We start from the raw sequence: 106292 nt of genomic DNA, 5'->3' as shown, positions 1-106292 counted from the left end.
GAGAAAGCCAAAGAAACGGCAAAGTCGAATATCTATGCTCTCAAGATCTGTGACATGAGATATTTCGAAGAATACCTGAATGAATTTCAGGAATATTACTGTACAATTGGTGAACTAGAGAATACTGATCTAGTTAATCTGTTGCACAGAAAGCTCCCTGAACCATGGAGAACAGCTGTGAGAGAAAGCATAGCTGAAAAACCAATTGAACGATTTTCAGTTGGAGGAATTGCCGACAGAATCCGGCAACTACTGAAGGAGCAATGCAAAGCCAATCTCAGAGCTAAGATGGCCAAGAAGCAACTCAAAGGAGTTGAAAATTTCTGTTACGGAATACTGGATATGCCCACAAACTGGGGATGTCATGAATCCAAATTCCACAGAAAGAAGAAAAAAGAAAAGTATTACTCGAAAAAATTCAAAAAGAGTAATCAGAAAAAGAATTGGAGATTCAAGAAAAGCTCCAATTACAAGAAGCAACAGGATGAAGATCCAAAAAAGAAATTCTTCAAGAAAAAGAAGAATACTCAGCAGCATAAACAACCTAGCAAGAAAGCTTGCAGATGTTGGTTGTGTAAAGCTGAAGGGCACTATGCCAATGAATGCCCGGAAAAGGGTAACAGATCTACTAAAGCTCTCTTTGAAGAATATGAGCAAATAGTAGAGGTAGCAAACATGAAAGGCTACGAAATAGCCTATTCTGATGATGAAGATGACGACAGGTCAGTCTATTCTGCCTGGTCTGAAGAAGAAGAAAGTTCATCAGAAGAGTCTGAGATAGATTCTGAAGTAGAGTACTTCGAATCCAGACAAATGAACGTTTTGAAAGTCAAAAACTGGGAAGAAAGCAAGACAGAATCCTTCATGTCTTCTTATCAGGTCAACCCTGGTTCGTTCGTCTGTGACTACTGTTTATGTCACGAGAAGAATGGTCTCCCTATGTTCTGCGAAGAGTCTAAGAAGACTTATCACAAAGAATGCTTCATAGCTGAAGCAAGAAGAAAAACCAAGAATGGTCTTGTCAGCCAATGGATTGAGCAAGAATATGAAGAGTATTTCGCTGAGAAAAAGGCGAAAGAAGAAACTCTGTTCCAGGAAACCATGGAACAAACAAAGAATGTTGCAGCAACTGTAGTCCAAGAAACGACTATGGAACAACCATCTTCCTCAGAAATAAAGGAAGAAATCATCGGTGAAGAAACAATCGATGAAGATATTGAACTGGTTGAAATACCAGAAAATGTTCATCTCTTAGAAAGACAAGAGATAGCTGCGGATACTGGTACATGGGATCTACTTGGCCAACCTTCCGGCAAGTTTGATTACAAAGTCAGATATGATCCTCCCCCCTGGTTCAGTAATCCAGACAGCAAGAAGATAACCCCTACAGATTGGGATGATGATGACAAATCACCCACTCAGGAAAATGTTCCAGAAGAATGTAAACCATTCATTCCAACGGAACAAGCTCAAGAAAATGAGCCTCACCAATCGAAAGTCGTCTCTACAAGTAGATACAGCAACTACATAGAGATCGGACTCAAGTTCCCTGATCACCGGAAATATCATCTACATGCTTTTGTAGATAATGGATCAGGTTTTACTGTTGCAAAGAGATTTGCAATTCCAGAAGAACTCTGGAACGAAGACAAGAAAAAGTCAGCTACTGGTGTTACATTCGATGGAAGCCATCTCACCATGAAGAAAGTAGCAAAAAATGTTCATATCACCATTGGTGGAGGAACATTTATCATCCAGAATGTTTGGCAATCTGAAGGCCAAGGATCTGATTTCTTGTTGGGCAATGATTTTATTCTCCAACAACGATTCATTCAGGATGACGAAGCGATAGGCTTCAGAAAAGGAGAACGGGTGTTCTGGGCTGACCGCCTCACACATGCATTCAGTGTAGTCGGTCCCGGTTTTACTACTCAGTATCAGAGATCGCAACAGAATAGTGGTGATCTTACCCCTACAAACCCAAATTTCAACCAATACTCCAAATCAAACAACAAGAAGAACTGCTTGTTGAAGAATCTTCAGAAGAAGAAGAAGAAGCTAGTGAAGATGAAGAAGCTAGTTTCATCCATGAGCACAACCTCAAGCACTTTCAGAACAAGCTTGAGTCACAACAAACTCCCACTCTTGACAAAATCAAGAAACTACTCGAGCAGAATGTGGATACAAATCCTCAGAAGTTTTGGGAAAAAGACCCAGTGGTCTGTGAATTGAGATTGCATGACATGAATGCTATCTGCCATGTCAAAGCCATTCCTCAGTACAAAGAGGAAGATCAGAAAGAATTCAGAAGTGATATTGAAGATCTCCTGAAAAAGAGATTAATTCAACCTTCCACTAGCCCTCATCATGCTCCAGCATTCTACGTGAGAAATCATGCAGAGAATCTAAGAGGAAAAGCTAGAATGGTTATTGACTATAGAGATGTCAATAAGAAGACTGTCAAAGACGGATATCAGATCGCTCAAGTCAGAGTCCTGATCAACCAGCTCAGAGGAGCTAAAGTCTTTTCGAAATTCGATGCAAAGTCGGGTTTCTGGCAGGTCAAGATGCATCCTGAGAGTGTACCTCTCACTGCATTTGGAACACCACAAGGTCATTACGAGTGGCTAGTAATGCCTTTTGGTCTCAAGCAAGCTCCCTCAATCTTTCAAAGAAAGATGGACAACATCTTCAAGCATGTAGCGGAGTTCTGCGTCGTCTACATAGATGACATCCTGGTCTTCTCCAAAAACAGAGAAGAACACATGAAGCACCTCCACGAGGTAACAAAGCTGATAGTCCAGCATGGAATTATCCTAGGTGAGAAGAAAATCTTCTTTATCCTCGATGAAGTTGATTTCCTAGGAATAAACATCAAGAATGGAGTCATAAAGCTCCAACCTCACATCCTTGAAAAGATCTGGAAGTTCCCAGACAGAATTCCTGATGCTAAGAGTCTAGAGAGATTCCTTGGTGTCATAAATTATGGGAGAGATTTCATCCCTAGAATCTCAGGGTTAACAGCAATGTTATCTCCCAAGACAAGTTCCAAAAGGAAATGGAACTTCACAGAAGATGATGAAAAGATCGTGAAGCAGATAAAAAACCTCTGCAAGAACCTCCCTCCTCTTCAACAACCAGAAGAGAATGATGAAATTATCCTCCAGACAGATGCGAGTGATAATTACTGGTCCGGTGTTGTTCTGGCGAGAGCGCCTGGAACTAACATTGAAAAGATCTGCAAATTTTGTAGTGGCAAGTTCAGCCCTGCAGAACTGAATTATCCCACAGGGGAAAAAGAAATTTTAGCTGTCAAGAAAACGATTTTAAATTCTCCAGCTTATCTGGGAAAAACCTTTACTGTCCGCACCGATTGTGCTAGAGTAAAGAATTTTAAAAATTTTAAACTTGACAAAGCTGCTGATAGGGGAAGATTAGCCAACTGGCAATTGTTTCTTAACCAATATGATTATACTGTTGAATTAATTGCAGGAAACAAGAACTATCTTCCAGACGCATTGACCAGAGAACTGGCAATGTTCAGCCAAAGAGAAGACGACGAAGGTCGTAATCCCAGAAGCAGAAGGACTGGGAAAGAACAGGAATCTGAAGAAGATCCAAAAGAAACCAAGGAAAAAATCCTTAAAAGGTTTCTGCTAAGCTCAAAAGGCTTGGCCTCAACTGATCAATCCCAGGGTAAAGGATTGGCTAGCCCGTCTCAAACGGCAGACGGTAAAGGCACATCAAGACCGTTGACGGCTGCTGCTTTGCCAAAAAGCAGACCAACTCCTAGTGGAGTTATAAATGTTTTTAATTATGAATTAAGAACTTTTGATACTCCTGTGTTCAGAACTGGCAGGAGACTAGCGTATCACCAGAAGGCAATCCTGGATAATCTCTTATTTGCCTTTCAAGAAAGAAGCAGTGGATTAATGTTCCCAGCTCTGTTTGCATTAGCTGAAGAACTCTACGAGAATGGTAGACCACAAGGTGAAGAGCTTCATACACAGCAGAGTGCTGTAAGGAAAGAAAAATTATCCTTCCTTGAAAGTCCAGAAAGTGCTAGGGTCCCTATCATAGCACTCAATGAATCAGACTGGTATGAATTCCATAATCTGATAGGAAGGCACAATCCTGAAAACCTAGTTCCTCCAACCCTCTTTATTGTCTCAGGACCATATGTTGGAAGATACCTGGTAAATGTTCAGAGTGAACATCCTCAAGAACACAAGCTATGGCTTGTTGAAAATGGTTTTGTCCATAATTTATGGACTAAAACTAATGATGATCTAAGAGGCTTGCCGCCTATTATTGTCAACACGGTCAAGAACATCAGAAAAGACAACTGTATGCTTCGTCTGAAGTTCAGATCCACACCTCCTGAATGGATCCAGAAGACAGATGGTGAAGTTGAATATATTCCTCCATATCATTATGTGAGAATTATTCAAAGAAGATATCTTCAACCAGCCTGTGTAGCATACAACGGCCAACCAAATTCTAGCATTCCCTGGATGAAGGCCATGGCTCTTGACTACATCAAAAAGATCATCTCTGAAGACATCAACAACACATTCCTGGCAGCAGGAGAAAAGACAATTATCACTGCTTACGATCATCCTGACGTAGTCAGCAGCGATATATTCCTATCTCTAACCAAGAAAGAGATAGACTCGACAATGGCATGCATGCGTTGGGTGGAAAAACTTGAAAATGACAACCACTACAAGATGTATGTTGATACAGACGTCGAGGATAATGCAACAACAACTCGCATGGCCCAGACAGACAACAACTCCTTTGTCTTTGGCCACCATTCTGAAACGGACGAGAACATGTGAAGCTACAGGTGAAGAATCAGCACCAAAATAGCAACTGTAGAACTTTAGACTTTTCTAAAGCTACTTTTGCTTTTTCCTTTTCAAAAAGAAAAGGTTAAGTGAAAAACATTTCACTTTTTCCTTTTGCTTTTCCCTGACCGACCTCCACCAGCAGGAGCACTACGAAAAGCAGAAGTCACGGAGTTGTCCTGTACATTTTTGTATTTTGAATTCTAGTTTGAGTTCCGCTCCCTATATAAGGAGCTTCAGCTTCTCTTAGAAGGCATTCGAAGTTTAGATCAGAAAAACTCCTCTGATAATAAAAATAGTAGAATAGCAGTGTGCTTACCTTCCTATCTAGGTGTGAAGTAGTGAGCTTCCATTACAAGTAAGTAACTGGTCTCATTCTTATGAATAGCTAAACAGCTTTTGCTGTTTACCTGAGAATGAGGCTCTGATTGTTTAAAGTTTTATATGTATATTTGAATAAATAAATTCAGATGGATGTTCACCCACTTCTTTAATTTATAAAATGTTTATGTCATTATCTTTACATATTGTAATCATCTTTATCATGCATAGTTTACTATGTCATAGTTTGAACATTCGAATGCATGCATCCCATGGAAAGCTAAAGTTCTAAAGCCTTACTGTTCAGCCAAAAGAATCAGTTTTAAAACAGAAAAATTAGGACAAGCAGCAGTGATTCCGCCCTGTGAGTAGCCGTTTAGACAGGAAGTCGTTAGGCGAAATGTGGCATGTTGAAGGCTAGTCTTGTTTTTGTTTTAATGTTTTTTGTTGTTTCCTTTTGACTGAATAGAACGGTAGAAGAATCTAAGGTCAACATAGGATACAGATGGCATTTGTTTGTTAAAACTATCCCTGTTAGTCTTTGTCTTTTGACAATAGTGAAATACCAAAGTGTTGGGCAGTTGGGAAAAATACCAAGGATTTTTGGGTATGCGGGAATTACCCCTTTAAAATATGATTAAATTCATAAATAATAATTCAGTGAGTGCAAAAGTCAAAACATCATTAAATAAAAATGTAGCTATTAAAGTAAAGTAATAAATGTATATATTTACGATTTATATTATAAACAATAAATTAAAAAATATATATAAGTTAAATATATGTATATATTATTGGGGCGGGTTTGGGGATAGAGATCACAATAATATCTCCGCCTCATCCCCAATCTTAGATAGAGGGTTCCCCATTTGTCTCCGAATTCTCTCCTCATTAGGGGCGGGTATCCAATAGAGCTCCGTCCCCCTGGGGATTTTTGTCATCCCTACCTATGCCCTTAACAAACCTAATGGTGGGTTGAAAAAAATTTCTCCATTGATCTCAAGATGAAAAAGTTTGATCTGTATGTTAGGATTGCGTTATTCGTGCCTTGTCTTTTGATTTATCAAACATCTTCATCGCGCCTTCTCACTTTATTTGAATCTTTTAGACCAGTTCAGCATACATATTGTCTTCACACCCTTAACGAACAGACCAAGATACATCGCTAGACATACCTTTGATTGGGCTTCACTCTCTATCAAAGTCACTCTTCTGTCTGTCCAACTGAAAAGCTCGAATTTCTTCATTTAGATTCAGGCCCATAAAACCCACAAAGTGCCAATAGCGTTCAAAGCCCATGAAGCTTGAAGTCAAGGGTCATGGGGTTGGTAAGAAAAGACATTATTGTGTGAACCAAAACCTTTGAGTTTTGCTTAAACCAGAAGCAAAATCTTGACTTTCTACTCTCATTATGACTATGTTTACCAGCTACAATTACTACCTGTACTTTAATAAATCATTTTTAGAAATTCCAAAGGGATTGTCGTTGTAATGCATTTTCATATTTTAAAAAAAAAAAAAAAAAAAAGTATGACACCACCATAGATTTTGGTCTTGATTTTCAAGCTGTATTAATTTATGGGCAGTTAATTACAACCCAGCTCATTGGCATATCATAATGAGAATAAGTCATGTGTGTTAATGTACAACCAGCAATGCAACAAAATAGTAGCATTATGATACCTTAGCCAGATATACCATTTTAGCATAGTACTTGTAGGTGTCCTCACCTTTAAGTTTGATGAGGTCAATATGATATATTGATATGACAGGTGATGGTGTAAGAGTCAAATTTGCATCCCATACTTTAGTCTCGTCTTTTAAACAAACAAAACTCATATTGCTCACCTCCGTTTCATTCCTAAAAAAATATTACATTGCAAGAACATAGACATAAAATTACGGGAAAAGATAAACTTTAAATTATTTTTAGAAATAAAAGATTGGTGTCGGTAGTAATAAAGGAAAGAACAAGCTAATTCAAATTTTTGGAGCGTTTTGTCCTCAATATAGTCACGTGGGAGGTTATAGACGCAAGACACTCAAAAAGCATTGCATTGCAAGAATGTGTCCATAAAATTATGGAAAAAGATTAGCTTTGAGTTATCTTGATAGTAAAAAACACTTTTTCAACATTGAGATATTAACCATATCTACGAGGAATATAATAATGAGAGCATAGTTTTGGAAGTTGTAATAATAATATCAATCAAATTAATTTGCAACACGTCTACATTAATAGAGTGGTTTTTCAGCTTTTAACTCAACCGTTATATTACTCATTATCACGTGACAAGTTTTGGAAACAACATTGCATAAATCTCTCTCCAATGTTATAGATTGATTCAATAACTCAGTGTTTACGATGAATAATGAGTGAGATTAACATTATAAAAGTTGTAATAACGTCACTCAGATCAAAAGATGTCACGTTTTTAGAAGAAATAAATGACCGTCATCAAATTCAAATACTGTCTTTTTTATTTTAACCGTTATGTCAATCATCACTGTCACGTCTCATATAAAACTCCGATAAACCGCCATGAGAGACCTCAATTACTACAATGGTGGAAGAGACTAAAATTGTCAAAAACAAAAACGAATTTCACCATGAAGAAGTGGGATCTCCATTTACTAACCCACAGTGTTGGGTTCTCCATCTCCATCAACCATTGGATAAACAACTCATATGAACTAAGAAACACCGACTGGCTTGGCCCAAATTTGCCCCACAACAAGTCACACAACCCTCACAGCTTCCCTTTCCTCTCTCTCTCTCTCTCTCTCTCAACCTCCTCTTTCACACAAAAATGTAGAAGATTTTATGGTCCAGTCAGAGAAAAGAGCCTTCCATAAATAGTCTGAATGCATTCAAATGGTGGCTAGATGCTTCTGAACCAACCCCCCTCAGCTTCCCTTCTCTCATTTGTTTTTATAATTTCTACTAACCCAGGTAGAGTGTTGCCAACAACATTCTGCTCACCTACCTCCTAAAAACCCTTTTCCCTTAGCTCAGTGTGACTTGTCGGTCTCTCTATTTCTCTCCCTGAACGTTACATAGGTTACAATTCTTGTGGGGTCCAAATACCCATCACCATTGTTGTCACCTTGACAATGTGCTACTGGGTTTCATCCAACAAACCCCCCACCAACCACACCCTTTCTCTTATAAGCTTGGATTTGCCTCAAAGTTGTATTCTTTTGTGAGTTTTTTTTGGGGATTTTGGTGATGGCTGTGAAGGGTGGCTCTATCTGGAGTTGTGCTAAAACCCCCTATTCTCATCAGGGTATTTCAGATTTGAGGTCTAATCGTTCTGGGTTGGGTTTGAATTTGAGTTTGCGCAAATGGGAATGTTGCAGTTTGGGGGTTTCTTTGGCTCACAAAGCTATCACCCCAGTTGAAGATGAGAAGCCAAATTTGCCAGGGATGGAATCCGCAGGAGCAATTCAGAGGGTTGAGGATAATGAGTCTACGGGTTTTCACAAGGATATGAACCTTCTTCCTAGTGAGTTTACTCGAAAAAGATCTCAACTTTGTGGTTTGTTTAATTCATTTGATGTTTGATTGTCATGCAATGGTGTTTTGCAATCAGTAGAGATTTGAAAGGTGTAAAAGAGAGTTAAACTATGACTAATTGTTGGGGCAATGTAGAATAAATACTAGCGGCTTTGTGTTTCGTATGATAGATATTTTTACTCAAGCATTTATCATGAAGAAGTTTTGATTTGATTTTAGTTTTCAATGCTATACATAAATTCTGTTCGAATGGACTGAATTGAAAGAAATTAAGAAACTTTATGAAATGAATTAAGAGCAAAATGCATCTCTAATTTATGACATAAAATGTGAGGACAAGAAGAATTTCCACTACCACAGAGCTAATATGATATACCCCCAAGTTTCACTCACTCTTGGAAATAGGATTCTCAGAATGGCTCTCTGGGAAAACATAGGACCTGCATATATGAAGCAAATTTGATTAGATATAAATTCGAACCTATTTCAGGTCCAAAATATGTCAAAGCCCTTGCAATCATGTATATTACTGTGGCCTAGTAATTTGCTTCATGCTGCGATCATTTGTTTCTTTTCTTACAATTTTTCCATTCTCTCACCTCAAAGGTTGAACATGATTAATTGCAGAACCATTGACAGCAGCTGATATTTCTCCTTCGCCAGATGATGGTTCAAAAGTTAGAGTTGCTTATCAGGTAGCCCTTCTTATTAGTTGCATTCTGTTTGGTGTTTCTGTTTTCTTTTTGTTGTAATGCTAGAATTATTGCGTGTTGTAGGGGTTACCGGGGGCATATAGTGAGGCTGCTGCCCTAAAAGCTTACCCGAAGTGTGAAACTGTTCCATGTGACCAGTTTGAAGCTGCATTTAAGGTTAACCAATCTTTGACTGAATTTTCAACCATTTATTTTGTGATTTCAATTGAATATTTTCAATCATGTTAACTGATTGTGATTTAGTTACTTTTTATATAACAGGCCGTTGAACTGTGGTTAGTGGATAAAGCAGTTCTTCCTATTGAGAATTCTGTTGGTGGAAGCATCCACCGTAATTATGACTTGCTTCTTCGCCATAGATTGCACATAGTTGGAGAGGTACAACTTCTAGTGAACCATTGCCTCTTGGGATTGCCCGGTGCAAGGAAAGAGGAACTAAAACGTGTTCTAAGCCATCCTCAGGTTGGTCTTTCACTTATTATTTTTATTCTTTTTTTTATTTGATGCATGTATTGTCTGGCGTGTCCTGTACATATGGTATGAATGCTAATCATTGTGCCAATGCTCATTTGCTGCATTAAAAGCTTCCTAGAATGGTTAAAAAAAAAAAAAAAGACTCTACCCGATAGCTAATATTCGGGATGGATAGTTCCGCTTAATAAAAGGTTTCCATGTAACCATTTATATTTGTTCCAAGAGTGATTGTCACTGAGAATATTCAATATTCTTATAATTCTCCTCTGTTGAGGTCCTCCACAATGGTTCGTCTCATATTATGTAACCTCAAGTACCAAGATTTCTGGAATTGTAGTTTCTTGCTTAGGTTCAAAACTGTCAAGAACTGGGTTAAAACTCTAGATCTAGCACCTTTTGGTTACCTTCTATTTGGTTGGATTGGTGCTCAAAATTTGGATTGGCACCAAGTAGCTTTTCACATGCATGCATATGTTCAATCTAATCTTTGAAATGAAAGACCCAGGTCTTCAAAGTTTTGTTGCGGATATTTGCGCTTGCAGGCTCTTGCTCAATGTGAGATGACACTAAGCAGCTTAGGCATCATCCGAGTCAGTACCGATGACACTGCTCTTGCTGCGCAGGTTGTCATTGCTTTTATCTAAATTCCATCAAAGTACACTTTGAAAGGCATAAAAGCTGTTCAAAATCTAATGACTGACATATTGTACAGATGGTGGCCTCAACTGGCCTAAAAGATGCTGGTGCTGTTGCAAGTTCTCGAGCTGCAGAAATCTATGGGCTTCAGATTCTTGCAGATAAAGTTCAAGTAAAGACTTCTTTCAAATATATTTCTTCATATTTTGGGTTCAGTATATGGTAAAAATTGCCTTTTTGTTTGTATTATCAATTTGGTATTGATGGTACAGATCTGGGTTGGCTTATTTTACCAATATGTCAAGAATTTAGTTGAACATGGTGTCTGTAGAGCAATGCATTCCAAGTTTTCCTGAGTTACACGTCTAAACTGCTTTTGCTTGGAGCATTTACATTTCATTAAAGTTGCTTGCAAAGAGCAAAGCTGCATCACCCTCTGTTCATTGCTACGATCCTACATAGCATTTACTTTTTAATTAAGAATTTAAGATGTCAGTTGTGAAATATAAAGGTCATCTTAATTCAGTTTACTCCTGCATTGCACTGGACAGGATGATGACGATAATATTACTCGCTTTCTGATACTCGCAAGAGAACCAATAATGCCAGGAACTGAGCGGCAATATAAGGTTTAATGCTTTATTTTCTATTTACATCTATACATGTTTTTCATTAATGTACTGAATTATGTATAAACTTTGTTCCTAGACAAGCGTTGTTTTCACTCTAGAAGAAGGTCCTGGTGTACTATTCAAAGCCTTAGCAGTGTTTGCACTTAGGGGCATTAATTTGACAAAGGTAACCTCAGTTAAAATTTTCTCTTTTATTCTGTTTTCACAATTATATCTTTTACTCATATCTTCCTGTTTTGGAGCAATTTCAGATTGAAAGTCGCCCCCAAAAACAACGTCCATTAAGGGTTGTTGATGATTCTAATGAAGGAAGTGCCAAGTGAGTGCATACGACTAGTCCATTAGAAAGCTCCCAATCACACATTCACACTGAAACTAATTCACAAAAAAATAAAAATCAGAATACTGATTGAGTTGTTACTGTTTTATGCATATTATAAGAACAAAACTAAGATGAAGAACCTTAGATTTGGAGTCATGAGAGGATTCTAGATTTGGGTATTTACAGAACTAGACATGGCAAAAATAAGAAAAGCCCCCATTTTACAAAACTGACTGATTTGTTTTGCCAGGTATTTCGATTACCTCTTTTACATTGACTTCGAAGCTTCTATGGCAGATCCCCGTGCCCAAAATGCTTTGGGACAATTGCAGGTCAGTCTGTTATAGATGTTATTCACGTTGCTTGGCTTCTAAAGACGTGTTTTGTACTGATTTGTTAGAAATAATCTCTCTCACACTGTTTACAACTGCTCACCGCCTAGTAATAAAAGCGAACAAATGACGCAATGGTAGTGATTTAAGGACTTGTTTTTTGGGTACAGGAATTTGCAAGTTTTCTTCGTGTTCTTGGCTGCTACCCGATGGACATAATTCCGTAGAAGAAGCACCAGACAATGTTGTACATATTGGGATCAGAAACTAGAAAGAAATCGTTAGGCCAAGTGAGGAGCTTCCAACGAGGATAAAATTCTCCAAATTAGAAACTTCCTTTCAAAGCTTAGTTTCTTTTAAAATCCTCATCATTCTTTCTATCCTCTGAATGGAGGTGTAATGTTTGTGGAATATCATTATATATCCTATAACAGAGGGAGCAAGCTTTGGCCTTGTGGTTTGTGAGTTTTAGTTTACTGAAACAATAGTGGAGATGGGTTTAAACTTTTAATGCTTTTTAAAATAAGTGAAATTTCTTGAAAATTTACCTTGTGGACGCAGAAGGTTTTACTTGATGAAAATACTTTGTTCTTGGGTATTGCTTATACTTGTTTGCACCCTGAAGAGTCGATTTATTCTCATTTGCTTTTATATCGATCATAGATTGATATTTTTTGAGTATGTTAATGCCAATGAACTGTCCTTGTGAATGATTTAGGGTCAAGTAAATGCAGACATATTCGAATAGGAAAAGCCAATACAAACTGAAATAATTCAAGGATCATGAATTTCATTAGTTCATACTTACATTCATAAACTTCTTTCATTATCAGAGGAACCTGCCCAGATGCTCAAGTTATGAGCTCTCTTTTTCACTCAATTCGGACAGAATCTTGACCAAATTTAGATGAACTACAGCATGTACTGGGAGTCTAAGCATTAGATACATATATTTCACACAATCACTCAGAATTCTCTACTTCCACAATTATCACGTAAACTAAGAAATCTACCTGCAATTAAAAACTTTCATATGATGAGCCCACTTTTGGTTAAGAAATGATCGGCGTTGTTTCAGTTCTTCTTCCTGTTGCTTCAACCGATTCAACAATAGAGGTAAAGCCCCTCGAATATTATTCCTCAGCTCATCCATTGCATTAAGCCCTTGCTCATCATACAATCTCTTAATGCACTTCAAATTCAGCTCCGTGAGATGATCTTCAATATAGATCTCTGATGGACTATCCTTTTCAATCTTTTTCAGCAGCTTTTTGATACTCTTTGAGGCTGAACTGACAGTGTTCACCTTCCTATCAAGTTCGAACCTTTTATCTTCCCACCCGAACATGTTTTGTTGTGTGTTTCCTCCTCCTCCTCCTCTTGAATTAGTACTCGGAACGCATATCCAACGATCATTCAATACTTGAGAAGCAAGCTTCGATCGTTTGGTGGCAGCAGGAATGGGGAAACTCTCTGGCAAAAGACGGTAGCTTGGAGTGCAAGTCTCGCAGTTAGCGAAATCAATGACTGAGAAAAGTGAAGGTAAAGGCACTGTTGGTAAAAAGTGAGTGAACTCATCAATCAAGTCCGGGTGGCCATCGAAAAGTGCTTTAACCTTCTTGTAAATCTGAAGCTCATCTTCATCAGCAGTACTGCCGGACTTTTTGGGTGATAATTTGTTTCTATTGGGTGAGGACTTGTTGCTTTTGCAGTGATAATTCAAGAAAATATCTAAAAAGGACTGAAAAACATCATCACCTTCCTCACTATCGTTGCGAAATCTATCTCTAACCTTGTTCACAAAACCGATCACCTTTTGAAGCTTAGAGTCATTAGATCCAGCATCATCAACAACATCACTAGTATCATCGTCGTGCTTTCTCTTTCGAGAAAGAACTATTGGGAGTTTCCTGGCGGTCTGGACTTTTATTGAGATTGGGACGTTAATTTTATGTCTCATGGGCAAGAAGTTATTGAACCCTAATAACAAATCCGGACACCCTTCAAATAAGTCCTGCACCTTCTGCTTCAAAGTTTCAATACAGTCGTCACCTTTTGGCTTGAAGTCTTTCATAAGATTGACGAAGTGGTGGTAGACATAGTAGTTGAAGTTCAGCAAGGTCTTTAGATATTCGATGCAGTTGTCCTTCCTCAAAATCTCTCCTCCTAACCTCAACATCTCATAATTTACCATCTGGGGTTCACTGGAGTACTCTTCTTTGTGTCGAAACGGAACAGTGTCTGATCGAAGCATGATGAACAACTCCAACACGTACAGAAAACTCAAACTATGAACAACTGACCTATCGGTTCTCTGTTTGAATCTTTTTAGAAGAGATAAGAAAGCAAGGAGAAATAGAGAATGAATGCATATGTACGCTCTCACTTTACTTTGTTTTTCACTATATAGCTAAGCTGAGGCTACCAATCCGTACATGAAGAGAATTCCTAAAGTGAGAAGGTGAAGGAATCCTTCAAGTAAAAGGATGGGTCACGGAAAATGTTGTCTCGGCGCGGTGTTCCCTGTTTAATTAGGAGTTTAATTAGGACAGCTAACACTTTCCTTTTTATATAATTTTTCTAGCCTTCTAGGCATAAATGTAAATAAACTCAGCTAAAATTATTACACCTGATGAGGATGGAGGTGGTTACGTTAAAGAAAGCAGTTATGCAAGTACGTTTTATGCAAAAAAAAATTGGTTATTGTTGACCATATATATCTCCTCTCTCACAAAACAAAAAGGATTACCAATGAAAGAGTCAAAAAGGATTACCAATGAAAGAGTCAAAGCGTCTCATAAAAAATTATAAACAAAATAGACATATATATAAACAAAAACAAAAAAAATTACCCGACGAATAGTAGTTTGTAAAAGCCTCTCATAAAAAATTCATATTAAAAGCGAAAGATAAGAGAAGATTCATCAGCAAAAACCTCACTTAAAAATAATAATAAAAGGAGAAAAGATCTACAAATTAACATTTCCTTGGCAAAAGGTTTTAATGAAGAAAAAAAAAACAAAACCTTTGCCGATAAAAAGATATCGATAAGAGCCAAACCTCTCATAAAAAAAGTATAATAAAAGGAAAAATGACCAACGAAAGTTCATTGGCAAAAATTATTTCAAATTTTCAAATTTTTCTACATTTTACTCCCACAAATTTAAGATCAAGTTCCACAATTGAACAAAACTCAATATGGGAAAAAACAAACCACTTGAAAAAAAAATAGTTACTCATTACAAAATAAATGAGTCAAGCTTGATCAACTTAATATTCGCCTTGACTCAACTAGTTTATACCCTAAATTGCAATAAAATGAATTGTTAAATTGAGGAAAATGCATTGAAAATAATTATTAAGTAAGCGATCGATCGAGTTTTTGCTCTAAAAGTTAATGATAAACCTAACACTAATATATCTTTTGGTCAAACAAAAATTGCATTTCAAACAAACATATATAGCAACCTGATGAATTCATTTGGCATGAGTTTGAGCTTGACAGTCTATTAATTGGATTGGAAAATCTATGTAGCAATAAAAATAAAAATTAAAGAAGGTAATCGTTCAATCATTCATTATACATGTACTTCTTTTCATCATCCAAAGAACGAAATAGAGGAAAAAAAAAAAATCTTAGGCTATGTATGTCTGTAGCCCTTGCTGATCAGTTGCTTGTATATGCTGCTCCTAGCTAGCATGAGTCTCTCTTTTCTTCCCACCCTTGATTCAAACAAAGTCTGAAAATAAAACTAGGCTTGGGATTGCCCAAATTTGATCTACTGTATGTATTGAGTGAGTGTTATAAGCAGTAGTACATATATTCAAAGAATTGCTCAGAAACTCAATCTGCTTGGCAACTGCCAACTTGTACAATTACAATGAAAAATGCACTTAACGACATCGACGTTACTCAGGAAATAAACGAGCCCACTCTTGTTTTAGATCAGACCGTTTTCGTTTCAGTTCTTTCTGCTTTTGCTTCAACCGTCTTAATAAAACAGGCAAAACCGCTTGAATATTGTTCTTCAACAAATCAACCATGTCACGCCCTCGCAGACCATACAATCTCTCAATGCACCTCAAATTCATCTCCGTGAGATGTTCTTCAAGATAAATCTCCGTCGGACTCTCGTTTTTGATCTCTTTTATTAGCGTTGCGATATTATTTGCGGCCGAATTCACATACTCTTCCAACATATCATGTTCATACTTTTCTTCTTCCCAGTCTAATAGTTCTTGCTCATGCTGCGATTTGCCGTTTATGCGTCGTCCACCTCCTCTTGAAGTAGAACTAGTAGTACTAGGACTAGTGTTAACGCATACCCAACGATCATTTAATACTTCAGAAGCTAGCTTCGATCTTTTGGTAGAAGCAGGAATGGGGAAATTTTTTGGCAAAAGACGGTAGCTTGGAGTGCAAGTCTTGCACTTACGGAAATCAATGATGGAGTCGACTCTAGGCACTTCAGTTAAAAACTGGGTGAACTCATCAATTAAGTCCGAGTGGCCTTCCAAAAGTGTTGCAACCTTCTTGTAAATCTGAAGCTCTTCTTCATCAGCATCGATAGACCTATTGGGTGATGATTTGTTCCTTTTGCAGACCATATCCAAGAAAAACTCTATATAGGATTGACAAGTATCATCATCGTCACCACCATCATCATTGTTGTTGCGGAACCTTTGCTCGACCTTGTTCACAAAAGCAATAACTTTCCGAAGTTTAGAATCTATAGATCCAGCGTCATCACAATCAGTGGTACTATCATCATTGTTCTTCGCCTTGTTTGAAAGAACTGTAATCCTAGGTCTTGGTGACAGAGTTGGGGATTCGTGTCCCAAGAAAACATGGTGACCTTCGTCACTTTCCTTATCTTTGTCGCGAAACCTTCCCTCAGTCTTGTAATCACACCTGATAACTTTTCGAATCTTAGAGTCGTTAGCTCCACCGTCAATACCACCATCACTATCACTAGCACTATCATCGCTGCGCTTCCTCTTTTGACAAACAATTCTAACCCTAGGTAGTAGCGTTGGTGCTGGTAGGGTAATTTGACATGTTTCTGGCAAGAATTTATTGAACCCTGCTATCAACTCCTGGCGCCCTTTAAACAATTCCACCATCTTCTCCACCAAAATTGCCAAGTCGATTTCTTTGTTCTTGTAGTCTTTCATGAGGTTCTGATACTCCTTGAACCATGGGAAGTTCCTCAAGGAGTCAATAAATTCGAGGGAGCGCTTCTCCCATGACGCTTTGGTGCTGCTGGCCTCTTCTCCTGCGCTCTTCTCCTTCATCATCTGCGGCTCTGCGGAATACTCTTTTTCGGGTAGTGGAACCATGCTTGATCGATGATGAACAAAGTACTCTAATTCACCCTAAATTATGATGTTTGTTTTCACCTATGGTCTTCTCTTTGGAAGGGTAACATAATAATATGAATAAACAAGCACTCAATTGCCTTGGGATTATTATAAGAATTGGGATACAGTTCTCTACAAGGAAAAGAAGTCCTAAGGTAAGAAAGTTGATGGAAATCCTACGAGTAAAAGGAATGGTACTGGAAAATGTTGTCTAAACTGAGAGAAGTGAAGGAATCCTCCAAGTAAAAGGAATGGCACTGGAAAATGTAGTGTAGCGGTGATTATTGATTATGACGGCTAATACTGGCCATATTTTCTCCGACAATGCTATTTAAATTACTATAAACTAATTACATGCAATTTATGTCTTAATTTCGTGGAAATTGGATCCAAGAAAAAAAAAACCTGCTATAAGTCCACAATTTGGACAAGATCGTGTATTCTTATTTTTTCACCAAATTTTTTTCACACTCGAATAATAAACTTTAAATATTTCTCAAACTAATGGAACTAAAAAATGATGACACCAATTCTTTTCAAGGTTTTTCAAAGTTAGAAAACAATAAATTCATAAAAATAAAAAAAATACTCATGATTCGACAGTTCGGTGGTCCTTCAATTGAAACATGTTCAAAAAATCATGCTCTACTAATAGTGAGCTTTTGGTAGAGGAGAACTTTAAGAAAAAATAGTGTTAATAATGTTTAGCATGTTCCGGAGCCATTAGATTCTACAGATGCCTCCATGACACCTTGCAACTTGCAAAATCATGTGAAGCCCCATTTCTATTCAAACTTTCATATTTCTTAATTTCATTATTAGCAAAACATAATTTTTAAAAGAGAAAATATTTCAAACAGTATCCGAACTAAGACCAACTCCTAACTTCAGTACCCGACTATGCAAAACTATCACTTTGGTACCCCAAGTTTGAAGCTCGACCCAAGAATGGTACACGCCGTCCATCACAGCGTCAAGTCTTTCCTACGTGACAAACCATGAGGGCCCTCAAAATATGCCACGTGGTTAGCTAGTTAACGCCGTGATGGACGGCGTGTACCATTCTTGGGTCGGACTTCAAACTTGGGGTACCAAAGTAATAGTTTTGCATAGTCGGGTACTTAAGTTAAGAATGAACTTTAGTTCGGGTACTGTTTGTAATATTTTCTCTTTTTAAAATGTGCTCCAATTAACGAAATATCTAATACTGTTGTAGAGAAACTGAATTTGAGAGGAATTTGCTGTGTATTCTCATTGATAATAGGGGCCTCTTTATATAGAGGATTACAATGCATAGAATCTCAATCATACAAGGAAAGTAATTCTACATTGATTAGGATTCTAGATCCTTATAATTAAATCCTATTACCACTAGGTCAAGTAACCTAGAGTTTGGGCTAAACACAAATTAGGTTTTCCTTCAACACTCCCCCTTGTGTTGCCCAAACGCGGTGCTTCTCTCGTTGCCTCGTTAAAAACCTTGCCGAGTAACAAAAACCCAGTGGGACAAAAATAACCTCGGTCGAAGGGGAAAAAGAGCACAACACACCCTTCACGTTTCGAGGTGAACATGTAGACATCTCCCCCTGATGTCTGTGCCTCCCCCTGATGACTACGATCATGGGAGTTCAGATAATTTCCGCAAGCCAATTCTTGCCACATGTTTCTCGAACGTGGAATTGGGCAATGACTTAGTAAACAAGTCTGCCTCACTGTCCTCAGATCGAACCTAGTTCACTTTGATCTCGAGGAGTGTCTGTTGTTGCTGATTATGCTTGGTGTTATCGCTATTAATGTAGCCTTGCCTCATTTGTTCAAAACAAGTAGCATTATCCTAAATGCTCGTAGGCTCATATGTGGTAGACTTCAAACCACAATTGTTCGAATATGCGTAATTATGGATCCAATCCATATACATTCACGAACCACTTCGTGAAGAGCAATGATCTCTGCATTGTTCGAAGATATAGCGACTAGGGTCTATTATGTAGACCTCCAAGATGTCACGGTCTTTTCCCATGGTGAACACTTAACCGGATTGGGAATGACCATTGTGTGGGTCAAACAAATACCCAACATCAGCAAAACCTTCCAAAACACATGTCGTTTTGGAATGGGGATAGAGAACGCAGGCCAGCGTTGGCGGCGTTTCTGGTGTGTGATGGGTCCGAATCCATCATCTCTTCGTAGGGATAGAACAAGCCCATATCAATCGTATATCTCAAATATCGAAAGATATCTTTTACACCAATTCAATGGCGTCGCGTTGGCGCAGAGCTATATCTAGCTAACAAGTTCACAACATATGAGATGTCTGGTCTTGTGCATTGAGATAAGTACAATAATGCGCCTATTGTACTAAGTAAGGCACTTTTGCCTCTAGCACATCTTCGTCATCATCCTTTTGACGAAGATGATCCTTTTCAGGATCAAGACTACGGACGATCATGGGGGTGCTTGAAGGCTTGACCTTGTCAAAATGCCTAAGCATCTATCGACACGATGCTCAAGTTCCAAACCGAGACATAATCGTGTTCTCCCAAAATCCTTCATCTCAAACAACATGAACCGCGATAGAATCTGAAACTTGTTATAGAAACGCGTGGGCATATCCCTTCCCAATCAAGTAGTCACTTTAGTGAGCGTTTCAACCTCTTTGTAAACGCGCTTCATGGTCTAGAGCCACTTGACTTGGGTAAATGAAGTTCACCATGAACCTTCATGTATATTCCGTATCTAGATCCCTATAGAGATACGTAGTGACCATATTTGTAAGCTGCATGTTCAGTTATTCGGAAACTACCAAACTGACAGGGTAGTGGAGTGCAATGACATCCATTACGAGAGAATATGTCTCATCGTAGTCGATTCCAGGGCGTTTTGTGAGAAGCCTTGCGCCATAAGGCGAGATTACCATCTCTTTTTCTCACTACGCTTTCTAACGAAGACCCATTAGTTAACAGGTTTTATATTAGGAGGTGTTAGCATCTCTAGCTCGAAAACCTTCCTCTTCGTTAGAGAATCCATCTTAACCTGGATCGCATCTTTCCATTTAGGCCAAAAACTCTCTACGTTGGCATTCATTCATCAACGGAGCGTGGTTCGATATCATCGGACTCAGCAAACTCATGCGCAACAAAATGCGTAACTACATCATCAATTATGATGGAGTTTCTATCCCACGTCTCATGTACACTAGTGTAAGTTTCATAGAGCTCTATATTCTCAGGAATAGGGTTTGACGTTGAGGCGTCCCCCAACGATAACCATAACCCGGAAGATACTCATGAGACGGATTTTGAGTCTTGATGATCAAAGGATTGGAATGTGCCAAAGTATCCTTCGAACCCACGGGCCTTCCACGCATCCTAGCTGGGGCCATGGCCTGTAACGCCAGAGTGCCACTTTCTTTGGCATTGGCGCCATGCCTACCTCCATGTAGGGCGGCGCTACGTCCTCTCATAGGGACGTCCTTCCTTGCAGGCATGTTTGCAGCATATTTGTTTGATCTCGTCACTTTGACAGGGATCGGGATGAGACATAATGGGGACAGGCCACGACAATCCCTGTTGTTCCTGCTGAACATCCGTGTTCTTATCTCCCCCTAACGACGGGAAGACTGTCTCATCAAAGTGACAACCCGCAAATCTAGCGGTAAGGAGATCGCCTTGCAAGGGCATTAAGAGGCGGACGATTGTTGGAGTCCCAAATCCAACGTAGTTGCCCATTCGTCTGTAAGGACCCATCATAGAGCGCTGTGGCGGCGTAATTGGCACAAAAATGGCTCACTCAAATGTGCGTAAGTACAAAAGACGTGTACCCAGTCACTAGCTGTAACGCAGAGGTACATTGAGTGGCATTAGGTCGTAGACGAATTAGCATAGCTGCATGCGATATTGCATCACCCCAAGCGGATGGAAGAAGATTGGTGCGCATTACCAATGTTCGGACTACCATCGTAGTCGTTTCCGCGAGACCATTTGGGTGTGCTCGTGGGAATATGATGTCCAACATCAAACCCATTGCAATATCCATCGAAAGTCTTTCGATGTAAACTCACTAGCATAGTTAAATCCAATTGACTGAATAGGATGATTTGGGGAGTGAGCCCGTTGTTGTATGATATGTGCTAGGAGTGTAGCATATGCAGCATTACAAGTGGACAATGGCACAACACGTGACCAGTGTGTTTGCGTGTCAACCAACATCATGAAATATTTAAGCGTCCGCAAGTTGGTTGAATCAATCCACAAAATCCCTACGGATTCTTTGGAAGAACATAATGAGTATTGTCATATCCTTTGCATAGGACGGTCTCAGTCCTAATTTCCCTAAGGAACGGGCTTAGTAAAACGAGCGAGAGGCTTTAGAAGCAACCAATGAGAATTTTGGTTAGGCCTGAGCGTCTGAAACGCTATTTTGAAGCAAGTTGGTGATTGCAGCATCACCTAGGGCGCCATCACCATGATGGATGCCATCCATGGAGTCATGGATAGGGACTATGCCAGCCCTAGGCTGGTGGTGGACGGAGGCGGTGCCCTAGGCAGCAGCGTCGGTCACACTTAGTCTAAGAATCAACTTTTGATTCATGCTTCATTTCGCTCGAGAGAAAAGATGTCCGTGTGAAGTCTTTTTGTAGACGGATCATCATATCATGACTAGGATGACCTATCATGTCGTGACAAAGCCAATATGTGTCTAAATCCAAGAGATCTTCTCTCATAACTTTATTGGATTCAATAACTCGAATAGTGACATAAAGTCCAATAGGGAGACACATAAACTTCTCTAAGATGCGTCTTTGTTCGCAATCATTAGAGGTAATGCAAAGGAACTCATTTCCGTTCTCTACATGCATTTTCGCATGGAATTCGTTGGCTATTCATAGGTGTGATTTTCCCTATGTAGAGAGCTTTTGCGACAATAATCAAGGTGCCTTTTGGCAAGGGGAACTTGGGCTATTCCATGTCCTTGAATTAATAATGATGGCCTAGCCATCGTAGTCACAAAGTAATATGCTTAGAATCAAAATTGAGTCATAATGAAAAGAACTCGAAATTTTATTCATAAGCCAACGGAGTACATCATTGTTTCTATGATCAAAGAAAATCTAATCCAATAAAGGTAATATGGCAATCGCCTACATCTCTTGGAAAATAAAGACTTAAACAGAATTGGCGATCTATTGATTCCAGCCAGATTTGTAGTCTGCAACCCTTCACTCTAGATCATTTTCTTGATCTTCTTGTTCCACATAGTGAGCTTCTCTTGCTTCACAATATGCTTTGTAGGCGGTGACAAGTTCTTCACGAGCTCTACAAATGTGTGCCCAATGCTCAGACACTCCACATCGAGAACATACATCTCTTTGCTCAAACTCCATTGATTGAGGCGCTTTGAAAGCGTCATTTAGATGGCTCTTAGTGTTGGTGGCGCCACCAACATGGCCAGAGGCGTTGCCTCCCTCTCTCTTTCCACGTTGACCTTTTCGGTTCCGTGTTCGCCTATTTTGGCGGTTACCTTCCCAAGTAGAGCGATTATATGGAGCAGAACGTCCAAATGTATCCCTAAGATTAGGGTTTCGCTCTTGGCGCCCTTTCTTTGGGGCGCGACTATAATTGGATTCCGGAATATGTTCTGTTCCCACGGATCTCGAATTATAGTTCTTAACAAGGATGTTGTCATGCTTTTCAGCTACATTCATAACTTCAATGAGTTCATGAAACCTTGTGATTCGTTTTGCAGTAACATCGATTCGATAGTTCTTAGCAACCATCAATGCAGAGACGGGGAAAGTAGAGAGAGTCTTCTCAATCAACATCGCATTTGTGATCTCTTTACCACAGAATTCCATGAAGGATTTAATGCGAAGTGCTTCCGAGCTGTAGTCAAGAACTGACTTGAAATCACAGAAGCGGAGGCTATGCCATCTCACTTCTAGGTCAGGAAGCAGGGAGTCACGGACGTTGCCAAATCTTTCTTCGAGTGAGACCCACAGCCTTCTGGGGTCTTCTTCATTCATATACTCGTACTGGAGCGAATCATCCATATGACGAGTCATTAGGATGATGGCTTTCGCCTTATTTGCCTCTAAGGCTGCTCTATTTGCTTCCAAAGCTTGAGCTTGCTCAACAGTTATCACGTCCTGGCTAGGCTCGAGAATCATATCCAAGATTCCTACAGCCTTGAGATGCTGGCGGATATCACGAACCCACCTGTGATATCCAGAGCCAGTTGTTCCCAATGGAGCAAAGTCCAATTTGTTCAGGTTACTCATCCTGAAAGAGAACAAGAAATTAGGGTTAGTTTCGGAGCGAAAAGGGCTACCACGAAAAACTTATTAAATTTCTGAGCGTAGTCGCTTCCAAGAAATTAGGGATTTTTCTGAGCGTAGTCGCTTCCAAGAAAATCCTATTCCAAGAGGGGTTTTGGATTAGATCGAAACAACGATGTATGCGGTCGATCATTTTCTTCTCAAGAAACTCTAAGTTTGGAGGACTCTACAAGCTCCAAGCTTGGAGTGAGCACGAACCCCCACAGTTCGGCTATTGGTCTCCCCTATGAAGAAGAAAGGGGGGTAGAAGAAGGGATTTTGGAAGTCCCCGAGAAAAGAAGAAGAAATAAATAAAAAAAACTTCAAAAACGGGAACTTTTAGAAAAGTTTACCTTAAAAAAAATGGCCGGAAAAAAAAATCGCCGGAAAAGTATTGTAGCGGCCGGAGTACTGGAGCAGACCTGAAAAATCACTGTAGCTGACCGGAAAATTCGCCGGGAATCGGCCGGAAAAGTTGCCGGAAATTGGCCGGAAAATAGTTGACCGGAGTTGACTGCTGACAGTTGACCGATGACGTGGCAGTGGGTCAGTGTGCTGACGTGGCAGTGCTGATGTGGCAGTGGGTCCTCCTGCTGATGTGGAAGTGGGCCTGCGTCAGTGGGCCTCTACCATGGGCTTGGGCTTCTGCTTCTTGGGCTTCTGGGCTTCCTTTCCCTTTTTTTTTCTTTTCTTTTCTTTTCTTTTCTTTTCTGCCGGTTTTCTGCAGGATATTTAGTCGGCCGGTTCACGCACTTTTAGGCCGGTTTTCTCACTTTTTCTTCCGGTTCCAGAATCTTTGACTTGAGAGGCTTCTTCTACCAAAATTTGGTGGAAATCGGAGGTCCGGAAGATGGTGAACCGGTGGAATATTTGCTGCTAGTTGTATAGAGCTTCCGGTGGCCGGTTCGGTGGTTTTCCGGCCGGTTCTTGAGGTGGGGATGCCGGTTCTGGACTCCTGGGATAAAGTTCTTCAAGGTGTGAGGTGGAGGCAGAAAAGGCTTCAACGAATTGTATTCGGATTCAAGGTTTTTAGCTTCTTGAATCAGGGATTGGCTTTTTGTTTCAGGATTAGGGCTTCGTGCTGATAACGTGTTGTAGAGAAACTGAATTTGAGAGGAATTTGCTGTGTATTCTCATTGATAATAGGGGCCTCTTTATATAGAGGATTACAATGCATAGAATCTCAATCATACAAGGAAAGTAATTCTACATTGATTAGGATTCTAGATCCTTCTAATTAAATCCTATTACCACTAGGTCAAGTAACCTAGAGTTTGGGCTAAACACAAATTAGGTTTTCCTTCAACAAATACTTCAAAGATTTTTTTTTACATGCTTTATCTTTAATCTCATTAATATTTTAGAGTTCCGCAAATTATATATATTCTAAAAATCATGCTCTATACATGCTAAGCTATGGCACACAAGATTCTTATCTATTAATGAAGTACGATCTTTAAAATGGTATTTTAATTGACAGAACTCCAAAATATGAATCCATACTCTTATTTAAAATTTAAAATTAAAAAAAAAAAAGACAAAAAAAAAAAAGACAAAATATATTATTATTTGAAGTTTTGAACTAAACTCAATATTATTGGATTGGACGATAGTCTTGATGGGTAGTTCAACCGTGTGCCACGTTTCCTGTCCACCTCAACTTGCACCTTTTCCCCAACAGGAGAAGGTTACCTGATAAGTACTTGTTACTGTTTGCTATTATTGTTTAAAGTATTTTAGAAACCCCATAAACATGGGAGATACTACCTCGCATAAACTAGGACAAACATAGTGACGAGATACTACTGGCATAGACTAGGACAACCATGGTGACAACCATATTAAAGAAGGCACAGAGTGACATCAACAGCCATTTTGAAATAGGCGAAAGTCACACGAACACTCCTGTTACAACTGAAAACCACTCAAACAGACATTCAGACGGCCAGTACTGGCTACTACTAATATGGAAGCTGGATTACATCTTATTCATATGAGAAAGGACTATCCTGGATACTTCCACTTCACGCGATTGCTTACTGCAGTTCCTTGAGAAAGTCCTCATTGTCAACCAGGACCTACAAGAAAAAAAGGGAAGAAACATTGTGTGAGCGCAACAAATAGATATGTATTACATTAAACAAGCCGGATAGATACGACACGGTTATATACAAACACAGACCAAGTGCGGATCATATGTTTCAGCCGAGAACTTTAATCTTTTAAGCTGCACTTACCACTCCTCTGCTCATAAATGTTAAAATGATTTCGAGATTTATCTTTATCCAAAGAATGGCAAACAACAGGGTAAGAAACACATCAATTAGCTACAACGTATCATCTTTGAACTCCAATATCCATATATACAATTTAGACAACAATGCTACCAGAACCAAGCAAATGAAAAGAAAGTTAAGTACCACGAGTGCAATCAATAAAGCAATCATGTATTCAATTTAGACGGCAGCCCTTCCAAAATCAACTACTAAACAGAAATTTACGCACCAAGTACACATGTGACACAGCACTCATCTATCCCATTTAAACAGCATTGCTTCCAAATTCAAACAACTAAAGAAAAAGCTAAGCAGCAAGTACACAAGTGAAGACTTACAGTTTTCCAACCATCTGGGTCCAGGAAAGAGGTAATCTTGGTGTTGAGTCCTGGAATTGGACCTGGCTGTCTAGTTATCTTTCCTCCAAGCTCTTTTGTTACCAAGTCGACAACCTCAGCACTTTTGTATACATCATCAGTGCCAACAGCAACCTGTGATTGATAAATAAGTATTAGAAAGGCAGAAATGCAGAAATTTCTTATAAAATAAAACTTTTGCCAGAGTAATCTGAGAGCGTATAAAAGAAATATTGAATTACCTGTGCATACGCATTCCCCTTGGTATATTCGGTCACACCATAGTTATAAGTCAGCTCCAAAATAGTTGTCTGGTCTTCTTCAGCATATCCCAGGATAGCTATGTTGTACTGTAAAATGTATATCCAACAAATAAAAAACGTGGAAAAGTAGACACGTTTTCATTTCTTAAAATGTTAAATCATGGATCAAACAATTCGTCTACATTCTGCTAACACAATACATAGACAAGAAAGGGATTTACCTTGTACTCAGGTCTCTCAATCCTCCTTAAAAGCTTCAACCCTAGTGCCTGCACAGAAATAAGGCCAACAAACACATCACACTAATCGACCTTGCTGAATGCCAATACGTCATCCAAACAAAGGTAGAGCTTGTGCTAGCTCAATTCTTCACTCTAACCAGATCAGATTAATAGCGGCGCAAAGCATTACCCTTTCATAGAAGCTGATTGCGCGCTCAAGATCACCAACTCGAAGCATAATCTGACAGAGCGGCTCAGGGGTTGAAGGCCTCTGAATAAGCTCAAACGTGTAACCATCAGGGTCCTTCACAAAGGCAATGATACTGTTCCCACCTTTAACCGGACCAGGCTCCCTAGTCACATTCCCACCCTTGGCACGAATATCCTCCACCAATTTGTAAACCTAACCACATCACAATTCAAATCCATCACAAAACATCGAAATTTGAATTTAAATCCCCAAATTCCAATCCACACTTACATCTGGAGTAGCGATAGCGAAATGCCCAAATCCAGTCCCAATATCATAGGAAGTGACTCCATAGTTATAAGTGAGCTCCACTACGAAGTTCGTTTCTTCGGGCCCGAATCCGAGAAAAGCATTGGAGTACTTCTCTTCCGGAATATCCCTCTGCCGCAACAGCTTCATCCCCAGAGCCTCGGTGTAAAACCTGAAACCCGCCGAAACCGATCAGCAAATCGGAAAAAAGGTGAGATTATATAAAAAGGAAACCGATCAAGGACGTTACTTGATGGTGCGCTCGAGATCGCCGACGCGGTAGACGGCGTGGAGGAGGCGGCGCTTGTCCTTCTTCGGCCATTCCAGAAGCTCCGGAGCCACGGATTTGGGTTCAGTCTCGGCCATCTTTTTCAGTGTGAGAGTGAGAGTCTGTGATCTGTGCACTGGAAAATTCGAGGTTTATTTATAGGTGATCGGCCAATCAGGGAGGTCTGTGAGGTAGCGAAATTGATTTGCGGGGTGGTTTTAGCGGTGTGGATAAACGGCCATTATTTGACCGTCAGTTGTCTCTGTACTTCTTCAACGGACATTCAGAAGGCAACGTGGCGATAGTAGAATCAGTCCACGTCAGTATGACTAATCACACGTGTTTTGTTCTTGACCTTGTTTGCGGCATTATACATTACAGCAATATTCACGCCCCTATGGCCCGTAAAAGTATGATAATTATTTACTTAAAATGAAGAAGTTAAATGAAACAAAATCACGGAATATGAGAATAGTCTTCGGGTTAGCTCGAATGATGATTGATGAGAGAAGAATTGGAAATTAAGTTAGAATTAGGTTGATCAGGAGTTTGCTTTTTTTTTTGAATGTAGCTTAAAAGAAAATTATCTAGATCAATCATATCTTATTTTTAAGAAAATAGATAGTTTCTTAAATAAAATCGCATCCTATATCTTAATTTAGTAACAAAATATCTAAATTCGATTTCAAATGAGATTTTGGACTGTTACGATTGTGATTTTCTATAATTTGGTTTGGTTTTAGACTTTAAAATAGTTGTGTCACTGCATGACGTCCCTAATCACCCTATAAGTTGATGAGAGACTGTGGTTACAATTTGAATTTGTAGGTCTTACCATCTAGATAAATTGTAACTTATTGACAGTATCTTAGTCATTTTCATATGACGACTGCAAAATATTTCTTCACGACCGTTAAATACGTTGATCAGATCGTATTGTTAGAATTGTGTGGCAATTGGAATGTACATGGCAGACTCGGTGTTCTAACATCAGATGGACCACATCTGAGTGACTTTTAGATTGAAGAGTCTTTTCGCAGGATAAAGTTATGGTTTGCAATGAACCACCTTTTTTGAGCTTCTGGCACAAATTGGAAGAACTTGGAATCGTTCCGGGACATATTCATACATAATGTTCACATCCGAATGCTTTCGCTTTTTGTTAGTGGAGAGTCATCATCTAATGCTATCGTCAGTGTTAAATCACCATTAATATGGATTGTGGCACAAGAGAAATCAAAGAGAGATGTTAATACTTTTCCCATCCATTTCCTTCACCAACTGGTCCAACTTTTTGCATCCCCGCCGGACTAAGGGGTTTGTCATGAGAATGCCATTGTTATCATAATTATTTACGAACACTAAATAACCAGCCTTTTACAAAAATACAAAGTAATCTTACAATGATCTGGAAATACCCCTTTTACCACAGCAACGGGAATGAGATGAGAAAGATCGATGTAGAAGAAAAGGGACTAGCATTCTACCAAAATCGAAAGCTATTTCTACACAAAAGCATCCATCAGATACTGTATGGGGGCCTACATGATATAAATGGAGGAACCATCCACTGATTTCATATGACATATTCACTTGGCATCTGAACTGGATTGCATTAATATTATAGAACTTACTGCATCAGGCAATCCAGATGATTGCGTGACAAAGGGATCGGAACTCAAAAACCGAGTGTCTTTAAATGAGTCATTGATATGGCCAGGCCTCACAATGCCAACAAACCAGTATGTGCAAGTATTAATTACCAAAAAAAATAGTTCCTATTATGTCAAATAAACTATGAAGCATAGACGTACATAGCACATCCTATGCAAGGCAAAGAAGGGATTGCATATGATATATATGCAAGTGCAAATTTAAACAAACCCGAGCAAACAATAAGTTATGAACGCAAACTAGTTAATATAAAGTCACAGAACCATAGTCATCCATTAAATAAAAAAATCAGACTCCATTGTTCTTAATTTTTCAGGAATTTTAGAAAGGCATTATTCCTTGACTGATATATATATATATATATTTAGTTCATATAGTTTGGTACGGTAGTTTCAGAATGTTTTTATACCAAGTATGTCTATTAGGGATTTTTTTTTTAACTACAAAATTGTTTTTTTTTTTTTTAAGAAAAGACGACAAACTATATTAAATGATAACAGATGTTACATGGAGCGATGCAAAAGCATCGAAAGAAAGCAATCAAACATAACGAGAAGCACAAACGCATCCATAATAAAGAAAAAGCAATAAATGATAATAAGATGCACATACACATCTAGAATGAAAGGTAACCAGGATGTGACTTGATGTCGAACAACATCGCTGCACTGCATATGTCACGAAAGCAGTGTAAATATAATAGTAACTGTAACCGTAACCGGCGAAATGATCACCTAGGAGAGGTGATTCACTCACTAGGAGTTCAAAAGTAACCGAGGGTGTCAGAAACTCGAAAATTAGCAAACGAACCCCTAAGAACCAGAACCAATACCAGATCAATATGAGCAACTGTCTCGAATTAAAGATCCGTATTTGTAATCGACCAGGATCCCAAATTCGGATCCAAATTTGGCCCGAGACCCAAATCAAGTCTGCTAAAGCAGTTTTGACAAATGCCCAAACCCATGTGAATATGATTAGGGCACCCAAACTCATGGGCACCCTAGAGTCATCTCCACTCTCGACACTCCAATGCCTGCGTACCCAAACACCACTGATCAGAGCTACCGCGCCCTTATCTCCGCCTGAATCAATCCAGGGCTCCCTCAAAGCTTGAAGGAAGAGAGCAATTTGGGGAAGGTATCCGCACAACAGACCTGGGAAGACTCTCAATGTCAATTGGATCTGCAAATTCTGCTAGAATTGGCCCAAACGCATCTCCTCCAACCCTCATCGAGAAAGACTCAACCATGGATCCATCTTCTAGCGCTGGGCGGAATCGATCTCACCTTCGACCGACTCGGTGACACCACCGCCTGATCGATTTGGTATGGGCATACCCCAAGCATCCAAGCACAAACCAACCTGACCCACCTCGCAAGATTTGAGACGCGCCCGCTGAGGCCTCGACAAACCACCGTCGTGAGCCTCCATCCGTGATGATAGATCAGCTATCATCCTCAACGCTGATCGTGCCGGCAAAGTGCACGCCGCCTCCTGCTCAGCGCACGGCAGCAGCCGCATTGACATTGGATAAAGCGAGATGGAGGGGAGAACAGAGTCTCCACTCCAAAGAGCCGACACCGAAGAAGGTGAGCGAATAAAACCCCATTGAAGGGGGAAGGTGCTGCAAAACCACGCCCAAGGGCAATGGCCACTCAACCCTAGCAGAGTACTGCTAGGTCTCATCCTATGCTAGGACTACAAAATTGTTTAATGACACCTAGTTTGTGTGTCTGGCTCAAACTCTAGTAACTTGTCTAAATTGTAATAGGGTTAGTTTTATAGATATCTCCAAAGATATCCTAATCATTGTACGGTTCGGTTTCCTTGTAAGACTTATATTATCCTCTTTATATAGAGGCCCCCATATTATCAACGAAAGTACAGATAATTCACTCCCTTTTTTTTCTCTCTCTTTTTTTTTTTTTTGGCTTGGGCTTCAGGTATAGGCTTGAGCCTTGAGGTATACAAGAGTGAGTCTTAATTTATCATCCCCTCTCATTCTAGGGTTAGGTTTTGTCTAAATTTAGGCTTTAGAATTCGATGGTGGAATTTAGGCTTTACAACTCGATGATGCACTAGAAGGAGGTCTTCAAGTCCGACGTTCCCGGCGAGGTGGGTATGTACGTCTGCGGCGTCACGCCCTACGCTGAGAGCCACGCCGCCGTCAATTTTGATGTGCTCTTTAGGTAAATACACAAGCTCAATTGGATCAATTATGCTTAGTCGCTCTGCTTTGATTTATTGCTTTTTACAGTAATTTTCAATGTATTGTCTCTAAGCAATGAGATGGTCGTCTTTAATTGGAATACAAGATAACAGTGACATTGAAACTGCATAGATACTTAATGGAGTTGGGTTCACGAACGTGCGGAACTTCACTGATGTTGATGACAAGGTGAGGTATGTGAACTATGTCAATTGCTGATTTGAACTAGGAAGTAATCCGGATATTTAATGATTCAATCATTGTTGTAGTTTTTCTCAATTTATGATGTAGTTAAGGGAAACAAGATGTATTGATTATTGTGAGTATCAATGGGGACAAGAAGTTGAAATCTAAATGATAACCATGCTAGCTGCGTAATAATCTAGAAAATTAGAAGAAAGGATGTAGTCATTGAATTCTATAAAGACAGAATCCTCATGCACGAAACTAGTTAAACTTCTGGCTGGAATTCAGTATTAGTTCTCTTCACCTTTTGGATAAGATTTTGGCCTGGTTTGTAGGCCCAAAATCAGTTCGCTAGCTAATGCTTTAACATTGTCTATAAGAAGAATATATGAAACAAATGTATTATATATTGTTCTTAAATTCTATAGTTATGTCTGGCAATTGTCATTTATTGGTCCAAATGAGTTACGCTCCTAGCTCATTAACTGAACTTTTGATATATTATAAAGTTTCTCACTCTCTAGTCGTCTTGTGTTTTCCAGGTCATGGTCTTAATATAAGAACAACTGAATCTGGAACATGAATTCTGAACTATTATGAGATCATTGTTTGCCTCAAAATCGTCTTGGCCCAAATTAGAGGCCGAGGGATTTGAAGTCCAATTGTCCTTCTTGATACGTAGGCATGACAACTCGCGGTCAATTGGCCAAGTGAGGTTTTGATAAAATTTGCGCCTGATACGACTTCTTTCAAGTGATTGTGGGCCGAGGAAGGAACCATCTCGGCCACTGGGTTCTCTTGCCTTTGTTGCAAGGACTTTGGCATCTTCATCGATGTTGCTTCTCTTTTTTATTTTTTGATATAGGTTGCAGAAAGTAAAGTGTGAAAAGTGAAAGAGCAAGAATCTAAATGCAAATTAATTAAATTGCATGAAATTTAAAGAGACTAAAGAGTAAATTGCAGAAAAGATAAGCTGCGGAAGGTAAAGAAAGCGATAAAAATTAAAGTAGGCTAGAGAAAGAATGAAAAGATTGATATTGTAGAGAATTTGATGTATTGATTCTGAGTTGTGTTGGTCGGGAACCCTTTACAATGAGCTAGATGCCTCCTATTTATACTATTACAAACATGACATTTAGGAAAGAAAATACAATTGAAATTAGGCGTAATAAATTCCTTACTCGCACCATAATTGCATTCTTCTTGCGGCGCCATTATAATTGATTTGCTCTTAAATATGCAATATTCTCTCTAATGCCTTCAAACTTAATTAAATTTCCGTATTAATTATTCTAAAGAATAATTATCGCCGTTATTTCCTTCCCTTCTCATTTCTTCTCCAAAAGTAAATATCTAATAAGATCTCATAAATATGAAATTTTATTAAGTATCAACAATAAAAGCACCATATTTTCCTCATCTATCGGCCAAAGATTTAATGGCTTGCATCTTTCTATCACTTTAAACGAGCTGTTGTGATAAATGTAGAAACATGTTTAAATTTGTTTGAATGAGTTTTAATTAGGCTACTCATAAGTACATGAAAATAATTTAGCTGCTTGGTGGCAGATGATGCAAGTCTGTGACACACTTTTGTCCCATATATTAAATATATAGCTTTATATCATAGATCATAGAGTATGTTCTGTAACTTTTGTAATTTTATTATTTGGATGCTGTCTCTTTTTGTGCATTTATTACCTTTGGCCTGATTTTTCTTCTTTTTTATTTAGTATATACTTAAAAATGCCGATGCAGAGGTCGCTAATGTCTGGAAACTGCAGATAATTGATGGAGCAAATAAGAGTGGAGAATCAAGTAATCGGTTTTGAGAAAAAATATAAAAATGACATGAAAGATCTCCAATGCCTTGATCCAACCTATCAGCCGCGTGTTTCTGATCACATGGATCAGATAATAGATATGACAACACAGGTTCTCTGCCAACTTTTGTTTACATCACATGTATCTCTGCTTTGTTTCTTCTGGCACCTGAAATGTCATTCTAACAGGTTGTTTTATCATGTAGATCGTCGACAATGAATATGCCTACGTAGTTGATGGGGATGTATTCTTTGCTGTTGAGAAATTCCCAAATTATGGGCAATTATCTAGACAAAATTTGGAACATATTAGGGCGGGTGAACGAGTTGATGTTGATTAAAGAAAGCGCAATCCTGCAGATTTTGCATTGTGGAAGTCTGCAAAGCCTGGAGAGCCAGAATGGAAAAGCCCTTGGGGACCAGGAAGGCCGGGGTGGCACATTGAATACAGTGCCATGAGTGCTCGTTATCTTACATACAAGTTTAATATTCATGGTGGTGGTATTGACATGATTTTTCCGCATCATGAAAACGAGATCGCTCAAAGTGGTGCTGCATGCCAGGAGGCTTGTGTCAGTTATTGGTTGCACAACGGTCATGTTACTAAGGATAATGAGAAAATGTCAAAATCATTTGGGAACTTTTCCACAATTCGTCAGGTAAACTGATAGTGTTTTTCTCTCTTAACTACTTCTTAGAGCTTCTATATATGGCTGTCTTGTATCAGAATTATATGCAAAGTCCTTTCTCTTGTAGATTACTGAAATATATCACCCACTGTCTTTGAGACACTCCTTGTTAAGTGCGCACTATAGATCTCCACTCAATTACAGTGAATCCCAGCTGGATAGTGCATCAACCGCTGTCTATTACATATGTCAGGTATGACAGTATGAGGCTATCGATCTAGATCTGAATAATTTTTCATTTGGAAGTTTAGTCCTCATTCCTTAGCTACTCAATGAGCATGCACCTTCTTCGTTTCGAACAGTTGGACAACTTTCCCTTTTCCATAATAATTTTCGATTCAAGTTTTAGAATTGGTTTTCAAATGTCTTACAATTTTACCTTTGATGTGAACTGCTTAGACTCCCTAGCTCTTCTGAGTTGATCGTACTGCCAGTTTCTCTAGTACCTGCTTTATATTTAGGCTAAAATCTGAAAATTGCTATCTGTCCAATGTCATTTGCAGTGATGGAATTGTCAGTAAACATAAATTTCTGATGTATTTAGCTTCTTGAAAAGATAATCTTAAGAATGGCAATGAGAGAGAGAGAGAGTGATCTTACGTCACAATTCGAGGAAATTTTGAGATTTGAACACAGATGATGAAAATTGGAAGTCCATGGATGATCTTGATTAAAAAAAAATGACCAAGGACTAACATGATGTTTGCCCCTAAGTTGGAGGAGGCAAAGAAAAAAAGAGGAGATTATGATGAGCGTTCCCTTTTTGTGTATAGTTTTTGTTGCATTGTTTCTCCTAGTGGATCTACACACTCTTCAAATACTAAACTGTGCCTCATTTTTGCTAAACAGAGGCAACAACCTGATACATAATTTAGGGTTACTATTGCAAATAAATTTTATGTACATATCTGGTACTTTATGGCCTACTGTTATGTTATGGCCTACTGTTATGTGATTGTTAGACTTTGCAAGAGTGTGAAGATGCTTTATCTCCATTTCAAGAAGAGGTCTGGAAGGAAGACACATAACCAAATGGTAGAACAGTTAAAATTCCTCAAGCTGCCCAAGTTAAGCTACGGAATGAGTTTAAGACTAAAATGTCTGATGACTTGAACACTGCACCCATATTGACTGGTGCTTTGCAAGATGCCTTGAGGTCTATAGACAGTTTTGTGCCTGATCTTAAGGTAAACATTTGGAACCAGTTCCCCAGCATCCCTCACTTTTTTCGTGCTCTCTCTCTCTCTCAATGTGTATAATAGAATTCATTTTCTGTACTTTCCAGAAGAAGCAGCAGAAGCAAAAACAATCATCCGTAATCCAGGCCCTAGTTGAAAGTTGAAACAACGAGAGAAGTTAGAAGAGTTCTGGGCATTTTGGGTCTGCTATCCTCCGATACATACTCAGGTGAGATGTCATGTTCCCTGCTTTCTATAAATTTGAAGATGAATGCTATTTGGTTCAAGTTATAAACAAGAAAGGTCTTGCCAAGGACAGGTTTTGCAGCAATTGAAAAAGAAAGCTTCGAACAGGGCAAGACTTACTGAAGAGGACGTGCTGCGTGCGATTGAAGAACAACAGCAAGACAAAAACAAAAAAATATGCAAGGAGTGATCAGATCAGAGAAGAAATGGAGAGAAAGGGGATTGGATGTGGCCAAGGGGAGTATCTGGAGACCTTGTATCCCAAAAGAACAAGAACAAAAAAACACCGCCAAACGAGGAAGAACAGAAGGCATCACCCGTTGAACTTATTTTTGAGCTGTCACTGGTTGTAGTCCGTCGCTGAGGTTCCTTAGATGTTTTTTTTCTTTTCATTTTCCTACCTTGGTTTTACCCTGCTAGCTTAGAGCAAAAAGGGAATACAGCCTTCAGTCTTGTCAAGCAGCATACGATACATGTTCAGTGTTATACTATATGGATATCAACATCTTTTATTTGATGTCCATTTTCTATCAGTTTCATTTGTGTTGCAGTTCTGGATTACAGTTGATGTCGTGATCAGAATATAAGGTTAATTTCGGATGCTCTGAGCGCTGAGTGTGAGTTTATGTCTGCTCATGATGTAATCTGAGAATTGCTTTAGTGAAAGTGATGTGTGAACAATAGGAATTGTAGTTGTAAGAGTGCATGGAAGCAGAACATGAAAAAGGTCATTTCAGATTCAGGATGTGCAATGAACACTTGGTCTTGGCATTCTTCTGGGGATATGAACATATTGCATTAACATTTCAGAGAACTGATGCAGTAATCCAGATACCGAACACCAAGCATTGTGAGTTTATGTCTGCTCATGATGTAATCTGAGAATTGCTTTAGTGAAAGTGATGTGTGAACAATAGGAATTGTAGTTGTAAGAGTGCATGGAAGCAGAACATGAAAAAGGTCATTTCAGATTCAGGATGTGCAATGAACACTTGGTCTTGGCATTCTTCTGGGGATATGAACATATTGCATTAACATTTCAGAGAACTGATGCAGTAATCCAGATACCGAACACCAAGCACTGTGAGTTTATGTCTGCTCATGATGTAATCTGAGAATTGCTTTAGTGAAAGTGATGTGTGAACAATAGGAATTGTAGTTGTAAGAGTGCATGGAAGCAGAACATGAAAAAGGTCATTTAAGATTCAGGATGTGCAGTGAACACTTGGTCTTGGCAGGAGGCCAGAAGAATTGGGCTTGTGGGGATATGAACATATTGCATTAACATTTCAGAGAACTGATGCAGTAATCCAGATACCGAACACCAAGCATTGTGTTGATGGCAGATAAGGGATTATACGCATATGCATTTGAAAGATTTCAACAAACCCTAGCAAACCATAAAGTTATGAACGCAAACTACTGACTACTAAGCTCACACAACCATAAGCATCCATCAAATAAAAAGAGAAACTTAGCTCAACAATCATAACATCCCTACTACATTAAAGCAAAAATGTTTAGGAGTCTAAAAACCATATCAAACTACAGACTGAAAACATTATGACATGAGTTCTATCTAAAAGATCTAACTCGCCTTGATGCAAGCATACCGACTGAAAAATCTCTTAGTCAAAGAGGCTGAAGCCCATGTCCTGCAGAATCAAACAACAATGTAGTTAGAATCCTGTAAGCAAACAACTAGAAAACAATCCGTGAACAAACTACGGCTGCACAAATGAGAAAAATTAGAAACTTACATCATCGGACTCTTCCTTCTCTTCAACCTTCTCCTCCTTCTTCTGCTCAGCAGCAGCAGGTGCTGCAGCACCACCGCCAGCAGCTGCAGACGCGGCAACCGCCACTCCACCGCCACCAGAGGGCACGGAAGCCAGCTTCTCCCTTCCAGATGCAATGATCTCGGTGATATCCTTCCCCTTGAGTTCCTTCAATAGCAACTCAATCCTATCGCTCTCGGCCTCAGCTCCAACTGTAACCAATCCACAACAACAACACATTCAACAATGCAATCCCAAACCACATTACGCCACCAAAAAAAAAACACACAATTCCTTCCTAAGCATTCCACAATTTCATCCCAATCACAACAATAAACAATCCGCATCAATCTAATCCTCATCATCAAACTAATTCACATTTACAACTCCAATTGAATATGTTGAAATTCTTCGTTCAGTTCGTAAATCAACTAATTCAACGGTAATCAGAAACAGTAAGAAATGAACTATTAGACCTAGCCAAAGCAATCAAAATCCAAAAGCGAAAACAAATAGTTCTACGGATCTTGAATGAAATTGAAGAAGCTAAGATCGGAAGTTACCGGAGGCGAGAATGGACTTCAGGTCCTTGGCGGAGGGGCTGGCGTTGCCGCCCAAAACAGCGAGCAAGTACGCGGCAACAACCTTCATCTCTGCTCTCAAAGCTAAGGCTCAGACGCGGCGGCGGTAGATTTTGAAGGCTGGTAGAGCTTTCTGACTGTCCCTAGGGTTTTCGCCCAAACATTACGTTTATATAGAGCATTGGTTTTCAAATTGGGCCTTTAATTTGGGCCAATAAGAAAGGTGGGCTATAGCCTAGTGTCTTTTTTGTGCCTACTTTTCAGTTTGGGAATTGAACTCCTGAATCCTGATCATAGTTTTTGCCTTTTTGGATTGTAACGTTATAAAGAAATTAAGAGTTTAGTATAAAAGCCCATTTCATTTTATGCTAAATGACACATTTGGCTTTATTGGTTTCTGGTTTTATTGTTTGTAATTTTATTTGGTTCACTAATTACTGGTTAAATTTGATAATTGAGCAAAAAAATATAGTTTATTAAAGTTAGGCAAAAAGTCCCGAAATAGAACATTCTCACAAATTAAACCGAAATATAAACTTATAATAGTTTAATAATCCGAAATTTAAATATTAACGATGTCCTGCAACACTTTCATATCTAAAGGAACAATTTTAGAAATAGCAAAACCAAATGCAACTACAGATTGGGATCCTCCGTAGCATTACATCCATCTCTGAGTGATTCTGGTACTTGAGATCGCCCTATGTAGTTCTAGTCCTCGTCAAATATATTCGATATAAACTGCCAAAGAAAAAAATTAATTAGAACAGCTAAGTATGCAAGTCTAACAAGACAGAAGCAAACTAAAACTTACTTCGTCGTCCTCCTCCTCCTCTTCAGCCTTCTCCTCAGCCTTCTCCTCAGCAGCAGCAGGAGCTGCAGCGGTAGTAGCAGCTGCAGGTGATGCAACGGCAGCTGAGCCACCGGAAGGCACCGATGCCAACTTCTCTCTTCCAGATGCAACTAGCTCGGTGATATCTTTTCCTTTGAGTCCGGACAAGAGCAATTCGATCCTATTGTCATCGGCTTCAGCTCCGACTGCAAACAAATTTTATTAGAGATAGTCCAGCCTAGAGATCAAAGTCGATCTGGACTTCAAATTAATGTGACAAAAAAAAAATACAATCATCCTCATCTCGATATATAGTTACTAATTCAACTAGCAAAATTACCATCAACTACAAGATTTGTACAGCTACAGGATGCACAAAACAATAAGATAATAATAAAAAATCATGCAAAAACACAAAACTAGTATGAATGATTTTTATGGAAAAAAAAATTTAGAACATAACATTCGTTTGAATGATTTTTTTGGAACAAAGAGAGTGAGAATGTGATCATTCAATGATCCGCAAAAACAAACACAACTTAAGGAAAAATTTGACCTACATGATCTCATTGAAACAAAACAAAAGCTACTAAAAGATCAAATAAAGTACCTGATCCGAGAATTTTCTTCACATCATCGGCCGAAGGACTGGCGTTGCCTCCCAAAGCAGCCAGCATACAAGCAGCAACCACCTTCATCTCTTATAACGAGAAAGAACTTCAACAGCGGTATTAGGGCAAGGATATATGATTGAGCAATGTGCAAAGGGGGTGGCTGCTTATGTAGAGTTTGAGAAAGATACTAGGTTACTTGCTTATGCGATCTTGGCCGTTGAGAATGACTTGGAGATCAAGTAACAATATAGCAATCCTATGGTTCAAATATATTTAGTATTTATTACATTGCGCTGGATACTTACCATAACTTCTATATTTCGTGGGTTTCAAGGAAAGTAGGAGCCAAATATGGTGATGTTTTTATTTTATTTTATCATTGAAGGGAACGAATCAAGTCTAGGTGAGATTCTAACACGCAGAACTCAATTCTAAAATAAATAATAATAATAATAATAATAATAATAATAATAATAATAATAATAATAATAATAATAAGAATAAGAATAAGAATAATAATAAATAAATAAAAAGAACAAGAATAAGAAGCAATCTTGGGGTCTCAGAAAACAAAAGTTTATTGTTGAAATATTGTGTATGGTTGTTGAAACTTGAAAGGGAAGAAATTCTTGATCGGATCTAACTTGTTTATTAGCTTCCTCATTGTCGTTGGTGCCAATTACGTGCGTCTGTCCGGGAACGCACTGTTTGAGCCTGATTATGTATCCTATAATACTTACCATTCCAATTCCGATAATGACAAATTAGGTTTTGGTTAATTTAAAACACTGAAACGCTAGACCCTCTCTCTCTCTCTCATAAGAAAAGGGTTCCAGTGCTGCTTATTCAAGCTCCTATATTAATTCTAGCTTTGAACGTGAAGTTAAGCACTTTACTCTTTAAACTCTTTAAACTTTTGAGTGGCTGGGCAGGACATTGCAATTTCATACTCTCTACTGTCAAAGATATATATGCCGAGTGCAAAGTTGACGGACCTCCCTGTTGATATTCTCATCGACGTCTTTTCGAGACTACCGGCCACATCTCTTTCGTTGCAATGTGTCTCTAGGACAATCCCGGGCCCTTGTTGCCATGCATTTACGGTATAAGACAACCATTCAAGACTTGGAGCCGCCTCAACTTAGAGTTCTAAGTGTTGATCGTATATGGTCGCCCATGTACAAGCTCGTATTTGTTTATTGTGGTTTGCTTGGTTTTGCAGACTTTTCTGGAGGTCCCGTACTCTTATACAATCCTATGAGGTCAGAACTTCTAAAGCTACCAGTATGTGAAGTTGATCAGCACTCCAAATTATCTGAATTTTTTTTTATGGGACTTGATGCAGTCTCTAATTAACAACACGAAACTCACTTCCAGTTCCAGGAGGCTCAAGTCCCAAATACTGCTTTATCAAATCGGGAACTTGTGTCCTATTAACATCATACTCTTTGGCAAGTTGCACAAGCAATTTTCGACGATTCTCATACGAAAGGCTGAAATATCCCTACTCAACCACAAAACAACCAAATTCAGCATCAAAATATCACCATGCATCACTAAAAATGCATCTCAAGTACCTACCCAAAAAAAAAAAACTACCTCAGAGAAATCACTCAGCACAGAATCCAAGACTTCAGTTTTACTCATTGAAATTGCAGAGTGCATGGACTCACTTATTACAACCTCAAAATCCTTAAACAACAGTAACAAAAAGTATTAACTGCAATCAAACAATGTAAAAGTCCACGCTTTTACAAGCTCTAACTCCCCAAACAACAGTAAAACAATAATCAAGTGCATTCAAACAATGTAAAAATCCATGCTTTTTGTATTGGGTTTTGAATAAACAACAGTGAAAAAATCATTAACTACAATCAAGCAATGTAAAAATTCCAAGCTTTATGTATTCGGTTTAGAACAAAGCACACGTCTTGGTGTTGCTTAAAGCATTGAGCTTTTGGGTACGTTCCACTACTTGATTGGCCTCCATTCACCGTTTGATTATCCATGTTCTGTTCCAGAAACTCCAATCAGAATCCATGAAATTATGAAAATGGGCATCGGAAAATTGAAGACTTACGGCGAGAGGAGAGCGAGCGAGGTGAGCTGAATCGTTGTTGGTGGGTCTCATTCTGGTTCGCATTAGAATTGCCAAACCTTTCTTGTTCATATCTGCTCAAATCAAAGTTTGGTGCTTTTTTATAGTGTGAAGAGTGAAGAGTGAAGAAGACAAATGAAGGTTGAGCTCTGCTTCTCTGATTCACTTGTTTTTGTCCACACCCGCCATGACAGAACCAAAAATCTTGAATGTGGTGAGGACCATGCAAGGGGGTGAAAAAAGAAAAGAAAAATCAATTTAAGAGGCCAGTTAAAAGTCACTGCAAGTCACATGACCAATAATATCACATCGGACCACCACGTGTACTATGGTTAGGAACCATATTATAATTTCCCATCTACGTACATATATGTGTGTCCTTTTTTTTTGAAATAATGTGTATGTGTATGTGTCTTTTAAGAGTAATTTTATGTACACATCTCAAATTGTTTAATACACATCCTCCAATCGGAAGTTTACTTCTTCTTCTTGTTATGTTGAGAAGAGGGTAATAAAAAGGAATTTTTATAACCCTCTTCTCAACATAACAAGAAGAAGAAGTAAACTTCCGATTCTCATCTTCGCCTACTCAACAACAAGATGTTATAGAAAACCAAACTTTTCACAGTATGTCTTCTTATTCCTTTGGGTTTCCCATGCCTATCTAAATACCTTCATCAACTTACAGTTTCTGTCCTGTTAGCATTTTTCTTTTCTTCATCATCATATTGAGAAAGTGTGTCACCCATAACCATTCTTTGCATCTTTGAAAATGGCTATGGCTATAGCCTTCATAATCTAGTTTATCACTACCATTTCTCTTTTATTTGTGGGTGTATGCATGATACGTATGCATGATGATTGTATGTATCCACTAGCCAATATGGAGTGCAAATTTAGGTGGTGTTGTGTACTGGAGTGGTACAACAAAGAAAGAAGAGAGAAGTTTGGAGGGAGTAGAGAGACAATAGATGGATGGAGGGAGAAGAGAGAGGTGGATGAAGAAAAGTGTGCAAGTAGAGGCTGTAGAGAAGAAAGAGGAGGAAAAGGTATGGGAGGATAAAAGAGGAACAATTTGGGAAAAAATGGCAAAAAAGAATTGGAGGTTGTGTATTAAGAAATAAGGAATGTGTTAATAAAATTTCTCGTCTTTTAATATACTTACCAAATCAATTTTAGGAACTCATCTCCTGCAATCTCATATTGTTTGACACAAAGTGGATGAAGTAAGGAAAAACGTCTTCTCTTTAATATTCATAGTGTCACTAATCCATCTACATGTTCAAACAAAAATTATAGATTACATCTGTCTGCATCTATGTATGTATATCTTTTAAATGGAGAGTTTATACTTACCAAATCAATTTTATGAACTCATCTCCTGCAATCTCATCTTGTTTAGCACGAATTGGATGAAGCAAGAAAAACGTCATCTTCTTAATATTCATAGAGTCACAATACTCATAGTAGATATCCAAAAAAAAAAAAAACGAAAAACAAATAAGAACGGAAAAAAAAAATGTTGCTACGTAGTGAATTATTATGTATATTAAGAATCATATACAAATAGTAAAACGAAGTTTACCATTAAATAGTCCCCCACTATGTCTATCCAAGATAGTTGCTTCAAGTAAAGCTCTAAATGTCAAATCAGAAGCAGCTTTCTTAGTCATGTTTTTGTAAACCCTAGAAAAACCAAAAATGTTAGTAGAATATATATGCAACAGATCTGAGTAGAGTAAGATTTTGAACAACAAAAGGTGGGGTGTGGCACTTACGTCTTTATCACAATCTCTTGAGCTGCTCAAGCACTACATCCTAATGTTGCAAAGTCAACATCTTCCTTGTTGTCTTGCTCTAGATCTGAAGTTGTTGCTAATCTTAGTAAGGAGGGTGATCTTGCCCACACCTCCTATCCCATATAAGCTAATTACTCTCACATTCTCATCTTCGATGTAGGTCTAGACTTTATTAATCATAATTTACATTCCCATGGTTGGTTCTAGAAGTCTTTCATTGACTAAAGCTGCTGGTATGGTTTTTGCTGCCACCTCTTCAATATGTTCTCCTTTGTTCTTCAAATCAGAGAGTTCCACCAATTTTTTGGCAACTTTTTTCCCATACTTGTAATTGGATATGTAGTGTTTTGAACAATAACCTACACAACACAATCTCTCAATATGTTGTGGAGCATCATTGACAACTTGACCAACTTGTGCCTCTATTGTTTCCACCCTTGAAATCCAGCTTTGTACTTGATCTAACCGCTTCATTAGCGGCTGCTGCTCAGCGGCTGCAACTCTTCTCTTGATATCATTCTTTAAAGCAATTAGATCCTGCAAAGAAGAATCCAGAGCTTCAAGATTTTCTTGGAGCTTACTCACGTAATGCTCTCTTCCAAGAAAAGTATCCCAACAGCGCAAAAGAATGGCATCACACTGTAAAGAGACTTGGCAGACGTTACCGATTATATAAAAAAATCTTCAATTGAGATCGGTAGGCTGCTGAATTCAGTCAGCGTGACCTAACATACCTAACATGTCGTGGGTAACACTTTCTTTAATTCTCACTGCCGTGATCTTAGAATCAATGGCGATAATTGACAGTTGAAATGAATGGCTATATTGGTTGTCCCCTTCAACACATTTATTATTTTTGTTCAAGACGTTTGTTTGCAATATATTCTAAAAAATAAATATCATAATCAATTCAAGTTCTCGCTACTAGAATAATGCAAATAAGCATCACTTTAATTAAATCGGTTGAAAAAATCATTGATGTAAAAAAAAAAAAAAAAAATTGTTACATTGCTTATCAGTTTCTTCGTCGAGTTTATATGAAAACGTTGTTGACAAAAATGATGAGTTAACCGTGTTACAAATGGAGGGTACTAAAAGTATATCAAGGATTAATTTTGAGGTACCAATGTGATAGTTTTAGAATGTTAAGTATCAAATTGTTATATGGTTCGAACTTTGGGGACCGTTTGTGACATCTACTCTTGAAACTAGTTTCCTGTTTTGGTGTTAACCCGATTAATTCAGTATATTAATTTGAACGACGTGACATTTACTCTTCAAACGTTCCCGTTTTGGATGCATTTTTCCCATCCAAACTCCTTGCCGTTGTAAAACGTTCATGAACGACGTATATGCCTATGGAAAAATGCATGGGTTGGTGGATCATAATTATCGATGTGAATTGAAAGAGATCAGTTGGATACTATCTTTTGATATTGAGAAAAAGGAGTTTGGATAGACTCCTCATCCCAACTTTCCGAATTTGCAACATTTTTTTTTTTTAAGAAGAAGAAACTTTCATTGATAAACAAATTAGATAGATACATCAGCTTGAAGTACATTAGAGAGCTATTGCAGCCCGTCTTCTATCCAAACTTGAAATGCAAGAAACAAAAGTGTGTTTCTAGCTAAAGCATGCGCTACCTGATTATATTTCCTAGGGAAATATGTACAAATAACAGAAGAAAAAAGATGAAACAAGTCTTTAACCTCTTCAACTAGCATTCCCTCCACAGACCAGTCATCACTTGTCTTGCAAAGATCATTAACTACAGATAAAGCATCTAATTCCAGAATGAGATGAAAGGTGTGAAAACTAGATTGAGATAGCACCTGCAAACCCAACGCAGCCGCATAAATCTCTGCTGCCTTAACACCAAATATTTCACTAAATCCTTTAGAAGCCACAATAAGAAGATCACCTCTTGCATTGCGTAAGACTGCTCCCATACCTCTAACACTATATACATCATCCAAAGCAGCATCTACATTTAATTTGAGGAAAGGGAAGCTTAGGGTTACCCATCTGTCATAATTACTTGTTGGAGGTGAATGTTGAGGAGGTCGAGTGTGTAGGGAAACCCACTCTAAAATTGAAGCTTGAATCTGTGAGAAGAGAACAGAAGCAGGGATATATTTGTTCTGAAAAATTTCTTCATTCTGTGCTTGCCAGATTCGACGATAACACATTAAGACAAAGATCAATTCCGATTTAGAAAGAATAGAAATACCAAATTTGAATAGTTCCTTAAAAGAGCCATGTTTCTACCCTCCCACGGCAGTATGAAAAGAAGTGAGCAGCCAAACTTCTTTGGCTTTAGAGCAAGACCATAAGACATGTACTGTAGTTTCATAGCCCATTTTGCAGCGGGAACAGACCGGAGAAGACAATAGATGTCGTCAATGTAAATTAAAAGCACAAGGCAAGATGTCATGGATTGCACGCCAAAAAAAGACCTTTGTAGCAGCTGGAGCTTTCAGATTCCACACATACTTCCAAACCAGTTCTTCTTGTGAGTTAGAACTGCTTTCGCCCCCCTCGTTTCGAAATCTGCAGTTTTGTGCCAATTGATAACCACTCTTGACCGTATATAATCCAGGGAAATTCTAGTGTAGTGGTGGGTATCTCATACCTACATTTACAAAAGTGAGAACAAATTTTGTTGTCAAACTTGTAATTTGAGTCATACTTTGTGTAATCTTAGTTCTAATAATGGTTATTACACCTCTTACGACATTTTACAAGTTTTTGAACAAATTTGTTGTCAATGTTGTAATCTTAGTTCTAATAATGGTAATTACACCTCTTAAGACATTTTTACAAGCTTTTGAACAAATTCGTTGTCAATGTTATAATTTTTGTTTAACTATATGTAAATAATGTAAATGAATATGGTAACTTTTGTTCTCAATGTTGTAATTTTGGTTCAAATACTTGTAAATTTTTGTTCAAATAGTTGTAAATGAGGGTATCTCATACCTACCAGTACACTAGCTTGTCTCTATAATCCATTTCTTGTGTAATGCCAACACAATCTATCTGGAGTAGGAGCTATCGGCAGAGGAATGGAGAGAATTGCTTCAACCTCTCTTGACCAAAAGCTGTGATGTAATAATTCAATGTTCCAATAACCATGCATCCACGGTAATCAACTCAGAAACAAGAGAATTAAAAAGTAAATTTGGTGGGGAGTAAATGCGAAATGTGTATGGAATAGGAATCCAAGCATCGCAAAAGATGAAAATTGACCTACCATCACCCACCCTCCATCGCAGACCAGAAGCAAATAGTTCTCTACCCCAAAGGAGGGACCTCCATATCAGTGAGCTTGATCTCCCAACAAATGCAGGTAGAAGAGAGGAAGAAGGATAGTAGCGCCATTTATACAGCTTCATAACCAACAAATCAGGAAGAGAGAACAATCTCCGACATTTTTTGGCTTGATTAATATGAGAGGATCGATCTATGACTCGTTAATATGAGAATGTTTCCATACTATGATTGGCAGATATGGACGTTGAAAAATTACAGCCAATGGTGGGAGAAAGATTATTGCATAGACATATCATATATATATGCGGATATGCCTCTTTATAAGCTCCTGCACAGCTATAGCGGGAGCTTGGGAGCATGGCATAGCCTCAGTAAGTTCTCTCCGTTCAACTTCAAATCTTGAGTTTCACTTTTATGATCTGAGAAGTGGTAACACGGTAGGCACACAGCTTAAATTCCATATGCCAGGGATTTTTCATATTTTTGATTATACACCAAGCTTGATTTCGTTGAAGATATATGGAGAACTACTCGAGTCTATAGAGTGGCCAAACTGTATTTCGAAGCTAAAAATACAAAGGATCAAGTAAATTTGCTTAGTCTTGTATCATTTTCTTTTTTAATTTCTGAATTTTTTTGTGGTTAAAGAAACTTATCTTCTGTTCTATAATTGCTGTTGGATCTCTCAAGTAATTGTTAACACTATGCCAGTGCCAGATTCTTTTTCAAACTAGGGTTGAATTTCATTTGTTAACTTCGTGCTACTTTCAGTAATACAGAATATATTCTTTGTAGATTGAATTTCCCTGTGGAATATGAATTTCATTTGTTAACTTCGTGCTAGTTTCAGTAATACAGAATATATTCTTTGTAGATTGAATTTCCCTGTGGAATATGCCAATCAAACTAGCTATTAGGCAATTATAAAAACAAAACAACTTCTATTTGTATCTGCATCTCAGGGCGTTGGTCCCTTCTTAGCTCTCTCTATTATAAAATGTGGACAATAGACTCCCAACAAAAGCAAATATTGATGTCTTTATTGTTAATTAGGTGATTTAGGTCATTGAAAAGAATCCTCACAGAGCCCCAAGAGTCAAATTCATGGGCGTGTGGCTGCTGGTTGCCGCTTATAAATTTGATCCTCACAACAGAAAATGCAAGAGTGAGGGATAATATCTCACAACTTACGACTTAATCTATTAATCATATCCCTCAACGTTCAATATTTATAAATTAAAGATTTTGAGTTGATAAATAAAAAATCTGCATCTTAAGCTTAATTTGTTAATTAACTTACAACATAGACATCATTTATTTTGTGTTATGATAATATAAATGAAACGGGTTTGTGGTGACTTAAAAAGATTGTCTACATAAATTTAAAAAGTTAAAACTATTTACAAGTAGGAGGTTATGAGTTCGAAATGATTATATAACTTTAAATTCAATAATGTGATATATGAGTAGTATAATTAGTCTCCCCCTATTGCCCAAATCAGTACTCTTGCGAACCAACAGAAGCATGAATTGTCTCCCACATATACCTGGTAAATCCTTCTTCCCCACTTTGTGTATAATGTGATTTGATCGTTTTGTTTCTTGTTCCCACTAGATAGTTGGCTTCAACCGCCTGCTTTTTTCAATACGTTAATTTTTCTGTCTTGCACTCCAGCTCTTTTCATTTGCTTTGAGAAAATAATTGTTATATACCCACTCAATATAAAGAAAAGCTACCAGATCTTTAATTTCACGTATGGTGGTCTTTTCTTAATTATCAGATGTCCTATGTTGTGTTTAAATTTTATTTTTAGATGGAATCACGGTACTATTCCATACATCGCTTTCTTAATGCTAATGCATGATCTTATATATAACAGCAAAATACGATTTGGTCAAAATTGGGTTTCTTTCTAAAGTTATCAATGCCCTCCTCTTCTTCTTACCAAGAGCCGCCCCAATCTTAATCAAGAATTTTTCTTCGATTTATCGGTTTTTCCTTCACAGAAAAGAAAGTGCAATATTATGCTTGTAATGGTAATCAAACTTGAGATTTATCATTCACTAAATTACTTCATACATGTCACTTGAGCTAAGACGTTGACTCTCATTAAAAAGGGTCTATCCAAACTTGAGAAAGAAGCGTAAATTTTCCAATCCATAATGAGTGGACTCTGTTAATATCAAGCACAAAGTACAGGTCTGAATTATTACCACAAAAGAGCTCAAATTGCCTAGACAGATTATTCGACCCACTAGCATAGAATATACCAGCAGTCCAGCACCATACTTATTATATGGTTTGATTAATTTCAAGAACTAAAAATCCAATAAAATGAAAGGCCTTATACCCACAAAAACCTTTTATGTCATCTCTACCCACATATGATGCAAAAACTTATTAGTCCATCACATAAAGGAAATGAAAATTGAGAGGAAGGTGCAAGGGCAACCAATCATTAGGTCAAATACCAACCACCATTACATGAAAGATCTAGAGCAACTTGAATGTCTGTATCAAAATTAAATTTTTGGTTTCTTGCTCTGAAATAAAAAGAAAGAAGAAAAATAATTAGGGTGAAAGGAATAAAGCCGTGGAGTATTTTTAATAGAACTGTAGATACATTAACAGACTTTGACTCTACTTATCACATATAGGTTTTGTAAGCATTCCTAATTTTCGTTTTTATTGATGTTGTCTAGAGATTTTAGGGAAAACACAATCTCTAATTTATTTATTTTTTTATTTAAATAAATACTCATCGAGGTTACAAAAGAAATTGGCAAAAAACGACGAGAAGAGTCTAATAAAATTGACCACGAAGGTAGGAAGGAAGGAGGGGCTTTGCGCAGGTCTCAGCCAGGGGCTTTCCTTCCCCCCAGAGGGGCCCACCACCACGTGACGAAAGCGATGACAGAGCGGATTGAGTCCACCAGTGACCGGAAGCCACGTAACGGAAACTCCTATTTCGGTTTAGGGAGCCGCGAAATCACGTCCAGGTTCAATGAACCTGAAAGGCCGCCCCTTTAATCGAGTCCTTATATAAACAATTACACCCTCTTCAATCCTTCATTCCAAGTTTTTTCTCTTATCAGATTCTGGAAAATCCTCATTATCATCATCACAACAAAGAAGAACGAAGAGAAGAGTTTGATTCTTTCCAATTCCTAAGAAATGTCTCTCTCTGCTGCCGCTTCGTCTTCTACTGCAATCTCTGCTCGGACCTTCTCCTCTGACCTCAAAGGTACGGGCTTTTGTTGCTTAATGACGAATTCTCTTGATTCGAGTTGGGAGCTTTGAATTGAAATTGAGTATGGATTTTTCTGTGCAGCTCCGCAGCTAGGTTCGTTTCGCGTGCCGAACCAGGCGGTGACGTTTTCGCAGAGGTGGAGCTCGGTGAAGGCTGTGAATGCTCAGCCCAAGAGGAGCGATTCGATTGTGCCGCTTGCGGCCACGATTGTTGCGCCTGGTAAAATTCTTGCTGTGAATTTTGATTTTTTTTTTTTTTTTTTTTTGTGTGTGGGCTTACTGACATTGAGATTGTGGGTTGAATTTTTGCAGAGGAGGTTGAGAAAGTGGAGGTGGAGGACTATGTGAAATTGGCTAACGAGCTTGGGAGTGCTTCTCCTCTTGAGATCATGGACAAGGCTCTTGAGAAATTCGGCAACGACATTGCTATTGCCTTCAGGTAATTCATTTTTTTTTTTTTGGGTTCATTTCTGCCTCTGTACTATCCTGTTTCGATGATTATTAGTGAGATTGGTTGTGAAATGTGCAATAATTGTTGTGTTAATGTGTTGGGTTCAAGTTTGGGATTCAAATTTTGAGTGCAGGACATAGTCTACAAATGTTGTTATTTTCTTAGTTATTAGGAATAGTGGAGTGTGGCATGTGAATATCTTTTGTATGAAGAATCTGAAATGATCCAATTTGTGATTGCTTTAGCAATACTTTAGGTTGATAGATTATTAAAAAGAATAGTGATGACTGATGAGTAATTATAAATTGAATGGGGGCAATTGTTTCAAAGTAATAATAATATATTGTCAATGAGACCTGCCCAAGACTTATTTTCTTGTGAAATTACATCCTGCTTGTGCATACGTTATCTAGAATGAGGTGGGATTGTCGATGAAAGCTGGCACTTTAGCTGATTGTAGTACGGCCCTTGAGACTTACAAGTTAGCGCTACATTGTAATTGTGCTTGAGATTTGGTTGCCATTTCCTAGTTTATCATTGAAGAAATGTTGTATGATGTTTTTATGTTGACTTGAGCTAACTGTGAGTGGCTAAAGATAGTTTATGCCTTCTGATAATTGCTTAAAGCACTTGAGTCAATAGTTGTTGCAGTGAGTAGTAGCCAGTATATAGTAGCCATTTCATTTTCATTAATAACAAAGATCTCTGTTTATGCAGTGGAGCTGAGGATGTTGCTTTGATTGAGTACGCACATTTGACCGGTAGACCCTACAGGGTGTTCAGTTTGGATACTGGGAGGCTGAACCCAGAAACATATCAGTTCTTTGACACAGTTGAGAAGCACTATGGTATCCACATTGAATACATGTTTCCTGATTCTGTGGAAGTTCAGGCATTAGTAAGGAGCAAAGGGCTTTTCTCTTTCTATGAGGATGGACACCAGGAATGCTGCCGTGTGAGGAAGGTGAGGCCCCTCCGAAGAGCCCTCAAGGGTCTTCGTGCTTGGATCACTGGCCAAAGGAAAGATCAATCTCCAGGTACCAGGTCTGAAGTTCCTGTTGTCCAGGTTGACCCCGTTTTTGAGGGTTTGGATGGTGGAGCTGGCAGCCTGGTGAAGTGGAACCCAGTTGCTAATGTCGAGGGTGTTGATGTATGGAACTTCCTTCGTGCCATGAACGTGCCTGTGAATTCACTGCACTCCCAGGGATACATTTCAATTGGTTGTGAGCCATGCACAAGGTCAGTCCTACCGGGACAACATGAGAGAGAAGGAAGGTGGTGGTGGGAGGATGCCAAGGCAAAGGAGTGTGGTCTTCACAAAGGCAATCTCAAACAGGAAGATGGTCAAGCAAATGGCAATGGAAATGGAGCTGCCAATCCCAACGGAACAGCCACACCTGACATTTTCACTTCCCAGAATTTGGTCACCTTAAGCAGGCCTGGAATAGAGAATTTGGCAAGACTTGAGAACCGGCAAGAACCTTGGATTGTAGTACTCTATGCGCCTTGGTGCCAATTCTGTCAGGCAATGGAAGCATCATACGATGAGTTGGCCAACAAGTTGGCAGGGAGTGGTGTGAAGGTAGGAAAGTTCAGAGCAGATGGTGAGCAAAAGGAGTATGCCCAGAAAGAACTTCAACTCGGAAGCTTCCCTACAATACTTTTCTTCCCGAAACACTCTTCTCGGCCAATCAAGTACCCATCAGAGAAGAGGGATGTTGATTCGCTGATGGCTTTCATCAATGCCCTTCGGTAATGGAACTTTTGAAATGCTTATAGAAACTAGTCTAGTAATTTCAAAACTCAGAAGTTCAAGCTCCAAGCCATCTCTTCATGCCTCAAAGGGGAAGTCAACATTCAGTTGGCAAACCAGCCAGAGTCAAAAGATAAAGCTTCATTGATTCTTCTTAGAATCGATGTTTAGAAATTGTATCATGTTTATGTTTTGTATCGTGGGTGCACTGTATTTACCGTGTATTCTCACCTGAAGTCACAGTCCCTTTGGGACAGATAGGTCTTGTGCTGTTTAGGGTAGAGATCGTCTTGTATGAGTCAGTTTTGAATGTTGAATTGGAAATTATGTTTCTTGTTCAATGTATCATATTTCAGAGTATTCACTTCTCTTCTCTTGCAAGTTTCCACTTTCAACAAGCAGAGCACCTAAAGTTTGAATGTTGTGCAAGATCCTTCCACTTTGAGGGTCTGGTAAGAAAATGTTACTCAAGTTCAAAACAGAGTTAAATTATTGCTGGGTACTCGATGGTGGGCTCTAGTTACAAAGTTCTGGGTTTCCTATATGTCAGTTTGCTCAGATTCTCTACCCCCATTATTTTTTGTCATAGTGAAAGGATCTTTCATGTTTCTTTAATCCATGCCATACAAATTTTCATAGCTGTCTCAAGTCTCAACAGAAATTGAAATACAGTATTAGCTTTCTGATAAGTTCATAATTTCATACATTTTTATACCCTTGAATGTAGGATTCTAGACTTAGAACTTGTCATATTTGAGTTATTTACTTTGTCTTTGTGTTTTGCAGGTTAAATTGGAGAAAAGAATGATTTGGTGGAGCTTAAAGTCAAACGCAGAATTGAAAGGGTGTTTGCTATCCCAAGTGTCCAGAATTGTCTCTGTTGTGAGTCAACTTTGAGGATTAAACTGTACCTTCTCACAAGGAATTAGCAGGCGAGCCATATACCATTGGAAAGATACGGATGTTAGCTTTCTGAGGAATTTTACGAAAGTGGATTCGCATTCCTCTGGAGGAAGTTATGATGATTTAAGTGAACCTAGTTCGGGAAAGCAGATTCTGACGGATCTTGCATATCTTTTCGGAATCTGACTTGTGAGTCCCAAGTCCGTTGTTCTTAGCACTCAAATGGAACAAGACTGAACGTATCTGACATATTTTAAGTAATTTCTTGCGTTGACTATAACAACCTTGTGTTTCTTTGGAGAGAAGAAATCTATTCCAAGTTGGACTAGAAGACTTAAGAAGCCTAAGTTAAGTAGGAATTAAAAAAGAGACATACAAGGCAGAAAAAGAGGACGTCTAGAGAGAAGAGGCGGCTTGGAGAGCAGATTGAGAGGCAACAAGAGCAAGAGGAGTCACCTCTATCTTTATTCCTCCTTCACTATGTTTTTCTTAGTTATTTTTATTGTTTCTTTTTGCTAAATTCCTAAGCTAGGGCTGAGATGAAGCCCCTAGTATGACTATTCTACTTGTTTAGTTGGTTGCTATTGAATTTCTGGATTTCTATGTTAAACTCTTAATCACCGTTTCAATAGAACTTTTATTCAAAATCTTTACTCGGGATCAATAAGACCTAGGTTTTGTTTATGAGTTATTTGGTTGGAGAACATGATGCTGGATCAATGAGTAGATGTTTTCTAGGGTGCCAAAAGATAATTCAATCTTGTGATTAAAGAGTTGTGAATTGAAAATACAAGTGCTTGATCATAGTCGATATTCTTGTTTGCATGATTTCCTAGTTCTTTTGTGCTTAATGGAGTTGAACATGTTTGCTTGAACCTGATCATTAAGTGAAGTAAATTATAATTTGGCTACTTGAGTTCTATATGAGATCAATAGGTTAGAATTCATAAGTTAGAAGAACTTTGGCATATGTCCGGGATCAATAAGGCTCATGTATGGGAATCATTAGCATGAAATCTAGGGAATTCAATGGTTGTCAGCTAGCAATAGAGTAGAAGTACTAGGTGGTGGATTCGAAGTCTTAGCATTCAACTCTCATATTTTTTAACCTTCTAAAAAACCCTTCTCTCAATTCTTTTGTTTCTATTCTTAGTTGTTTAGTTATAATTTCAATCATCACAATCTTCCCAAATGTTCGTTTATTGTTGTGTTCAATTGGTTATTTGAGTTAGAATCAATTCGAGTTTCAATCCTTGTTGGAACGACCTCGTGCTTACACTAACTATACTACAATCGATTCGTGCGCTTACGAGTAATCATTTAAAACACAACACTTTCTATGTTACAGTTGAGAATACCCAGATGGTTGGTTGAACTAGATTTTACATTCCCTTTCCTCAAGCAATAAAGAAAGAACAAGTACTTTTTCTTTTGGCTAATGAGGAATGCACACTGTTTGAATTTCATATCAGATTAAAGGTCAGTACCATATGCTGAGTTGGAATTTTCTCTAATGAGGAATGCGCTGTTTGAAGAAGAATAAAAATGAAAATCACAGAAACCATCAGACATTGAGTCTTTGTTTTATCAAATCTGAGAGCCATTGTTGGTGACCCACTTCTCTAACTTGTGCCCGTGACTCACTACTTCTGGTGATTATAGTACCGGAGATGCTCTGTGCTTCTGTTTTCAATGACACTAAAACACTATGCTTCTGCACTTTTGGCTGGCATTTGTCTCTCCCATTTTTACTGCTTTGACATATTATTTAACAGCAGGATTGGTATAACAGCTCCAAACACTGCTCTGTTTCCTCTAATTGACCAATTCTTCTATAGTGCTTCGAAATATTAAAACTTCGGAAACAATAACGAATCTAACAGCTCTCGGATATCTTTAGCACTAGAGAATTTCCACTTCTCTGTCATCTGCTATTCAAAATTTGAATCAGATTAAAAAAAAAAATCTAGTTACTTTCATGGTCCCCCTAAACCTGTAATTATTTTAGGTGTTTAACGACATGACATTCTCTAAAGTTCTTCCATTTCAAGTTTTTCCAACTATATTCCTTTATTGCGCAGCACTGTTTGGGGCACCAACCAAATCAGAAGGGAAAAGAATCAAGGAAAGTTGCAACCACCCTCTTTAACATCCTTTCTAAATTCTACAGAGGCCATTCCAGACATTTCCCTTTTAACTCAATGACTGTTCACTCTTGCATCACTGTCTTGAGAGTCTTGTCTTCCTTTGTTCTCCGCACTGGGCAATCTCTTTGGCTCAACAACCAAAACACCAGAGGAGAGATAATTATTATAAGAAGGAAAAAAAAAAAAAAAATACCCACAACAAAACTAGTGGAAAGTTTGAGAAGATAATGCAAGGTTCTGTAGCAGCTGAACCAGAGTTAGCAGAGGAAGAGGAAGCAAAGCTCCTCTCCAATGGCATGTACTAAGCTCCACCTCCCAACCCTCTACTTCTTCTTGGTCATCCTCACTCTACTACTCTCCACATCCTCAAAAGGTAACACCTTTGATTGACTTCATTTGCTCAAATTCAAGTAGCTAAGAAGCACTTTTTTCTAAAACTCGGAGGGGCGTGTTTTTTGCAGCTCAATCTCCTCAAATTCAGGAGGAAGACAGAGAGCCATTTGTTGGAGTGAATATAGGCACCGACGTTTCGAATCTCCTCTCCCCATCCGACCTCGTTTCGTTTCTCCAACTCCAGAAAATCACCCACATCCGTCTCTACGATGCCGACCCGGACATTCTCAAGGCCTTGGCCAAAACCAAGATCCGGGTCATCATCAGCGTACCCAATAACCAGCTCATCGCAATTGGGTCCTCCAACACCACCGCCGCTTCCTGGGTCGGTCGAAACGTCGTCGCTTACTACCCACAAACCCTAATCACAGGCATTGCGGTTGGGGATGAAGTCCTCACCACAGTGCCCTCTTCAGCTCCTCTGCTTGTTCCTGCAATTGAGTCCCTTTACAGTGCTCTAGTGGCTTCAAATTTACACACCAAGGTCAAGATTTCGACTCCCAATGCGGCCTCTATTATTCTTGACCCTTTCCCTCCTTCTCAGGCCTTCTTCAACCAGAGCTTGAGTGACATTGTGCTGCCTTTGCTTCGGTTCTTGTCGAGAACCGGGTCTCCCTTGATGATGAATCTGTATCCTTACTATGTGTTTATGCAGAACAAAGGTGTGGTGCCTTTGGATAATGCCCTGTTCAAGCCTTTGACGCCCTCCAAAGAAATGGTTGATCCCAACACTCTGCTTCATTATACGAATGTGTTGGATGCTATGATTGATGCTGCTTATTTTTCGATGAAGAATTTGAATGTGACTGATGTTATGGTGCTTGTTACCGAGAGTGGTTGGCCTTCAAAAGCTGATGCTAAGGAGCCTTATGCTACTATTGACAATGCGGATACTTACAATTCGAATTTGATTAAGCATGTTTTTGATCGTAGTGGGACTCCTTTGCATCCTGAGACCACCTCAAGTGTGTTCCTTTATGAGTTGTTCAATGAAGATTTGAGGTCTCCGCCGGTTTCTGAGGCCAATTGGGGCTTGTTTTATGGCAATTCTAGCGCTGTGTATTTGCTTCATGTTTCGGGGAGTGGGACTTTTTTGGCTAATGATACAACAAACCAGACATTTTGCATTGCCATGGATGGGGTTGATGCAAAGACTTTGCAAGCAGCTTTGGATTGGGCTTGTGGACCGGGGCGGTCTAATTGCACAGAGATTCAGCCTGGGGAGAGTTGTTACTCTCCCAACAATGTGAAGAGCCATGCTTCTTATGCTTTTGATAGCTATTACCAGAAGCAAGGAAAGGCTGCTGGGTCTTGTGATTTCAAAGGTGTAGCCACCATTACCACCACTGACCCAAGTAAGTGCTCTACTTCTGCATTATAGTTCAAGCTTGCAGTTTTCATTTTCTCATTCCATTGATAATTTGATATTGAGGGCTTAGTTCTTTCAACACTAGTAGTTTAGCTTGGTGGATGTTTGGGTAGTATTGATGACTAATGAGTAAACACCCAATTTGGATCAAGGCTTAAGGCTTGAATTTGAATTTCAAGAAGCTTGGATTTCATTACTTGATATAGGAACAGTGTATTAGTCATAGAGTACTACACAACCAAGCAACAGGTCATGAAGTCTGATGATTTCTGAGACTGAAGAGTGGTGTGTGGTTCCCATCTTGACAGTACAAGTTGGCTCTTGTGAATGATTTGGATTTCTTATATGAATGGAAAGTGTAAAGTATGATTTTTCCTTAGATTCTAGAGCTTCTACTCTTGCAGACAAATTTGCATCATTGTGACCTTGGATCTACTAAAGATTGTCTTTGTCCCAAGTGGGCTCCACATAGTTTGTATATATACTTTCTCAAGAGTTGATAATAATGCAGTTCTTTTTTCTCTATCTACTTGCAGGTAAAGGGAGCTGTATATTTCCTGGAAGGTGAGACTTGAAAGACCTGTTTTGGTTGGTTATGTTAGATTTCATTTAGCAAGGTTAACTTGTTTAACAAGCTAGTATTCTTGTTTGTAATTGTGCAGTAAACAAGTGAGCAATATAACAAAGCAGGTGGTGAATTCAAGTCATGCAAGTGGTGCAGCAGAGAGGTTAAAATTCATTGGCCTCAGCAGTAAAAGACCAAGTGCAATTAGCTGGGTGTTATATGTATTTTTTGTTGTAATTTCCCCTAGTTTGTTATTCTTTAGTCCCCGCTGAGGTAGAAATAAAATAATTTTTCGAATGTATTATTACCTTATTGTATTTGTTGATAATCGGTAATAATTTGCATAGAGGGTGCTTGTTTCATATATGCATCATTCTTTGGTAGACTACCAGAAAGTGTTAATTTTTCTCTCAACAAGTCAATGATGTAATTCAACAGAAGGCGTAAATAAAAAGGAGAAGAAATGGTAAGGAAAAAGTTGGACTTCTAATACATTCCTTATTCTCTTGAAATTAAATTGATTGTTAAATTATGATAAAGGAGGCTCCCTCCTTTTTGTCGACTTCAACTTCAGTAGACTACAAAAAAAGTTCCCAAGTTATTAAAAAATACATCCGATGCTGTTATCTATTGGAATGATGTAGAATATGTTTCAATCATGTTAAAATGTTGTCACTATCAACATATAATCAGATCACCAACTCATCATATGAAATTGGATATGCAAACAAGCCAAATTTATACATTATGATACTATGATGAAAATGAAGAATCAAAAGGGTAGAAGTTTCCTTCGAAGGGAAAAAAAAGCCAAATTTAGACATTATGATACCATGATGAAGATGAAGGTTGAAGCATTTGTACCAAAAAGAGCATTTGTATCAAAAAGGGTTGAAGGAAAATAAAAAAAGCGAAATTTAGACATTATGATACCATGATGAAGATGAAGGTCGAAAAATTTGTATTAAAAAGAAAAGAGCTTAAAGGAAAAAAAAAAAATAGAATGCGGTGAAGGTGGATCGAACACCTGACCTTCAGATCTTCAGTCTGACGCTCTCCCAACTGAGCTATCCCCGCTGTTGTTAACAATTGTAGACCTTATCTTAGTTATTATTTATTTCAAGATATAGAATCTAAACAAAACAGAGAGGATCTTGATCAGAACCCTCTGCACAAAGAAAGCGCTAATTTTTAAAATTGGGCCTCTGCCTTTATACCCTCCACAATGCTCTTCTTGATCACCGCAAAACTCTTCCACATAAAACCCCCACTACCTTTCCCAATTCTTCATCTTCTTCCCCACCATATCACCATAAACCCTAGAAAAACCCCTTACATTCCCCCTCCAAAAATGTCCTGGCAATGCAAAAATTGCACCTTTCTCAACCCCAAAACCCTCTCATCTCCAAAACCCACTTGCCAAATCTGCCTATCTTCACCTCCCCAATCCCCATCTTCATCTTCCTCCTCTGCCTCAAAATGGGCCTGCAAGGCCTGCACTTTCTTGAACCCTTACAAGCGCTCCAGCTGTGAGGTCTGTGACACAAGGGCCCCAATCTCGAGCTTCGAGGATCTGAATGATGACAATGGAGATGAGCTTGATGATCAAGTGGGCTCTGTTTTCTTGCCCTTGCAGAAGTGTAAGAGGAAGAGGGTTGAGGAAGATGTGGGTTCTGGGAATGGGTTTAAGGGGAGGAGGGTTCAAGACCCAGTTGAGGTTGCTAAGGAAATTACTGTATCAGGTTCGTTTTTGATCTGGGTTTGATTTGTTTTTGTGCTAGTGTGCTAAAGATGTTAACTTTTTTATTGGTTGGTGTGTATTTATTCAAAGACCCAGTTCAGGTTGCTAAGGATTCTGCCACATTGAATGCGTTTAGAGGAGTCAAGGTGTCTGATAAGAAGAAGATTAATGTAACAGGTTTGTTTTGATTTGTTTAATCTGTATTTGTTGGGTTTGATTTGTTTCCTGCTCTAATTTGGTGAAGCTGTGAATGATAAAGATGTGAACTTTTTTTTTATTGGGTTGGTATTATTTTATTAAAGATGTGAGCTTTGGTAATGCAGCTGGAGGTTTCTGCAGTTTATATTGGGGTAGATCTATGAATAGGTGGAATGGCTGTTATTATAATGGCTATTCCAAATTTCCAATTACTCCAGTAGCCATTGTGTTGTTATGTTGACTATTTGTTCTTTGAATTAATGTCTCTATAAATTGAGCAGTGTCTATCGAAGTTAAATATTACCATTTTCTTATGTATACTTATAGTCAAAACAGATTTGCATGTTTTGATTGATAATCTGAAGACTGCGTTTAGGTACTACATTGTAGACAACTTTAGGTCAATTCAGAAGTCATGATTTGGCTGGAATCAGTTTGACTGCTATTCTAGAGTTGTACTACTTATGCCTCTCTTGAAAATGAAAGATGCTGTGGTTGAGTTTTTACTTTGAAGTGTTCCCGAATGTACTCTATGTAACCACGTTTGGTTGCTCACTGTGAAAATGTTTAATGTTTGCAGAGAGCACTAGTTCAGTTGAGTCTGCCAAGGATGATGCCAAATTCAGTTTGTTTCGAGGAGTTAAGGTGTCTGATAAGAAGGTTACTGTATCAGGTTGGTTTCGAATTTTAAATCTGGGTTTCATGGACTTTGATGTGTTTCCTGCTCTAGTTGGTAGAAGTGTGAATTTTTTCCATTGGGCTAATGGTAAAGTTATGAACTTTTTTCTCTATGGGTGAGGCAGCAATAACACATGAGTTCTTCTATTTACCAATCACCATAAACCAAAGAGCTTGTCCTTAATTGTGTTATAAAATGCAAATCACAAATGTAGTTTTAGGTTATTGCCTTTTGATTGTCTTATGTCGTAATGTTCAATGTACGATGAGTCATTAGTTTTATCTTTCAGAATTCCCAGGTGAAAGATTCATGTATATTGGCTCTATAAAAGGATAGGTCTCTGGACAGGAATTCCCAAGTAAATTAGTATATTGATTCTATTGCCATGTTCACCATGTGTTCTTTGAATAGAGGTCTCTGGAAGTTGAGAACTAGCATATATAAAAATATTACTATTTGCATATGTATACTTAGTATTCAAAAGAGAGTGAAACATTGCATTTGTGGTCAAGATTGCCATTGCTACCAGTGAAAAGGAATAAGTTTCCATGAAGTAAAGTTGCATGTTTTGACTGATCATTATAACTCTGTGTCTAGGTGTGTTAAAATAAGACCATTAGAGACAATTTTGGGTGAACTCAGAAGTCATCATATGGCTGGACTTATTTTCAACTGTTTAGCTTCTTTACTAGAGTTGTACTTGTAATGCTTGTCTTGGATTTAGAAGCTGCTGTTGTTGAGTTTTTCCTCGCATGTACTCTGTGAAGCACATTCCTCGCTCTGAATATGTTTAATATTTGCAGAGAGCAGTAGTTCCGGGTCTTCTGGAATGGGTTTGAGTACGCTCAAGGTTTTGACTTACAATGTTTGGTTTAGAGAAGACTTAGAAATGCACAAGAGAATGAAAGCTATTGGTGACCTTGTCCTACAGCATTGCCCAGATGTCATTTGCTTTCAGGTTAACCTCTCCCTCTCAAATGGAAAGACAATTACATCTAGCCTTCGTTACAACTTTTGTCTGATGTCCTATCTTTTTTGTGCAGGAGGTTACCCCTGATATATATGACATCTTTCAACAATCTAACTGGTGGAAAATGTATCAATGCTCAATTCCAAATCAGATGGCGATTTCACAACCTTACTTTTGCATGCAGGTGAAACCTTGGTATCTCTTTTGTTTTCACATGCCAAGAACTGTATATACTTTTCTACGAGTATCTTGCTTGTCTTGTCGTTTCTTTTGTTGTTTGATCGTCTTCGGCTGATTTCATTAGTTGTTTGCATGTTTTAGTAAACATGAGATCATCTGACAAACGAATATGCACTTATGCAGTTAAGCAAATTGCGAGTGAAAGCCTTCAGCTGTAGACCATTTTCATACTCTGCGATGGGGAGAGAACTCTGTGTCACTGAAGTTGAAGTACAGGGGGACAAACATCTTGTTGTTGCCACTAGCCATCTTGAGAGTCCTTGCCCAGGCCCTCCAAAATGGGATCAGATGTACAGCAAGGAACGTGTAGATCAGGCAAAGGAGGCCCTCAACTTCTTAAAGAAGAACCCAAATGTGATTTTTTGCGGTGACATGAACTGGGATGACAAGTTGGATGGCCAAGTTCCTTTACCTGACAACTGGATTGATGCTTGGGTAGAGTTACGACCAGGGGAAGATGGATTGACGTATGATACCAAGTCCAACCAGATGTTGTCTGGTAACAGGTCACTGCGGAAGCGACTAGATCGATTCTTTTGCTGTCTGCACGATTTCAGGGTGAGCAAAATTGAAATGATTGGGATGAAAGCAATACCAGGTCTCTCATATATCAAGGAAAAGAAAGTGAAAGGGGAGATTAAGAAGCTGGAGCTCCCTGTTTTGCCTAGCGATCATTATGGCTTGCTTTTGACAATCTGTGGCCAGTAGTTTGGCGAAGTGTGAATCATAGAGTTTATCCTCGGATTCATGTTTTTTTTCTTTTGCAGCAGACTGGCAGTCCTTCCATGCATGCTTTGCATGGTATTTTGAGTATAGAAGGTGGCTGTTGCCTTCACATTTTGTACGTAGGAAGTTTTGTGGATGAAACAGTGCACTTAATGCAACTGCCAATCTGAATGGTTAGTATTTTGTTTGGTCTCTGTGATTCTTGTTATGGGAATGCCTTTCTTGCATATTTCAGTGATCTTTGCCCCTCATCTGTAACTTACATTGGTAATGATTATAATTTGAATAGCTTAGAAAATAAAAAATAGAGAGGATCATGTGCCTCTTTTATTACAATGATTTGTTTAACGTGATGATGCTACAACAAATCAACCAGTATTATGAACATCTTTGCGAAACACTAGTTTCAGTAGTTTGCCATAAAATGATTTGAATACTTCATAGTTTCTACTCAATAGGGGGGTATAAGCTTTTAGGGCTCTCTGAAGTTGCAGGAGCTTCTAGTCTTATATAATCATAGAGAACTCCACAAAGTGAATTGCCACCCCTCGCCTGTGTGAGAAAAATGGAATTATCTCCCTTCACCAGCAATGTTGAGGGAAAGTTGGCGCTGAAAAGGCAATAGAATCCATGAATTCCATGTCGACAAACTGTGTTGTCTGTGCCCAAGTTCAACTCTTGAAACACCAGGTGCCCTGAATCCATATAGTTAACATGGACCTGCAAGCACACAATTAACATGTAGGAATGAGTAAACTTTGTAGTTCTGTTGTTTTTTGTATCAGGTGAGAAGACTTTTGCTGTTTGTTATCCGTACCTCAAGGTCTGAGCGGGTTGCTGAAGCAATGGACAGTCTCAGCTGGTAAGTGCCAGTAGTTACTGAATTGAGATTGAACTTGATTGTCCATGTTGTTGGAACATACTTATTCCCTGGCCCTCTCCTGTAAAATTCAATTGTTTCTTACGTTTGCAACTAGAAGAAAAGCATTTTGGGTTATGAAGGAGGAGAGTAATTAACGACCTGTCCACATGAGCAAAGAACCAGTCTGTTTTGGGATTACTGATTCCTATAGTGTAGATTTGGTCAAGTTGAGGATGTATGTCAGTGTATCTGTCCCATAAGCCATATTGTCTGTACCTGCAATGTGAACAATCCAGCATGGAATTGTAAGATTGATCAATTTAACTTGATTTTAGGGAAGGGGATAGATTTACTTACTTTTCGGGGCTGTTGATGAACAACTTGTTGACATACATTGGGTTCACATCCGGAACAAAGTCACCTATGGCTGTTCGATCAGGGAAGCCAATCTCCCATAATGTTGGACCATCTCTTGGGGGAACATAGGTCAGATTCTGAAGTTCTGTTTGTTTTCCTGAGGCATTTTTGAAAACAAATGCATTTAAGTGATGCTAGTTTAGGAACATTTATTTTTGTGATAGTGTTTTGTATGGTTTTCGTTTGAAGCTTGCGGTAAGTACCTTCAGAGATAGTGATTTGTTCTTTGTGAAGGTAATCACCCATGAAACCAGGAACCCAGCCATGAAGTCCATATACTCCAGGGATCACATTCTTGATATTAAAGTTTCCATTTGAATCTGTTTGTACCCAGAACTGATAGCCCTGCGCAGAAGTTAAATCTCAACTGTCTAAATTAAGTGCACAAGTGGAAGATCAACCTGTACATATTTAGCGTCTGGTTAGTAACTACCTTGCTTTCAAGTTGCCATGATCCTGCAGTAGTTGCAACCGAGAGACCAATATAAGCATTTTTAGCAGGAATGAGAGAACCCGAAATATACCTAGATTCATGTACACAATGCAAACAATGTAAGTAGTAGACACAAAATTAGTGTGGTTTGATTAACTTAGATCGATTACTGACCTGTCCTGCACTAACAATCTTCCAGAAACTGAACCGCGGTCTTTTGCAGCAACATAGTTGGGTGACGAGACAAAATCATAAGGCCACACTGTCTCTTCAAACAGCCTCTAGGATAAGCCAAGTACAACATCAACAAGTAAGCAACTGAACTTAAGCAGCACAGTTCTGCTAGCTGGAGATGAATAATCAGTACCTGTTTCTTTGCATCTGTCCATAAATTGTGGGCTTTTGATGTATCTGGTGTTGAGTTAAGGTATATAAAGACGGGTCCAAACACCTTCTTCCATGTCTCTCCCTCTTCGAATTGAGCTACCATATCTAACCCAAGATAATGTGTTCCCTGAAACATCTGTTCCACCACATAGAAATAAACTTTAACTGATTCTAATACCATCTGAGTTTATGTAAGACAGTTTAAGAGTGATTGCTTTTACTGCAAGGCAGGTTGGACCAGTGTGAACTGTGAGGTTTTGCTTTGTAGGTCCTCCATTTCTGAACTCCTGGCTCGGAAGGATGGTCCAAAATCCGATAATGGGGCCAGAACCTATCCATCCATGGAGTCCACTATCTTTGTTGTCCATCGAATACATATACTTATCGTCAACCTGCATTCGGCCTCACGCAAATAGCAGACTTTAGAGATCAATGTACTTCATTTGATTGTTGGAATATAATGATTTCAAGTATGCACACACCTCCCCTTTGAGATCTGGATTTATGGGATTTACTAGCAACACTGACTCTGGTACAATTAGTTGCTGGCCTCTACCTGGAAGCAGATCCTCAGGCATAGGCATTACCCTTTGTTTCTCATCTGTTATTGCCATGTAGTGGAACCTAATACAAGTTTAAACCAAAGAACTATCAATACAAACACAAACAAGAAACCATTTAACTTGGGAACTAGATAGACATTTTACTTGTCTTTTCTAAGCTTAAACACCAGTCTTGTCTGAGCAAGATCGAAAGCCGGACAACCAGATGGCCGCTCATAAATTCCATAGCAGTAGAAGCCTGAAACACCAGTCCTTACTATGTACCTAACAAGTAATCATTTTATCAATAAGAAAACCTTAACAGAAGAACTGAGAACGTCAAGGTTTATGTTGAAGTACAACCTTATGTCCACGGTGAGAGGCAAATCTGTGCTTCGAGCTGACCATGGATCGTAAGTGTTCTTGAAGGAAACCTCTAAACTTTCTTTGTTCATTTGGACAACACTATATTCACCTCCTTCCAATCTGTAATGCACAATGGATCAATTAGTCTGTGATGTATACTTGGACTATTTGACCTATTCATAGTGTAAAAGGCAAGTACTAATCAAAATTGTTCAAGGGAACAGAACATAAAAAGCAAATTTTTTGTCTCAGTGGAGGAAAACCATACAAATGGTATCTGTCTTGGCCTCCTGGCAAATTCCAGTTGATGTCCCAATATCTGCACATTAATTTAGATGAGTGTGACAAGTAAAAAAGTTTATCTATGTTCGACAATCATTGTGTCTCAAAAACTTGAAGTTTTTAGGGAATGAACGCATAATGTTTATCAAACTAACACTTCTCAATAAGCTAGGAGTAATAATCATGTGCAATATCATATGGGCATAAGAAGAGGGATTCTATGCTTCTGTAATTTTCACAGTTCAAATGGTCAGCACAATTCTCTTTTTGCCATAACAATTTTGTAACGTAGTTTTAGAAGGTTACCCTCGACTTGATTCATTGGACTTAGCATCCAGAAGGTTGTCCATTCCTCCATAAGCAATGCCAATTATATACCCTTGAGGCTTCACAATTGTAAGCTTCACCAACCCATTGTCCATTGTAACCTATGCAAAATCAACACCCAAATTCCAATAAATATAGGAGAGAGTGATAGAGTTGTACACAAATATTGTTCAGAAACACGATCAACTTACATAAGGACCTTGGCTGCTCAATTTCATTTTCTTCTTTGCCATTGCAGAAACAGATCAGTGTCTTCCTCACCTTTCCTCTTACCCTTATAGTAAGATTAATACAGAGACTATCGAACGTCATTATGTTCAAGAACAGCTAGTCGTTGGTTACTCCGTTACTATGATACAATTGGTGTTAAATATAAGAATCAAAGTCCATTAACTCTTTCTAATTATAACAAGAAACACCCAGTTTAGTTCTAGATTATATCACCAACGACAACATAGTTGAGGCATATCCGATTGTGCTATAGCAGATGTGGCGAAGTTTCAATCAACATTATTATAATGAACTACTACCACCAAATGCATTGCTCTTTTAAAATTTAATTTGTCAGATGCTACTGAATCATTAAAACTAGGCGATTTTAAATTTTACTCTTGTCTACAAGTTGGGATCTTTATATATCTTAAACCGTGACAGAGACTCACTTAAAAATTAGAGTAAAACTGTAAAACAATCTGAGTGAAATAGTATAATCTTTTCTCTGCTAAACATGATAAAAGCTCATTTCTTTTTGTCATTATAGGCTTTAGGTACAGAAGTATCCACAATTGCAGTGGCACGTGAAACGGGTAACTTGGTAATTCCAGACTTCCTGTTTTGGATCCACTCAGCATTTTCAACGGACTGTGATTGGGCAGTGAAAAAGTCACATGCACCACTTGACCTCACTCACTGTACTGAAAGAATCCACTGACAGCTCACAAGAGACATCTTCTACTGTTCTCTTACTTGCTTACTTATATGACTCTGCTCCACAGAAGCGCACCCACATTTCTATCTTAGAAGGAAACAAGTTTGAGCAAGATTTATAGTCAGATTTGGTGAGGGAGGACCATCTCTCTCTACCTTTTCTTCCTATAGATCTAAGCTGCTAGTACTACATTGGATTCATTGTTATAGACATTCTTTAACAAGTTTTAGCATTGTAGAAGAAAATGAGAGAGGGTAAGAATTATTGTTTTTGCATTGCTTTGGTGCTGGTTTTAGTTCATGGCGCTAATGGTGAAGACCCATATAAGTTAATCACCTGGAAAATCACTTACGGCGACATTTATCCTCTTGGTGTTAAGCAACAGGTATACTTGTGCATTTTCATAAAGCTGCTTTCTTTGAAGAATCTTTACTGGGTTTGGGATTCAAAGGAAAGTGCTTTTTGCTTTTCCACATAACTAAAAAATGTGATTAACTGATGCAGGGGATCTTGATCAATGACCAATTTCCAGGGCCTCAAATTGATGCTGTGACAAATATGAACTTGGTTATCAGTGTGTTCAATTACTTGAGTGAACCATTTCTTATTTCTTGGTAAGTTACTCTGCTTTTGCTCTCCTTGCTTTGAGTTCTGTTTGTTTGCTGGGAAAATGCTGAATCTGGGTTGCTTTAGTTCTTATCCTAATTCTTGTTTTTTTTTGTTAAAAAGAAGAAGGTTTTGCTCTCTGTTCAATAGTTCACCTCAGCCAGATCTGTTGTTTCAAAACTTTTCATATAGAAAATTCTTCCTCTCTCTTATTGTTTCTAATGACTAGTATGTCCTTTGCATTTGGACTAGTAAGTATGGCTCGAGTGTATTAAACTTGTGATGTGGGGGTTAGTTTGGTAAGTTGGCATCTGAGCATGTTCTTGATGTTGATACTGTGAGAGCAGAAAAAGAATGCAACTTTTTCCTTTTTAGTGACTTTTGTCTGATTGGTTGTGTTAAGTCATCTTCTAAGTCACAGGCATTCATTTAGATCTGGTTTTTGCTAAGAATGTTGTTTAATGGTGAAATCTTAGTTATCAAACTTAATCACCTAGATAGGAAACTATTGCTTCTGCACCAAAATCCATTAGATTAATATATTTCTGCAACTGAGATCTATGATAGCATGATATATCTTATGCCCTCATATCATGTCTCTACCATTGATATCTCATCCTTCTTCACATGCTAGATCTATTCCTGTCCACATCTACATTTTGTTAAATAATAAAGATACAACATTTAAGTTTAGGCACATAAATATTGTAACCCATATGAGCTACAAACCTATAATCACATTCATAGAAATGCATTTACTGTTTTAGCCCCACTGGCCACCCCAAAAGCCCACCCTAGCAAATAAAAGAATCTAGATTCAACAGGAAGTCACCTTCACAATTTATGATCAATAAACCAACATTCAAGTATGAGAGAGGTGAGTGACTTCCCATTTAATGTGTTAGCTAAGAAAAGGTTGAAGGTCAGAAAGAGACAACTGGTTGTACTAGGTTTCTTGAAAACAATGTTGACTTTCAGCTCGAGTCCATCATCATATGTAGTTGTCTCAAACTTGACACACATTGTTAGCTCATTTAAATTGAAGTGATGTCATTAAGGTGCAACCTAAGTTTCCTGTTCTGTGTGTATTGTTGTATAGGGATGGTATACAGCAGAGAAGGAACTCATGGCAGGATGGAATGTATGGCACTAACTGTCCAATTCTACCTGGAAAGAACTTCACTTACAATATCCAAGTGAAGGATCAGATTGGTAGCTTTTTCTACTTCCCCTCATTTTTGTTCCACAAAGCCGCTGGAGGCTTTGGTGGCATCAGAATCTGGAGCCGTCCTAAGATTCCGGTTCCTTTCCCTAATCCTGCTGGAGACCATACTGTACTAGCTGGCGACTGGTTTAAAACTAATCATTATGTAAGCAACTGATTGATTAGCATTTCATTTCATTGTCACATACAATGTTTCAAACACCATTTTGGGTCCCTTCTTTTATATTCCTAATGGTCTCATTTTCAAAATTTAGATACTGAGACGATACTTCTTGGAGCGTGGTCGCAATCTTCCCTTGCCTGATGGTCTTCTCATCAACGGTCGTGGATGGAATGGATACACATTCACTGTTGAACCAGGTAGGTGTCTAAAAAACAACTTCTTTATATCCCACTCTCAAAAATAGTTCTTAATCTTTGAACTTATAAACTACATTTTGGTAATCATGTTTTATCATAATTCAATCCGTGTGCATTCTATGCAGGCAAGACATATAGGTTTAGGATATCAAATGTAGGGCTTACTACATCCCTTAACTTTAGAATTCAAGGACATAAGATGAAATTGGTGGAGGTGGAAGGATCTCATACACTTCAGAACACATATGATGCACTTGATATCCATCTGGGGCAGTCCTATTCTGTCCTGGTCACAGCTGATCAGCCAGCTCAGGACTACTACGTGGTCGTCTCTTCCCGCTTCACCACCAAGATACTCACCACCACAGCCATTCTTCACTACAGCAATTCGCGCAAGGGAGTTTCAGGTCCTATCCCTTGGGGGCCTACCAATGAGGTTGCTTGGTCCCTCAACCAAGCAAGATCTATACGGTACTTAAACAACCTTGGTTCCTAAGCTAAATCTTGATGCATCCATTATTGTTGAATATATATTCCACATGGTAAATGCTGGTACATGTCAAGTCTTTCATATGGTATTTCTATAGGATATGATGTAAATTTGCTTACATTGATCATATTGATGGTTGTTTTAAACCAGATGGAATTTGACAGCTAGTGGACCAAGGCCTAATCCTCAAGGCTCATACCACTATGGAATGATCAAGCCAGCCAGGACAATTATGCTTGCAAACTCTGCACCCTATATCAATGGCAAGCAGAGGTATGCAGTCAACGGTGTCTCTTATGTTCCACCAGACACTCCTTTGAAACTCGCTGATTACTTCAACATCCCGGGAGTTTTCAATCTCGGAAGCATTCCTACCAATCCTCCAGGAGGAAATGGTGGCTACCTGCAAACCTCAGTCATGCACGCCAACTTCCGAGAATTTGTTGAGATTGTTTTCCAAAATTGGGAAGACTCTGTGCAATCATGGCACATTGACGGCTATTCGTTCTTTGTACTGGGGTAAGAGTAAAGATCACACAGTTCGTTTCGTGTTCCAAAATAGTACTTGTCTCAATGTTGTTTGATATTTGACAATGGTGGGACAATCTGCAGGATGGATGGAGGACAATGGACTCAAGCAAGTAGAGCACGGTACAATTTGAGAGACACAGTTGCGCGCTCCACTGTTCAGGTAAGAAAAATATGAGTGCAATGCTAAAGGGGTCACATTAGCTAGACATATTGCGAGGAAAGTGATGAAACCCACTGAACCTTGCTTTCCAACTACTGTGATTGCTAATGTGACTTAAAAATGTGATCCTTCTAGCATTACTTGATGCAATGTGATTTATTATTGACTCGAATTGATTGGGGTTTTGTGTGCAGGTGTATCCAAAGTCATGGACTGCAATCTCCGTGGCATTGGACAATGTGGGAATGTGGAATGTGAGGTCTCAGAATTGGGCAAGGCAGTACTTGGGACAGCAGTTCTATCTGAGAGTATACTCTCCTGCTCATTCATGGAGAGATGAATTACCAATTCCAAGAAATGCTATTCTTTGTGGCAGGGCAAGAGGTCGCCACACCAGGCCTCTCTGAAACCTCATGAATGACTTAGATGCATAATTTGATGCATAATTAGAAGGCAAAAGTTATGTCACGAGAGGGTGACATAGCAGTTTTAAAATTAGGCGAGGACTAATTAAGCATCCTACAAGTTACTGGGTGCTCCTGTTGAGCTTCTGAAATTTTTCTTTTTGTTCTGTTATAATGGAGTAATATGTCCAATGGGTTAATCCATTTCAATAATAGGAAGAACTCCACTTATAAGATTGGTAGCGATTTCGTTTTCATATCAAAAGATATCCCAATTCTATGAGAACCAACTCCGAAACTTTAAAACATACAAGATACGTATTTAATACCTTGATTTCTTATAAAAAAAATATAAAAACTGTTGAAATTGGATTGGAATGGCTGAAAGAATCAAGACTGATTTCGATCTTTCAATGATTAATGAATGGTTATGTAGTAATTTTTTAGTACCTATAAATTTTTAGAGAGTCTATATTATCCATCTGTTGGCCCTTAAAGTAATCTTTCTTCCAACTTTGGCTGTAATTTTTCAGCGTCCATAATTCCATATTTCAAAAAATATTTGTATCGAAAACTTACTAATTCCATATATGTGATACAAATATTCAATTAGCAATTAGTGATAGATCATCTCGTATTAATCAAGAAAACTGGTTGAATTACGGTTTTGTCCTTATTTTGTAATAATTTACAGAATTGCCATCCGCTTTAGGTATATAAAGCCCAGCAGCTACGGTTGTAGGGTCCCTTTCGTTGGAAGCCTCTATCCACGCCCTGACTATTCTGTCTTTGTCCATCAACGGTCACGATTCCGAGTTCGAAACAATCTTTTTACTGGTTAGTCTTTTTACCATTTCAGTTTCAAGCTCATCTGCTTTTGATGAATATTTTTGTTGTTCTGGGTTTGTCTTGATTTTGTTGCTGGGATGAAAAATATGGCAGGGAATTGAGGAGGTTGTTCATAATCCATGGTTGCAAGGACACATTTCATACTGGTGGTAAGTATTGAAGTTTCCTTTTCTGATTTGGTACACACGTACTGTTGTGTATGTACTGATGTGACCAAGATATAAATGATTGAGTCTTTGTGAATGTGAATGAGTGGTTTATGCATACATGGCAGGTTATTGTTGCTATCTTTATCTTGTGGGTTCTCATTGGACCAGGGGTCTGATCGAAGTTCAGTTCATCAGTGGAAGGGTACAGGTATGTTGGGTTGAATTGTGATAACTGCATTCGTTGTTGGTTTGTTGTAGTTTCTATATAAATTTCCGTAAAGCTACTTGTTTTGTTTCCAAAACTTGCGTAGCTCTAGTGGTGGTCACTGTCATTAAAATAGTAAAAAGAGTGCTCAATTATAATATAACCTTCATACTTGATTATTAGTCAAATGTTTGCTGACTGTTGGCTGCTGATTGTATAATTTCAAGGCATTTATATGTTTTTGTAATGGTTATGCAGATGCTGTTGTTTTGAGCTTTTTATAGTAAAGGTGAGAAGCCGTAAGAAGCACACTTTTCGATTGTTATATATAATGGCTTCATCATCGAGGACAAGGGATCGGTTTAGGTAAGAAAGAGAATTCATATGTATTGAATTTAAATGTTGTAATTTTAAGTAGATGAATTCTTTATTAGCTTTGCTAGGACTAATTAACCATGACTGTTATAATTGTTGATCGTAAGAATGATTTTGATTTTGCTGTTTGCTAGTATTGAATTTCAACAAGTTGAGCAGAGTATGATTGACAAAGAGGTGTTGAAGGAGTACGTCGATGGAGTTGGAAACCCAACACCTGAGGTAGAAAACCAGCTCAAGACCAATTTGTCCTACCAGCGGGTGAGTTTCTGTTTAATTTTCTTAATTAATGTTTGATTAGTTAAAAGTGATGTTATAATTATGTGTTCTCAGATTACTTCACTAATTCAGTTGTATATCTTATTATTATAGGTCCTTCAGGCACGCCAGGGAGTGCCATATGATCGTCTAATCCGCGTTCAATTGTGGCCTCCTTCTCCGCCCCGTGATGATTATAGGGCAACTGTGAGGTATATAGAATACACAATAAGTCAACTTAAGAATGGAATCGTTTCACTACAGATGGTAGATTCGGCTAAGGAAACGGTACGCCGCCTTAGATCGAAAGGATATTCCAGCTTAGATGAGGATGAAGCAATCACTCTAAAGGACAGCATTCACTTCCTTGGTAGGCTAGAAAGCACCCCCTCTCCCTTCAGGGAGAGGTTTCTTAACTTTGCTGAAGACATCCCAAGCCGCGTCCGCTGCCTCCGTCAAATGCAGGAAACATTGATTGATCAGCCAAATCTTGTAGAGCAAGAGAGACAATGCATAGCTGAAATTCAAAAACAGAATGCATGCCCGCGCTCTAAGAAACCAACAGTTTGATGAGGAAGAAGTGACGGTCATTTGTGAGAAGGCTAAGAGAGAAGAGGAGAAAGAGGTTCTAATCACCAGATTGGAGGACATTCGCTGCAATGTGACTGAAATTTCCACAGCCTAGTCTTATATAGATGGTGGGAGGATCTGAAATTAAAGTCTGAACATTTTGCTGCAAACTGACTTTTTAATCTTGTATTGGATTGTTAGGAGTATATGGTTCCCACTTTCTAGTGAACTTTCTAACATTTGGATTGTAATGTTTGACCGAGTTCCTCTACTGTTTTCTGAGAAAGAAATGCATATAAGATCACAAACTGGTCTTATACTCTTATGGCCCTGTATATTTTTGCACATCTATGATATAATGTAGTAACATTATTTATTCTTTGAGAGGTTCTAAGCAGTATAAACGAGTATATAAAACTTTGTCCGATAGGCAACTTTGGCCAATGATTATACAGCATCAATCAACCGTGTGGTGTGGAGTCCTGATGGTACTCTTTTTGGTAAGTGTTAATGGTGTTGTTTATGTATTGCTTATTCTCATTTTAGAAGTTGACCCTGCTAAGTAGATGTTTTAAAGAATTAAAAAATGTTAACTCTCAGGTTTATTCTACAGGTGTTGCAGACTCTAAGCATCTAGTTCACATATACTCCTATCATGGTGGTGATGATTTAAGAAATCATCTAGAGGTTTGTCCATCAAACTAGTTATCTCATCAAATACTACTTTATTAATTTTTATTTTTTTATCATTGGTCTATTTTTTCCATTTTTTTAATTTTTTTTTTCAGTTATCTTAATTCATATGGGTAAAGATTGACTTAAGCATGGGCGTTTCTTGTTTTCAGATTGAGGCACATGCTGGCAGTGTTAATGATCTTGCTTTCTCAAATCCAAAACAAACAGCTCTGTGTTGTGACTTGTGGCGAGGATAGGGTTATCAAGGTATGATGACTTGCTCTACTTTAGTCTCTTTCTGCAGGTTCAATGATAGTTATATATATGTTCAATATTTTGCAGGTGTGGGATGCTGTCACTGGGGCTAATCAGCATACATTTGAGGGCCACGAAGCACCTGTATACTCGGTGTGTCCGTATGTCAAGGAGCGTATTCCAGTAATATTCATTTCATTTATCATGTTGATAACAATGTAGCATGAAAAACTTGCTATTTGTTTTTTTGGTTTTTGGTCCTATCTCTGCTATTGTGTTATTGTGTGCACACTACTTTCCAGTCTTTGGGATGCACGGATGGAAAAAGCTACTCAAGGCATATAGATTCAGGATATGAGTTGATAAATATAAACCTTTGTACAGATATGTGATCGATCCAAGTTAGTCTTATTCTTAGTAGATGGGGACAATATGAAACAAATTCTTATCATAATAGAACAAACAATTGGAAATTGGAATTGGGGGATCCTAACAACAATAATTCCTATGTTGTTACAGTTCGTCGTAAATTGTAACTTTAGTTTCATGTTTAATAAATTGCACAATATTGATAATTATGTGTCTAAGTTCTAATATCCTACTATATTTCTTCTTTCCGGCCAGTTTATTTACTCAGCAGCAACTGATGGAATAATATAGGCATGGCTGTATGATGATGTGGGCGCAAGAGTTGACTATGATGCGCCAGGACATTCGAGTATCACTATGGCATACAGTGCTGATGGAACAAGGTAGGCATAATATCTGAACGCTTTACACAGTCTTTTCTTCCATTAATGATGCGATGTTTGGTTTTCTTATGTATAAAATTCTGATGGACGTCTAATTTCTGAACATCACAGGCTATTCTTTTGTGGGACAAATAACGAAGGAGATTCATACTTGGTGGAATGGAGTGAAAATGAAGGAGCTGTAAAGCGTACCTATCATGGTCTTAGGAGGCAGACTGTTGGGGTTGTGCAGTTTGATATATACCACCAAGAATCGATTCTTGGCTACTGGTGATAAGTTCATGGTTAAATTCTGGGACATGGACAATGTTGACCTTTTGACAAGTACAGATGCAGATGGTGGACTGCCGGTAGGCATTACATCATTCTTATTTATTTATTTTTTCAATAAAGTCGTTCTTTCCAACTAATCATCATGGTCTCAAAATTCTGCAGGCTTCTCCTTGTATTAGATTTAACAAAGAAGGAATACTGTTAGCTGTCTCAACAAATGACAATGGCATTAAAATTCTAGCAAATTCAGATGGAATTAGGTTGCTGAGAACAGTGGAGAGGAACATTTGATGCTTCCAGAGCTGCTTCTGTGGCTGTTGTGAAGGTAAAGTTTCATTTTGGCTTATCTTCAGATTCGTTAGCTTTCTTTGGTGGTGTTCACAATGTGCGTCTGCTTCATTAATATGCAGGCCCCAGCAATAGGAACATTTGGATCGTATTAATAGAGTAGCAACACCAAATCACAGCATCGCTCAATTCAGGCTGGGGACTACTGACAGCGCTAAGCCAACTATAATTAATATTTCAGAAAGAGTGTAATGCAATCTATTATCTCCTCTACTTCCAATTTCCAAGTATAAACACCAGACAACCTTTCAATATGTAAGTCAGTACTTTTGGCAAAGTTCTATATGCATGTATCAGAAGCTTCATTTCACTAATGAGATTTTTTTAAGGTTTAAATAGTGATCCCCATTTAAAACGTATCACTTGCCAATAATACAAAGTAAGAAGACAAATTGTACACTTTCTTATATAGGAGAAAGTTTGAAGGAGCCAAAAGAGGTAGAGGTAAAAGAAACTTTACCCTGTCCCCGCAAGGAAAGCTAAAGGAATCATGAGCTCCCAACCATTAATAGTCATGCCGCAAAAAATAAACCCAATTACCAAACACGGTAGAGGTAAGACTGCCGAAATTTCACATACCAAACTGATAAGGCATCCTCAGCATCACTAGGTACCCAGTCATCAATATTGGGATTACCATTTCTCCAGGCTGCATTAAATATTAAGCAACAATCTATTGAAGATCAATGTCAACCCAGAAATTAAAAAACATCTATGTAGAGAGAAGAAAGATAACCCAACCAGAGCGTAACACCGGAAGCAGAAGAGAGTTTGATGAATTGCAAAGCCCAGAAAAGGCTTCCACATCTTTGGCTATAGACCAAATATACACAGCACCGTCGGCAGATCCAGCAGGAACATAATTGTCATCTGGACTGATTATTGTGTGGGGAAGATTATTGTGTTGGTGCATTAACCTTTCTGCAAATCCCAAGCTTTAATTGTACAATCATAGGCTGCAATCACAATGCGACGACTTGAGAACTTACTCACATCTACAGCTTACAATTTATCCATGTGGCCAGTGAGAGTATAGCACACTCTCCCCAAGTTAGCACGCCAGACATACAATTGACTGCTTGCTGCTCTATGATAGATCTATTATCATAGGTAATGGTAATGTCAAGAACAGAACCAATGCAACCATGAAGCATATTATTCAAAGCCCCTGTGGTTGTATCCCACATTTTGATTGTCCCATCATGTTCGCCAAAAATCAATTTCCCTGACTTGTACTCGAATAATATGGAAGCACAGCCACTGCAATGGGCATTGATCTTGTTCTTGCATGTGGAGGCATTGGTTGACTCCACGAAGTACTCATGCAGCACCTTCTTCACTTTGGCGGACCACACCATCTACTTGCTACCTGGTAAGTTTTTGCAAACCGCTGATCCGCTCAAGCATATCTTCATATAGTGCGTTTGCCTAAATGAAGTAAGATAGCATGAGTTAGCCTCATACAAAAACTATTTAAAAGAGGCAATAAAATCATAATGAATTGACTTTCAAGAAAGAAAGAACTTCGACCCTCTTTGTACATACTCACGGACCATAACAGTAAAAACAAAGTAGTCCTACCACTTAGAAGACTTGGCTAATAAGATGATCTGTGGCAATTACATATTCTTTTTGGAGACTTTGTGTCAAATAATTATAAATACTGGTGAAAGAAGGGTCAAGCCCATGCCTAAAGGAATGCACTGCTATTCATTTGCGATGCTAGAATTTATAAATACCATTGATAGTGGCAAGAATATGTAAGCAATTAAAAGCATAAATAATTGGCATAGTCATCCAATACAAAAATAAGCAGGTATCAAAAACCGTCAACTAAGGTTAGTATATAGCTATACATCACACCTTAAAGCAGCAAACATCTACTTCTATCAAACACACAATTTCAGGATAAATTTCAGCATGATATTCATTTTATATCAGGCTCCACACACTTCAACTGCATAGGCAGATGCACACCACTCACGAAGTCTTCACAGGATCTGCCTCGTATTCCCAGCTTCAACTCTAACTGAAATATGAATATACAGGGAAATTTGGGAAGACAGATTTACTTGGGCTGTTCTTATTCTTTTTGTTCATTTTTCCTAGTTTTGAGGTGAGTCACTTCGATAGTTTTGATTATACTTTTGTTATATCTTTTCTTCTGTGATTTGGCTTTGGAAATTTAGAATTTTGGTTAGCTTCTGAATTAATTGTTTGATGGCATGTTAGTGTACATAATTTGTTTATCTGTTTATGTTAGCTATTTTTCTGATTTGATTAGAACGGTGTCGATGTTCTTAGTAGTCAGTAAATCTTATTTATGGAAGGTCTTTACATGTTTTAGGGGTTTGGGGAATGTGGTAAGCCCTGTTTAGATGCCACTCGAAGGAAAGATTTTGGATTTTCGTTAGGAATTCTCTGTGGTGTTGTTCTTGTTATTCATTTAGTTTATCAGGTTTGTTCTCTGCATAGGGCATTGTCATGGTTTTCTGTTGGCTGTTATTATTATTGTATCAAAAAGTATGATCAGTCAAGCTGTTATTTCAGGTAACGGCATCAAGATTAGTAGTCCTATATTTTGGGTTGCCCCTGCATGGTTGAAGATAGTTTTGAGCACTTGAAATTTTATACGTTTACTGTTTGTGAAATTTTGATTTATTCAGATTTGATGTATATGAATGATTTTTGATTTCTCTTGGATCTGTTACACACTATGGTAAGGCTACCAATGTAGATGGAAACTTTCCACCTGCATGGATAGGATATGGGAATGCTTATTACCTTTTCTTTCCTGGTGGTGATCTTCATTTGCCAAAGCATTACTTCAGGGATGAACTTGCTTGGATATTGATGCTGAAAAGTAAATAAGGATCGACATAAAAAAACAGAAGAGGTGGGATTATCAGGGAAAGAGAATTGAGAATGGAGTCTTAACATTTGAAGGAAGACTTTCTTGGAAGAAGAGAATACTGGCTTTTGTTTTTTAGAGCATTAGAATAAAAATTGGAATTTTGGAACTTTGGGCGATTAGCCTAGGCCAAAGGGTGACAGAGAGCCTAGCACCAAGGATCCTTTCTCTATATGGTTTTTCATTGATGAAGGATCAGCAGCTGCTCAAGGCAAAAGTGGGGGGACTGCTTTCTGGGGCTGCTGTCGTCATGTAATGTCTTGATCTCTTTTCTTTTTCTGAATTTCGGTTGAATATATAGATGTTCATTTTATTTTTACAGATCATACTATGCACGTTTCAGGATTAACATGAATTGGAAGTGTAATATATTTCATCAAGACTGCATCCTGCGTCTTTACATTATTTTAAAACGGAAATATATAGTTTACAAGTATTACGTACTTCCCCTCATTTGGGATTCTGCTAAGCTCAAACGTAATTGAGGAGATCTTCCTTCATTGGAATACTTTCTTCGATCATTGGAATTTCAGTGAATCTTTGTGCCCATTCATGAAGAATATACAACTCTTTTGTATAGGAGTCTTTTTGGGTCTGTGTGTCATTTCTTTACTCAGCTAATTTTCATCAAGTTAAAAGGCTTTTGTTGTTTTGATGGGTTGACCCCTTGACGGATTGACTGAAGTGTAAAACCATGGCATCAACTGAAGTTTTTTCTGTTAGGCATTAGTAATATGAGTAGTGGTTTTAAAATTTAAACTAGGTTGAGAACCTACGCGATGCCGCGGGGTAGATTTACTTTAAGCTCTCGTGTTCCGTATGTTTTCAGTTTTTGGTTGACAAATAAAATCAATATGCATGTATTTAAATGAAATGAAAAATATGCAACATAAGTTAAACGAAATTGTTTAAAAATCAGTTAACATTGTATATATAAATCTAGTTCTAGGAGTCGCATTAATGCAGTCATTATACAAACTATTTATACTATCAAAAAATGGTGGATTTCATTTCATTACAGAAGATCACTTCATATAAACCATTGTCTTATCAAAAAATGGTTGTTGTGGCAAAAAGCATTGCTATGTAGGAAGCAAAAAGTATCTACCTGGCTCCATTGTTCTTCTATTGACACTATTCTAAAGATGGTCATTCAAGTTTTCAATCTTGCTTGGCATGCACTTGATGCAATTTTGTAGTCTTTGGGCTTGTATTTTGAAGAATTGAGGAATAGATAAAACGCTATGTAGTTTTTCTTCCACAAGAAATATTTATGAAAAAGGAAATCATCCAATAAACTCTATTATGATTGGATTCGGCCCAAAACCGACCTAATTAGGCCCAACCGCTATAGAACCAAAGTTGATAGGTAGGCCAAAATCCGACTGTTTTCTAATCCTAATATAGAGGGCACATGTTTGAAGTACTTTTTAATACTATTATGTAATGAAAATGAATAAGCAAAATGAATTTGTTAAATTAACTCTCGTGGTAAATAAAAAAAATTAACACTCATAAAGTTAGATGGATAATTCAATAACATTTTTGACATCAACTTGTTTACTAACTTTTAATTAACCATTCATGCGACAAATAATGTTGAATGACATAACATCTACTACATTATTCAAATTTTAAAATTATTTTTATTATTGTTTTTTGGAATTGCAAAACCTTAGACTCTAAACTTAAAAACTAATCCATGTTGGTACTAAATTTTTATGTTCTTGTGACAAAATATACGTTACTCCATGTACATGCGAGTTGATGCTAATATTTTTGTGACAAAATATTTTATTGACATGGGATGTTGAGATTTTTTTTATTCATAAATAAATTTCTAAGGAAATGACCATCTCCGGCACAAGCGGTAAAGAAATAAAATTACTGCTCTGGTTCTCCTGACTGTGTGACACAAGTGTCTCCTTAGCTCAAACCAAAAAAAATATATGTATATATATATATATATATATATATATATATATGAAAAAAAAATTAATTAAATTTCGTCGTTTGACTTAAGTTCTACCAAAACTAGGGATTGGCCTCAAACTCATCAGTCCGTCATTCAAACATATAATTTCTTTATTTGTTCAAACCAAAGTTATAACCAAAAAATGAACTGAACAAGACATAGCCAAAGTTGAAAGAGTATAAAACCAAACCGAAAATGAACTTTCTATTTTGGTGAAAAGTAGATTTGCTCAAGTGTTGAATTGTATCACCAAGATTTGGTATAATAAGAGTATAAATGGTGAAATAACTTGCTTAGATATGACAATACCTATTGTAACATAAGAACTTAGAGAAGATATATTCTGGTAATATGCATTTTAACATTGAGAAGGTTAAAGCTTTCCATTTTTAGAACCTCAATGTGGAAAATGCTAGTATTAATTTTTTGGTATGTACTTTCTTTGTTCTACTTATTTATTTGAATATGCGCCTCCCTAAATAGAAATAAGCGCTTTGTATTAATTAAACGCCCAAAAAGAATATCAAACAAAACACAGCACTTCATCTCATTACCTTATAACAGATTCAAAGCAATCATCAGATGTTGAAACAATTGCAATTTTCTTAATAGCACTGTACTTTTGATCAAACTTGTTTTTGCAGCTTGCCACAACCCCGAATGCTCCGGAACCTTGAAAAGAATAGAGTATTTTTGTTATAAAGACTACCCTAAACAATGTGACATGAAGATAAGTATTAAGAAATGAATCAGTTATTACTATACTTTTACCTTCCCGCAACTTTTATGATGAATCATTTACCGTTTGGTCACTAGGGGCGTTTGGATAGCACAATCATTTGAAGTTTTGTTCCAACTATTGCAATCTTACTCGTTTGAAGCTTTTTATATACTGTTTTTTTATATATATTTAAAGCAGAACAATACATAATGACCATCAATGATTTACGTAAATTTGGTGAGAGATTGAAAAAACTGTACTCAAATTGGGAAGTACAGCGATTGAACCTTTGGGGTTCGTTCAATATTCTAACATTTGCAATGTCTGGAAGACCAAAAGAACAGAAGATCAAACGACTAACAGACAAGAAGGCCCAAAGACGGAATGCCCAATGTCTTAAAGCATCAATTCTGTCCAAATGGCTCTTTGGCAGGGTACTTTACGAAAGTATCTTTGTTTTCACAAGGGAGCATATTCATTGCATGTGCATCCGCCAATGTTTTTTCAATATTTTGCTTAGTTTTACCTGATATGCAAGTAAAGCTGACAATAACACTTACTTTTGGGCCTTCAACCCTAACATATGTAACGCTTAGGGCCTGAAAACTTTAATTTTCAAGGTTCCTAGACTAAAAAAGTTTCATATCAAGATGAGGAGACAACAACAAATAATCAAACTTTGTTCTTCAACATTCCTAAGCTGAAATGTTTCCTAGTCCGGCCAAAAATCTTTTCTAGGATAACGTTTCTCAATTTAAGCTCAAATGTTTTCAGAGATCTTTTTCATGGGTGACTTTTCCTTGTTTGACCAGGCGGCTCAACTTTTCCTTGTTTGTTCGTCATCTGTAGTAACTTCAACGCTGGTCCGATTTTGCTTAAAATCATTTAAAAATCATTATCTGACCTATTCTTATTTTGAAAGTTGTCATACCAATGCTGAGCAGTCTCGAATACTCGATAGTAGTTCATTATACAAACACCCCCTCAATATCATTTGGAGTAAAAAAAAAAAAAACCATCTAGTTAGATGACATATTGAGGGTTAGGGTCATTTTTCTTCAAGCTCCTAAAGTGAGAAATTGATTCATCCACAGTTTCAAACCTCTTTATCACTCCAAACGAATATTATTTTGGAATGTATTCAAATAATCCATAAGAAATATTCTCATCCGTGACATCCATAGTTGAAATATGGAAATGAACGTCTAATGAGTGCAAACAAACTTATGCTTCATTACTTAAGTGTTTTATAATATCAGTTGCATCCATTGTTAAAATCACAGAATATTTCAACTGACAGTTTTTATCCCTTTTTAATCAAACTCCTAAACGTATGCTCTTACTCTACTCATCTCCATGGCCAATTTATCAAGCTTAGATTCAAATTGATAAAAAAAACTTAGACTCAAATGTCGTGCACTAACAACCATCCTATCGCTTTCTCATTTTATTATATAACATATAAATAAGTCTTTAGTTTGTAGGTACAATTCTTGTACATATCGTATTGGCATTCCCATACAAAACTATGACAAAGCCCTTTACTGATCTCGGAGAGCCACAGGTAATTGCATCTGCATATGCATGGGATTGCAACGTGTGTTGCAATCCCCGAGTCAGCTGTCAGTTTTATGTGGAGTCCGATTTTGGAAAGTAGGTTTTAGGTTTTATGTAATTATGTCTATAAAAGATTTTTCTGAGTATTAAAATCGTGGTATTGATGCCCTAGGGTTTTTAGGACTTGTCTTCCTAATTGATTTCCCTTAAGATTTGTTGGAGTTCATATATGGGAAGTTTCTTTCCAAATTAATTGGGAATTAGGGTAGAATCTTTGCATCATCTTTGAGTAGTTGCCGCAGGTCTATTATATGAGCAGAAAAGATACACGGTCTGCACACACATCTATAGAGGCAAGAATTTTGATAGAGTCTTGCATGTTTGTTTGAGTTTGTGTCTTCACAAGGAGTCAAAACACTTGGTCCATGTATAAGTGTTTGTGATCATAGTTTCATATGCATAATACTCTCTCGAGATCAGTAGGGAGACTGTGAAGAAAGAAGAACAAGATTTGAAGATCGTTCAAGTGAAGGAGTTCTAGAAGGAAGACAAACTTTGTATTAGATTTTGTGTGAATCTTATAGCCGAGCTAGTGCTATTCAAAGTTTGTACAAGAACATATCATTTTCAATATGATGATCTTTATTTTGGGTTCTCAAGAGTAAGAGCCCCGCAGTGTTTTTAATCTCATACTTGAGGTTTTCACTGCGTAACCAAAATCTGGTGTTTGGTTCGTTATTTCTGATATCTGCCCAGTAAGGATTGATCAGTGCACTGCAATCCCCGTTTTCCAGAAAATCATATTCTGTCCTTGTATTTTCATTTGGCATCAGAGCAGGTTCTAAAGCTTTTTTAGTTGATCCGTGGTCAAGGATGGAACGTGAATATAACAGAGCCTCTAGTTCTATAAATTGCCCGCCTTTGTTTGATGGTGAAGACTATTCACAATGGAAGATTATGATGAGGGCTTTTCTCTACTCTCAAGATGAAAACATGTGGAATATAGTTGAGAATGGATGGGAACACCCAACCAAGGCCGAAGAATCAAAGAAAGTAGAAGGGTCCTCTGCAAGGGTTCTCAAACCTAGGAAGGAATGGACAGAAGAAGAAGTTCGTGATAGAACTTGTGACTTTAAGGCAAGGAATTCACTATTCATAGCTTTGTCCAAGAAAGAGAGGATGAGAATTAGCCACTGTGACACAGCCAAACAAGCTTGGGATCTACTTCAGGTTACTTATGAGGGAAACAAGAAGGTTAGAGGTCAGAAGCTTCAAAGACTCGTATTGGAATTTGAGAACATGACCATGGGGGAAGATGAATCAATTGATGATTTTCATGCTCGACTTCTCAATGTGACAAACCAATGCTGTAGCCTTGATGATCCATTTGAGGAGCATCGAATAGTCAAGAAATTTCTCAGAGCTCTTCCTTCAAAATTTCAAGCCAAGCAAATTGCAATAGAGGAGACTCAAGACCTGGACACCTATTCTCTTGACGAACTTATAGGTAATCTCAAAACCTTTGAGATGAGGATCAAGCCCGAGAAAAAGGTAAAAAATATTGCTTTCTCTTCTGTTAAAAAGAAAGATGTTGTTGATGATTATGTGGATTTATCATTGTTGACAAAAGAGTTCAAAAATTTTCTGAAAAATAAAAAATCCTTTGGAAACTCTTCGAAAATTTTGCCTAACAAACCTAAATGCTTTGAGTGTGGTGGAATTGGTCACCTTGCTGCCGATTGTGGCAATAAAAGGTATAATTTGCGTGGAAACAAGGCTCTAATTAAAATCTACTTGGAGTGATAGTGATGAAGGCTCTCAGTCAGATGGTGAAGAGGTAAATCTTGCTCTTACTTCCTCTCTTAATATTGATGTTTCTGATAATTCTGACTTAGAAGATGATACCCTTGATGAAGAAACAAATGTCAAGTGTAAGCAATTATATCAAGCTTCAAAAATTGTTCTTCGAAAAAATTATACACTTGAAAAAGAAGTTGATTCTTTAAGAGAAGAAAAAGAGAAAATTGAGCTACAATTTGAAACTTCTCTAAAAGAATGGAATGTTGAGCGTACTAACCTTGTTGATAAGATAAAAGTTTTGCAGGATGAGGTTAAGTCTGAAGTTGGGGACAAGGAACATGGTGATCTCATTAATAAAATTAAAGTTTTGCAGGTTGAAGTCAAGGCTCAATCCACTTTAAATGTTTCACTAACCCTTGAAAATGAGAAATTGCAGGATGAGTTGCTTAAAGTCAAGGAAAGCTTCAACAAGTTCTCCATAGGGTCTGAAAAGGTCTCCAAGATGATAGGATTTGGTAAAACTCACGGCAACAAAGAAGGGTTAGGGTTTGAAGGTGAGTCGTGCAAGCCTTTGACCTTTGTAAAAGGTGTGGAAGGTGAAAATTCGCTGGGTCAATCACATGCTTCAGAAGACATTGATTCTGGTCCCAAATTGCCCAAAAGACCAGAACGTAAATTGGACCTTCAAACCTATAAAAAGGTTGCTCAGGTAAGTCCTGACAAACTTTGTCAGCCCAGGTATACTCACAACTCCAAAAACTTTGTTCCTACTTGTCATTATTGTGGAAAATTAGGACACATACGTCCTAGGTGCAATATGCTTCGCAGGGTTACTCAAAATCAGAGGAAAACGATGGGTATTAACTCACATGTCTCGCTGCAAGCTAAGTTGAAAGAGGGTCTGAATCTGATCACCAGGATTGCAAAGCTGGCTTCAATCCCCGTGGATCTGGAAACAAAAACGAAGCAGAAGCAAATCTGAATGAAAATACAAGGACAGAATATGATTTTCTGGAAAACGGGGATTGCAGTGCACTGATCAATCCTTACTGGGCAGATATCAGAAATAACGAAACAAACACCAGATTTTGGTTACGCAGTGAAAACCTCAAGTATGAGATTAAAAACACTGCGGGGCTCTTACTCTTGAGAACCCAAAATAAAGATCATCATATTGAAAAGGATATGTTCTTGTACAAACTTTGAATAGCACTAGCTCGGCTATAAGATTCACACAAAATCTAATACAAAGTTTGTCTTCCTTCTAGAACTCCTTCACTTGAACGATCTTCAAATCTTGTTCTTCTTTCTTCACAGTCTCCCTACTGATCTCGAGAGAGTATTATGCATATGAAACTATGATCACAAACACTTATACATGGACCAAGTGTTTTGACTCCTTGTGAAGACACAAACTCAAACAAACATGCAAGACTCTATCAAAATTCTTGCCTCTATAGATGTGTGTGCAGACCGTGTATCTTTTCTGCTCATATAATAGACCTGCGGCAACTACTCAAAGATGATGCAAAGATTCTACCCTAATTCCCAATTAATTTGGAAAGAAACTTCCCATATATGAACTCCAACAAATCTTAAGGGAAATCAATTAGGAAGACAAGTCCTAAAAACCCTAGGGCATCAATACCACGATTTTAATACTCAGAAAAATCTTTTATAGACATAATTACATAAAACCTAAAACCTACTTTCCAAAATCGGACTCCACATAAAACTGACAGCTGACTCGGGGATTGCAACACACGTTGCAATCCCATGCATATGCAGATGCAATTACCTGTGGCTCTCCGAGATCAGTAAAGGGCTTTGTCATAGTTTTGTATGGGAATGCCAATACGATATGTACAAGAATTGTACCTACAATCTCCCCCTTTGGCATTCCTATACAAAACACATTTAATCCATGCAAACTCCCCCTCAACAAGTACAAGAGAGACATCACAATTCATCATCCATAATTTTCCTGAAACACTTATCACACAATTGGTAGAATTCACAAGATAGAATAATGATACCACTGATTAAACATAGCATGTAAATCCAACAGATCACACAACACATTTAACATCATATATTTCTCCCCCTTTTTGAATAGGAATGACAAAGGCAACATACGTAGCGGAAGCGATAGACACTAGCCCAAGGCGAATCAATTAGAGGAAGATAGTTCAAGTATTAATACTCCCCCTAAATGTGATCATGTTATGAAAGATGCAATAATGAAATGCAAACACACAATGAGTGGGTTGTATCCAAATGCTAAGAATAGATTTAATTCGCATAGCTTTTCCAACAAGAGCAATACCACTTAACCATAAACAAGAGTGCAACAAACAAGTTCACACGAGTGAATGGATTCCGACAATCACAGGGTAAGAGAGAGAATGATCGAGTATTCTATACCTCTTGATGTGTAGAGTGAACATATCTCAAGATGGGGTGTGGAATATTTGTGGAAACCTGAAAAGCAAAGCTCACATACGAAACACATCTAAGCACATAAACTTTATTCCCCCTTATAACACCGTGTGGGCATGATTTTGAATTTTTTCTTTTTGCCTTTCACACAAAGTAACATTTTTGCTCAAGAAGACTACGACCCATGTAACGAGTATTATGCTAGCAGCTCCCAAGTCAGATGACTTTAGGGTACTAGATGTAACAAGGACATCCCAAAGAGCACATCTACTCGAGTCAATAGTTTCACAATCCACCGGGGTGACCAAACCATTCCTGTTTCTTCCCAATCCTCATATCGTTCGTCACGACCGAGACCTGTTTACTTTGGGAATAGCCTGGCCATGCTCCATAAACCAATATTTTTTTTTTTTTTTTAATTTATTTATCAAGGAGCAACCAACAAGAGTAATTTCGTACATGAGCAATGAGAACAAGCCAACCATCAATTAAGACTTACCACCACTTAGAGTATGTGTGCATGTGAGGTTTCAAGATTGTAAAGAATATGTTGTTCAAGCTCACAATTATAGAGAGACAAAGTACAAGTTCAAAACGTGCTAGGCACCTTATTGCACATAGATTTAAAGAAAAGAGTATGGCCCTTGTCAATCTAAGTTCAAAATAATCTGTCAAACACTCGGGGATACAAACCACTATTTTTCAATTCTAAATTTCCAGAAACTGAACCTAACAATGCAGAGACATAAAGAAAATGCACCTATACCATCATGAAGACATACACCATGAATGCATGCAAAATGGATCAAATGAAGTGAGAGTATCAATACTTAGAGCATCCACCAACGGTGCTTCTAAGTGATTCGAATTGAGATATGTCTAAAGGCCTAGTAAACGAATTAGCCAATTTGTGATCAGTAGGAACAAAAGCACGCTCAAGCATATTATCAAGATTATCCATATGAGTAGAAAAACGATTGTTTGAACCTTTTTTAATCCAGATTTGCTTCTGCTTCGTTTTTGTTTCCAGATCCACGGGGATTGAAGCCAGCTTTGCAATCCTGGTGATCAGATTCAGACCCTCTTTCAACTTAGCTTGCAGCGAGACATGTGAGTTAATACCCATCGTTTTCCTCTGATTTTGAGTAACCCTGCGAAGCATATTGCACCTAGGACGTATGTGTCCTAATTTTCCACAATAATGACAAGTAGGAACAAAGTTTTTGGAGTTGTGAGTATACCTGGGCTGACAAAGTTTGTCAGGACTTACCTGAGCAACCTTTTTATAGGTTTGAAGGTCCAATTTACGTTCTGGTCTTTTGGGCAATTTGGGACCAGAATCAATGTCTTCTGAAGCATGTGATTGACCCAGCGAATTTTCACCTTCCACACCTTTTACAAAGGTCAAAGGCTTGCACGACTCACCTTCAAACCCTAACCCTTCTTTGTTGCCGTGAGTTTTACCAAATCCTATCATCTTGGAGACCTTTTCAGACCCTATGGAGAACTTGTTGAAGCTTTCCTTGACTTTAAGCAACTCATCCTGCAATTTCTCATTTTCAAGGGTTAGTGAAACATTTAAAGTGGATTGAGCCTTGACTTCAACCTGCAAAACTTTAATTTTATTAATGAGATCACCATGTTCCTTGTCCCCAACTTCAGACTTAACCTCATCCTGCAAAACTTTTATCTTATCAACAAGGTTAGTACGCTCAACATTCCATTCTTTTAGAGAAGTTTCAAATTGTAGCTCAATTTTCTCTTTTTCTTCTCTTAAAGAATCAACTTCTTTTTCAAGTGTATAATTTTTTCGAAGAACAATTTTTGAAGCTTGATATAATTGCTTACACTTGACATTTGTTTCTTCATCAAGGGTATCATCTTCTAAGTCAGAATTATCAGAAACATCAATATTAAGAGAGGAAGTAAGAGCAAGATTTACCTCTTCACCATCTGACTGAGAGCCTTCATCACTATCACTCCAAGTAGATTTTAATTAGAGCCTTGTTTCCACGCAAATTATACCTTTTATTGCCACAATCGGCAGCAAGGTGACCAATTCCACCACACTCAAAGCATTTAGGTTTGTTAGGCAAAATTTTCGAAGAGTTTCCAAAGGATTTTTTATTTTTCAGAAAATTTTTGAACTCTTTTGTCAACAATGATAAATCCACATAATCATCAACAACATCTTTCTTTTTAACAGAAGAGAAAGCAATATTTTTTACCTTTTTCTCGGGCTTGATCCTCATCTCAAAGGTTTTGAGATTACCTATAAGTTCGTCAAGAGAATAGGTGTCCAGGTCTTGAGTCTCCTCTATTGCAATTTGCTTGGCTTGAAATTTTGAAGGAAGAGCTCTGAGAAATTTCTTGACTATTCGATGCTCCTCAAATGGATCATCAAGGCTACAGCATTGGTTTGTCACATTGAGAAGTCGAGCATGAAAATCATCAATTGATTCATCTTCCCCCATGGTCATGTTCTCAAATTCCAATACGAGTCTTTGAAGCTTCTGACCTCTAACCTTCTTGTTTCCCTCATAAGTAACCTGAAGTAGATCCCAAGCTTGTTTGGCTGTGTCACAGTGGCTAATTCTCATCCTCTCTTTCTTGGACAAAGCTATGAATAGTGAATTCCTTGCCTTAAAGTCACAAGTTCTATCACGAACTTCTTCTTCTGTCCATTCCTTCCTAGGTTTGAGAACCCTTGCAGAGGACCCTTCTACTTTCTTTGATTCTTCGGCCTTGGTTGGGTGTTCCCATCCATTCTCAACTATATTCCACATGTTTTCATCTTGAGAGTAGAGAAAAGCCCTCATCATAATCTTCCATTGTGAATAGTCTTCACCATCAAACAAAGGCGGGCAATTTATAGAACTAGAGGCTCTGTTATATTCACGTTCCATCCTTGACCACGGATCAACTAAAAAAGCTTTAGAACCTGCTCTGATGCCAAATGAAAATACAAGGACAGAATATGATTTTCTGGAAAACGGGGATTGCAGTGCACTGATCAATCCTTACTGGGCAGATATCAGAAATAACGAACCAAACACCAGATTTTGGTTACGCAGTGAAAACCTCAAGTATGAGATTAAAAACACTGCGGGGCTCTTACTCTTGAGAACCCAAAATAAAGATCATCATATTGAAAAGGATATGTTCTTGTACAAACTTTGAATAGCACTAGCTCGGCTATAAGATTCACACAAAATCTAATACAAAGTTTGTCTTCCTTCTAGAACTCCTTCACTTGAACGATCTTCAAATCTTGTTCTTCTTTCTTCACAGTCTCCCTACTGATCTCGAGAGAGTATTATGCATATGAAACTATGATCACAAACACTTATACATGGACCAAGTGTTTTGACTCCTTGTGAAGACACAAACTCAAACAAACATGCAAGACTCTATCAAAATTCTTGCCTCTATAGATGTGTGTGCAGACCGTGTATCTTTTCTGCTCATATAATAGACCTGCGGCAACTACTCAAAGATGATGCAAAGATTCTACCCTAATTCCCAATTAATTTGGAAAGAAACTTCCCATATATGAACTCCAACAAATCTTAAGGGAAATCAATTAGGAAGACAAGTCCTAAAAACCCTAGGGCATCAATACCACGATTTTAATACTCAGAAAAATATTTTATAGACATAATTACATAAAACCTAAAACCTACTTTCCAAAATCGGACTCCACATAAAACTGACAGCTGACTCGGGGATTGCAACACACGTTGCAATCCCATGCATATGCAGATGCAATTACCTGTGGCTCTCCGAGATCAGTAAAGGGCTTTGTCATAGTTTTGTATGGGAATGCCAATACGATATGTACAAGAATTGTACCTACAAGATTATCCATATAACATATAAATAAGTCTTTAGTTAAAATAAAATAGTTAGAAAAAATTGATTGAAAATATGGAGAAAAAATTAAGTTTATAATGAGTACTTAGAAATCAGAAGTTAGTTTTCAAGAATTTGATCCAAAAGAAAAATATGTTGAACAGTTTTCTTAAACCCAACATGTTTAGGCACTGCATAGACTAGTTCGGCGATTAGCCACCTTCTAGAGCCTAGGTTACCGCCTAGAGTGATTTTTATAACATTGTTAAAAGCTAGAAAGGTTCATCCAATTTTCAAAGATATTACTCTTTGTTTTTTTTCCGTCCAAAGATTTGCCAAATTGTTTATCCAAAGATATTACCCTTTGTTTGCATAAGACGAATTCAAATTCCAAATAGAGGCGAAATCAAATAAACTCAAAACAAACACCAAAACTAAGAATAGAAAATTGAAAGACCGGAAACAAATCGAATGTCAGCTCATCCTTGAATGATTTTGTTATATGACTCAATTACATAAATCAAAGACTTAAACGGTATAAACTCATCTGTATTGCTTAATTAGTGTCACAGGCCGAACTTTGCAATGAGCAAAGCGGACCGTGCGGCACTTGCTAGCAAGCAAGTCAGCCAAGTAAGTACCTATACTAGTTCACTAGTCCAAACTATGCCGACTAGGAACTCCTCCTCCAAAGAGCATATCGGCCTTACATGAACATGACAGGAGGAAACATGAAAAAGGCCGAGGAGACTAATGCTAAAATAAAAATAAATTACATAATTTGTAAATTACCAAAACATCACTAGCACACAAGCAAACCAACCAAAGGCTTGACTAATGACCTTGGACAAGGTTGCTTGCAGCATTACAAGTGCGGCCCCTAACATCCTCCCCCACTTAAGCTGTCGATGCTCTCGACGACGGCTTTGGCCTTGAAGTCTTCAATCTTCTGCTGGAACTTCTTCTTCAGGTCTTCAACATTCTCTTAACTGGTTTCTTCATCTCCAAGACCCTTCCACTTGACCAGGAACTACGGGCATGGGCGCCTTGACACTCTGGTCACTCTTTCTGCTAGGATCTCCTCCACTTATTTTGGCTTGGGTGGTCTGATGTCGACGTGCCCTCGAACAGGCTGGTTGCGTGCTTGATCTTCATGGTCTGGCTGGTGCGGCTTGAGGTTGCTGACGTGGAAGACGGGGTGGACTCTCATCCAGGCGGGAATATCGACTTTGTAGGAGCATTTCCCCACTTTAGAAATGATGGGGAGCGGTCCTTCATACTTCCGGAATAGTCGCTTGTCTTTGGAGCGCAAGAACTTGAGTTGTTCCGGGAGCAGCTTGACAAGGACCATGTCTCCTACTTTAAACTCCCTAGGCTTGCGGCCTTCATCTGCCCACTTCTTCATTCTCCCCGCCGCTTTCTCTAGGTAGGCTTGAGCAATCTCAGCATTGGTCTTCCACTCTTTTGTGAAGTTGAAAGCACGCGAATTCGCCCCTTTGTAGACTTTTTGCACAGTATGAGGCAAGAGAGGCTGTTGGCCAGTGACAATTTCAAAAGCACTCTTGTTGGTGGATGAGCTCTTCTTCGAGTTGAAACAAAATTGTGCAACATCTAGTAATTGCGCCCAATTATGCTGATTGGCATGAACGAAATGGTGCAAGTATTCCTCCAACATCCCGTTGAACCTTTCTATTTGCCCATCAGTCTGTGGATGATAACTTGAAGATATGTTAAGCTCAGACCCAAGCAGCTTGAATAGCTCAGTCCAGAATGTTCCCGTGAACCTAGTGTCCCGATCACTGACAAAATTCTGAGGCACACCCCAATACTTCACCACATGTTTGAAGAAGAGGCTTGCTGTGTCTTCCGCCGAACAATACTTTGGAGTTGGCACAAAGGTGGCATACTTTGAAAACCTGTCAACCACTACCAGGATGCCTGATAAGTCTCCCACCTTCGGGAGGTTAGTAATAAAGTCAAGGGAGACACTCTCCCACGGGCGAGTCGGAATGGACAATGGTTCCAATAGCCCTGAAGTCTTTTGACGCTCAATCTTGTCTTGCTGGCATGTTAAGCAAGTCTTGGTATATTCCGTGACATCGTCCCGCATCTGGGGCCAATAGTAACCCTGCTTGAGAAGTGCGTGGGTTCTCTGCCATCCTGGGTGACCTGCCCACAGGGTGTCGTGACACTCCCTCATGAGCATTCTTCGTAGTCCGTCAGCTCGCGGAACAAACATTCATCCTCCTTTGGCCATCAATATGTCATCCTCCATCCAAAACCGACAGCTCTTCCCTTCCTTCACCATTTTTATGAGGGATTGCGCCATGGGATCCTTCTCCAAACTCTCCTTGATACATTGCTTGATGTTTGTGGCAATGATATTGCTCGACAAAGCGGCCAATACCTTGAGGGTGGCAAGGTCGGCCTTACGACTTAGAGCATCAGCAACTTGGTTTATGTGCCCAGCCTTATGTTCGAACTGGAAGTCGAACTCTGCAAGAAACTCCTGCCACCGAGCCTGCTTTAGAGTTAACTTTGGCTGGGTCAGGAAGTGGCTGACGGCAGAATTGTCTGTCTTCACAAGGAACTTTGACCCCAACAAATAGTGTCGCCACGTCCTCAAACAGTGAATCACGGCTAGCAACTTTTTCTCTTGAGCCGTGTACTTCCTCTAAGCTTCCGAGAGTTTATGACTTTCATACGCAACAAGATGCCCCCGTTGTAGCAGAACACCTCCTAAGGTTCAGTCAGAAGCATCTGTCTGAACTTCAAACGGCTGATTCAGGTCAGGTAAGGCAAGGACCGGATCTTCCATCATGGCCTTCTTCAAATCTTGAAAGGCCTTCTCACAATCACTACTCCAGTCCCATGTCACTCCCTTCTTCAAGAGCTCAGTTAAGGGGGTTGTCTTCTTTGAGTAGTTCTCAATGAAATGTCGGTAGTAATTAGCCAACCCAAGAAAAGAACGTAGCTCTTTTACATTCTTGGGGTTTGGCCACTCCTTTATGGCTTCTACTTTCTCCATATCCAGCCTGATTTGACCCCTTTTAATAGCGTGACCTAGAAACTTAATGATCACTTGCGTGAAGGAGCACTTCTTGTGCTTAACATACAACTGATTATCCAGCAACCGTTGGAACACCAGCTTCAGGTGCTCTACGTGTTCTTCTAGGGTGGAGCTGTATACCACAATGTCATCCAGATAGACTACCACCAACTTATCCAAGTACTCGTGGAAGACTTGGTTATCAAGGTGCAGAATATGGCTGGCGCGTTGGTCAACCCGAACGGCATAACCAGGAACTCGAAGGCGCCATAACGGGTGACGCACGCGGTCTTGTGTTCATCGTCTCCTGCAATGCGAACTTGATAGTACCCCGAGCGAAGATCTAGCTTTGTGAAATACTTGGCACCACTGAGTTGGTCAAACAGATATGTAATCAGAGGGATATGGTACTTGTTGCGCACAGTAACTTTGTTAAGAGCCCGATAGTCCACACACAATCTCCAACTTCCATCGTGCTTCTTTTGAAAAACAACACGGGCACACCAAAAGGGGCTTTAGATGGCCTAATGAATCCTGCCTTGAGCAGGTCCTCAAGCTGCTTTCGAAGTTCCGCCAGTTCTGGGGGAGCCATTCTGTAAGGCGCCTTTGTAGGCGGTTTGGCCCCCGGAAGTATTTCAATCTCATGGTCCACACTCCTTCTCGGAGGTAATTCCTTGGGAAGTTCGGGAGGCATCACATCTACATAGCTCTCCAATACCCCCTCGATTTCCTTCGGAATCACTTCTCCTTTAATCTCATCCCTTATCAGGGGAACTGCTACATAGGTAGGCTTATCACGCTTCACGCATTTCTTGAACTGGAGGGCGGACAAGAGGCGGGGTTCACTTGGTTGTTCGATTCTTGCGGGAACGACACACGACCTTTCTCCCATAATGAGCAAGTGTTGAGCACTAGGAATGGGAATGGCTCTGTTCGCCAACAAGAACTCCATTCCTAATATGACATCAAAGTCGTCCATCTGAACAACTACGAGGTCGGTCTTCCCTTGCCAGTAACCCAACTTGAGTGATACCCCTCGAGATAGGCCCGTTGTGGGTGAGGTCTTTGAGTTCACAGCTTTCATGCGGCCTACATCCTTCTCCAACTTCAGCCCCAACCTCCGAGCTTCAGCTTCTGACACAAAGTTGTGGTAGCCCCTGTGTCAACCATCACGCTCTTGGCTCCTTTCCCATTAATATTACCATCTACGAACATCAAGCCTTTAGCTTGGGACTTCTTAGGTGATCGTGGTTGTTTCTCCACCGCACCCAAGAATCTCAAAGCTCCCATGTGACCAGATTCCTCCTCAGGCTCTTGCTGATCCTCTATTTCCTTCAATTGAATATGAGCCGGTAGAGTAGAGAGAGCAGTCTTATGAGGGCATTCATTCACTCTATGAGGTCCTCTGCATAAGAAGCATGCTAGTGGCTTTGGAGCATAGCTCGAGGGATTAAAAGGTCGAGGGGTGAAGACCCTTGTTGAGGCAACAGGCTTGGACGTTGCCGTGTCCCTCGCGTTCACTGTTCTCTTGTCCCCTCCTCCTGAGTTGGAAAATTTGGACTCCGCTCCCCCAGTTCTACTCAGTCCGGGCCTTACATTTCTGTTGACATTCGCATTCGAAAACGGCTGAGTCTTCTTAGAAGAGTTCTGTTCAAATGTGTAGTCCGTCAACCTTTCAATAGCAGCTTGTGCGGAGGCCAAATCTTGGACCCTCTGCCGCTGAAGTTCTGTCCTCGCCCATGGCTTTAACCCTTCAAGGAAATAGAATAGCCGATCCTTCTCTGACATATCCGGGATGTCAAGCATGAGCACAGAGAACTTGTTCACAAAGTCTTGGATGTTGTTGGTGTGCTTGAGCTCCCTTAGTTGCCATCTAGCAATGTATTCGACATTCTCAGGGAAGAACTGAGCTTTGAGCTCCTTCTTAAGGTCTTCCCAAGTGTCAATGGTGCATACTCCCCTTTGGATGTCATTATACTTTGTTCTCCACCATAGTTTTGCATCTCCCGACAAATACATTGTTGCCATGTTCACCTTCACCTCTTCCCAGTCTGGCTTCACTGCTCGGAAGTATTGCTCCATATCAAATAAGTAATTCTCAAGCTCCTTGGAATCTCGTGCCCCTCCAAATGCTTGAGGTTCCGGTATCTTTACCTTCCTGTAGTCCGTCACAGGTTGGTTTTCCATCGCACGTGCGGATGGTCAGGTTGAGCTTGGTACTCATCTACACCAGCTCGTTCCTGAATGCATCAATGGTGGCTCGGACATCTTCTGCCATATTGTCCACCGTCACCTGGAGTGTGTTAAGGGCATCACTCATTGCCCCCATTTGCTCGTTCGGAACGGGAGTTTCTTCCTCATTTCTCTCCCTTCCGCTTCCTCGAGCTTTACATTTTTCAAGGGCCACAACTCGGTCCTTTAGGCTCTCCACCTCTATGATCCGCTCTGCCAACCCATCTAGGTCGACGCGGTCCAACACATTAGTGATATCAATCAACCTGTCGGGCACCCCCGCAAGTTCTCCGAGTTGCTGGTCATACCAATCGAATCTTTGTTGGTTTGTCATCTTGCCTGTCATCGTAGTGAGCTTCTTGAGCCGAGTTGGCTCTGATACCAATTGTCACGGGCAGAACTTTGCAATGCTCAAAGCGGACCGTGCGGCACTTGCTAGCAAGCAAGTCAGCCAAGTGAGTACCTATACTAGTTCACTAGTCCAAACTATGCCGACTAGGAACTCCTCCCCCAAAGAGCATATCGGCCTTACATGAACATGACAGGAGGAAACAAGAAAAAGGCCGAGGAGACTAATGCTAAAATAAAAATAAATTACATAATTTGTAAATTACTAAAACATCCCTAGCACACAAGCAAACCAACCAAAGGCTTGACTAATGACCTTGGACAAGGTTGCTTGCAGCATTACAAGTGCAGCCTCTAACACTTAGCCTAGCTGAAATAATTAAACTCATCTTAAATTCTAAAGTGTTTAATCCCCATTTTGTATTAATTGAATGAAATTGAACAATAATTCAAATAAATACTTACAACTTATGTGATTATAAGAAGGAAAGATGAAGATTGAAGAACTCAAAAACTTTGTATTAAATTGAACGAAATTGAACAGTAATTCAAATAAATACTTACAACTTATGTGATTATAAGAAGGAAAGATGAAGATTGAAGAACTCAAAATTTTTTGGATTAACTAAATGAAGGATGGCGTGAGAGAATGGGACTTGGTTTCGTTTGATTCAGTGGCTTTTGGTGGGTTTTTCAACTAAAATCCTAGTTCACTAAACACCATAAAGACCAATATTTCGACCTTGTATGAGTTTTTAGCTTTGAGAAGGAATTTAAGGTTCAAGTGCATTACCCTCCTGGATGACTCCTTTGAAACTCTGCTTTGGCAACCTCTGCAGTTCGATCATGGTACAAGGAAACTAGCTAGGACTAAGCCTGTAAAGATAAACTAATATTCCATTCAATGAACAAAGTAGTCAGTCAGTGTCGCCTATTGGCTCTCGTTGAATAAAAGGTCGGTACGTTACACTAAGACCATAAAGGTCGGTACATTATAAGTAACAAAAACATTTGGGTTTCGTTTAGTATGCAAAACAAAATTGTATAGTGATAAAACAAAAATAAAAATAAAAACAAAAACAAAATTTTATATCAAAATCAAGTTTACACTGGAGAACACTACATTCAAATCCCACCATCACTTTTGCTTTGCTTAATTGTGAACTCAAATACACTTGTCCATGGCAAAGGCTCAACGATATCATGAAGTGCGTATTCCCCATAATATTTGAAAACCAACTTTATTTAATTTTGGCCAGTTGCTTCTTCAACCTCTATGTGTTCACCTTGGCCAAGGACGCCACGTTCCGGCCATCTGATCGATCTGTTTTAAACCCCTTTTGGCATTTTCCCCTTTTGTACTAATGAGAAACTACCACCCAAATTCCTAGCCCAACGCTGCCTGCTTTGCTTACATAACTATCCTGTGCAATTTGGCATTCACCGCTGACGTCCTCGTCCCCGACGTGTCTTCAATCCAAAACCCCCATATGCAAAGCTCGTATACGTATCCTCACCGTATAGGTGCTTTATATTCATGTCGCATTGGAGTTATGTCAGACTCAATATGAACAACCTCTGCTATTTGTGCTCGAGTAAATGACTGGGGGAGTGAAGGTGCTCGGTCTCTTCTTATCAGCTGAAATTAATTAGGGGTTATTTGTTTGGATAAATACTATATTGGAGAATAGGTCTGACTACTGAGTCTATAACAGGTTTGAATATTTATTGGGATGTTGGGTTGTTTCCTTGAAGACAGGCATAGCTTTTGTCATCTTCACTGTTATACGCATAGCACGTATGCTTTTTCGTTGGCCTCTAGTGTCATCCCATTTAATTTTCTCTCTTCCTATAACGTTTCCTTTCCTAGCTCTTTCTCACTATAAATTTTAACCTAGATTCCTTTTCGAAGCTCTTTTGGTTTTTTTTTTTTGGCGAATAAGCTCTTTTGGTTTTGGAGAATGCAAGGTAGAAGATGGCCGGAGAATGTGTAGAAAAGAACCCAAGTAAGAAAATGACAGAGTCAACACCATTCTTGAACTTGTAGTTGAATTGGATCTCACAAATCATCACGGACATAAAGAAGATTGCAAGAAATTTTGATTCAATATCCTTCAGCCACATACTAAGAGAAACAAATTTCGTAGCAAATGTTTGTGCGCACTTGGGTCATAATTGTAATAGAGAAAAAGTATGGGAAAACTATATTCCCCCAAGTATTTCTAGAGCTATTTTGTTTGATCGTTTAGATGTAGGGTGTCCTAGAGACACTTATATTTTATCTCTCTTTGTAAGTTTCTAATAAAATAAAATAAAATAAAAACTTCTAGTTGAATTGAATAACGTATGACTTTTTCGCTTTCACCTTTCTCATTCACCCAATCATGCAGGCAGTTGCTTCTTTTTACAATTGGAACCCTAATCTTAAGGAGTAAAGTGCCCTTTGAGGGTGAGGAAAGCTGCTACTAAAGAACACAGAGACAAAATGAGTCAAGGGGTCACGCTCTGTTATTTATTCTCTTCTCTCTTCTCTTGTGATTGTATGTGTTGAAATTGCGCTCTCTAGTTAGCTTTCTGAGTCTCTTCTGATTAAAAAAAAAAAAAAAAACTCTTTCAATTCAGAATCTAAGATATGACAGTGAAAAGGGTTGAATTAGGTGAGGGGAGCCCTCTTAGGGGGTCTTTATTTTCTTCACTTGATAATGGAGAACAAGTTCAATTACAACTGATCACTCCACACTTTTCATTATATGAAAATCATAATATGAGTATTGCAACTCCTCATCATCAACAGATGGGAGTTCCCAGCGAAAATGTTCTAGATGAAAAGATGATCCTGCCTCGACCAGCACAACGAGCTCCTATTAGACCATATGTTCTCCGGCTGCTTCAATCTCTCTGAAAACCATGGCCATGGAGCTAGGCCACGTTTCCGCCATGTAATCACTTGGCCGTTTCCCTCCACCCTAAAATTCCAAATATAGCCCTCTCTGCATGGCTTTCTTACATATCCACCGCGAGCATTTGGGGTTCACCGTGACGTCTTCGTCCCCGACGTGTCTCCAAGCCAGCGAAGCCTGACATGCGAAGCATGTCTACGTAGCATCACTCTCGCTCTGTTTCGTGTGCACTTTTGATTGGGGAATGCGTTGTTTCGGGATCAATGTGAATGATGCTCAGCTTGTGTTTGATAAAACTGCCTGAGATAGTGAAACTTCTCTTTTTTCGGCTGGATTCAGGGAGCGAGGTTTGAATGCTATAAAATACTAATATTTGGGGTCTCTCCAGAATATCACTAATTACTGACAAAGTTGAAAATTTGATGGCGTTTTTGGTATGCTTCACGACAGGCATTGCTTCTGTCATAACGTCTCTGATTTATTTGTTTTCTACCGTCCACACCATTCACTTCTCTTTTATAACGTTTACTTTGCTGACTCTCTTTCAGTTTTATAGGTTTTACCTGGCTAGATAGCATTGAAATTTTGCAGGGTAGATAAGACGACCGAGTTAAAATGGTATCGTCATCTTCAAGCACTTGTAGTTTGGTTTACATATGAATATTTGACTTCTTCACTTTTTACCTTTGATATTTTCACCCAATCGATCATGAAGGCATTTTTGAACACAAACACAACCGACTGACCCTTCTGCAGGGCTCTGTGCTGAGTACGTTTTTTCTTTTTCCCAATTGATACTCCTAAGGACTAAAGTGTCCCTTTGAGGCTGGGAAAAGCTGTCACTAAAGGACACAATGAGGAAAGAAGTTGCGCTATTTATTCTTCATCTTCTCTCTTGTATGTTGCAATATCCCCAAACACTCTCTCTGCAAATCAAGAAATGGAGAGAGTTGAGATAGTTGATCGTTTGAGTTCTCTTGTGAGCTCTTCGTCCTCTTCACTTGACAATGGAGAAGTATATTCTCCGAACTGCTCGTCATTTGGTGATCATGCTATGAGAATTGCAGCTCAAAGAATGAGAGTTCACTATACTACTTTGCCAGCCCATCAGATAAGCCTGCTGAAATCATCAACTACAGTTAGACCTTATGTTCGTTCGAAAGTGCCTCGGCTTCGTTGGTCACCTGATCTTCACCGCTGTTTTGTGCATGCAGTTGAAAGGCTTGGAGGAGAAGACAGTAATTGCCTAAGCTCTCTCTTATGTCCATGTTGAGCTCACTTAACATTTTGTGTTAATAATATTTCTTTTTCTCATCACAGGAGCTACTCCAAAGTTGATTTTGGAGATCATGAATGTGAAGGGCCTCACCATATCTCATATAAAAAGCCATCTTCAGGTGAGCTGCTCGTAGAGTTTGTTATTTCCTTTTGGGAGAGGGGAAGATCAATTAGGGGGATTAAGTTTTATAACTTACCTTCTTTCTCACGTTGATGGACAGATGTACAGGAGCATGAAGCATGAAAAACGCATACAAGGTACATATGTATCCCATTTGTTCATCTATGCCTTCATGGTGCAGAGACATGAATAAAATTAGGACTAGCTAGTCCACCTTATGTTCTTGACTAATTGTATTGTTGAACAGTGAAAAGTTGGTCAATTCTTTGATCTGTTTATCTAAATCCGTATGCTTAAGTCAGTAAATCGTAAGTGGGATCTGATCATGTTCTATCCAGGCTTTAAACTAATACATGATCACTTGATTAATTAGAAAAGAACATCAAAGCAAGGTTTTAATTGACTTGTATTATTTAACTTAGCTCTCTAACCTTTTAGGGAACCACCTAGAGCACCTAAGACTAATGTGGCATAGTCACATCATCAAATCATAATTTTTTATTCTTTTATTATTTTATTTTTCTTAATTACGAAAATTCCTTTTTCTTTTTTTCACTTTCTTGATTTTATCTTTTAAACCCTACTTTTTTTCTTTCTGATCTAATCATCTGCGAGATGAATTCATCAAACGTTGTTCTCTTCCTTCCTCCTCTCACCTCTCCTCTCAACCCTCTCACCCCCTCTTCAATTGATCAATGCCTTCTCAATCTGATTTCGACTCTCAAAGTAATAAAGATAACCAATGTCCTTCGGGGGATTGAAGGAGCCCCAACCTTGGTATCATTGAAAATAAGCTACGAGGTCAAATCTAACTTTAGAGTTTGAACCCAAGTGTTTGGTACGGATTGTTTAGTCTAATATAGTCGAATTAACCAAAGTAATGCCCACGGAAATGAACGATTCATTTCCATGATTAATTCTTTCAAAGAAACCTCATACGATTTTAACAGGCCTCTGATTCCATTAGTGGATTAGAAGAACCCTCATAAAACTTGTCAAAGTAATTCATCCCCAGTTGAGGACTTGATCAATCCCAGATCAACTTCTCTTATCAAGATGATACTAAAAGGACATGCAAGATTACCATCATTTCCTAATTCTCCCCTTTCCATTATCTCAGTACTGTAATGTGACTAATGTCCAACATGTCGATATTGCAGTGGTTAGAGTTTCAATGCGTAGTCGGTGTGCAGATGATTAGATCAGAAAGAAAAAAATTAGGGTTTAAAAGATAAATTAAGAAAGTGAAAAAGAAAAAGAAATTTTTGTAATTAAGAAAAAATAAAAATATAAAAGAATAAAAAATTATGCTTTGATGATGTGGGCTCTAGATGGTTCTCCAAAAGGTTCACCTACCATTACTCTGAAAATTAAGTTTGATCCATTGCAGAAGAGGCTATAGCAGCAAAGAGGAACGATAAGGCAAATCCCTCGGACTCAAACAATTCATACTGGCTAAATTCAAATAAGAGTACTGCTACTCCCCCTACTTATTGCCAAAGGAGCAATTGGATGATGAGAAACATGTACAATAGTGCACCCTACCAAAGCAATAGAAGCTACATTGAAGGAATTGATCACAAGAATACGAGCACCCTGGCAAAATGGTCTGTGATTAATTTTTAATCTAATCTGGTCTATAATTTTACTTAGTTGTAAGAGCTATAGTACCTTAATTCATGTTGAGCATAAGAATCTGCAACGTCTTCTGACTTGGCCAGGTTGTTTTTTCAGGAACAATGAGAATTACAGACAGAATTCTTACTTCATATTCACTGATCTAGTCAAAAGAGGCAGTGATGATGCTCAAGTACTACGACTATCTCTCTTGTCTATATCTATTACTTGGCTCTGAGTGTGCAGTTAATTTATTCCATATATACATGTGACTTTTCAGGAGAGCAATGATCAAGTGAAAGTACTGTCATTTGTCAATGCTGGCTGCCAAAGCAATCATAGTAAACCGGAAGATTTAGGTGGTGAAACTGAAACTGGAGCAGAGATTGATGCTGCAATGTCTCCATCACTCAAATCGTCATCAAAGGCTTATTATTCGCAGCAGTTCAGGCCAAGCGACTCTGAGAATTCAGTTGTGAATGATGTCTCTCTTGAACTTAGTCTTACTTAAAATTATTGCACATATGTAATTGCACAGAAAGAATGTGGCCTGAAACTTCAAAAAGTAAATCTACCTTTCTATGCAATATTCGCCTCCAATTAATATTACATTAATTATTGCAACGAACTGATACAAGATTAAGCATCACTCGCATAATGTTAATTGTTAACTTACATAATCCAAGAGTGGCCATGTTGAGGCAATGCAGTGCATAGATGGGTGTTAGTTTTGAGTTTTTTAACAAATTATATGAATAATCCAATTCTCCGTATGCATAGATGCGATGGTGACAATGCCTCTTCACTAATTGATGAGATGAGTACGCTTGAACGAGTTCAATCTTAAAATTTAGTATAAAAACAATATATTTTAAAAGTAATCATCTATAAACAACAAAGCATTACCATTCCACTCGTTTTATGTGCTTGCATAGGGATTATTTAGCTTCCTATTTATTGTCACATCACGTAATGAGCGAATTCAATCTTAAAATCTTATCATAAAAATAACATATTTCAAAAGTAACCAACTATGAACAACAAAGCAGTATCATTCCGAATTCAATCTTAAAATCTTATCATAAAAATAACATATTTCAAAAGTAACCAACTATGAACAACAAAGCAGTATCATTCCACTCGTTTTATGAACTTGCATACAGATTAATTAGCTCTCTATGCAGTGATATCACAGAAATTTTTGACATGCACTTTCACCAAAGCAACATTCCCTACATGTATAAAACTAACAACTCTCCAAACATGAACTGACCGCATAGCGCAGTGGATTAGCGCGTCTGACTTCGGATCAGAAGGTCGTGGGTTCGACTCCCACTGTGGTCGATCTGTTTTATTTTTTTGCATTTCCCAATGAAAAAAACTAGAATCACCTGACCTCGGTTCCACCACGTACCGCCCTATACCCCTCCAACACTCTTGTTTTGCAAAACCTCGGACAAAATCAGCGGCAAAGATTCGGTCTTGTCAGACTCCACCACACCAACAGCCGTCAGATCATTCAAGCCCACAGCAACTCTGGTGTGACTGAGAACCACTGAATAACCCATACATAAGAAACACTGAAACTGAGAGTGATAGAATCATTGGAGGGTGTTGTTTTGTTAGGTAATGCTATCACCACTCACTAACGATGGGGTGTTTGTTTCGATTAGGAAGGGAAACCCTCCTCCACCCACTCCATAGCACCAACCCTTTTTTTTTTTTTTTTTAATTTAATCTTTGTCTCTGTGTCTCTTACTTGCACTCAAATATATAAAAAGCCCACCTTTTTTGGTGTACAGAGATGCTCTTTTGGGCTCTCAGATTTGCTTCCACTTGAAGAACAGATAACACAGAAGAAGGAAGACCCTTTTCACTTGTGAGTTCCTCATTTCTCTCATTTGGGTTGTGTTAGATCTATGTGGTTGTTGTTATGTATTACTCTTTAATGGCTCTGGGGATCCCTATTATTCGTGGAAATCAGTTTGTTTAATTGGAATGCGTGTTTCTGTGAAATATGAGTTGGGATTGCATTGGTGGGTTTCTGGCTGCAAAGTTTGAAACTTTATTGAGTAGTAGTTTGTAAAGACTGAGTCTTTGGTGATTTCAGTTGTGTTTTTGTACCATTGGATTGAGTCTTTTGAGTTTAAGTGTGTATATCTCGGTTTTGGTGATTATGGTAATGGCTGAATGCAACTCTACAATGAACCTAGATGAAGTGCTATGCAGCATTTTTCGATGAACTTGTAGCATATGTCGATTGTTGTAGTTGAGAGATATGAGGGTCTTGCTTGGATTGGTATTTGGAAGAAATGTCTTGTTGATCTTGGGTGCATTTATATGATTTGAGACCTATTTGGATTTTGCAATGTGCGCTTAAGATTTACGATGGATTTGTTTTTCAGATATATTTGCTAAGATGAGAGGAGGTGGTTTGTGGCAGCTTGGTCAGTCAATCACCCGACGCCTTGCTCAGGGTGATAAGAAGGGTGTAGCTCGTCGATACTTTGCCTCTGAAGCTGAGCTCAAAAAGACAGTTCTTTATGACTTCCACGTCGCTCATGGTGGGAAGATGGTGCCATTTGCCGGATGGGGCATGCCTATTCAGTATAAGGACTCAATTATGGACTCCACTGTGAACTGTAGGGAGAACGGTGGGCTTTTTGATGTCTCCCATATGTGTGGGCTGAGCCTCAAGGGGAAGGACTCCATTCCATTCCTGGAAAAGCTTGTCATAGCTGATGTTGCTGGTCTGGCCCCAGGAACGGGGACACTAACTGTCTTTACAAATGAGAAGGGAGGGGCAATTGATGACTCTGTGGTTACCAAGGTCACTGATGACCACATATACCTGGTGGTGAATGCTGGATGTAGGGATAAGGATTTGGCTCACATTGAGGAGCACATGAAGGCATTCAAGGCCAAAGGGGGAGACGTCTCATGGCACATCCATGATGAGAGATCTCTTCTAGCTCTTCAGGTGAATCCTTTGATTTCACATACCGTCATAATCCATTACAGTATCTTATTATTTCCTTGCAATAAATGTCAGTATCTTTATGCCGGTATGCTGAGATGTATGATTGTAGTTGTTTGATTAAGCTGCTCTCTTTTTTGTAAATTTACAACTGTAGTAATGCTTTACAATACTATGAAATATCTGTGTGACTGAAGGGAATTAAGCTCAAAATTGGACACAGCTTGATTTTACAATAGCTGATTAATATCCTTTATAGTGACACATGCTAAGAGTTTATTGAATTTTCAATGCAGGGTCCTCTTGCTGCCCCAACTCTTCAACACTTGACAAAAGAGGATTTGAGCAAGTTTTATTTTGGAGAGTTCCGAATTTTGGATATCAATGGGGCACACTGCTTTCTCACAAGGACTGGGTATGTTTACTATTTTTCTCTTTCTTTTCAAGTAATTACTTTACCTTGCATATGGGGCTTTTCCCAACTTTGCTACTTAAGTTTTCAGCTGATGGCCCTTGTTCTATATCAATTTAGTGGGTGATCTTACCGTCGGTACTTGTTTCACATTGCCCGTATGCATTTTCGTGATTACTAAGAAAATGAATGAAGCAATTTAATTCTGTTTTGTGTTTTTCTTGGTGATATCAGAACAAACCTCAGAAAGTCAGAATGCTATACTTAATTTTATCTGTTTAGTTCAGATTGTTTGGTTCCCCTTTCCAATTGGCATTTCTACTCTCTTATGGAGTTCTTCGTGAAGGATGTTTGATTACCTTTTTGACTGAGAATTTTAGATACACTGGTGAAGATGGATTCGAAATCTCAGTTCCTGATGAGAATGCGTTGGATCTTGCCAAAGCAATCTTGGAGAAATCTGAGGGGAAGGTGAGGCTGACTGGATTGGGAGCTCGTGATAGTCTCCGACTGGAAGCTGGTTTGTGTTTATATGGCAATGATATGGAGCAACACATAACACCAGTGGAGGCTGGGCTCACATGGGCTATAGGCAAGAGAAGAAGGGCAGAAGGTGGCTTTCTCGGAGCTGAGACAATTCTCAAGCAACTTGCTGATGGTCCTTCCATCAGGCGTGTTGGTTTCATCTCTTCAGGCCCACCTGCTAGAGGCCACAGCGAGATTCAGAATGAGAAAGGCGAAACCATTGGGGAAGTGACAAGTGGAGGATTCAGCCCTTGCCTGAAGAAAAATATCGCTATGGGGTATGTAAAATCTGGAAACCACAAGGCCGGAACCAAAGTGAAGATTGTTGTGCGAGGAAAGGCCTATGATGGAACTGTCACTAAAATGCCTTTTGTACCAACAAAATACTACAAGCCAACTTAATTCAAGTGCGGTATTTCATCTGCAGGAGGTTCTTAACGGAACCCCTTTTGACTTCATTATAAACCTTGACTGCTGCAGCCAATGCCGATATCCATTCTTTACTTTCTGTGAATCTGGAACGAAATGGAATGTATTGCTTTGGTTATTTTTCACTTTTATGCAATACAGTCTTTGGAGAGCTACAGTTATATATACTTGATTACTTGCATGGTTACCGATGGATGTCACAGCCGATTTGGATGATATAGTTGCAGAAACTTTAAAATGATGAATTTGCTTTTGCACTCGAGAATCGAATAAATCTATTTTTCTACAGTTGGCTTAAGACTTGAGAGTGTTTTCAGAACACAATTTCCTACATTATAAGTTGCTATATATTAAGGTACAATGATAAATCTGTAGTTTGATGTCAAAGGTAGAATAA

General features: G+C 38.6%; 12 protein-coding genes, 1 long non-coding RNA gene, 2 other non-coding genes and 1 pseudogene across 15 annotated transcripts; 10 read left to right on the top strand and 6 right to left on the bottom strand.

Annotated features, from left to right (window-relative positions):
* The first annotated feature begins 7886 nt into the window (after positions 1–7886).
* LOC112167483 (arogenate dehydratase/prephenate dehydratase 1, chloroplastic) lies at positions 7887–12402 on the top strand. Its single transcript, XM_024304507.2, has 11 exons — positions 7887–8677; positions 9316–9383; positions 9465–9557; positions 9663–9863; positions 10418–10498; positions 10588–10683; positions 11063–11140; positions 11220–11309; positions 11395–11462; positions 11716–11797; positions 11968–12402. Exons 1-11 carry the CDS (start codon positions 8401–8403, stop codon positions 12022–12024), a joined length of 1191 nt encoding a protein of 396 aa, XP_024160275.1. The 5' UTR covers positions 7887–8400; the 3' UTR covers positions 12025–12402.
* Positions 12403–15706: 3304 nt separating this feature from the next.
* On the bottom strand, positions 15707–17137 carry LOC112201545 (paired amphipathic helix protein Sin3-like 3). Its single transcript, XM_024342444.1, has one exon. It carries the CDS (start codon positions 17135–17137, stop codon positions 15707–15709), a length of 1431 nt encoding a protein of 476 aa, XP_024198212.1.
* Positions 17138–25232: 8095 nt separating this feature from the next.
* LOC112167636 (lactoylglutathione lyase GLX1) lies at positions 25233–27498 on the bottom strand. Its single transcript, XM_024304680.2, has 7 exons — positions 27337–27498; positions 27069–27258; positions 26778–26990; positions 26588–26635; positions 26346–26453; positions 26086–26238; positions 25233–25549 (listed from the first exon to the last, which is right to left on the bottom strand). Exons 1-7 carry the CDS (start codon positions 27450–27452, stop codon positions 25508–25510), a joined length of 870 nt encoding a protein of 289 aa, XP_024160448.1. The 5' UTR covers positions 27453–27498; the 3' UTR covers positions 25233–25507.
* Positions 27499–33262: 5764 nt separating this feature from the next.
* LOC112201540 lies at positions 33263–35522 on the top strand (annotated as a pseudogene).
* A 1271-nt stretch (positions 35523–36793) lies between these two features.
* On the bottom strand, positions 36794–37883 carry LOC112166238 (60S acidic ribosomal protein P2A). The gene is made up of 3 exons (XM_024303029.2): positions 37704–37883; positions 37123–37352; positions 36794–37017 (listed from the first exon to the last, which is right to left on the bottom strand). Exons 1-3 carry the CDS (start codon positions 37789–37791, stop codon positions 36991–36993), a joined length of 345 nt encoding a protein of 114 aa, XP_024158797.1. The 5' UTR covers positions 37792–37883; the 3' UTR covers positions 36794–36990.
* Positions 37884–38221: 338 nt separating this feature from the next.
* On the bottom strand, positions 38222–39313 carry LOC112201652 (60S acidic ribosomal protein P2). The gene is made up of 3 exons (XM_024342564.2): positions 39164–39313; positions 38536–38759; positions 38222–38462 (listed from the first exon to the last, which is right to left on the bottom strand). The coding sequence occupies exons 1-3, from the start codon at positions 39249–39251 to the stop codon at positions 38433–38435; spliced, it is 342 nt and encodes a 113-aa protein (XP_024198332.1). The 5' UTR covers positions 39252–39313; the 3' UTR covers positions 38222–38432.
* Positions 39314–49410: 10097 nt separating this feature from the next.
* Positions 49411–52160, top strand: LOC112165291 (5'-adenylylsulfate reductase 3, chloroplastic). Its single transcript, XM_024301782.2, has 4 exons — positions 49411–49583; positions 49671–49808; positions 49901–50027; positions 50757–52160. Exons 1-4 carry the CDS (start codon positions 49514–49516, stop codon positions 51793–51795), a joined length of 1374 nt encoding a protein of 457 aa, XP_024157550.1. The 5' UTR covers positions 49411–49513; the 3' UTR covers positions 51796–52160.
* Positions 52161–54784: 2624 nt separating this feature from the next.
* LOC112165781 (glucan endo-1,3-beta-glucosidase 1) lies at positions 54785–57557 on the top strand. Its single transcript, XM_024302427.2, has 4 exons — positions 54785–55215; positions 55304–56590; positions 57141–57168; positions 57267–57557. Exons 1-4 carry the CDS (start codon positions 55134–55136, stop codon positions 57439–57441), a joined length of 1572 nt encoding a protein of 523 aa, XP_024158195.1. The 5' UTR covers positions 54785–55133; the 3' UTR covers positions 57442–57557.
* Positions 57558–58173: 616 nt separating this feature from the next.
* On the bottom strand, positions 58174–58246 carry TRNAF-GAA. Its single transcript has one exon. It is a non-coding gene; the product is annotated as a tRNA-Phe (tRNA).
* Positions 58247–58352: 106 nt separating this feature from the next.
* On the top strand, positions 58353–61917 carry LOC112165782. Its single transcript, XM_024302429.2, has 6 exons — positions 58353–58911; positions 59001–59087; positions 59689–59781; positions 60591–60745; positions 60831–60941; positions 61121–61917. Exons 1-6 carry the CDS (start codon positions 58395–58397, stop codon positions 61703–61705), a joined length of 1548 nt encoding a protein of 515 aa, XP_024158197.1. The 5' UTR covers positions 58353–58394; the 3' UTR covers positions 61706–61917.
* Positions 61918–62045: 128 nt separating this feature from the next.
* LOC112165780 (rhamnogalacturonate lyase B) lies at positions 62046–65608 on the bottom strand. The gene is made up of 15 exons (XM_024302425.2): positions 65531–65608; positions 65319–65440; positions 64999–65049; positions 64728–64850; positions 64530–64649; positions 64305–64446; positions 64044–64214; positions 63803–63958; positions 63610–63716; positions 63436–63526; positions 63206–63347; positions 62943–63099; positions 62745–62861; positions 62541–62664; positions 62046–62443 (listed from the first exon to the last, which is right to left on the bottom strand). The coding sequence occupies exons 1-15, from the start codon at positions 65570–65572 to the stop codon at positions 62171–62173; spliced, it is 1938 nt and encodes a 645-aa protein (XP_024158193.1). The 5' UTR covers positions 65573–65608; the 3' UTR covers positions 62046–62170.
* Positions 65609–66331: 723 nt separating this feature from the next.
* LOC112202088 (L-ascorbate oxidase homolog) lies at positions 66332–70289 on the top strand. The gene is made up of 8 exons (XM_024342995.2): positions 66332–66652; positions 66772–66881; positions 67973–68243; positions 68353–68458; positions 68584–68929; positions 69099–69467; positions 69561–69639; positions 69834–70289. The coding sequence occupies exons 1-8, from the start codon at positions 66512–66514 to the stop codon at positions 70044–70046; spliced, it is 1635 nt and encodes a 544-aa protein (XP_024198763.1). The 5' UTR covers positions 66332–66511; the 3' UTR covers positions 70047–70289.
* Positions 70290–70916: 627 nt separating this feature from the next.
* Positions 70917–75072, top strand: LOC112202087. Its single transcript, XR_002937118.2, has 11 exons — positions 70917–71041; positions 71167–71249; positions 71505–71612; positions 71756–71882; positions 71994–72949; positions 73063–73136; positions 73295–73391; positions 73467–74131; positions 74243–74481; positions 74567–74729; positions 74815–75072. It is a non-coding gene; the product is annotated as an uncharacterized LOC112202087 (long non-coding RNA).
* Positions 75073–99476: 24404 nt separating this feature from the next.
* On the top strand, positions 99477–102063 carry LOC112201482 (probable transcription factor KAN4). The gene is made up of 6 exons (XM_024342363.1): positions 99477–99774; positions 99857–99933; positions 100036–100072; positions 101326–101542; positions 101670–101745; positions 101833–102063. Exons 1-6 carry the CDS (start codon positions 99477–99479, stop codon positions 102061–102063), a joined length of 936 nt encoding a protein of 311 aa, XP_024198131.1.
* A 759-nt stretch (positions 102064–102822) lies between these two features.
* On the top strand, positions 102823–102896 carry TRNAR-UCG. Its single transcript has one exon. It is a non-coding gene; the product is annotated as a tRNA-Arg (tRNA).
* A 377-nt stretch (positions 102897–103273) lies between these two features.
* LOC112165771 (aminomethyltransferase, mitochondrial) lies at positions 103274–106082 on the top strand. The gene is made up of 4 exons (XM_024302414.2): positions 103274–103431; positions 103958–104532; positions 104826–104944; positions 105322–106082. The coding sequence occupies exons 2-4, from the start codon at positions 103972–103974 to the stop codon at positions 105866–105868; spliced, it is 1227 nt and encodes a 408-aa protein (XP_024158182.1). The 5' UTR covers positions 103274–103431; positions 103958–103971; the 3' UTR covers positions 105869–106082.
* The last annotated feature ends 210 nt before the right edge of the window (positions 106083–106292 follow it).

This window comes from Rosa chinensis, chromosome 5 (assembly GCF_002994745.2).
Source record: "Rosa chinensis cultivar Old Blush chromosome 5, RchiOBHm-V2, whole genome shotgun sequence".
NCBI lineage: Eukaryota > Viridiplantae > Streptophyta > Magnoliopsida > Rosales > Rosaceae > Rosa > Rosa chinensis.
Note: the sequence above shows the minus strand (reverse complement) of the source record. Positions and strands in the feature narration are given on the sequence as shown.

Bases quoted from the DNA above. Each gene is read 5' to 3' on its own strand.
- LOC112166238 (XM_024303029.2), bottom strand. From the start codon at position 37,791: ATGAAGGTTGTTGCCGCGTACTTGCTCGCTGTTTTGGGCGGCAACGCC. The intron at 37,353-37,703 runs GTAACTTCCGAT...GATTGGTTACAG, and splicing joins GAAGTCCATTCTCGCCTCCG to TTGGAGCTGAGGCCGAGAGC. The intron at 37,018-37,122 runs GTAAGTTTCTAA...TTGATTCTGCAG, and splicing joins AGAAGGAAGAGTCCGATGAT to GACATGGGCTTCAGCCTCTT.
- LOC112165771 (XM_024302414.2), top strand. From the start codon at position 103,972: ATGAGAGGAGGTGGTTTGTGGCAGCTTGGTCAGTCAATCACCCGACGC. The intron at 104,533-104,825 runs GTGAATCCTTTG...TTTTCAATGCAG, and splicing joins GATCTCTTCTAGCTCTTCAG to GGTCCTCTTGCTGCCCCAAC. The intron at 104,945-105,321 runs GTATGTTTACTA...TGAGAATTTTAG, and splicing joins TGCTTTCTCACAAGGACTGG to ATACACTGGTGAAGATGGAT.
- LOC112202088 (XM_024342995.2), top strand. From the start codon at position 66,512: ATGAGAGAGGGTAAGAATTATTGTTTTTGCATTGCTTTGGTGCTGGTT. The intron at 66,882-67,972 runs GTAAGTTACTCT...ATTGTTGTATAG, and splicing joins GAACCATTTCTTATTTCTTG to GGATGGTATACAGCAGAGAA. The intron at 69,640-69,833 runs GTAAGAAAAATA...TTTTGTGTGCAG, and splicing joins TTGCGCGCTCCACTGTTCAG to GTGTATCCAAAGTCATGGAC.
- LOC112165781 (XM_024302427.2), top strand. From the start codon at position 55,134: ATGGCATGTACTAAGCTCCACCTCCCAACCCTCTACTTCTTCTTGGTC. The intron at 56,591-57,140 runs GTAAGTGCTCTA...ATCTACTTGCAG, and splicing joins CATTACCACCACTGACCCAA to GTAAAGGGAGCTGTATATTT. The intron at 57,169-57,266 runs GTGAGACTTGAA...GTAATTGTGCAG, and splicing joins AGCTGTATATTTCCTGGAAG to TAAACAAGTGAGCAATATAA.
- LOC112165782 (XM_024302429.2), top strand. From the start codon at position 58,395: ATGCTCTTCTTGATCACCGCAAAACTCTTCCACATAAAACCCCCACTA. The intron at 60,746-60,830 runs GTTAACCTCTCC...TTTTTTGTGCAG, and splicing joins CAGATGTCATTTGCTTTCAG to GAGGTTACCCCTGATATATA. The intron at 60,942-61,120 runs GTGAAACCTTGG...GCACTTATGCAG, and splicing joins AACCTTACTTTTGCATGCAG to TTAAGCAAATTGCGAGTGAA.
- LOC112167483 (XM_024304507.2), top strand. From the start codon at position 8,401: ATGGCTGTGAAGGGTGGCTCTATCTGGAGTTGTGCTAAAACCCCCTAT. The intron at 9,864-10,417 runs GTTGGTCTTTCA...TTGCGCTTGCAG, and splicing joins GTGTTCTAAGCCATCCTCAG to GCTCTTGCTCAATGTGAGAT. The intron at 11,798-11,967 runs GTCAGTCTGTTA...TTTTGGGTACAG, and splicing joins ATGCTTTGGGACAATTGCAG to GAATTTGCAAGTTTTCTTCG.
- LOC112165780 (XM_024302425.2), bottom strand. From the start codon at position 65,572: ATGGCAAAGAAGAAAATGAAATTGAGCAGCCAAGGTCCTTAT. The intron at 63,959-64,043 runs GTAAAAGCAATC...GTGGTGGAACAG, and splicing joins CTGGTCCAACCTGCCTTGCA to ATGTTTCAGGGAACACATTA. The intron at 63,527-63,609 runs GTCAGTAATCGA...ACATGAATCTAG, and splicing joins AGATTGTTAGTGCAGGACAG to GTATATTTCGGGTTCTCTCA.
- LOC112167636 (XM_024304680.2), bottom strand. From the start codon at position 27,452: ATGGCCGAGACTGAACCCAAATCCGTGGCTCCGGAGCTTCTGGAATGG. The intron at 27,259-27,336 runs GTAACGTCCTTG...GGCGGGTTTCAG, and splicing joins GATCTCGAGCGCACCATCAA to GTTTTACACCGAGGCTCTGG. The intron at 26,454-26,587 runs GTAAATCCCTTT...TACATTTTACAG, and splicing joins TTGAGAGACCTGAGTACAAG to TACAACATAGCTATCCTGGG.
- LOC112165291 (XM_024301782.2), top strand. From the start codon at position 49,514: ATGTCTCTCTCTGCTGCCGCTTCGTCTTCTACTGCAATCTCTGCTCGG. The intron at 49,809-49,900 runs GTAAAATTCTTG...GAATTTTTGCAG, and splicing joins GGCCACGATTGTTGCGCCTG to AGGAGGTTGAGAAAGTGGAG. The intron at 50,028-50,756 runs GTAATTCATTTT...CTGTTTATGCAG, and splicing joins GACATTGCTATTGCCTTCAG to TGGAGCTGAGGATGTTGCTT.
- LOC112201652 (XM_024342564.2), bottom strand. From the start codon at position 39,251: ATGAAGGTGGTTGCTGCTTGTATGCTGGCTGCTTTGGGAGGCAACGCC. The intron at 38,760-39,163 runs GTACTTTATTTG...ATTTGTTTGCAG, and splicing joins GAAGAAAATTCTCGGATCAG to TCGGAGCTGAAGCCGATGAC. The intron at 38,463-38,535 runs GTAAGTTTTAGT...TTTCTTTGGCAG, and splicing joins AGGAGGAGGAGGACGACGAA to TTTATATCGAATATATTTGA.
- LOC112201545 (XM_024342444.1), bottom strand. From the start codon at position 17,137: ATGGTTCCACTACCCGAAAAAGAGTATTCCGCAGAGCCGCAGATGATG.
- LOC112201482 (XM_024342363.1), top strand. From the start codon at position 99,477: ATGGAGAGAGTTGAGATAGTTGATCGTTTGAGTTCTCTTGTGAGCTCT. The intron at 101,543-101,669 runs GTCTGTGATTAA...TTGTTTTTTCAG, and splicing joins ACGAGCACCCTGGCAAAATG to GAACAATGAGAATTACAGAC. The intron at 101,746-101,832 runs GTACTACGACTA...GTGACTTTTCAG, and splicing joins GAGGCAGTGATGATGCTCAA to GAGAGCAATGATCAAGTGAA.